The sequence below is a fragment of the Biomphalaria glabrata genome, chromosome 1 (assembly GCF_947242115.1).
Source record: "Biomphalaria glabrata chromosome 1, xgBioGlab47.1, whole genome shotgun sequence".
Lineage (NCBI taxonomy): Eukaryota > Metazoa > Mollusca > Gastropoda > Planorbidae > Biomphalaria > Biomphalaria glabrata.
Window position 1 is genome coordinate 64,206,868 of NC_074711.1, and position 144,179 is coordinate 64,351,046.

Here is a 144,179-nt window from a genome sequence, read left to right on the forward strand (position 1 = left end):
GACCGAATATATGAATGTCCCCACAACCGAACTTATTGTAAAATTGGGTGATGGTTATGGTTTAATTTTCAAAAATTATAGGAAGTCTAGAGACATTGACTAGTACAGATGAAAAGTCTTCTACAAGATCTGAAGCAAACGTTTTGTTAGTAACTATGTAGCTTACATTTATTTTCTAGCATTGGGGCTTTGGTCGCTGTATGAACTAAAAAATGGACGCGTAAGTCTATCTTCAAAAACAAGAGATTGTCAATTCGAGACTGCGCACTTAAAGGGAAAACATTAAACACATTCTTAACTTATAGTCGGGTCGACATCGATGAAGCCAGTGTTACCTATGCCGAAAACAAGTGCACAGATCTGGAGATAAGCAGACCTCAAAGACGTAATGGCCACAAGAAAAAGGATAACAGACGAAAAAGGTGAAGATTCTGTAGTTACACACAAGAAAGAGCTACGGGGGAAACGAATTCTTCGTTAGATGGGATAAGTCTAGAAATCACCTGATATGAACAATATCACGATGTGGTAAGTAAACATGAATTTTTGTCGCCATCCGAACTATTGAATACTCAGTTCAAATTAATTGCGATCAACGATGAAAAATTTGCGACTCACTAATTTGGTAATTGATATAAAAAATAGATTTCGATAAAATTGATAGTTTTGCGAGCAAGAAAGCACGTAAGATTTATTTGTAGTATCTATTTTTGTTTAATTGTTTTTTTTTTTGGCAAAGTAGCAATTACCAATACTTTTATAATGAATACAGATAAGTTCGAGAAAAAAATAGACTTTTCGCTGTTTTATTTCTTTTCCTTTTTTTTGGGGGGGGGGGGGGGGCATTATCATGAGCTGCCGCACTGGGCATCATATACCCTAGCTGCGCCACTGACCTTATTATTATTATATAGTATATAATCACTGTCCAGAGAAATAGAAAACCGTCTCGCAAAGGCCAACGGCGCTTTTGGTCGCCTCAGAGTATTTAGGAATAGGTCTCTTCACCTAGTAACAAAAATCAATGAACAGTGGTTCTCACCACACTCTTGTATGGCTCTGAGCCCTGGTTGCTCTATCGAATGCATTTAAGGCTCCTCGAACGCTTTCATCATATGTGCATTCGCCTAATGATGGGCATACGCTGGCAAGACTACATTACAAAGAACTGTGTTTTGCTGGAAGCTGGTGTGGACAGTATAGAAGCACTAATTACCTTTCGACAGCTGCGCTGGGTCGGACACTTATTCTGCATGGGAGACGACTGCATGCCAAAGGCAATCTTCTTTGGCGATCCTTAAGGTGGACGACGTTACAGATGTAAGCGCTAGAAAGATTAACTCAGGAGCCACTTCCCCCCTCACTAGCATAGAGGAAAATAGCTGACAGCAGATTGCCTCTGAAAGAGACAGTGAGAGAGCTCTCACATAGGCTGCGGTACAATTATTTGAGACTCAAAGAAAAGCCTAAATAGACCGCCGGTGGACAAAGGCTTTGTCTGCATGAGATACGGGGAAAATATGCAGGTTGCAACTGGGTCTGCGTAGTCATGTGAATCACTGCACTCAACCTTAATCTTCGGAATCGAAGACATTGCCATTATGGTGACCGGTCACTTCATCCCCAGTCATTTCATCCCCCGGTCATTTCATCCCCGGTCATTTCATCCCCCTGTTTATTTTTAGCATCTGATCATTTTATCTAACAAATAGTTATTGTAAAAATCATGAAATGAGCAATTTTTAATATATTCATTTTTTACTTAAATGACAAAAAGTGTAACACATTAGTCTCATTAAATAAGAATAAATATCAATAAACAAAATACATACTTACATAGGCATGTAGAAATGAAATATCGATAGAAATAAAGTCCTAAAACACAATTTGCAACTTTAATGTTTACAAGGAATTAAAGCAAAACTTATAGGCTATAGGCGACATGATATCCCGAGGATGGGTGAAGTTAGCCTTTATAAGAAAAAAAAAAATAAAACCTTATTTCAGGGCTAAAAATGACGCGCCCATTTTCAAGAAAGAGCGATTGAAAATTAAAATAAAGTGAAACATGGTCGTACTTCCACCACACCTCGGTCTTTGATGGTAGGCCTAAGTTATAATTATTCTAATCGCTCTTCTATCTCTCAAATGATTTTCACTACTTCCCAAAAGTAACCAGTGTTGAACAACACAACTACCGGTAGCCACTGGCGGATCCAGGGGGGGGGGGCGGTAGGGGCGATCGCCCCCCCCACTCGGCCGACCCCCCCCCCTTCGGGGGGGGGGCGGACGAACTTTAGTATAGGATTCACACAATTTGTATACGAATTTATTACTTATGTTAAAAATATATACTAATTATTTATATTTCAACTTATTTTTAGATTATTTCGCCCCCCCCTCTAGTATGTTGGCCGATTTGGTGGGGTCGGGAGGGGGCGATGGTATCAATCCCGCCCCCCCCCCCCTACACTTTCGAGTGGGGGGGGGCGGTCCAATTTATTGGTAGAAATGACAGCCTGCTAACTAATCAATTAAATATCTATATCCTTGTAACTTGTTATTGATATTTTAACCGATCTTTATATTATGTCGTTCCCTGTTTGCCGATTGGTGTGGGGGGGGGGGGGGACGAATACCTCTTCTGCCCTTCCCACCTAAACCCTTTGAGTGGGGGGGGGGCGGTCCGTTTTCATGGAGAAATCATAGTTTGTGAACAAAATTAGTTGAATTAATATATAAATTTTATATTATGTTTCTCCCTTTCTGGTATTTTGGCCGATTCGGTGGGGTGAGGGGGGGGGGGGGCGATTGCATGTACGGCCCTCCCCACTCTAGTTCTCTGAGTGCTGGGGGGGGGCGGTCCTATTTTTGTGGAGAATCATAGTTTGTGAATAAAATTAGTTGAATATCTATATAATATAAACTACGTATTGATATGTGACCCATTGTAAATATGTCGTACCTCACTCTAATCTCAAATTGTATCATTAGTAAATTTAAATGAAAAAGGGTTGTACCAGGTGGGAGGGGCGATACATGCAATCGCATTTCCCCCATCGGACAAATCAATACTTTTTCTTTTTGTATTATAGTTAAGAAATTACAAAATTTAAAAAATCTGTCACTAATACAATTTATATATACTATAAATTAAATTCTTATATCGAGTCGCCCCATACCTATTCTTTAATGCCAAATGCAATCTTTAGCAGAAATTAGTAAAGGAGCGAGGATTAATCGTTTTCACTCTACCGCCATTCCCATTTTTGTAATTTCACATGAAGTTATCATAAGTATTTTAAGAAAGACTTTGCATTGGAAAAGTTAGAATTCAAACGAAATTTTTCAGTATAAGAGTCATGATTGAGATGAGTTCTAAACTCAAATAACGTTTTTATAGTCACCTTTTCCCAACCTTTTCAATCTGATATTTTTCTAGCTAAATAAATTTGGGACTATAACTCACGATTTATACTCGAGTTTTCTTGAAAAATATTTATCGAATAAGTTTTTTTTTGGCGGCGATCCTCAAAGCAAAAATCTAAATACGTGGGGTATCCTATCTTTTCAAGGAACAAATCGGTTTTATTTGCAATGTATTATGGGCCTATAAATTCAAATTAGAATATTTTTCAAGTACAACATTATTCGAAAGGTCGTTTTTTAATAGTATGAATAATGAGCTTCAGGTCAGAAGAATGCGTTTCTGCAGTGAAGAATGCAAGAAAACGCTTTTGGCGTCGGGGCTTCGCTCCGTACTCCATTGATGAATAATGAGCTGTACTTGTCAGGAGAATGCGTTTCTGCAGTGAAAAAAGCAAGAAAACGCTTTTGGCGTCGGGGCTTCGCCCCGAACTACATTGTGAAGAGTGAGCTGTACTTGTCAGGAGAATGCGTATCTGCAGTGAAAAAGGAAGAAAACGCTTTTGGCGTCGGGGCTTCGCCCCGAACTTCACCAGAGAACCTTATAGCGCTGCCCCAGTTGTTTTTGTTTTTCGCCGAAGGTTGAGAAATGCTGCTTTTTTTATTCTCATATTTATATATATATATATATATATATATATATATATATATATATATATATATATATATATATACATATGTGTGTGTGTGTGTGCGCGCGTGTGTGTGTGTGTGCACGTTTATGCGTAGGGTTAGGGTTTACTGGGCGTTAGGGTTAGGGTTTGGAAAAAAATCGCCCCCCCCCCACTCCAAAGTTCTGGATCCGCTAGTGCCGGTAGCAATCATACATATAACACTGAACCATAATCTTCAAATACAAAAACAAAATTTAATAAAATACTCTGAAAGACACAAAGATAAAGGCACATTCCTCGTCCCATATGCTAGGACAAATTTGTACAAATACTCCTTCTTCCCTAGTGCTATTAGAGCATGGAATGGGTTGCCTGAGCTAGCCAGGAAAACCAGTGACTTAACAGAATTTAAGTCATTGATTAATATGCATGACTAAATGCATGACGCGTAGGACGTAATCATCTTCTTTTTTGAAGTAACATCTGTATTATATAAGATAAGATACCCTTTATTTTTATTTTATTATTTTTTTACATTCTTTTTTTCAATCACTATTGTTTGCTTTTTTTTTTAAGTCTGCTATGTTGTAATTTATTATAGTAGCTTCCCTTAGCCTTTACTTAGTGATGTCACTTGGATACTGTACAGTTGCTACACAGAGGCCATTTTAAAGAATAAACAAAGCTGGTTCAAAGTGCTCATCAGGAAGCAAAATGACTACATATGATGAACCTTCGATTTACAACCTTCTTACTGTTGAAGAAGTAAAAGAAAAGAAGCCAAAAAAGTGAGCCTTTGACTTTGTATAAATTAAGTTGATACGTCTTCCAGTCTTCGTCTTTGTGACGTTTGTCGTTCGACTTTAGTTAGCTTGACAGCTAGGGCTAGGCGCTAGGCCTAGGGGCCTAGACTATCATATGTCACTATATAGTATAATATAGTAGTTATATAGTATAGTATATCATATACTAAATATCATATGATTTATCACTATAGTATATGATAGTATATGAAAATTTCAAAATATGAATAGGGGGTAGTGATACTGTCAGTCGCGGAGTCTCAGTCTAGTGAGTCTAGTGACAGTCTAGTCAGTCTAGAGTGACTCTAGAGTATAGTTGGTAGATGGAGAGTTGTAGTGTAGACTAGTCTAGAGTGTAGACTAGACTGTGTGTGTCTGTAGTACTGTAGTGTAGGTGTAATCTTATGTGACTCACTGACTGTCATAGGCCTACTACAAATGAAATTGAAATTCAAAGTACAATATACTTAGTAATAATAGAAACAGAATAATTAGATCGAATAACTAGTCAGCTGGACTAAATTTGAGGATTTGGCTATATTATATTTATATTGCTGTATACTATATGTATATATAAATATATACTAGATCTAGTTACAGTACTAATAGACTAGATATATAATATAGTTGAACTATCTAGGCCTATACCTAGATTTGATATCTATTAAATCTATACTATTATACTAATAGAATAAGATACGACTAACTACTAGATCTACATTATAACTATAATAAAAAAATAAAATAAAATAGATCTAGACATCTGACACTATTATAGAATAGATCTAGAATCTATATATAGATGTATTAAATGTATATACAAATATATACTCAATTCTCAATATAAATCTATAGGCCTACTATCTATAGTTTGTATGTTCGCTGGGTCTGATTTTAATCATCATTTCTAATTTGATATCTATATTTATATCCTAGCCTAATAGCTTATTATAAACTAGAGCTTGATCTAATAATATATAAGGATAAGCATGTCTCTTTTTTGTAGTGCTAATATATTCTTTTCTGAATTCTACAATAGCATCAGACGTATAATACCAAATTAAAAAGCAAACATCTATAACTTATTTTCGCCCATCAGACTCTCTCTATAAATATGCACATTATATTTATTAGGACTTTTTTTTCTGAAACCCTTATAAGATATATTGTAACATCCTAACTGATAGGATATCTTTTTTTTTAAAGATGACTCGATGGTCTATATTAACATGCTCCATATCAACCAGTTGATTTGGCAATCATACTGTGCATAACTATACATCTGTAGGCATAAGGCCAATGTTAGACCTACTTTGATTTAAGACCATATATGTAGAATGCAGTTAATATATACATAACCTAAATATCTTCAATTTTAAAATTAATTATCAACATTATAGCAGCTATATTATAGAGCAAAGCTTAATTAGAATTTTTATTTGTTTGTTATATTCTTCAATAAATTCTTCCTTATGTCAGTAAAAATGAAAATAAGATTTCTTTAAAGATTATTATTTTTTTAAACATGTTTTTAAAATACTAAATTAAAAACATCTTAAATAACTTTTATTCACAAATATCTACAGCTTTCATTTTGTGTAAAAACACAAATGAAAGAACAAGATGTCAAATGATTCAAAGTTATACTGCTTTTGACATACAATAAACACACATGGTTCAGTCTCTCCTCTCTGACTTTCAATAGCCATTTACCCATTTTTATCTACTCATCTGTATCAAATCTTTATCAGCATTCATTAGTCATTACAAACATACACATACACTCCAAACAAGCGTAGTAATCAGTAGCATTCATATTCAAAGAAAGTAAAATCAATAGAAAACGTTTCAATAATTTAATTTTAAAACATTCTTTCGTCGTTTAAATGTCTATAAAGTAAATTGTGCCACCATACATGAGAGGCAAATTTTGATTTAAGATGATTATATATAAGTTTCACTGTTTTCAAACTATAAACTTCTAGTAGTTTTATGGCTTTTCAGAACCAAAACAATGTGTAATATCTAGGAATAAACAGTTTATTATATGTTTATCTAGATATCTTTAGTTCTAGGTAAAACTTTTCTAGGCTTAGTAATCTAATATTTTATAGCCTTTTTTTTGTGTGTAGAATTTGTTTCATTGTTTTTTGTTGTTATTTTTTTTTTTTTGTTATGCAAAAACAAATATATTATTTTAAATAATTTGGTTGACATTTTTCTATATAGAAAGCTTATTATTAAACTGTAATGCTTGAATATAAGGTCAAGATATCTTTCTAATTATATGTGTTCAATATTTTAAATATAGTTTCAAATTTGTATAACATTTTGTTTTTAAATATTTTTTTATTGAACTGATATTAATTATTTAGCATTCTTTATATAAAGGAGAAATTGAGCATTACAAATATTTGGCATAAAAAGGTGTCCTTATGTGTTTTGAAAAAAATAACCATACAATAAGCAGTACTCACTAAGATTTTGCTTTATTATTTTGAAATAAATTACTTTCAAAATTGGTGTAGGCACACTTCAAAATTTAGAGAAACAGTGAAAGAAGAATATGTTGCTGGGAGAGACACTTACAAAACTATGGGGCCAGCAAAAGTGCCACCTCCTCAGCCTACAGAGTATTTGAAAAAACATGAGAAAGAACCTCAGTTACCCAAAAGTAAGATGTTTTCTTAAATTGTAATAAATATCAGAAATTAGAAAATGTAAAAAATATATTGTATCTTGAATAAGAAAATTAAATAAATATTTTCTGTCTATTTCAATCAGAGGAAGAATTTCATTATGCTTGTGAGGATCGCAAAAAGCCAGCAGTCCCTAAAAAAGATGAAACTCCTCTGATGGGCCTTAAAACAACCAAGAATTTTATTAACACAAATGCTGTAGAGAACATAACATCAGTTCCTAAAGTCCCTGTGAAAAAGTTTGTAGACACAAGACACGGAGACACACATGAGCTAATACCATCTGGTTTTGAGCCTATTTTTGTCCACAAGAAAGTAAGTCAATGTATACCTTCAATCAAAACTAAACACTATAATATTATCCTCATTGGTGGCATCAGAAGTAAAGTCAACTTCTTTTGTGGTCTAAAGTTTATGAATCATGAGACAAGAGCAATGGTCAAGCTCTCAGTTCTTTCTTCTAATAGTTAGTTAATAAAACTGGTTGGAATAGGGAATACTCTTGAAATCTGATATTCTTCAGAAGTTGTCATTACTCTTATTCTATTACTCCATACCTAAAAATGATTATAGTAATTTTTATCTTTAGTTATCCCTTTCTTATACAGGTGTGATATTAGTGTATGTCACCTGTGTGTGTGTGTATAATCTCATGCTCCACAGCACACAATAACAGCTAACCAGAAGTAAGTCAACTGTCCATATTATTCAGGTCACATTACCCTGTGCATGGGAAAGTGATGAAAAGGATCTAGAAAAATCTTTGTATGGTAATATTCAAGGTGTAATAGATTTAAAGCCACCAACAAATCTATGTCATATGATTGAGGAGGCAGTAAGACTTCCTATTTATCATTTTTGACACCAAATCTTTGTTTTGGCTACTACAGAAAAAAGACTTTAATTTAAAAAACACTGTGATAAACAATTCTAAAACACAAAGTAAGCATGGCCTTCTAGTAATGTTTTTACATAACCAACACTCTGCATAGTCATGTATAGTGACTGAGAAGTTCAACATGCTATTTTTCCAAACACAAACTGCAACAGAGCTTTACAGATCAGCAGCAAAAAACTGACTATAAAATAAAAAAGTAAAACTGTTGCTTTTACTAATAGTCAATCAATCTTTTTCTTTGTTTTCTTGCATTGAATGTTTTGTTTTATTTGTTCTTTTTTTTTAAATAGGATTTTGGAGAAGTACCAACATATTTGGTGAAGAGAAAGGAGGAAATCAAACGTGCACAAGAAGAATATGATCAATATATTGCAGAAAATTTTAAACGTGGTGCTTTGCGACAATTATCTGAAGATGAGCGTCAAGCAATTTTAGATGGTTTGAAGGCCAACTGGGAAGATATTCAAGATCAGTACCAGAGCTTGTCTGTTGTTACTGATACTTATCCTAAAAAACAAAAGAAAGAGAGACTAGAGGCTCAAATGAAACAGCTAGAAAGAGATATTGAATTATTTGAAAAACACAAACTGATTTATATAGGTAATTAAGTGTATTCTATTCATTGGTAAGTTTATACATTGAAATTCATCAGGCTTTGAGATAGAATTTGTTTCATAACATTCATTTAGGATTTGGCAAAAAAAACAAACTGTTCAGACTTTTTTTTGCTTCATTTAATCATTTGGCTGACATTGTCTAGATGTCATCTTTTTCAAGAACAGTAATTAACCTTTCAAGAAAAGTGTACAAAACAAGACCATACATTTTTGATACAACAGATTTATGAAATTGTTATAAATATTTAGCCCTGGTGATTTATATTTAAAAAATTCATGTGAATGAAACTTTAACTATAAGAAATAACTTTTTTTTTTTTTAAATTCAGAACAAATGAGGATCATATGCTGTTTTTTCATTTGTTTACTAAGTTTAAATGAAAAACATTGCATTGCTATGTATATATCTATATATAATTTTCTCACCAAATGCTATTTTTTTAAATAGCCAGAGCAGATAAAAATATTTAAAATAGTTTTGGCACTTGAAAACTATAACTATCTGGTTATGTAGGTATAGTGTAAGACTCAAAAGACAGCTGAATAACATACCAAACCATTTGTCACAAAAAAAATAGATGTATATTTACGATAAGGACTTAATGTATTAAATAGAAAGGTTTTCTACTAACTTTATATTTTTATTTAATTCCAAAAATGCTTGACCAATCCATTGTCAATTTTTTTAAATAAGTTTTTTTATACTAAAAGAATAAAGTGGGTTATAAGCATGAGACATACTTTGTATGATTATGTATATAAATTTTACTTTTTAAAAATAAATTAAAAAAAAATGTTGTTGTTTTTTGTTTAAATTGGCTAAGTCAGGTATTTAATAACTCATATGTAATGTGATACTAGTAAAGCAGTAGGAATATATTAAGTTTATCTATAACTTAACATGATTGTGTCTTGGGATGTCCCAAATTTGATGTCATTTTAGACACTGGCTAAGGCAAATAATATCCTTTTTTAAAAATGTAAAGAGGATCCAGTTTGTTACTTTTTAAAATCAATTGATGTTGATGGGACACATGGTAGAGAACATGGGTATTCTTAAGACACTGAAGAAGGTTAAGGGGTAAAGTATTGGATAATCAATTAACATAAATTATTCAGTACTAGTAGTCTGTCTTGCATTTACACAAAGTAGCCTTGCAGAGTCTTCAGTCTTACAGGCCAGGGTTATATTGGATGTTGATTTTCTCATAATTTAATTTACACAAATTCTTGCTTAATAAAAACCTCTTAGAGATGATGTCAAGTAAAATACAAGTTTTTATATTTATTTCACAAATAACATGACAAAACCCCCCCCAGTAAAACATGTTTTATCAAAACTACTTTTTTTTTAATGATGTCTTTTCTAAAGCTGTGCTTGAAATATTTTTCTGATTTTTAATTTAAAGTTTGTTATTATAGAGTTTTAAATACTGTAAGTTCGGATCCATTTATAATATTCAAGTTTATACAATATTAGATTCCAAATTTTCAAAATTAAATTATCTTACTTCCATGGGACATATAACTACCATTCTTAAATTCTGTTCATATAAATTAATAATAAAATATAGAAAAATGTTAATGCAGTTCAATTTAATGTTTTAGTTATGTGAACTGGGAAACAGCATTGATAATGAATGTCACATTACACTATCATTTACAGTTTACTATAGCATATATAAGAATGTATGGACACCAATTTTATTGATTTCATTCATACATCCACACAAATAATTATTTTAAAGGAAACAAAAGAAAATAATTTTAAACTGTATCTTTATTTAAAAAAATAAAAACATAAAAAAAAAACATAATGAAATGGTCAGTAATATCTTAAAACAGCAAACCAAACAAACTATAAATGCAATCAACAAAAGTTTAACTCTTTCTTTCCATTTTATTTTCTGTTTTCCTCAATGTTTAAATAGCTTAAAATAAATCATAAATATTTCTCTTTGATAAGCATTCAGATTTTTAAAACATTTTACAGAGTATGATGTAATTAAAATGAGTTGCTTAAATTTCATAAAGTTAGATACTTACAAGGTTTCCCTTTAATGTTTTTTCAAATGAGTTATTTATTGTTTTGTGAAAATATGGATACATATATCATTAAAAAAAATATTCAACATGAGTTATAAAATATTTCTTACCTCTTGTCAAGACCTAGATGACTTGTTTACAGTTGGTGAGTTTTCCATTTCAATGTTCATGATCCAAAATAAAAATAACTAATTTATAAAAAAATTTTTATTAACTACTTAAAAGGGCATGCATTTCCCATTAATTCTTAATCTTATGTAAAAGTTTATGCTAACAAACAAACAAGTTATTGAAGTTTAATCATAACATGGTAGTGCACTAAAAATGATCAAATTGAATATTTCCTTCAGAACATAGAAAATAATTTTGGAGCGAATGCGTTACATTATTATTTCGTCTCCATCAAACTTCAGTTTTGCTTCGATCAAAGCTAATGTACCAAGCTATTATAAAAATAAAAAATAAGATTTATCATTATCTTGCCTACTTCAGTTGACAAATACATCTTAAGAAGAATGCAACTATATATGTATCAAGAACAACCTTAACATACATTTTTTGTTAAATCTAATCTATTTAAAAATGTTAAACAAATCGGTATTTAATAGTTCTGAAACAAACATATTAAACAACTATGTTACAAGAATAAAAAAAAAATAACTATGTAGGCTACTGTGTGTCAGCTGAGGATATTGCTGTTCTAGAATCTTTTTGCAAATTACTTTTATACAAAGTTTACCCATATACAAGTAATACTGAAAGAAACAAATAATGCCATTGTATCATACAGCAGTGATCACAGAAACATGCTTGTTGACAGAAAATGGGATCAATCTCTATCACAAAAATGAACTAAATGAGCACATAGAGAAGAGTGATGAGCCTACGGTTCAAACATCCAATTCTTCGTTCACTGATGCATTATGTGCTTCATTAGTTGCAGTACTTGGTTCAGCAGTTGTACTTGTGCTGGCCTCAGTACCAGGCTCAGGCTTTGGTTTATAGCTGCGCATTTCCCTTTCATATCTCTCTTTTTCCCTTTCATACATTTCATAGTAAATCTAAAAGAAAGACAATATTTTACATCTTCCTATTTTAAATAATTATATCTACATTTCGATTAAATAATGCTAGATCTTTTGTATAATCATCTCACCTCTAAAATTTCTATACAATTAACTCTCTAGCTACTAAGCCCATACCTAAGCAGCATCTCTAAATACTTAGCAAAGGGAGGTAACTCCAAAAAAAAAAAAAAGACTGACTTTACAAAATATATTTAAAAAAACAAAAACATAAAACAACATCTATCAATAACAAAAAATACTTCTAAAAAAAGAGAAATGGAAGACCTTTAAAATTATGTATAATTTGAATAGGTTTTACAAGATTAAAACAATAAAAACAGGTAAAGACGAAAATTTGTTCAAGTGCCTCATTTTTTGAAGACTGGTGACCCCCCCCCCCCCCCCCCAATCAGATCTGTAATTTTTGGTAACCTCTAACATTTACCCAAAGACCAGTAATGTTTATAAGTAGGAATTTAGTAGGCCTAGACAATAAACATTATGCTTATATATAAAATCTGTATATATCTTGAGTATTTACTGACTTTCACTGGGTGCGCGTGAGGCCCTTAGTTGCCTGAACATGGCATCATGCTGATGTGGTTCTGCATGTGTCTCAGATTTCATTACTTCTAGCATAACAAAGTAAAAGTAATCAAACCATTGTCCAAACCAACGTTGTGTACACTCCCAACTAGATCTATTTCATCAAAAGTTTTCATGTGGTAAATAAAAACTGTTCAAAATATCAGTCTAAGAAGTTGAAGCTTCATTGACCCTAGATCCAGAATAGTCTAGATCTAGACTAGATGATAGATCTAATGTTTACTTCACTCTCTCTCTTAATCGGACTAGATCTAAGTCTAAATGTAGCGCTAAATTCTAATGATCAATATCTTGATCAATATCAAGTTCATTATTAGCTATATTTAGTGTATTATTTGCGATAATGGGTCTAAAAATTAAAAGGTCATTGAGAAAATGGCCTGCGCAGCTAAGGAAAATAAAAAAAAAAAAAAAAAAAAATCACCGAACTTTGAAGGCCCATAGAAACTGAAGCGAAAGACATAAAAACATCCTGTTTTTTTATGAAACGATCTATATTTCTACTTTTTAAAAAAACCCAGCCAGCTCAAAATAACACCACACATCGAGCAGGAAAACAAGAGCTACGCAAGTCACGCTGTGTGTGTGCTGTGGGGGGCGCATTAGTAGTGAGGGGGGATGGGCGCATTTGGTCGCAATAGTAGCTAATGAGTTAAGGATGACTTACTTAAGATATTATAAAGACCTAAGTAATTTGTAATGCTTACTCTTTTTTCCTCTGGAACAAGGGCATTCCATTGCTGTGCTAATGATTTAGTCAATTCATGATGTGCGATCTCCTCATTATGCTCCTGCCAACATACAAAACAAAAAAAATAAATTAAATAAATAATAGAACCAATAGTAATAAACTTAATGAAATTTGAATAAAATAAATAATAAAATAAATAATATATTTTTAATAAAAACAATTTAAAATAATTTCAATACAATTCCTTTTTAAAACAAACCTTGAAGTACTCTTCTTGAACTGATGTGCGTTGGGTGGTGCAAAACATAAGGAAAGCATTGGCTGGTTTCTTTGGTGCATTAGGGTCTTTCTCTTTATCTAGTTTCAACTGTTATTGATTATATAAATTAACAATTTCATGGTTAATATTTACCTTTTCAACTTAGAAAAAATATTAAAAAAAAAAAAAAAAAAAAAGAAAGAAAGAAAAAAAAAACTTCATGTACATAGCATTAGAAAAAAACATTACACCATTTGCAATTATAAACAATTATTCAAACACAATCCCAGGGGCCGGCCAATAAAAAAAAAGCTATAAATCAAAAGTATTTAAATGTTTTTAGTATTACTAATACTACACAAGCTTGGGATTTTTCATACATTCAACCACCTAAAACAACAGGCCTAATATATTAATTGAAAAAATTATTTAGAGAGAGAGACAACTATACAATAACTATTTTTTAACACTACTATTGTAGGTCCTACAAGCCAAATAAAAAAAAAAAGAAGACTGCAAGAATAATGGCTGAAGTGAAACTTTAAAAAATTAAGCTGCCAGTCCTACTCTAATAGCCTATGACCTTATCAAATTGTGATTCTTCAAAGAACCAATATTAGTCACATGTCATTTTGCTCAACACAAGGCTGATTTTTAAAAATGCTAATATCAATACATTACAGAAGCATATATAAACATCTGCTTTAGTTGTACACAATAAATATAAGTGCTGATAAATATTCATAGCTCATTTGATAAAAGTCACCTGGAGCTCAGTACATGGAAATAATAGGAGAAATATTATCATATTAAAGATGAAATGCAAGGAGAACATTGCAATCATAACTAAACTAGAACTTTAAATAAAGTACCTTTCTTGATTTAGCATCTAAATTACCAAGACCGTGTGCCTGTAACAGAGGTTGTATTGAAGACAAAGCTGATTTACACTCTAATCTACTTTTGCCTTCAGCTTCAGAATCAGAACCAGTGCCATGAAAAATTCCTGGTGTCCTTATGCTGCCATACAATTGATCCTCCTGGAATTCAATAAAGAATATATGTAGTAAAAACATTTTTGATGACTAACAGTACCTGGTGACTAAGTCATGCGGATAAAGAAAATGTCATGAAGATGACTTTAATTCTTTGTAAAAACAAAAATAACAAAAAAATCTAATGGTTTCGTTTTTAATTCCTTTCTATCAGTGGAATTGTGAACTAGGTTGAATTATGGTTTCTTTTCTTATTCCTATCTATCAGTGGAATTGTGAACTGGGTTTAAAAGACTTTAAAAAATGACCACCTTCAAAAGCCCAAGCTGTCCTAAAAAAGTCACAGACTAAAATAGACCATGTAAAAAAAAATGTAAGTAGTTAGTAGCTACTGGGTCTTTGTAATAATAATGAACTGTTTTGTTTCTGATGCAGTCTAGTGGTGGGAAGGAAGGAGAGAGTGCTATGCACTGAATTGAATTCATAAGTGCTTTGTGTAAATTTCTCTTTTTCATTTTCAAGATTATGAAGCCAAATTTAATTTTAAAATAAATGTATGTCAAACACATATTTTTTTTCTGACTGGTCAAATATCTATACAATCTGTAAATTTTGTTAAGAGCATGGTTAGAGACATTTTTAAAAAATAATATGATACATTCATACACAAATACAACAAGCGTTGCTGATACCATTATTATAAAATTAAGCATTCACAATAAAAGTTCTTTGAAGGTAAAAGATATAAATATTGGAAATAAGACTATCCTACAAGGTGTCAGGTGATGATGGTAGGCTGGATTCTCCCCAAAGATCATCCCAAGTGCACAGGAACCAAACAGTAGGTAATCACATTAAAAAAAATACTTTACTAAAATTCATAGAATGAGCATATTTATACAAAATATGTTACAAATTAATTACACTACATGAATTTTACTGCATATATAGACAAAATGCATGCAAGGTACAATTGTTTGTACATTAAGATGAGAGAACTTTGACAGCTTTCTTTTAGCACTTGGTATCTAGCTTTATATCTTTTCCAGGCAGTCTGAACATTCAATAATAGTGACTGGTTTTGTAACAGTGAAACATTGAGAGGAAAGTTGGAATTTTTTGTTTGAAAAACTGGATCAGATGAAATTTTTGGAATCCCAAAAATTTTCGAGTAATTCCTATGACTGGGGGCTTTAACCCACGAAGTGTCTTAAGAAACTTTCCCTGGCGTTCGGGGAGTTTTAGCATTTTTAATGCATGTTAGAAAATGGTCTTAAAATGCCATAAAGTGAAGGTTGATATCCATGTTTTATATATATTCTGAAAGGTAATTGGACAGCGAACACTATAGATCATATATTAAACACCTGAATTTGATCAGTTGACCTTGACCCTGACCTAATTAGTATGATTGATTTTTTTTATCAACAAAAAAGCTTGTTTGCTGACCTCTGTGAGAAACATTTTTAGAGCTATAACAAACGTTTTGATGTAATTGGATAGCCCATTTATTTTCCTTTTTAAATAGATATAATTTTGTTAAAAATGGACCATTAGATTTGAAAAAAAAAATTTTTTTAGTGACTTGGTTACCCTTTTAATACAACTAACAGTGAAGGAAAAAAAAATAGATAAAAATCGTTTTTTTTTTGTTCAGTTTAGTTAAAAGCATTTAAAGATTGAAGAAATAGAATACTTAATGCATAAAGAAGTCAATATTATCATTAATATGCTTCAATCTATCTTAAAATGTCTTAAATTTCACTAAATTTTGACTAGGTCTAGGTGCAGATCCAGGCCGGTCTCTAGTCTAGAGTCTAGAGTCTAGATATAGACTCTAGACTTTAGATGACTACGGACAGTATGGACATAAATCATCGGCCTCTTCATGAATAGATCTAGATCTAATATATAAAATATTCTCATTATTCCTAGATCTAAATCTAATTGTAATATTAAAAAAGAACAACTAAAAGTATTTGAAACTTTATGTTTTGTAACATCTCATGGACCCGGGCTAGCATCGGACATTGCAAGAAAAATTCGCCGGTGAATAATCAGAATGTAAACACAAAAACAGATGGGGAAATGGGCTATTTTTGGATCTGACAGGAAGAAGAATGTCTAATAGATCTGAAGTTTAAAAATGGTCACTTTAAAACGTGGATTGGAATAGAAAATCAGCAGTCTAAAGTCTAATCGGCCGGGACGCCACAGAAACGAAATGTCGGCCGATATAATCGGCCGACGACGCTTCGTGGGTTAAAATATTACAATATGTTGCAATGAATATAGTCCCAAAAAGCCAGTGGAGTCTGGGAGCACATGAGGCGCCCTGACCGCACTTCCCCGTGGTGGAGGCTGTCCAGGTCTGAGCAAGCTATTATAGCACAGTGCAGGACAGGCCACTGTCCTGTTGGCTCATATTTCTCGCGGCTATGGCCAAATTTTGATTCATGGTGCCCCCGCTGCGGGGAAGAAGAGGAAACTGCGCTTCATATTCTGTTTGACTGCCCCAGACTTGCTGATCTCCGTCTCGACAGGTCTGGGAAACCCAAAATTCTCGACCTGTATGGCGAGATTTATGCACTACGCAAGAAAGCAGGGTTTCTGTCCAAAGCTTTTGCAAGAGAGGATTTGAGCCTCTCAAGCCCTCACTCTAATGGAGTTTGATGATGATGATGATTGAATATAAAAGGTCAATTTTGTAAAAAAAAAATTACCTCCCAGAGTAAAGGAACTTGAACATCTCGAAAATTATCACCCAACTCATCAAGTCTTGAGGTCAAATATCTGAATACAAAACAGTAATATATCAATTTAAACAACTCTAAAATACCACATATTATTTGAATTTTCAGAATCCTTTAATTGTGGCCAACTTTTATTAGTTAGCCAGGGCAGTATACTATAAAAGTTACTTAAGCCCTTAATGAATCGATACTAGTCCAATAACACTATCTTTGTTTAGTGTATAATCTAAACTTCAACTCCATACAGCACACATCACAGCTAAGACTTGTAATTTTTCAAATTCTGCATATAATGTTAAATTTAATTAATTTATTTATTTTAAAGAATAAAATGGTATTGATTCATATAATAATTTAAGATAAAATTATTTTTTTTTTTAACAGTGAAACACTTTCTTTACCTTTTGTCTCTTTTGTATCGTTTGATAAGTTTCTTAACATGTTGTATTCTATTTACCATTTTTTCATTGGACTGTAACAAAATAAAACAAAATTTAACTAAATCTAGATGAATATTAATAGATCTAAAAATAAATATATTATTATAGAATGTTAGAATAAATATATTATCTAGATTATACATTATTAGATCTAAATAAATCTATTTAGATCTAGAATTCTAGAGTAAAGTATGATTCTTGAGCAATCAGGATTTGTTTGATATATACATAAAATTGATGAGGAATTGATAGATCTAGGTACTCTAAATTTTTACATGGGTCAGATCATTACAGAGCTATAAAAATTTGAATGTAAAAAATTGCTCCAGGCAATACTTTAGATAAGTCTAGATCTATATTAGATTTACTTTAATTTGAAATTTTTCAAAAGGACTGCTATATTCCTACTGTGCATACACTGCACACCTTTTTTCTTCACTTCTGACACAAGTTGCTTTGCTTTTCCTTCTATTAAAGGCAAAGTTCATAATCAGGTATAACTCAAGAGGTCACAGGCTTAGGGGTATTTTAAGCCTGATGCCACATCAGCTCAAAGAGACTTGTAGTAGCATATAAACAGATGCCACAACCAGTCCAAAAAAAAAAAAAAGCAAGGCCCTGTGTGTCTAGCCTGCTCACTCTGCTCAGTAATGACCTAATTTGGTACCTGATCGATCAATAAGTGTCCCTCCGTCTACTTTTTCTTTTTCTGGTACAGTGTTGGTCGATCAATAATTAGGTCACCAAGGAGAGACAGAATAAGATAGAGGAAGAGGGTTGTGTCTGTCACTGTATTTATTTGTTAATTGTATTAATATATTTTCTGCTTTAGTAGCCTATCACTTTTGATTGTCTTTGTCTTTTTAAAATTTGTAGGGACTTAGTGATTTAAGGCTAAATAGTAATAAAATAGTGTTTAAAAAATGTAGCACAGCTCCACAAGTCTAACAGCTCAATGTTTGTGACTGACTCAATGTTTGTGACTGACTCAGTATTTGAAACTGATATCACACCTTGACCATGATGGTTTATAACTGGACCTGGTCAATCAATAAATGATGTGAACACATCCTCAAGACGTTACACTAACAAAAAGAAATATTGACTATTTCACCACATGCAAGTATTCATGGTGAGTCTCCATTATTCCCCACACCACTCCATAACATTTTTTTCATAGAAAACTGTCCTTCTCCCTTCCACCCTTTACATTTTTTTATTGTCGCATCTCTCACATCAAATCAGTAGTAGTAAGCTAAGCCAGCTGGACAACTTAAATGGAGCCCATCATTAGCACTATGTTTACATTCATAAGTACCCAAATGTAGAGACATTCTTATTCTTTTTACCCAGCAGCGATATTCCCTTTCTTTTTACCCATTCGCAGCACACTTGGTTTAATACCTAAATCTAAGGCAAATAACAAAATTATGTAAGAAAATGTTTACAAAATAAAAAAAAAATTATTTCCCTCCCTTGAGTTACATCCCTTTGATATGCGGTACCGCATTTTCAACATTAAAATAGTAATATCGTTCATTTCTGTCATTGATAGTGATAAAGAGGGATTTTTTTTAGCTGATACCTCAATGTTGTAAAACATATTAACTGTGACCAACCCTCCTTCTGTCCTAGAGCCTAGAGGAGGGGAAAAAAGTGACATCGTCATACCAGTGCCCTTTGAGCACCAGTAAAACTACTAAAACCCTTGTTTTTCAGACTAATGTCTGAACTAGATCTATATACTATATTTAAAGAAATACAATGTACAAAAAGAGTCAAAAACATTACACTGAATAGACTGGTTCTGCCATAGCCTCATACATTATTACATGATATGATGATAGTCATAGTCATAGCCATCGTAGTATCAAACAGCATCACTGATAACTACTAATACTAATAGATCTAGTAATAAATAGTATCAAAGTAAAGGCTCATTTTAACAAATTGAAATATTATAATAATTATATTGTTAGGTGTTCGCTAATATTAGAAAATAGGCGGTGTTTGCTAGAACAGCAAAAAATTACTCTAGAATCTAGATTTAGAGTAACTTACGTTTATCGAACAAGTTAAGCTCATTCGCCGACATTTTTTATGTTTGAATTTGTGTATCTCCGTAAAAAATTAGACCTAGAAAAAAACTGATTATATCTATGAACTCCTCATCCATTTTTCTTAAAAAGTAGACATGCTTTATTCTATTACTACTCATAGTTAAACTTATATTTGATGTTAAAGTGGGTCAGGTTGATGATTTCAGAAGCTTAAATTATCGAACACTTTTTCACCTTTATCTTATCGAACATATTAAGAACTTATCGAACACACGAGAAGTATGGTGTTTTAAAAGTGTTATAATCTTAAAATAAGAATAAGAGAGTGGTTAAATATTATTTTGAGTATTTGTGATGTTTCAAAGGAGTGTCTTTGTAGCGCATTATGAGTTTTATCATACTTTATGGTAACATATATATATATATATATATATATATATAATTTTATAGACCCTGCGCCACACGTCTAGATCGAGAAGCACAACTGACTATGTATTTGAGGCTGACGTCACATTTTAATGGTCGATCAATTATTGATGATCTCTTGATACAGTGTCTTGACTGTTTCTCTTCCCCCCCCCTTTTTTTACCTACCAAATACATTTTTATTTCAAAATACCATATCTAATCTACATTCTATACCCCCCCCCCCCTGAGCCCTTTCGTTTTATTAATATCTCTTCACATCAAGCACATTCGCTAGGTATTTGTTTATAACACATAATTCAGAAGTTAATAGAATGGGGCATCTGAAAAAAAAAAAACTGGATATATTCTAAATTCATTGTTCCTGTGTTATATTCTACATTTATTGCACCTGCGATAACACAATGATGATAATAGCATCAAACTATATGTCATAAAATCAAGCTTTTAAAATGGGTACAATTAGTGCATATCGATGTAAAAAATCTATTTACTTAGAAAAATATAGCACATTTACGGTAAACCACAAAAAGCTGATACAAATTGTAACACATGGGTAATTTATATATGTACTTTGCATTACATTATTTAAAAAAATAACAATTAAAAAATATATAATTTAAATATTTTGTCTTCTTTTGGGTTATATCCCTTTGATGTTTATTTTTAACATTAAAATGGTGTTCGATATCTTACGAAGCTGAGATTGCTTATATAAAAACAGCTATTATTGAACACCCCCTTTTAAACCTCAATTTTCATGTTTAGGTAGCAAAGGACACTTTAAAAAAAAAAAGTCGCAAATATTTCTCAGCCTAATTAGAAGCGTATTATATAGGTTTTGTTGAGCTGAAGCATCATTGGCATTAAAAAATACCCTTAACCCGAGACTCACTTCACTCTTCCCAAGAGGTAAAAAAACGTGAAATTTTTATACCAATATTACCAATGCACTTTGAATATAAGTAAAAAAAAATGATCCTCGGGTGAAAATGAAACTAAATTAACTTAACTATAAAGAAATGGACGATGCACAATAGGAATGGACTAGTTTCATCATAATCATCGAAATAAAGGAGAATTTTTAAAAATACAATGGTGTGTTCGATAAGTACCTTAAAACGAAGGTGTTCGATAAATGTAAGTCAGTAAGTTACTCTAGATTATCTAGAAAATAGAATTAACAATTTCAATATATCAATTGAAATGAATTCCATTATATTTTTTATTTCATGGTGATGAATGGGTGTGGGAATGAATTATGATATTGATAATAATAATAATAACTAAATTATCAGACTAATCATGACATGAATTTGCCTATTTTAGTCAGTAGATCAGACATCATCAGTAGATCTATTTACTACTTAGATCTATAGTAGTTTATTTATTTCGGACATTACATGAATTCGGACATTTGCTGTTTTTTGTGGTCATTAAATAATTATTTTAATATGTATTATAAAACTAGCGCGCTGTATAATGTGCTTGTCCATTTTCCAATGATTCTGACCCAATTTCCTTCCATTTAGCTGTCTTTTTATGTAAGAAAAACGAATTTCAAATGTGTTAGTCAGGTTGTTGTTTTTTCCTATGTTACCCGGACGACTTTACCTCTTCCTAGAGTTAAGACTATATTTTTTGATTGGCTAAGTCTATACTAATGAGCCCGGCAATATTTATTCTGTTTTTGGAGCTACTTTATTTGATTCATAAGCCAAGTTTTCTAATTCCATACAAAAAAAAAATTAATACGTTGTCCGAATTAAATTACGATTTTGCTTACCAAAATTTATTTCGGACAGACAGTTTTGGACATCAATAAAAATGATCTTATATTATATTTGTTTGTTGTTTTTTTTTAATAGAGAATAAATGGGCAAATGTTTGGAGTGAGCTTGGTACATTGAATGAAGTTAAATGCTTAGATCTAGACCTACAATATAGATAGATCTAGATTTATATAGAGAGAATATAGAGGATTCAGTTGGGTAAGAATGGCTATCGTAACCTGTAGGGGCCTACTATACTACAAAAGATCATCTGTATTAGAAATTTATTAAATTAATAAACAAAAAAAACACAAACATTTAACACACATCTAATCAAGCAAACCCAAACATTCAACACACATAAAATAAACAAACATAAAATAAGTCTATAAGTCGGTGCAGAAATCACTATTCCAGTGACCTAATTTTGGTAGAATAAGTGTGTTCATATTTTTATTTTTTGTGTTCGTATTTATGCATAGTTTGAAAACATCGTAATGATTTCATGTGAGGGGCTATGCCTGGGGATCTTAAAATTTAGTTAATGTTAATATAGAATTAAAATCTGAGTTTATTGATGCCTAAATATAGAGACTGTCCGAAATAAATTATGGTGTCCGGAATCAAATAATGTGGGTCAAATGTGTCCGAATTAAATGAAAACACACGGCCTCTTTGACCTTAAATATAATAACAAATATAGTAATATAGGTTAGGGTTAGAGGAACAAATATAAGTAGTCATCCTTATTCTCCTTTAACTAAAGAAGATTTTGATATGTCATTTTCTTTTCTATGTCAAACCATTGTAAAATAATGCGCTGTCAAAGTCAAACTTTCAAATTTGGGCCTATAGGTGTCCGAATAGCATAAACTACTCTAGAATCTACTATCTAGTCACCTAGTCTAGAGTAGCAGGCTATTTCAGTCAGAATTTTCCATTTGAAATTTTAACTTAAATTTTAAGAGAAAATTGAAGAATAAAATAGGACATCTGTCATCATACTTGCTGTAATTGTTCACATCGTTTTCTAAGTGCAAAATACTTTTTCAAAAATGCAGTTTCTTTCGAAATAACTTCAAGCTGAGCTCTGAGATTCGCCGTATCTTCTGGTTCTGGCATTTTTTTTACCGGAACTAAGCTGATCTTTTTCCTGATTCCTTTATTATTATTTTCTTTTTCTAGAGAAAAAAAAACAAGGTAGCTATTGCTACGGTATTAGCAATTCCCCCCCCCCCCCCACTATTTTTTTTGTACTATCCTAATTTTTCATTAATAAAATATATAGATTTAGAATTTGTTTAAGCTCTAGATCTTTTTTTTATTTTTCTAGACTATTAGAACCAGAGATAGATCTAGATTTCTACAGGAAAGATTTCAAACTATTCTTAACCTTAAATCTATATATAAATATTAAAGTCACAACTTACTTAACAATAGCTCTAAAGTATAACTTCCGGGTCAGAAAAAAAAAAAAATCAACAACAACATGGTTTATCTGAGACCATAAAAACTAATCCAGATCTAAACTTGATTTTAAAAAAGCTTAAAGTCTATTGTTAAACACAGGATTTTTAAAATGGGACGCAAAAAGACAAAGAACGTTTCAAAAAATAGATCTAATTGTAAATTCATCCATTTTTTTAATTTTTTAAAAAGCTTTAGAGTAATTTAGAGACAGAATCAGATAGTAATATTTTAGTAAATTAATACTATTAATAATAATAATAGTATCATAATCATAGTCATAGATCATAGTTCATAGATCATAAATTCATAATCATAGATGTTAATTATTAATATTAATTATAATTTTATATTTGAATTTTTTAAATGAATTTAATATTTATTTTTAATTTTATGATTTATTTAATAGTTTACTTAACTAGATCTAATCACACTATCACTAGATTGTCACTAGATGATAGTAGATCTAATTGTCTAATTCAGTTAATTGAAATTCTAACTAATCAATAAATAATCATAATGATGATTTATTTGATTATCCGGATAATCGTCTAACTCTAATAAAAATTAGTAGTGACTTTTTTTTTTTATTGTCAAATGTAATGATTATTATTTTATGATGTTTCTATTAATATTAACGCAATCTAAATTTTTAAGTTAGATTTTAAAGATGATAATTTAAAAAAACTAGAAATTAATCTACCATTACTAGACTAACTGCTAACTTATCACTAACTAGTATGTCTAGATTCTAGATTATATAAGTTTAACTTCCTTAAGTAGGTACTTTGATTTTCCGGAATAGGTCGATTTTTTTTGGTTACCGGAAACTAGTGTTTCCCTGCGGCAGTATATAAGGCTGAGACAATGTATGGTCTAGTATAATGTGGTTTTGTTCTCAAAATCATCCTTAATCGGATTAATTGTGCCCATTCCTTTCACATGGATAGGATATCAGTTAATTATTTAGATCGACATCAGCGTGGTTCTATTGTTTTCATGGACATTTCTCGTACGGCAGATAGCGGTAAGTTGACTTCAAAATTTTTATATTTTTTATCGCGTGTCGTCATTGAAACTAATTACTGCGTGTAGATTAACATTAGACCTAACTATTTTCATTAGTTTTATCTCAATAAGTTGTTGCTTTGATGGCCATTCGTAAGCTCTAAGGACGGGGTATCGTTTTCGAGAACGAAGCGATCGCGGCCATTTTACCGGAAATAATGGAAACAATGATAACAATGGCCGTATCGTATTTTTCTTACATTCCTTTTATTTCTAAATCTATCAACAGCGATCAATTCTTTGATCATCTATTAATTTAAAACTTTAGAAATATTATTTTGATGATAATATTTAACTTTTATGATGTTATTTTCTTTATTTATCTCGCAAGAAGCCTGATATTCAATCGCGATCAAGGCCGTTAATTAAGAAATAATTTTAAAGCTAGATCTAGTTGCGAGATCATAACTCCGTTATAATTAAGCCTATTTAAAAATCTTTGCTATTTAATTTAAATAGTAGATCTATACATATATTTATAAATTTAGCAGTGGAATTAGATTTTAAATAGATCTAGGTCCAAAAAGACTGGATTCCTAAAAATCATTAAATATAATTAAGATTAGATTGAATTAGCAAGGACCCATCTTCTAAAGTCTAAAGACATAATTTTTTTTTTTTTAAATTTTAGAATACTAGGTCTATTTATAAGAATATTATTATTACATACTATGCTAGATCAGTAGCTAAGAAAATATTTTAAAATAACTTTTCTAAAATAAATCAAAATCTAATAAATTGTGTTAAATTATGAATATGAATATATGATAATTAATTGAAAATCAAATTAAAGACAATTATTCAATTATAAATATTTTTTTTATTTTCACAGAAAACTTCATCATGGACGTAACTGGCAGTGGTGTGCCACTAGGTGGTGAGTGTGGTGACATGAAAGTCAGATGGATGGCTGCCTGGTCGTGCGGTCTGCGCGCTGGATTGTCGTTTGGATTTATCGATGGTCCCGGGTTCAAACCCTACCCACTCCCTCCTCGTCAAACCGGAGGTTTGGACTAGGAAGTAACTATCTTCAACTCTGAAGGAACATCCGGAACATGTAAAACAAACAAAACATACACTGATGATGCAGAGGCAGGGAGCAGTAGTGGTGTAGTTAAGTTGTATTGGATGATACACTAACTTTGACACCTGGCAGCATCGCAGAGCTCAAGAAGGAGATGTGGCTGCGGTTTGACATGATTGTCATACACACTGATGTGGCAGCAACAGACAGGGATGTAATTTAATACTTTAACAGATTCTGCCACTATCACTGAGGGCAAGCAAAATAGTTCATATTGGAAAATTATTTTCGACCTGGTGACTTATTATCTACTTACTGTCGCCACAGTTCTATAACCAAAAAAGTTTTGTGCTAACTTCAATCTCAGGTTTCAAAATAATGAAAAGAACAACACAATTAAATTCATGCATTTGTGCTGAAAATTTTATTCATATATCTCTGAAAATTAAAAAATTGCAGCCTTTTTAACAGAAAAAAAGCACTTTTCTGTCTTTTTTTTTTTGACACGTGGTGCCTCGTCATGAAGTGTAAAATATTTTCTTGGACTTCTATGTATAATTTAAAGGTAAAATAAGTAGTAACAGGTAATCAAGCATCTCTGTTTAAAATTGTATTCAATTATCTCTTACGGTTCAAAATTTACGGTCTTTGAAATGTGAAAAAGTACTTCTTCGTCGATCATTTCTTTTTTACAAGTAACCTCACTTTAAAAATTAATAAGAAAATTTCGTCAAAGTCCATCCCTTGTTTGAAAGTAAAATAAATATCAGGACATAATCATGCATTTCTTGTGAAATTTTCATGCAAATAACTCAAATAGTTTATAAGTTACAGCATTTTTATTGCAAAATTTCCCTTTTTCTGTCACGAAATATTTTTAAAAATATAGGCAAAATTTTCGCCACTAAAATTGCTATAACTTCTGTTCTAATTTTCTTATAAACATAAATTAGGTATCAATAAATTCAGTTTAAAGAGCTCTATCTAACTATATCAGTTTCATTACAATATATTGAGTTTGAAATTTTTATCAAAGTACCTACCTTAAGTGATAATATAAGCCATAAGGTCATAAAGTCAATAAAGTAGAATCTAAGGAGTATGTATGTTATAGTATGTATCATAATGTATTACATGTAAATAAAATATTTGTAGACCTACTCTCTATAAAAAACATTTGACCAATGTCCAATCATTCACCAATCTTGATAGAGTTTATATCATAAATCATAATAAATGTTCCTCATGAGGCTTATTAGTCTTAGATTCATGTCGGAGATTGTAGTGTATGTTTAATGTCCCTTCCACAACCCCTAAAAATAAAGAACCCTAATTTTAGAACAAAACGTTTTAACAAATTAAATTCTGTGAACCCATTTTCACAGTCTTTTATATTTGATTATTGGATATGAATATTTCGGCTAAATGGGTAAACCCATTTTCACACTCTACATTTATTTTCCCTTCACATTTTAAAAATTTTGTCATGAAAATAAAATTAGAGTGTAAAAATGGGTTTACCCATTTAGCTGACATATTGATAATAATCAAATCTAATATTTGTTAATTCACCATTTTAGATCCAGGGTTCTTAGCGCTCATAAAATCCAAAAATTTTGTCCACTCTCCTAAAATTTTTACCCAATAGTAGTTTTTCAAATATAATTTTGCTTAAATTACTTGCTAAAAAAGCAGCAGCATGTCTAGGCATTCTGATCACATGACAGGCTGGCTGTGTTAATGAGCTGACCAGTCACACACGTGCACCGCCTTTCACCCATTTATATGTGTAAGGGTGACCTCATGATAAAAGACCGCCTTGATTCAAGCCAGCATTTCAACTGGCTTTTTTTTTCTGCAGGTAGCAAAGAAACGGTTGTTTCCTCTCCTTGTTTTGAGTCAAAGTCAAATTAGATCTAGTCTATACTTAGAACAATTATCAGCATTATAACATGTACTCTACACCCCTCCGGGCCCTCTCTCACTTAAAATCTTGTTGTAACAGTGGCTTCACAGAACCTTGAAAAGTCCATAAATTTTAGTGACTTAGCGTTACATCTAGCATTCGTGCTATTGTCTAGATCCAGATCTAAGTTAAAGATAGTGAATTAAGTGAAGATAATTTGCACATAACCTGAAAACTCAGTGAATAATTATAATCAGTTTAATGACTTAGATATATTTAATGTCTAGATAACTCTAGATCTATGCTAACACATTTTATTTGATTAAATGAACAATATTTTATAAATATCATGCAGCATTTCTCAAACTTAATGGGCTATGGATCTTGACATCCTTACAACTAAAGGGTGGAGGGTGCAAGGCCAGTAAATTTAATTTCAATTATAATCAAGCTAAAATGAAAATCTTTCAAACATTAAAATATTTTAAGAAAGAAGTGTTGTTTTATCTTCTAAATAATAATAATAATAATTTTATTTATAAAGCACTGTTAACAAACAAAATGTAGGCTCAAGGCGCTGTAATAAGGCCTTTTAAAATGTATAACATTTTCATGAGAAACCTCTGTAATACATCGAGTTCAAACTTTTTAAAGAAAACAATTACAACGCCATTCGTATTGACTTTCTTAGTTGCAAACTTTCAAATTCCTCACAACTTTATTGTATATCGTTATGTTCATGACTTTTGCACAATGAAAAAAAAAAGTATGTGTAAGACATCTAACTTGAGGTGATCTTATAACAATCCTGCCCATTACAGATGTAGGCCTATGTGTTCTATATTTACATCGAATGTACCTTTCATAATAGTAATGGCCAGTTCTGCCTCTTACTAGATCAGACTTACTTTGCTGGCTGAAAGGGAAATCTGCTGCCTCTCCAATACTGTATCCAGAAAGAATTTTATGTAGTTTGCAAAACATTAAAAAAAATTATCTATGAAACACTTTTTTCTGATGAAAAATAAAAAGACTAAATGGGCAAGTTCTAATAAACATTCTTTGTGTAAATTTGGATTGCACACATATTGTGCATATATGTGCAAAGAAAAACTTAAAATTTTGTTATAATTATAGGCCTGTAAGCTTCTGTCCTTTTTTCATTCCTTAAAGTAGATTCTCATTGCTCCCCCAAAACTTATATCAGGCTAATAGGGGAGGTGGGGTGATAATGAAATTTTTTTTGATTTGGGGGACGGGGCAGGTTTAATTGCTTAAAGTTTGAGAAACAGTCATACCGGTATTTATTTTGACAACTTATATTTAATTTAGTTTTTAAAAGATTTGGTTGCATTATGTATCTGTTCTATTACAGCCACAAAGGTTAACGAGCCTAAAAAAGCATCTAAGCCAAGCATTTCCAGAGAGCATCAGACAGCTAATGATCATCCTATTGATAAACTGTTAGATAAAGTATGTATATTATCCTGTTTTGATTTTTAAAACAGTTTATTATGAAATTTCTAATTCAGCAGTTTAATATATTTTATATTTAATTTTTTTTTTTTAGACGAGAGAATTTTATTCCTATTGACCACAAAAACTTTCTTTTTTTTTTTGCTTTCTTGTTAACCCCCTGCCCTACTTTGTTTAATGTGTTCATTTTGATTCAAGTTTGAAAACACCAGGAGCATAATTTGCCCAGTGTAGTGATTCCAGTATTAATAGTACAAATGTTTTTTGGGATTCTGTATCTGTAGCATTTTACATCTTGAAAGACAATATTTCACCTTTGTAACTTGTCATGTAACTAAAGAGGCAAATCCAGACATTTTTAATCACTGATGCTGCAGCCTTTTCCTACTTCTGTTGTGTTCACCATATGTGTTCCAGGACCTCCCCTTTATGGTTGTCCTCCATGTGAGACTATCCTGTGCTTTTTTTTTCTCCCAACTGGAAGTGTTGAAGAGCTTATTGTTGAGCTTTCACACATCAGTGTATCTTAAGAGTAGATAACCTGTAGCTCTCCTATCCTCATCATACAATTTACTTTTAATATTAACTTAGACCCCCATTATCACTGCTGGAAATCCAGTTTTTACCCACATTGTATGTTTTCTCAAATATCTAGAAAAGATTTGTGTAACAGTATTTTTATTTGGTTTTCAAATTTAATAACTTAACAAGAAAAAACATTAACAAAATAACACTTCTTTAAAAACTTACAAAGCTTATATTAATTGTAATTGCTTCAATTAGTTTGAATCAGTCATGTTATTATACTTGCAACTAACTGACTTAGTCATAATAAATCTGTGCAATTAGAAATATTATTTTGTTTAGATTTTAGCTTTCTCAATGTGCTATGATCCTATCACCTGTCTAGACCAGTTGGAAAAAGAGGAGGGAAGAAGGTGGTATCTTGGTGAATGTTTACATTATCTTTTTTAAATGCATTAAAAAAAAAATTCACTTAGGGTTCCTCAAGGGGACTAATTAAACTAATACCACCACTTCTGTAAAATACAATTTCTTTTCCTTGTTCAAGATACCAAACAAACTAATTAATTACCAATAATAGTTAATTAACTAATTGGTTAATTTTTTTCCATTGATTCTCATGTTGTCAGGTAAAAGAAATAATTGTGCAAAAATAAAATTTCAGCTTAATCCGAAATTGGGTGTGGGAGAAATGTGTACAAACTTTTTACCAGACAGAGTGAGTTGATATAAGCTTTGTAAAAAAACAGCAACTTAAGATTACTTATTTTGTGTGTATTAATGATAATATAAATGAAAAGAAGTTTACTGTTGCTCAATAATTATAAGCTTACTAATTTGTAATTTATCTTTTTTTTTTCACCTCAGGCTGAACAATTAATTGATGAATTTAATTATGAACTTGCTCAGAAGTTCTGCCAACGAGCATTAGAAAAAGATCCTGACAATCTCAGAGGATTGGAAACTTCAGCTTCTTTATTGATTGAACTTGGCAATGTTGAATCAGCAAAACATGTAACTTTTTTTTCCCTAAAACTTCAGTATATTCATTGTTTTTCCTGGTGTATGTTTTGCCTTAATTGAAATTGGTTTATCTGATTTTGTTATATATTTTTTAAAAATGTTTTAAATGTTTTTAATTTGGTTTGGAATGAAAAGTCTATAACTAATATCATTCAACTTTATCTCTTATAGATGTAATAAAAAATTAATCTATGTTTATTGACAATTCCTCTTCCTCAGAATCAATAAACTTTTCATTCTCCAATATCCTTTGAAAGATAATTATTTAAATCTCGTTTTTATTTCTCTTTGAAAATGTTGTTTACCATTTCTGTATATACTCTCCACCCCCTCCCTTTGGTTTAGATTTTTGCAGCTTTACATTTCATCCACTATTTAAGGTAATAAGTTTGCTTAGCATGGGTGATTTTAAGGACATGGGTCTAGCATTAATATCTTAGATTTCAAGCAATCAGTAAGTGAAATCCTTCATTTACAGAATGTTTTTTTTTTTAAATAAGATAATGTTATGGCTCCAAACAAATGCTTTAGAAATTAGGATAGATGCTTAGTATTATTCTTTTTGAAGTTCTATAAATACTTTTTTTTTAGATCCATATAAATCTTATCATAAATTTGGTAAGCTAAAGGTTTAGTTGAAAACATTATGCAATGTATTGATGTAATATTTAGTATTACTTTTCTCCTAATAAAAAACTAATTAAGGTTTTATAACCCTTAGTGTTACCACTGAAAATATATGAGATAAGAACTATGACCAAGAGGAAAAAAATTAACTTCACTCATTCACTCTTTATTATTTAACAGTTCATAATTAAGTTTTGTAGGATGAATGTCACTTATTAAGTATACAATTTTTATATTTATTTATGTATTTATGAAAGTTTCATCAGTTGTGTTATTATTCTAGAGATATTTTCAATAATTTACAAGAGTTTGATATTAAAATATATTTAAAATCTATTCTTTTTATACATATACACACATATATTCATTTTATATTTATTTACTTATTCAGTGTCTAGGTCGAGCGATTGAGCTGTGTCCTCATTCAGGATTCACTAAGTATATGATGATGGGTCAACTTTTGGAGGGCTCCTCTGCTGTAGAATGCTATCAGAAAGGAATAGAAATTATGTTAAAAGAAAAAGAAGAGAAAGAAACCTTAGAGGTACTAATAAAATTTACCCTTTTTTGAAAAAGTTAATTATTTTAATAACAAATTGATATAAACTGTTTGTTATTGCTTCAAAATACTTTACTTATAATTGATGATAATAATAATAATTTAATGATGGGAAAAAATTTTGAATGAAAATTTTTTACAATTAAATTATTTTATATTTTTGTATGAAAGGTGGCAGCTGCATGCAAAAATGACAGAGATGTAACTAACAACGATATTTCAAGCGCCTATTGTGCTATAGCAGAGATTTATCTAACAGACTGCTGGTAATTTTTAACTTTATTTTTTGTTTCATATACTCAATTATAAAATAATAAAAAAGGGGCATACTTTTAGATCAGGGGAACTTATTCTAAAGTGAATGAGTTGGGAAAACCTATTAACCTGCTGGTAACATATATATATATATATTATTTATTTATGTATATTTATTTATTTATTTTTATTTATGTATATATATATACAGTGGAACCTCAAGATACGAGTTTAATTCGTTCCAGACCCGAGCTCGTAAGCGAATTACTCGTATGTTTAAAGAATTTTTCCCATATATAATGATTAATTGGTTCTAACCCTATATAAAGTCCCAAAGTTACCTAAATGCTGAAAAAGACATGTTATAAATAATTAATAAATGTACATGAAACACGTATACATAAACAATAAAATAAATAATGAAATCAGAAATGCAGAAATGACATCAATCAAATGTATGTAAAGCATTGGTAAATGTACAGAATATTATCTGGGTGGCTGACCACTGCGGCTAACTGAGTGCGGTTGAGGAGGAGGGAGCGAGGACGAGTTGACTGAACTAAGGGTACGTAAACACTTCATTAACAGCATAAACAAAACAACACTGCTTCATTTCGATGGATATCATCCTCTTCTTCGTATCATTTAACTTTGCACTTACATTAATTTTCTTGGGACCCATGATGCAAAAGAATAATTCTGATTAAGAATAATTTCGAATAAAATCACTAAACTCGCTAGCTACAACACTCACACTACCCAGACGAGCCTTTGTTAAGCGTCGAGATCATGGTGTTCACACTCTGCTATATTTGTCCAAGTAGTGGCTGAGGCAACTTCTCCACATTTTCCAGTGCTGGCAATTATGGTTCCTTTTTCCAAGTGAGAATGGAAATATTTTATTTCGCATGATCATCGGCAATAGGTTGTAGCTATTAAGCTCGACTCGTAACTTGAATTATGGCTCGTAAAATGAACAGAAATTTCGCTATGGATGCTGCTCGTATCTCGAATTACTCATATGTTGAGAAGCTCGTATCTATAGGTTCCACTATTAAAATTTATTAATTGTTTGCAAACTTTTGGTGGTTACTTCTGGTCAGAAAATTACAAAAGATACATGGATGCAAGATCGCCGGCTATAGCCGGCATGCCGGCAAAATCGAAGTTTAAAAAAAAGCTTGCCGGCAAACGCCAGTCCGACTGATTGCCGATTCAGTATCGGACTTTTTTTTTTTTTTTTCACATTCACGTTTTGTACTTTCAAACTAAAACTTAATAAGTCGAATTCAAAGAAAGACAGGAAGTTACAATTCTTAAGTTACAGCGCATGCGCTATTTCCGAACTTTCGCTTTGTATCAAAAACGTAAACAAAAGTTAGAAACAAATCCGTATGGCCCCGCCTGAGACGCCTAAGACTAAGTTAGATCTAGCAAGTAGATCTATTTATCTAGATCTAATTCTAATAAGTTTGATCTGCCGGCATAAAAATTGAAACCAGACCTAAAGGCTAGATCTAGTCTAGAGATCTAGATCTATTTCTACATTTTAAAATGATCTTAGAAGTTGAACGTATTTACCCGAAAATGCGAAATTACCGTACCGGATCATCGCCGTATTAAAATGATAGTAACGATAGTTATAAAACTTATAGAGATCTATAATAATATAGATCTAGTCAATTCTTGTCTTGCCTTTTTTAAAATAAGTTTTTTATTATTAGATCTAGTCCTAGAATCTAGATTTAATTATATCCAGGCCCAGGGACTAGACCTAGTCAGGCTAGATCTAGATAATTGGAATAATTATCTAGCTAGAATCTTACAGTTACAATCTACCACTACATCTAGATGTAGCCTGACTAGGTCTAGTCCCTGGGCAGAAGCAGCATAGATCAAAAGTAGATCGTATCTATTAGTATTATTTTATAATCTATTATCAGATATAATATTCTACTAGTAAAGTCTAGATCTAATTAAATCTAGATTCTAGATCTAATAATAAAAAAAACTTATTTAAAAAAGGCAAGACTCTAGTCTAGTCTAGATTTAGATTTTAGATCTAGTAATCTAGATCTAGTAGATGATTCTAGCTAGGGCTAGTAGGGCAGGGCTCACTTCTATGATCTAGCATTACTAGATTAGTGTATATAGATCTAACTTCAAGATCTAAAACTAAATCTAGAGTATATAATTTGGATTTAGGTCTAGTCTATACCTAAATCTAGAGAAAATCTAATATCTAGTAAAATCTAGTTAAATAGTAGCTCTAGTGACACTCTATTCCTAGACAAGTTAAAGTCTAGACTTAGACTCAGAGAATATTGTATGTCTAGATCTGTAATACTTAATTAACTTAATACTTACTAGTTTCTTTATTAGACCTAGATATAGATAGATGTAAATTGATGGATCTACTTTGTTACTATTATCATAGAATTAAAATAACATCTTGACTAGATCTAGATATCTAGTTAAAATAAAATCTAGTATAAAAATCAGTCTAAGACTAAGTTCTCTAAGCTACTATTAGTTAGAAGATCCAGTTAACTAGTTCTATATTTGGTAAGATCTACTGACTACTCTGTCAGCCAATAAATATTTAGATCTATTAGATCTTTTATTTGAAATAGAGTTAACTTTTAACATAGGTGCTACAAAGTTTGATTTATACTAATATAGTAGATCTAGTAGTAGGTAGGCCTATCTATGTGCATATTATATAGAAAAAAAAATGAAATGTTTAAACATACATGTAGATTATAGTAATTTAAGTAAAAGCTTAGAATTTATAGTTTGTATTTAAAGACATATATATTTATATATATATATATAGCGGTAAATGTTTTATGTCGAGAAGTATAAGAGGCATCATGCTTGCAGGTTTTTTGGGATAGCCGACCCCCCCTTGCAGGCAAAACGGGGTTCTGTTGCTTGCATCCATGAAGATATAACATGTAGGAAATCCTGCTGGACCAAATTAGAAAGAAAGGACCTTAGGGTCACAAGACCTTCATCAATATGTATGTCTATTGTATTTTGTATACAGTTCTCCCCAGCAGCAGTAAATCTTTTCATTACTTCTGGTGATAATTTAACATATTAGCCCTGCAAGTGAGTGAACACTTTTCAACAGAAAGTTTGTTACAACAATGTAAAAAAAAATAAAATCTGTGAAATTAGGCCTTGTCCTTATGCAGATTGAATTGAAGAGTCATAATAGCATGACCATAGAAGCAAAATTGTATTGGATCTTTGCTCTGTTGGCTGAACAGCTTTGGAATCTACAATGTGTCTGATAGGGGAAAAAAATATTCAAAAATTTTTAATGTTTTAAATATGGAAACTAAGCTTTTTTTAATTATAGTATAAAGGCATCATAGGATAATTGTTTCTTTACTATTTTTCCTCTCATTGTAAGCTTTGATGATACTGCAGAAAATAAATGTAAAGAGTTTACAGACAAGGCTTTAGAAGCAGATCCTGATAATGCAGAAGCACTTCAAATAAAAGCCAGTTATCATTTATCAAAAGATGAAATAGAAGTAAGTGCACTAAAAACATATTTTTAGTATAACTTTTTTTTTTCTGTTATCTTTTTAAAGTTTTTTTTTTTAATTGTGACACTAATAGTTCAAAGCAAATGGCTTAGTCAATATTGCTTTTAAAGGACTATTTAGTTAATTGTTCCATTTATTGTGTTCAATGCTGATTGAAATAACCTTTTTATTCATGTATGTATTAAAATGCCCCAGTAAATGCTATTTATATTATTTGTAGGAAGCTAAAGAACTCATCAAGAAAAGTGTATCATTGTGGCTACCCAAACTTGAGGCTGCTGATACAGGAAATGTAGCAGATGAAGAGTTTGATCCAGTTGATGTAAATACATATTCTGATAATGAAATTTTTACTCATATACTTATTTAACAATCAAACATTTATATTTGAACTAGCTTTACACACCGGCTATTCCCGTTGATTTGTCCTAGGATATGTCTTGTTTATTTTGATTGGAACATCCCTTCAACTTTTTATTCTCTTCCAATAAAACAGACAATATTTTAAAGATCCCATTTTAGTATTTGAATTCTAGTATCTGTTACGTTGACTTGGAATGACACTATTTCTTTTTTCCTTCTCTTTCTCTTTTGATGCTATTAGGCTAAGTTATGTTATTTACTAAAAGGAAGCGGAAAAGCAAATTACAAAAGTTGACTTAGGAAAAAAGAAAGAAAATATGCTTTAAAAATATGAAAGTCTTATTTTTTGGTGCTATTTCTATTTAGGCTTTATATATAGAATGTGGCCTTTGGGTAATATCAAAAATAAAAACTCAAAAGTTAGATAGATAGATTGTTTTTTTTGTAAGTCTGTGTTAGCAAGCACCTATGAGATAAATATAAATTTTTATGTAACTTCATGCAAATCTGTACGGCAGTTGGTGAGATTTCTTGATACATACTTAAATCAGTCAGTGGTATTTTGAGCCTATAATATAAACTTACATAAGTATTTATTTTTCAATATATGGTTGTCATAAATTTTTATGTTCATTTTAGACATGTCCTTTAGCTTACAATGCAAGAGTTCAGTGTGGGAAAATATTAATAGAAGTGGAAGATTATGAGGTAATGTGTTATATTTAATAGTATTTTTTAATGAGATTTTTACAATTGTTAGTTTGAGCTTTAAAATTACTTAATATAATGAAAAAATCCAAGTATTTTTGTATGTTTCTTTCTTAGCTGGCAACTGATGTACTGGAAACATTGTTAGACGAAGATGATGAAGTACCTGATGTTTGGTATTTAATTGGATGGGCAAACTATCTACAAGGCCAAGAGTTTTACAGTAATGCTAGACATTACTTACTAAAGGGAAAAGAGGTAAGGTTAAGTTCCTCTTTTTTTTTTTTTTTTGATTATGTTAGTTTAATATTGTTACTTGCTTATTCTCCATTGGCTAACACATTTTTTGGGGTCAGAAGTAAGGTTTTTCTTATATATTTTATGCATTTTGCAGATTTTTTTTTAAATTGAAAGTACATCATTAAGTTGTAAATCTCTCAATGATAGAGAAAACAATTTGTACAAAAATACAGTGGGATCAAACCCGATGCAGGTTATAATTCTTTGACTTGATCCTTTTGACTTCCAGTGCAGCATAAGGCCACAATAGCACTTCACCATCAGACTGTTCTGAGCAATTTCCCTCAGTTGGGTCCATGTCCATCCTGGATCTAAACTTCTTGGTCTAACTACCTCCATTTGCTTTGGTCTCCCAACCTTTCTCTTTCCCTGTGGGTTCCAGTCTCCCGTTTTTCAGTGTTGTCTTCTGTTCTTTGCACTGTATGCCTTATCCATCCCCATTAACTTTGTTTGATCTATTTTTCTGTTGGTGTTTGTTGAATTGTTTTCCCATAGCTAGTCTGTATTTTTAGTTGTTACTCTCAAAGTCTCTGCACCATACAAAAGATCTGCTTACACATTTGTGTTGAAGATTCTGATTTTATTGTGTAGGGACAACTATCAACAAGGTTAAAACAAGACTTGAAACTTGGCAGGTGGAAACAACACATTAGCAATACTTTTCTGTTATAACCCAGATGTAAATTGAAATTGTAGAAGCCTTTTATCCGATTTTCCTAGGATGTAGTTGCATAAATAAATGTAAGCCTACATATGTAAAAATTATCCTTTAATATGTTTATTTTTTTATTTTATAACATTTTTTTTTGTTTTTTTGATAGTTAGTCCTATACACTACTAAAATTAATTATTATTTATAGATCTTTTTTTTTTTTTAAATAAATTATGATAAATAGAGCCCATTCAAAAATGTCATATGTAAAATAATTAGACCAAAGTAAATAGTAAGCCGAATAGTTAACATTTTACCTCTTTAAAATGGATTTTATTTTAGTTAAAAACTTGATGCTTTCTCAATTATTTCTATATTTTTATTGATTCTCTGCAATATAGCTTTAGATCACAGACCTATGGAAAAAAAAAAGTAAATTCTGTCTAAATCTAGACTAGTAGAGTTGGAATCATGAAAAAAAAATGAAATGGGGTTTATTGGTTTCAAGTATATTAATACAGTCTATGATAGAATTACATTTATTGCCTCCTTCAGTCATATAGAAACTATTGGTTAGTTAGCAGCATCTACCTAAATATATTCTCCTATAATTTACTTTTGTAACTTCATTTTAGGAAATGTGCGTGAATAGCGACTAACACATATATTATATATTTCAGCAACATTTTTTTTTTACATTTAGTTCAATATGCTATTTATAATGAAAAGCAGAGTCTTCATGAGACAAGGCTTTAATTCAAATTATTTTTAATACCACATATAAACTCTTCCTACAGCTTACTTTTTTGTGGAATTAAAAAAGGATTAATTAAATATCTTAACTGAAAACACTTGTTTTAAATGATTAAAAAAAAACAACTTATGTACATAATCACATTAATTTTATGTAAAACATGTCATCTTAATTTAATAACAGGAATGTCATTTTAATCCCAAATTTCTTTTAGGTATATGCTAAAGTGAAATATGATGATGCTGGCTTACTAACTCACATTGAAGAGCTTTTGACTGAGCTAGGTCCAGGTACTAAAATATGCCAATATAAAAACCCTTATAATGATAAATTCTTGTTTTTTTTTAATAAAAAATATTTATTGCAAACAATTAATTCTCAATTTGAACTTTGTATCTCCTTTTATTTTTCAGAGCCTGAAGAAAGTGAGAGTGTAGAGCCTTTGGAAATAGAAAGTTCTGAAGAAGAGGATATGGATCATTAATAATAAAATTTTAAATACATAATTTACCTTAGAGTTCAAGTTTGTGTTCCCTATTGTTGAAGCTCTCAAAAAAAACAAACAAAAAAAAAGGATATCAAAATCAAATACAATAATTGAGCACTAGCTAAAGACAATGTCTGAACAATTAAGTATAGATTTATATTCCATATAAAAGTTAGTTGATTAACTGCTACCACATAGCATCATGGGCAGACACTGTGGGTGCCAAAATCAACCTTGGTATTATGTCGGCCCATTGTCGGCCCACATCCTGCATGCCTTATGATAGATATCCATTTGTACTTGTCCTCATAATAAAGTTTGATAAAGCATCGAAAATTGAACTCAGCCATGCGCTAGTTAACGTAAGGTATTGTATTTCTACATACAATAGACTTAGAGGCTATATGAAATTCCCCACCCCCCACCCCCAAAAAAAAAAAATCTAGTTTTTACAATCAAAATCTTATTAGTCCAAATAGACAACTTTTATTACATGATTTGAAATAATTTGTAAATACTAAAAAAAAAAATACACTTGAAAAAGGATTGACATGAAAAGGTTTTTCTACCATATATATAATATACTAAACATATTTTACCCACGACCCGTGGGTCTTTATTTGCGTATTACTGTCGATATAGTCACTGAGGGTGTTTTTCAAACATTTAAACATAATAATAATGTAATATAAAAGCGAATGTGTAAAGGTAATAATAGTATGAATGAAGCCATCAAATCAAAATAGCTAATCTACATAAGTCCATTTTTTCAAATTAAAACATTTGCTTGTAGGCCTACATAAATTTGATTAAAATTTGAATTGAATAGACTTAATTTTGTATGTTCATGTGTTTAAGTATAAAGTAGATCTTGAGGTAGACATAGATCTAGGTCTAGACTAATCTAGAGTTAAAAATTCGCTTTTATAGAGTTAATTTAAAAATGCTTTAGAAAAACACATTTGAATGTTAATTTGATTAAAATATGAAATGAATGGACTATAATTAGTATGTTCATGTGTTAAAGCATAAAACTATCTTTGCGAAAAGAAGTTTTAATCATCTTAGAGTTCAATAAGAATTTTAGACCTAGGAATAGACTCAGTAGAGAGATGTGTTAATGTGTAACCATTTGGTAATGTCTAATGAAAGAATGTGCATCAGGATATCTAAATTCGCAGATATAAATAACAAATTAATGTAAAAATGCACAAATTTGAAGGTTAATTTTATTAAATAATGAAATCAATAAACTATATTTTGTATTTTCATGTGTCAAAAAAAAAACTATAAGTGCAAAGTTTAGTTCTTAAAATTAGATCTAGATCTAAATCGTTTCAATCTTTTCTCATGTCAACATTGTATACATGGCCTAGATCCATAAAATACTATAGCTGTAATAGAGTTGTCTTTTTTTTTTTTCTGCCAAGTTTTATCAAGATTTGTCAAGCGGTTTTTATTTCTATATGGGGACATACATACATACATATGCCAAACATTCTACTTTATATATTAGATATATATATTTTAACAAACTAGTCACTGAGGCATTGTTCAGGATGGTTTACAAATCTATTTCTTGAAGAACATCTTTATCAATAGCCAGCAACATGAAGAGGGAATATATAAAATCATTTACAGACTTACTGTCATTCAAAGTGACCCATTTGGTGTCTGACCCACCAGCACATTCTAAGCGGGCCACAGGGCATTAGCCAGAATGCTAATATACCCAGTCCGCTCATGCATACAACACATAAAAATTTGAAATGCAGGCATTTTAATTTATTGTTTACAAGTTTTAAAAAAATATTAATAATATTAAATTTAACAATGTTTAAAATCTTTAATTTATTAAATAGCAAAATTATGACTTAATGTAATATACTTTAATTTTAATGACAATACCCAAAATTGGGATGTACAATGTTACACAAACAAACAAAAAATTATTGCACAAGAGTATAACATTTTTTTTCATAGAAATCCTAAAGTATAAGGGCCAATACAATTTTAAACTAAACAAAAAATGTTTAAAATATGGAATTTATTCTATTAGCATTGTGATTGTAAAAGCTATCATTATGGTATGCTTATTTTAAGTATTAAATGTGTTCAAGGTCACAGCAATAAATATTCCTGTTAAAAAACTTTTTATGTCTAAGCTCAATGTTATGTTTTTACAAAATTTCAAATATGCATTGAAATTCCCATCCCCAAATACACAAAAAAAATTGAACATAACATGTACAATATACTGGATATATATACAGCCAATACTTTATATATATATATATATATATAGTGAAATCTGGACAATCAGACCATTTTGGAGTGTGACTATTCCTTTTTTTTTTTTTTTTTTTTTTTAATAATAACTGACTGGTCTGCTTAGGTAAAAATGTAAGGTATGTTAAAAGACTGGACATCCAATATTTACTACTGGGGTAGTGAAATGTCACTGTGAATATAGACATTCTTATTAATTATTACCTGTGAAGGATCTTTGTACATGTGATTTGAAATGTTCTTTTCATTGGGGTTCAATTTAACACAAACATTTAATTTTTCAGAGCAGCAAGGTAGTTACAATGTGAATAATCAATGGAGCATCATAGTCTTTGATTTTCATCATTGCACAAAAACTTGTGAGTGAACATGTCCATATACATAGCTGAGACAAAAGGTTCAAAACCACAATGAAAAACAGTTCTGAATAGACTCTGCTTATTTTTCATAACTATCAGCCAGAAAATTTCTACAATTGTTTTAACAACAATTAACCATAATCATTTTGCATAAAGATTTATAAATTTATATTGGCTACTGGCGACGCCAAAGCTGTTTAACTGGAATATGCTAAAAGTAAACATTTAAATGGATTTGTTTCATTTTTTAATTATTCATTCAAATCAACTGGTGGTCCATTAAAGTAGATCTGACTATATATGTCACTATAGAAATTTTTTTTATCAGATCATTTCGTTACAAGATGCAAAAATGAAGCAAACTTGCTGCAATGGACTAAATAGGAATAAAGAAATTACTAAAGAAATATTCACAGAATTTTATAAATTCAAAACCAATACAGCAAACTTATAGCATGTGTATGTGGTCCCAATGATGAGGAATTGTACATATCAAAATTATGTGTACACTGAAAGGAATTAACATTGTAAGGCATTGACATTGGCAAAATATACAATATAGTTCAAGCGTACATCTCCTTTTATCTCACAACAGATTGAGATTACAAATAATACTTGTAATGCAGCCATTTTATTTTACCAGGGCATATTTTTAGACTTATCTGGAGAATGAATTTTTTTTAACAAGTGAAATTTTTAAAAATAATAATAGGAAAGCTAATAAATGACTCTTTAATTTACCAAGATAAATTTTATAGTGTACATTTTGATGTACATGTACAATATATGAAAATTTAAAAATGTTTGCTCTTTCAGGATAGTAGTAAAATGTCTGTCTAAAAATATGCTCTGTTTTTGTGCAAGGAAACTTTTGTATAAATTAAAGACAATTTTGTAAAGTAATCCAATAAGTTAGACCTATAAAACAGGTCATCTGGTAATATAATAAACAAGGTTAAAAAAAAATAACAATTGCAAAAAAACATTTAAAAAAAAGTATTTTCTCTATGCATTAATTTAAAATTCATTTTCTGATTTGCCATGAGCAGAGACGAAAAAACTTTCATTGAAACCTGTCATTTACTGAAGAACTCAATGCACTTCATTGTTTTAAAACAGTAGTCTATGTGATGCCACTTTGTAAAGTATTGGGTCATATTAAACACGATTTTCATCCATATGCTGCACACCTTTAATTCTCTCTATAACTTGATCAATGAAAGGTCTTTCACATGCTTTTGGTTTCAGCATCCATGAAATTATTTCTGGAATGTTTGACGAGTAACTAAATAAAAGTTAAAAAAAAAGTTTTTCAATATGTATGCTTTTTTTTAAAACAAGAAAAACATTTAAAATATTAAAAAAAAAAAAAGACATTCCCTCTTTTATACAATTTTTAGAGTGATTTTTGTTTCTTTTAATAACTAATGAATGTTGGTTTAAAAACAATGGAGATTTTTTTATCCCACCCCATTCCAAGAAAGAATCCAGGTTAAGCAAATGTATAGATCTAGACCTCATAATATTCCAATGATAGGTTTTAGATCTAGACTTAGAAGATAATGCACACAATTTTCCTCAACATTAATTTATTAAACTCTTCAAGGAATGCGGAAATATCAGAAGAAGTACAGTCTGCTCAAGATAAATTTTTTTGTTCTCTAGTCAAATTTAAAGTGGCTGAGCGGTAAAGCATTTGTCTTCCAAACCGGGGACCGGGGTTCGAATCCTGGTGAAGACTGGGATTTTTAATTTTGGGATCTTGGACGCCTCTGAGTCCACCCAGCTTAATGGGTACCTGACATTAGTTGGGGAAAAGTAAGGGCGGTTGGTCGTTGTGCTGGCCACATGACACCCTTGTTAACCGTAGGCCACAGAAACAGATGACCTTTACATCATCTGCCCACAAGGTCTAAAAGGGGAACTTTTTTTTAGTCAAATTTAAATTTATTTCTTGTTATACTTAAAACACTAACAACAGTCAAACTAGAGTTTTTCCAGTGTGGCCAACAAGCTAGTAATTCTTTTCCCAACAATATACAGAAACTTTAAAATTTCTAGGAAAATCGTTAGAGATATTTTCAAGATCCATGTCCAGATTCCACCCACTCACCCAGAAGTTTCCACAAAGCTGAAAAAAAAAATCATTGTAAGATATAAAATATTTTACCTTGAATTTTCAGGGAAATTAATTTTCCCAGCCATTGTTGCCAAAGCTAAGCTGTCACCTCTCTGGTAAGCAGCTTCAAAGGGTGATTCCAAGTAAGCCAACGCATAAAGAACACATCCCAAAGACTAAAAAAAAAAGTAATTTATAAAAATGAATTGATTTGGATAAACTAAAAAAGTAACATTTATTCCAGATATCTGTCCATTCATCAATTGAATTTTGGGTTTCAACAGTAAATTTATTTTTAAAAAATAAAAAAAAAAATTAAATGATTTGGATAAAAAAGTAACAATATTTACCCAGATATCTGTCCGTTCATCAATTGAAGTATTGGTTTCAACAGTAAATAATTCAGGGGCTCTGTATAACATGGAACATCTTTCTGCTGCAAGATCCTGTCAATTTAAAGACTAAATCATAGTTAAAAACACTCATTAACAAGTATTGCAGCTGTAAGTCTTATGGGAAAAAGATGCTTAAAAATACAATACTTGTAATGAGGATGCTTCACGAGCAGTCTTAATTTCTAACTGAGCAGGGGCAGCAGAACCAAGGTCCATAACAACTGGAGTTCCATCCTCTTCTGTCATCACATTGTCTGGTTTAATATCTCTGAAAGAAAAAAATAAAATAATTGCAGCAGAACATTCTGGAATTTAAAAAAAATGTGTGACAAAATCTTAATATTATTTCTCTAAGAAAACTTTATGTATTGTAATTTGTTTTTACAAATTACTGTATTTAATTCTCTTAATGAGTTTCAATTTTTGTATAAGTAAGGCTATAAGCTTCACACTTTATTTTCAAGGTACACTACAATTTACACTTTTCAATTATCTTGTTCTACTAAAAATATTAGGTGTGAAGTTTCCTGCAGACTACCAGCCTGTTGTAAATTTCAAGAACTGTACCAAATAAGCTAATTTTAGTTGCTACAATAAGAATAAGGTGTGAATTTCCTGCTAGCTTAATTATATATTTTCGGCTGGCCAGGGACCACTGGTAAAAAAAACAACAACACTCAGTGTGTCCATTTGGCCCACTGCTTATTGTGATGATAGAAATGTTTCTAAATGATGTTTGTAAAAAGGATTATAATGATTATTAAATAGAAGAAACTCAATGGGTTATGACTGAGCATTTATTCTAAGGATGTTTTACTGTAAATGCTCCCTTTGAATAAGGAATCAAAATAACAAATTTTGACATAAACAATATGATTTAATTTATCATTGAGACAATAATTCGTCATCTTAATTCTTATGTTACAGATGAGATTTAATATGTAGGTCACAACTGAGGCTGCGTAGCCACATGAAGTACTGCATTCGTCATTAATTTTTAAACTCAAAGACTTATTAGAGTTATGTGAAGCTAAGTATTTATATAAATCCTGATGACTTTTGCAGATTATTTGTTGGCCTCCTTCAGTCGTAGAACGACTATGGTTCATCTCACACACTTCCTTATGTGGCTGTGGAGCCCTATTTTGGAGAGACATTCCCGTCCACAAATATCGCAGGTTAGGTGGCTTTTGCTTTGGTGGTAGAGGAGCTGGCCATTTTTCGTATTGTAAGTTTTTCTTCCTGAGCTGAGACCCATGTTCTTTCACTGTCCATAGCTTTCTTGGTCACTGTCTCTCTCCATCTGGTGCGGTCTAGAGCTATGTCTTCCCAATGGTCAGTATTGATGTTCACTGATTTGAGGTCCCGTTTTATTACATCTGTGTAATGGAGATGGGGGCGACCAGTTTTTCTTGAGCCATTCACGAGTTGTCCATAGAGGATGACTTTCAGAATGCGATTGTCCTCCATCCAGCGAACATGTCCAAGCCAGTGCAAGCGGCATTGTCTGAGGGCTGTAAAGATACTGGGAATACCTGTTTGCGCAAGGATCTCGGTATTGCACACATTTTCTTTCCATGTGATTTTAAAGATCCTATGGAGACATCGCAAATGGAATGAGTTTTATTTTCTCTCTTGCTTTGGTCCATGATTCACTGCCATACAGCAGTGTACTCATAACGTATGCCTTGTAGACTTCCAATTTGGTCAATGTAGTGAGCTTCTGGTTTTCCCAAACTCTTGGCCTGAGTCTAGCGAAGGTCGAGGCAGCCTTCCCTATGCGTTTTTTTATCTCCTCTTCTAGAGACAGGTCATCTTGAATTGTGGATCCCAGATCACTTTCGGCTTTGCCTTGCCAGAAGAAGGTGTAGTCTTTTTCTTTGATTGCAGATTATAAAATTAAAAAAAGGAAACCTTGGATAACATCTTTCACTTATTTGGTCACCATGTTCCATAACTAAATACAAGAATTTGTCTTTTTTTATATAAAAAATATCTACTAAACTTATGTATAGAAAGTGCTAAGGTTAAAAAAAAAGAAAACTACTTTTTTTTTTCTTATTGCATTGAAATCAGAAGATTGCCTAATTACAAAGCACATCATTTGTCTTACCTATGAGCATATGGAGGTTTGTGGTCATGTATTGCTTTTATTCCTTGACATATACCTAGCATTAGTTTCCAGATCATATCTTCATTAAAGTGTTCTCCTTTAAGTTTCATGGTGTCAATACGATTCTGCAAGGTCCCTTTCTGTTTATAAAAAAAAAAAATATAAGCGCTATCACATAAACTATAAATGCCTATCATGAATACGACTTACATAATCCCTTTGACTTCCAGTGGAGCATAGGGCCACAACATTACTAGGTCGCTTGGCTGTTCTGGGTCATTCACCTCATTTAAGTCCATCCTGTTGTCTGCTTTTTGTTCTACTGACCTCCTATAAGTTTTCTTTGGTCTCCCAGCCTTAATCCTCCCCTGTGGATTCCAGTCCAGAGCCTGTTTTGCAATATTTTCTGTTGTTTTTTGTATTGTATGTCCAATCTAGCCCCATTTAATTTTTTTTAAAATTTTTGTTTTATCAGTGTTCGCTGGGTTGCTTCCTCACAATCTGTAGTTAGAAATTGTCTTTGGAAATCTAACATCTATTTTATGTCACATGCCATTGTTGGTGAATGCTTGTCTGTATCTATATTTGTTACTCTCCAAATATAAGTTCATATTATAGAACATATTTCATGTTTATCTTATCTTATAGACCCCCAGATCGGCAGTAAAGTATTAAAAGTATGACTAGTCTGTGTATAATTATATATATATTATTATAATTATGGTAAAAGAGATAAAAAATAGCTTTGAAAAAGTAATATTTTACCATTTAAAAAAGAATTTAATACACACCCTATAATAAGGAATCACAACAAAAACTTCAAAAGTAATATCAACTGCTTTTGTCTGAATTCCAACTTTGTGAATGGAATAACATTCCAAAGGAATTATATTAGGATGGTCAAGTTCTCTCATTATATGCACTTCCTGTAATGCAATATGCTCTTCTTCCTTTGAGTGACACAATATTCTTTTCAGAGCATAGGATTTATGAGTCTGGGCATCTTCAACAAGATCAACATAGCTGAAGCCTCTGCAAAATAAAAATATAGAAACAAAATAATGTAAATGTGATGCTTCAAGAAGTCATTTGAATGCGATTACAAGAAATTTTAATATTGAAATAAAGCTAAGTATAGTTGAATATTAATTAGCAGCAGATATTAATAGCTAAATCACACTTATTTCAATGCATGGAAGAAGCATAATTTTAATGCATGTCAAATTCGAGTCATTGTTTCCCTAAGTGCTCGCTACTGACACTGCAAGATAATAAATTTTAACAAATAATTATGAACTGCAGAATTGTGCAAAAGTACTTGTGCATTACATTTATCATTCAATAAGATATTATTTTTCCTGCAAATACCAGAAAAAGGTTAAGCCATTGACACATGATTAAGCATATAAGTAAGCTTTACTTAAAAAAAAAGTTCAGAAATATTTAATACTTTTATATTCATTTATTTTAAGAAGGTAAATGGTAGAGATGGGAATGAGTTTCTGTTTTTACGATCCTCTCATCTAGCCTTTCTTCTGCTAGCTGGTTATTTTTTTGCCAAGTCCAAAAAGCATTCCACTTGCCTTTTCTCCCACCACTTGTATTGTGAGAGATATGCCACTACCACACAAAGCTTATGAATTGGTGCCACCACTACATAAAATAATAGCAACTACATCTTCCACTGTAGTTCCAGAGTGATTTTCAATACTACATTTACTCTGCACCAATTATTTTTTACTTTATTGTATGTCCTCTCTGTTATCCCAGTCATTCTCCCACCGCTCATACAGACCTCCATGCTGTTTTTTTTATACTGTATACTAGGCTAATTCCAGAAACAACAGAAATACCTTTCTCAAATACAATAACATTGTCAATATGCAACCCTAATTGCTAAGCTGAGTCGATATTAAGCAACCATTATCTGTGTTCAACATCACATCATTAGTCAACACATCTGCTCATCAATGTTTTGTGAACTTTGACTGCATCAATTAATCTTATTTAATTTTAATATTTGAAGTTGCAATAGCTAATACATTGCCAAACTATGAACTACTATGTCTCTAATTAAACTGTCGTCAAGTTGTTCAAATCTACACGTTTTTGATAGTCTTCTTATATTTGTGTACTTGCTGTTAAAGAATATTGAAAACATAGTAAGTATAGTGCTCATTAAATAATTAAGTTTCCTTACTTTTTCCAATGAAAAAACTCTCAAATGTGTTTTATATAGATCTATAAAATATATTTCTTTGATATTTCTTTTTCTGAACTCAATTTCAAGACTTTTTTATATCATATAATAGATCTAGCATGCTAGTACTGTATTTATACTCATATATATATATTATATATGTATATATAGTATTTATATTATAAATCTAGACTGGACTAGACTTATAAAATATTTCATGATTATCTCATGAGGCTTCTGTTTTTGAAGGGCCAGATTTAAATCCTGATGAAGACTGTGATTTTTAATGTTTAGCGCGCCTCTGAGACATCCACCCAGCTTTAAACTATAAACTTTACACTTTTAGAAACTGTCTAAAGACTAAAGTTAAAGTACTCTTAACTCTAAATAAAGAGTAGGCTACCTCATACTACCTGACATTTAGTCTAGTTTTCTAGAGATCTAGATTACAATATTATAAGTGAATATTACATATTATATATTATATATATTAATATATTATAATATATAAATATTAATATTATATACATTCTATTTATAATTTATATAGACTACATAGTCATAGACTACACTAGAATATATGAAATATGATCTAGTGACAATCTTAAATCTAGTGGGGAACAGTAAAGGCCCGGTAGCCGGTAGGTCATTGTGCTGGCCACGTTATTTGTTTTCAAACTAACTTTAATTTAAATATGTTAAAGTTTAGTCATGGAACTATACTAATGGAACACCAGCTTCGAGTTTTTTACAAAGACAAAGAGAGTCGAAGTGCCGTCGCGCATCTTTTTTCGCGCACCATACCAATTTGAAAAATCGATGAGGATGCCAAAGAAGAAATTTACTCCGAGAGCCACTTGGATTGACCTTCATTGAGAGTAAAACTTCCCCACACTATATTTTATTAGATCTGTAAAAACTTTATTCATTTTCTGACTATCTGATAAAATAGATACAATTTCCCTGAATAAGAGATCGTCACAAAAGTTATTTTTTTCGATCACCCTATAAAATGCCACTTATTTTCCAAAAAATAGAATCTAAATTCCGAAAATACAATCTTTCAGTGTTTCTGTGTTTGGTTTATTTACACTAAATCTGGATGAAGACCTGTCTACCGTTCCGCTAAATGCGTATTTGTTACGATATACTAAATTGCACGAAATAAAAATAGGAGGCCTAATACAGTTTTGACACTCCAAGCTACGCATTTCTAATTGTTTTTTTTTTATTATCGAAAGGACTAGGCTATAGGCATACACGTCTCGTGGGAAACAAAGAAAAAGTTAATCTTGATAATATTGTAGCCTAAATAAAATGACAAAAAAAAACAACAAAAAAAACAAAAAACAACTATAGCCTAATCTAAAATGAAATAGATCTAGAGCTAGATTTTCTTGGACAAATGATATAAAATAAGTATAAATAATAAGTCATATGAATCTGAAAGATCTAAAACAAATACTGATAGAGTCATTCATTAATTAATTATTAGAATTACTTGACTACCAACTGGGTATTTTTATTGCCAAAATACAATGTATTTTATGTGCATTTATTAAAAACAACAACCAAAAATTAAGCGTTTGACGCAACTAGATCTAATATTAGTAATATATAGATTCTAGTTCTAGATCTAGATCCAGAAAGCTTCTTCTCTAATTCAGTTTTCTAGTTTAATTCTAGTTAGATCTAGATGTCTAGACCAGTAGATCTAAATCTAGCCAGGGTTTTTGTCATGGAATAGATTTATAAAACTTCAGCCACCTACTGATCACGATATGACAGATAGGCCTACTCTCTCTACTACTAGACTCTACACTCTACATCTAGTACTAGTAGAGTAGAACACTACATTTGACTAGATCATTACTAGATCACAGTAAAATTCAATGTGTACTTCCGACTTTAGCTCAACAAACAAGTCTACTCCAAAGTATAGATCTACTAGTAAAGTCACAAAGTGTAAAGGATCATTATATATTCACATAAAAAAAAATTATAGGCCTAAATGAATCGAATAATCAGTCACTAATTTGACTAATCAGTAATCTAAATTGTTGTTTTTTTTAAATGGCAAGTGTTATTGATGACTTCTGACTTGTAAACCAGTTGCAGAGATTCTAGTTTTTATTTTGATGACATGTTACGATATATCAATGATATTTAGATAAACGCAAGTACCTAGTGGAACAGACAGAAGGACCATTTAATATAAGGCAAAGAAGTAAGATGTTTATAATCCATCAAACTATGATCAAACTCACAGAGGACTTGTGTCATTTGTGACGGCATTTCATGCATTTACAGAAGCTACAAACTATTCTACAAAAATGATAGGCTTGTCTTTGATTCCAAAGACTTATGAGGAATGCTATGTTTCCAGTGGCTACTCAGCCCCAGCTGTGACCTACATATTATGCCACACTGAGCACAGGCATAACCATTGTCCACCTGTGGTAGAATCAGTTGTTTTTTTTCTTTTTGCCGTCTACCCTCGGCAATTAATTTTTATTGGTGTATACCACACCTTTGTAAGTGACCTCCAGCTGTCTCGTTCTGAAGCTGTATGCAACCAGGTGCTCTCTTATTCTATGTGAGTTAAAGCAAGTTGGCGCCTAAGCTTGTCTTTAAAGCATTTCTGTGGTACCTCTTTAAGTGCATATGACATGTTAGGTAAATAGGTTTTGCCTATCGGAAGGCCATTTCGGAATATATAGGTGTTTAAAATGAAACTCCAAACATCTGGACTTCCATTAACCAAGAAAATTAGCTTAGGATTCAAAGAGACGACACTGGCATTTCAGCTAAGACAATCAGTAAAATTAATAGCAACTTTAATTGCAGTCCACCAAACAAGATAAAAAGAAACAAGTGTGGCTTCAATAGCATTGATGATATTTAGTTTACTTTTATCTCATTTACTAGTATTACTATTTCATTGACTAAGGTTTTTAATTGTCAAATATGCATAAGTACATGTACTAGTTCCTGCAATTTGATGAAAAATAATAATTAAATTGTGTGTAGTCTATATACAAATGTTTATAAGAGATCACAGCTTCTAAAACTTAATTTACTTAATTTCAAAACTATGATTTTGTGTTCTGACTCTACTCTAAATAAATTATATTTTATTTTAAGAATGCAAAGTTGGAAATTCTGTTCTGATGAAAAAAAAATTATTAAAATAAAGAAGATGTTTATGGTTTCTTTGTATTTATTTTTAAATTATTTATTCATTAAAAATTAATTGTTCATTAACATTTACTTGAAGTAAAGATCAAAAACACAAATTCAATACATGATCAGCTCTCAATTCATGCAGATCACAGCCCATCACTTAAATGTATTACACACTATTCATTTCAAAATGTTACTTTAAATTGTTATATGACACAATCAAAGTACTGGTACCTCACATTGATGTAGGCCTAAAGCACCTGAAATAATGACAAATTTTCATTCAATAACTTGTACTGTCATTTATTATCAGACGTGTTAAAACTAATGACCTGTATCGTCATCATTGGCATCCTTCAGTCGTAGAAAGACTAAGGTTTCATCTCAGAGCACACTTCCTCATGTGGCTGTGGAGCCCTATTTTGGAGACACTCCCGTCCACAGATAGCACAGGTTAAGGTGGCTTTTGCTTCGGTGGTAGAGGAGTTGGCCGTTTTTCGGACTGTACAAAAACGTTTTTCTTCCTGAGCTGAGACCTATGTACTTTCACTGTCCATAGCTTTCTTGGTCACTGTCTCTCCATCTGTTGCGGTCTAAAGCTATGTCTTCCCAATTGTCAGTATTGATGTTCACTGATTTGAGGTCACGTTTTATTACATCTATGTAATGGAAGTGGGGGCGACCAGTTTTTCTTGTGTCAGTAGTGTGTTAAAACTAATGACCTGTATATATATATAATTTATTAAGCAGGAGCATCAACAAATCTTGAACAATAATTGTCTACAGAAAAACTTTATTCTTATCCAAACAATATACATTTACAATGTATTTAAGCAAGTTAATTTATATTTATACAAATCTATATGGCCTAAAGATTATAGCATATTTTGATGTGTGAATACCAAGTTACATTATTACATGAAAATAGTGTACTCATTTTTAAAATATTCTGGGTAATAAAAATAAAAAACTAATGATACAATAAAATTGAAGCATTAGTCAAAAAAAGAAAAATTTCACTCAAGATCTATGTGAACTCTGCTTGAAAAAAATCATTTTGAAATTAATTAAAAAAAAAATTATGGTTCTTTAGTCAATGGAATGATAGCAGCAATTATTTAACGATTTCATGATTATCCATTCATTTCAATATACTTATAACTGAAAAATAATTCATAAGGTTTAGATAAAACCATTTGAAATAATGATTATATTTTTTTTCTTAATTTGCTTAATTCAAATCTAATATAAACAAGATTTCCTCTGTCAAGAAACTTATGAGGGAACAACATGCATGTTCTTCTCAGTAAGTTTTGCAAAGGGAATTAAGAATATTTAATTGATGTTGCTTTTTTTTTTGCCAACATTTTAAACCTTTGCACCAGGTTTTAGTTTTAAGGAGAATGCACCATATTTTATATGTTAACTTTTGTTAGATTCTTATTTTAATTTTAAAAAAGTAAAATTTCCCTTACCACTCATCCACTGCACTCCCTCTTGTTTTAATGGGGCTCAGATTAATAGTTTTCAAGTACAATATCAAACAGATTTAAAGAAATACTAAATCCAAACCTGTTGGCTGAATGACAGGATATACATAAATATGTATACAGCTTACAGTATAATATATATATATCTTAAATTAAAATTGGTCCAAGACTTTTATTTTGCAACATGATGGGATTTTCCTTTCTGGTGGTGCTATGCAGGAGTCCAAGAATATCATCTTTTCTCATAACAGAAAGTTATCTAGTTATAAAAATAAATAAAAGGATTTAAAAAAAATAAAAAAATATGTGTGACATATGTGTTGACCATGCTAAACGTATATATGTTATTAATTATAGTTATATAATTTTGCCATTCTAAAAATAGTCTGTACCTAAAAGGAGCTACTGCGTTAATGTGTAGACATGGCCCTGACCTTAATAGTTATGAATTATCACTATAGGTGAAGGCAGATGTTCAGTTAATTTGATGCACATTGAACTAATCTAAAAGCAACTATAACATATATTATGATTTATATTTTCATGGAAAACTAGTTTTTCAAAAATACAAGTACTTCAGCTTATGAGAAAAGTACATGGGAAAAATTGCCGTACCTTACCTTTAAGAGGTGCAACCAATCATTGACTTTTCAGGAATGCATGCCTTTTTCTTGCATTTCCAAACATAACTGTAATTATACAATTAGGCATATTGGTTAATTTCTTTTGAAAACATTAAAATTAAAAAATAATATTATTAAATTGAAAACGTTGTTGTATCAAACATACAAATTATCAGACAATTTTGCCTAATTTCATCAAACAGTTTATTGTAAAGGAATGGCCTGCACAACAGCCAAGGTATATTAGGCATTCATGAAAGATGAATGTGCTTAAGAGTGTTATAAATTAAAAAAAACTAGAGAAAAATGTTAAATTCCATCCCAGATATTTGGATGTTGCTTGACCATGAAAATCACACAATTCATAAAACATCTATTAGATAACTAAAATAAAAATTGTATAGTAGTACTTACATTAAATATTGAATGGATGCCCAGAGAGTAGAAATAGTATAAGTATGATCCTTGAGCCATTCTGGTACATCATCAGAACTGGTTGCCATGGTTCTACTTGTTAATAACTGAAACATTACAAACATTTTTTTTTATTTATAATTTATCACAGACTAGAATAGAAATGTTGCCAGGAAAAATACCAATGGTTAGAATACACCTGATGCTACTTTTGTAGCCTTATTACTGGTTAAAATGCACCAAAACTTCATTAATTAAATCTGATAAGAAACATATATGTATCACACAAGTCCAAGTTTATCAGAGTGTCATAGCAAATAATTAACTAGATATGTGAGTTTTATATTAAAGTACTGAATTTCAGGGGATAGATCCAACTTGACACCACATCATTTATTATTTCATGAACTCATGGGTCTGGGTATGGCATGGAATGGAAACTATTATTTAATATGTATGGGGTGTAGGCAAGGCATGGATTATAAATTGTCTTGTATAGATTAGATTGGGTAAAACTGCCAATCGAAGGTAACTTTTACTGATAGATCTGGATCAATTATAAATTTATGGGACCTAGGCCTGCATAAATTTTATCTTTTATTTATATATTTTATGTACATATATAACTAGTCTAGAATCTATAATTATATCTTAATAATAATTTTTGTAGATGTCATATAATATCTAACATATTAAGTATAGATCAGTAGATTTAGAGTTTTAGCTAGTGGAATATTTTTATATCCTAATCTGAACTGGATCTATATATCTAGAATTTAGATCAGTAGATTTAGTATTTTAGGTAGTAAAAACTTTTATATTCTAAATCTAAACTGGATCTAGATCTAATTATTCTAGAAGCTTAGATCTAGAAGACTAGTTTTCAAGATTTGACTACACTATGGCTAATGCACTAGCTTAGTAGGCCTACTAGATAGATCAAGAGACATAGTACTAAAAGACTCGTCTTGCCTCGTTGGGCCTCTCAAATCAGCTACATACTTTAGAGACAATTTAGGAAGGTGAATATCGATCCAATTCAAAGATCTACAATCTACATGTTAGAGTCTACCTAGAGATGCTAGATCTAGACAATCTAGTCTAGAAGGCTTATCAATAAAAAATAAAATCAATCATTTCTAAAGTTTGTAAAATTATATGTAGATCTAATCTATCTATTTATAATATAATAAAAATCTATGTCTACTTTTTAAATATTTAAAATGATATGGCTGATGATATTAATTATTTTAATTGAGACATTGACATACTGTCACATACAAAGTAACAAAATAATTAGATCTTATACTAACTCATAGACTCATACCGTATTGTATTAAACCTTCGAGTTTACGTTCCACTATCTTGACTTGACTATATTGACTAAATAAAGGGCACTATGATTATAGATGTAGATTATTATCTATGATGATGATTTTTATCAACTGGTAGATCTATAAGTAGTATCGTCACTTAAAGTATAATCAGTATAACCACTGCATTCGTTTCATTCACTGTCTGTATCAATATTCGTGTGAATGTAATGTGAAAGTGAAGTCTAGATTTAGATAGAATTGATAGATTATAGATCTAGATCTACTATTAAAAAGTATTAACTATACTAACTATAGTGTCTATACTATAGTATAGCCAGTATGACTCGTATGAGTATACTCATATACTGTAAAAGTGTATAATACTAATAGTAAGTAAGTATAGCTATAGATCTAGACAGACTAGATCATTAGATGATCGATAGATCTAGACTCTAGACTCGATCTATTCTATAAATATTCATATTGACAATTATTGATCTCATGTATGGTCTAGATCTAGATAAAATAGAGTGGATCTCATGACTGTCTATATTAGACTTATTGATTTTTTTTAAAACGTTAAATAAATCTAGACCTTAGTCTTTAACTTTAGTCTAGGTGTTGTAGATCTATATTATTCTAGATATTATACAAGAGATCTAGATCAATATAAGTTCGGTTTTTAAAAAATTCGCATTCGAAATTTTAAATACCCAGATTTAAGTATTTATATACCCATATTGGTAGGTCCGAGTTAATCATTTATTAGATCTATTAAAGCATGTCTATATAAAAGATTATTATTTTAAAAATATATTATTATATAAAAGATATAGTTATGAATATTTACTTTAAAAAATTAAACAAAATGAATTTTTCACTTTTGCCAATTAACACTCTGGCTAGCAAAAAGGATGACTCCTCAATACTGTGAAAAGACGATAACTGCATGAGTTGGTTTGGAATTGTATTTTGTAAGACTAATTTTCAAACATATCCTTCATGAGAGAGAACGAAAAAAGGTTGTCTAAAAAAAAAGCTGGCTGGACTACGCAAATAATGGACCAGCCTCTCTCTCTTGATATCTTGTTAAGAACATTGGTGACCGGGAAAAGTGGATGGTTTGGTTGAGCGGGACAGATGATAAAAATGACATGTACATAAAAAAAATTCCAGATTTTGTGTAAAATACCCAAATGAGGAAGTACTGGAAACACCTATTTTAACGAAGTGGCCTTAAAAAAAAATCTTTTGTGACGATCCATTATTCAGGCAAATTGTATCTATTTTATCAGATTATAATCAGATAGTCAGAAAATGGATAAAGGGTAATAGTTCAGATACGCAGATACCTTTGCCGACCACCATGTTGTTTGTTAAGCATATTTATCTCCCTTACCTATATTGAACTTTCTATAACTTTTTTTAAAGAGAGTTTTTGTTCTTATGCTGTCAACTTATGATTTTTTAAGTGTATTTACTGAAATGAAGGTCTAAATAAAATGTTATTAATAAATTGATGAACTTGTTGTTTCTTCTTTTTTTCTACTTATGAAATTATTAATTAAAAAATATATGTTAACAATTAGATCTATAATTAATATAAAACAAATATGCATGAATTAAATGAAATGAAACACGCATCTAGATATACATGTTATGTTTAATTATTATTATTTTTTGAACAAAATTATGCATTATGACTTAGTGATCTTTTGAGAGCAATGACAATAAATGATATAGATCTAGTACGGGAAACTTATTACTATAAGAAATAATACTTTTATGTTTATCTGTTGATGATTAAGACTACAGTTAGATCTATACATTTCTAACGAATTTTAAGCGCTCTCTATTTTCGTAAAATCACACCACGAAGAGAAAGAATTTTATGAAGCTGACACATATCAGTGTCCCTTTCTCTTTCGCCGTGAGGTCTTCTGAGTGGAGTCTACTGTCTACCAGAGATTGTTTGGCGTGTGTTTTATGATCAGATAGGACTAATGTCTGTGTTTATAACTCTTACCACTACCTCTGGCTCCACCTCTCTTGGAGGGAGGATAGGTCGAGTGTAACTAGATCACGAACGTCTTTGTTAAACGTTACGTAGCACCTGTTAAACTATCATGTTTCACAATCTGAAATTTACTTTGCATAGAGTGGGGAACAAAAGCCAATGTATAAAGAAACAGATAAGAAGCATATACACTACTATTTAGATAATTTATGCATCTTTACTTTCGGAGTTCATTAAAAAAACAACTCCTCACCTATTACACTAAATTTGTTTAAGATGTGTAGTTGTGTGTGTGTGGGGGGGGGGGGTTAGCGACTCCACCTACCAACCCTTCTCTTCACATGGATACACCTCGCCCATGTATTACATTCCGTTACGGAGTCCAAAGCAAGTTTTCTCTCCCGCCGTACCGTACAGGTGGCGATTTTCTCCGTTTATTCTTACGTACCTTTAAACCCTCGCTGCGCCAGCCGTCACACGCGATCTTTGTCTTTACGGCAGAACTAGGTGTGATGTAACATCACCTTCCCCTGCTCGGAGCTTCGCCGGCGCCGTGGTCATATTAGGTCATCTACTGCTAGGATCGCTGGTATGCTCATAAAGGGAGAAGGGCAAGGTACAGTGTTTTACTTTGTCAAAATTTATCCTTCTTCGCTTTCTTTGCCGGTTCGTTTCACCGACATGCAGTTCAACTGAGGTCTAGTCGAATGAGACTAAGACTGAAACGTGACGCAACATAACGATGTCACGATCAAAACTCTCTTGGTTGTATCCTATAATGTTGGCCAGCTTCTACAGATAGTTATGTACGACAAAAACTCCCGTGGTTGGATCATATCGTGTTGTGATGTCATTGTAACATTTCCCGAATCTGTTATAAAAGGAGTTCCCTTCCACTCTTCAGTCCTATCATTACTTTCTCTACCTTGTTGTAGATATTGCTTGTTCTTATATTGTGCATTGTTTTTCATTCAATATGATTATAAGTTACTGTACATAATAAGAGAAGGATAAAGAACTTGTACTTATAGCTACCATATTTTTTTTTTAACTCCAGCATATGGAGCTGATGAAAAAAGATACAACATGGGCCACAACTGCAGAAATGCTTGCAGCTGCTACACTACTGCAAAGAGACATCTATACATTCTCACCAAACCACAACAAAACAAAATACTCATGGCTATTATTAAAACCTTTATTTCATGATGCAAACACATACATACTATCTCACACAGACAACCATATATGCTGCAACATAACACTATTTACATACAAATGGTAATCACTTTGATGTGGTTGTACCACAAGAGGCCACATGTAACTGTTTTTTGCCAAATCCACTGCTTGGAGTATGATGCTTTAGCCTAAATTTTTAAGTGTTGATTAATATTTCATCTTACAATCTATTCAGATTAGATCTATTTGGCTATTTGATTTTTTTCTTGCATGCTTTTAATATCTTAAATAACATTTAATGTCTATTATTTTCATGTATTTAAAGTCAGGGTACCGGTATCTATTTATTTAATTACTTTTATTTTGCCAATAAAAGATATTTTGTTAGGCTTAGAGTTATTTTTTTATTTTTCTATTAATTTTTTTGTCTGTTGTATTACTTTAACTACATGATTTTAATTTCGATTTTTAGTTATTTTTCAAAGTACAAAAGATTGTTTGCAGTTTAAATGAATTTTAATATTAGATCTAATAGCTGCTAGAAAGAAAGACAAAGCAGCAACAGAAAAAAGTTGGCAAGTAATTCAAGGGAGATAGTCTAGTACTAAGCCTTAAAACCAAAATGGCGTATTTCCAATGACAATATATGGTAATAAGAAATAAAACTTAAAAATATATATTTTAAAAACTATTTATCTCCGAGGAAATCAAATTACATATTTGTAATCTGCATTTTTTTCTGCATATTCTGAAAATATAACAGAAACCTGATTTAGCGTTTCTAGTGTCGTATACTAATACCGGATAAAGTTTTTACAGATCTAATAAAATATAGTGTGGGGAAGTTTTACTCTCAATGAAGGTCAATCCAAGTGGCTCTCGGAGTAAATTTCTTCTTTGGCATCCTCATCGATTTTTCAAATTGGTATGGTGCGCGAAAAAAGATGCGCGACGGCACTCTGATCATAAAATCTCGAAGCTGGTGTTCCATTAGTATAGTTCCATGGTTTAGTCGTGTAGACTGTAGACAGTTTCAAGAGTTTGAGTTTAGTAGTTTAGTTAGAGGTTTAGTCACATTTTAGTGACCTTTTCGTTTAGTAAACAAATACAAAATAAACTTAATAAAACTAAAAGCTTACCCTTCCCCAAGTCTTTGTTTGATATTAAATTTTCGGTTTTCTATATTAAGAGACTCTTTGCCACAGATGCAACCCATTGTTCCTTTTTCAAGAACAGAATAATACTCATTTAACTCTATAGTCTATAGATCTAGAGATATCTTATATTATCTAAATCTATCAATATGTTGTGTGTCTAGATTACAGACCTATATAGACTCTAGTGTCTAGATCTACATATTATTACTAGAATCTATAGGTCTGTGCTCTAGATCAAAATGAGCTCAACGATCTTTTTTGCGTAAAGTTTAATTATGTGTTGTCATTTCAAACAATTAAAATATCCTACATCTAATCTACGAACTTTTCTAGATTATAAGATATAGATCTAGATTCTACTTTAAAAAGATGTTACAAAGTAATTTGCATCTTATTTTAAGCATATTAAATAAATGTATAGATCTAGACCGTAATCTAGCCTTGTTCTATAAAAAGTTTAAAAGAATTTTAACTGAAGGTGAATAAATTTTTTAGTTCAAATTTCTTCGATTAAAACGCTATATTGCACCGGTTTAATAAGTGTAACAATGCCAAAAATTTATTCCTTTATTTTGTAGTATGCATACGAAACAAATTTGAATTAAGAAATAACAATACCTCCCTAGTTGTCAGAAGGGCAGTAATACCAAACATATAACCTTTTTATATAATTATAATCTAGATTTAAGTCTAAACTAGATTTTACTAGATTCAGAGTTGCATTAGTAAGATCAAAGATGTCTTTACGCTTTGCATTAAGAGTGTGCAAACTATTTCAACCTAGTAGAATGCCTAGATGTTTCAATAAGACTACGAATATAAATATTCTGAAATTGGATATTTTGAGGTAAATCTTAAGTGGTTTAATTGATTCAATTGTTTGTATTACTGTAAGTGTAAATGTAATACAGTTTGAATATATTTATAATTTAATAAACTACATTTGCAAGTTCATTTCTGGTTTACCTAGGGGTTGACATACTTCCCCGGGTTCCCACCTCAACAGGTAACAGCATAGGCCTATCAAGTTAAATGATAACTAAATATCTAATAAATGGGGTATTAGTTTACGTGACTAGAAACACTAAATCAGGTTTCTCTTATATTTTAAGAATATGCAGAAAAAAATTCAGAATTCAAAATTCAAAAATATGTAATTTTTTATTTCCTCGGAGATAAATAGTTTTTAAAATATATATTTTTAAGTTTTATTTCTTATTACCATATATTGTCATTGGAAATACGCCATTTAGGTTTTAAGGCTTCATACTAGACTATCTCCCTTGAATTACTTGCCAACATTTTCTGTTGCTAATTTGTCTTTCTTTCTAGCAGCTAGATCTATTAGATCTAATATTAAAATTCTTTTAAAATAATTGCATAAGAACAAAAAACTCTCTTTAAAAAAGTTATTGAAAAAAAGAAGAAACAACTTCATCAATTTATTATTAACATTTTTTTAGACCTTCATTTCAGTAAATACACTTAAAAATTCATAAGTTGACAGCATAAGAACAAAAATCTCTTTAAAAAAAGTAATTGAAAGTTTAAGATAGATAAGGGAGATAAATATGCTTAAAAACAACATGGTGGTCAGTAAAGGTATCTGGGCATCTAAACTATTTCCAATGAATAGTCATTCGAACTGAACAGTTAATAAATAATTAACAATTATTCAACAAGAACAATATTAAATAATAATCTATTTACAAATTAAACCATATATTTCAACATATGCCAATCACTGAATCATGGATATTTAAATATTGCATTAGTAATTATACAAATAACACACCTCCCACATGCACATTCCATCTTGGTCCTACGATTGACAGCAAACAACTCAGGACACAGTCAAGGCTCCAAGGGCTCTTCCTCATAGCACCAAGCCTAGCACCCTGAAACAAAAGAAAACTCAAGATCTAGTGATGCTGCTACATCACAGTAATTTTCATTAGCGACACCCGTACCGAAAGATCAACCTACTTACTCAAGCTTTGTACTTATGTACTGTTAACGGGGAAACAGTGAAACAGAAGTGTTAACAGCTCTACAGCTAATAAAAGCTCTCTCTGCTACGAAGACAATACAGAAACTAAGCGTGACATAAACACACACAATATTCTTGACAACAAAACACACCAAATACAAACTACTTCCTATACATTAAAACACAACTATTAAACACGAGAAAAAAAATTTAATGCACGTATGACATTCATGACTAAGACTTAAAAACTTAATTTAATTACTAAATCTACTACATAAACTCTATAGGCTCACTCTACTATCTAACTACAAAGTCTAAGGACTAATTAGTCATAATACTCTATACTGTACTGAGGCAATAAGACTATAGCATAGAAAAATCTAGTTAAATTAGCCTTAAGACTCTTTAATCTACTAGACCCAGATCTATAGCTAATTAAAAATAATAGCTCCTCCATTGTCACACCTCATTTTCTATAAATATATATATATTATATATAAACAAAAAAAAAAAGGCTATTGAGTCCAATCTTGGCTTTGATAAGCTGCACACAAACAGGCACAGGTAGGTTAAGGTCTTTTGCAAAATTTAAGTTCCAATGTATCAATCAATCCTCTGTATATTTGCTTTATAATAAAATGCAAAGAATGGCCCTATATTATGGTGAGATACATAGAAAGATCCATTGGAAATAAAACTTCAGCTAAAACATAATAAGAATCAACCAAATAACGGAAAAATGGTGTATTTTGAGATCACCTGATGATCAATGCATAAGTTTTGACCACTAAAACAAATAGCTTGGTCACAACTTTGGTCCCATATGATAATCTTAATTATTACCTTTAGGCTTGAAAATTATAGAGACACTTGTTTGTTTGTCCTGGTTTCAAACCAAATTCAAATTTTTATTGACCATAATACTCATGTCATTTAGCTTGTGTGTATGTGTTTAGGACAATGGATCTATATCAAAGCTAAAGTACACATATTTATGACTTAATGTAAACATTACATAATATAATGTTGTTTAATCCAGTCAAAAAGTATAAACTCATTATGTGGATGTATTTTTTTCTTTATGTCACAGTCAAAATAACCTCCACAAGTTATTTAACTCAAGGCAAACATTTTGCACTGGCCTACCACAGAAAGAGAAAATTTCATCATTTCCTATTCCTGATGCTAGCCAACTTCCAGAAGATTTGCAAAAATTAATGGAAAATGCAAAAGAAAAGGTGAAATAAAAAAGCTCAATACTTCAGGCATTGAAATATTCAGTACCTGACTTAGTAGAATAAATATTAACTGTTTTTTAATTAACAGTACATTTAATGCAAAAGAAAAGGTGAAATAAAAAAAGCTCAATACTTCAGGCAATGAAATATTCAGTACCTGACTTAGTGGAATAAATAATAACTATTTTTTAAAAAACATTACATTACAAAACCAAATAAAAGGTTTAAATAAGGCCCATTTTTCTTAAGTTTTGTGGAGAAAAAAAAAGAGAATTGCATTTTATATTACAAGTAGAGATAATGTTTTTTAGAAGGATTATGTCAAAAAGCAGTAACTATTGAATTTCTTAGTATTCTTTCTAATTTTTGTTTTCAGGGTGGTTTTATTCCTAATGTTTTTCAAGCATTATCACATAGACCTGAGGAACTAAGAGCATTTGTCAAGTTTTATGATGCTATAATGGAGGATAGAAATGGGGGTGAATGATTTCATTCATTAGTATTATACTTCTGTTCTCCTTTGTTATTTAATCAGTGCATCAGCAAATGATTTTTTTTTTTATGAATTTCCATTTGTTTAAAAAGGTTTGCTACTTTGTTACAAACATGTTAAACAAAAATTAGAAGCAGCACCAGGGACCAAGTTTTCAAATGAGAGAAAGTAGTGAATTAAATGTGACAAAATAAGGGACTGCACCCACCGAGGCTCGGATGAGTGACCTTAGAAACAACAATACCGCTTAGCAGCAATGCACTGCAAAACGAACATAACCTGTAGACCATAGGAATGTCTACAAAAAAATTCTTCTGGTCCAGAATCATTCACCTGTATGCAAATTACCACCCCAGTAGTCAATGGTCACATGCCCCAGCTATCACCCCCCCCCCCATTACCTTTGTTACAAAGACAGACCTGCCTACCGTTACGCAAAATGCGTATTCGTTACGCAAAATCTCCCAAAAATGACCGCCAGTACGCAAATACGCATTTAACCCGTCGCGTTACGCATTTCGTATGCTTGTTTTTTCTCCTCTCTAGACTAGCTTACAAGCGGTCACCGAGGTCACGCTAAGCCCACCTGTGGGGAGAGGGGCGAAACAGAAAAGGTGGGGTGAACACAATGTGCCCAGATCTATACGTTGATTGGTACTTAACAATTAGATGTCTAGAAATAAAGAACGCGAGAGTGAGGGAGTGGCGGGTTGGTACCAGGTTGGTACTGTCAGTTAGCTGACCAACGTGACTTTTTTTTTTTGTAAGTTCATGAGTAGAAATTAATTATGTTGGTGCATTCCTGATTCTTGTATACATTTGTATAGAAAAAAAATCGAACAGCTATCGATTAAAAACACATTGAGTGACATTGTAGATATCTAATCTAGATCTGGATTCTAGATCTAGAATCTAGATAACTTGTTATACAGGAATAGATCTAGCTCAAGTCTAGCTAGTCATTACGTTATGATTCTCTACATTACCCTACAAACTAGTTATAGATCTAGTAAAATCTAGTTAAATCTAGTATGATTTAGAATTTAGATTGACTAGATCTAGATCGATAACATCTACTATCATCTAGTCTAGATCTAGACTAGATTCTTAGTCTTAGTATAGAATAGATCAAGTATGAAGGTAGGCCTACGAAAGTTTGGATCTAGCGGATCCACGGCATCGGTAACACTTTTGAGCCCAGATCTAGAGTAGATTATATTAATATTCATTATATAGACATAGATCCAGATCTAGTCTAGATATCATCTCTATTGATCTAGATTTAGATTGTAGATCTAATCATGACATCTAATATTATATATATATATGACAAAATAGAGGATCACGTAAGTGTTACGCATTCTGGTTCCAAAATACGCATTTTGACCGTAAGTGTTACGCATTTGGACTTTTTTTGGTAGGCAGGTCTGCAAAGAGTATTCTCCTTGACAAATTACATTGAATGATTTGTCTGCTAGGTCTCAGTTTAAAGGTATTCCTAGGGCTAATCAGAAACATAAAAAAAAAATTTAATTATATAATTAAATTTATTATTTTTGCAAAATTGTTTATTCAATAAGCATATTTTAAGAAATTTAGCAATAAGCCGGTTAGGCAGCTGTATAATTAATTAGTATACTGGTATATAATTTGTCCAAAATGAAGTAAAAATTTAATTTTCATGGTATTACCATATTAGAAACCCCCTTTCTTAGTAACAAACATGCTGAGAATAACTCCCTTTGAGCATGTGAGGGAGTTATAAGGGCTTTCTCTGCCTGTACAAGGATAGACATGTTGTCAACCAGGACACAGACAGTTCTTTCCATCTCTTCTCGTTGTCCCCTTAGTCCTTTTTTAAGATCCAGTTTACAATTTCTAAGCAATAAGTACAGAAAAAGAGAAAAAGAAGAGAAAAATATATGGGGAAATGTGAAGGTAATGGAAAAACATAAGAATAAAACACAGAAGATAGGAGAGATTTTGAAATAAACAGACAAAATGAGCAATGTCAATAATGAAAGCTTGAAAGATCACTGTTGCCAACTAAATATCTCGAGAATAAGCTTATCTTCTGATCAATTCTACTTTATGATGACAAGCTAGTTGTCCATTTTGTTTTTAAATAAACTTTTAGTTGCGCCACTGTAATATATCACACCTCTAATAGGTGATTATTTTAAAAGAAAGAAATTTAAAAAATAAAATTTTTATATGAATAAAGTGTAAGCTTTATATTTCATTTTGAATTTATGTTCTCTGCAAATAATAATGTAATTGGAAAAAGCTTAAAAATTGCTTTTAAAAAATTATCGTTCACAACATAATTAAACTTTATTTAAAAAGCACAATGATAATGGTCACTGTCACAATCACTAATAGTGCTACTGTCACATGTCACCAATGGTGCCAGATGTCACGATCAGACTTGAACTATATTGCACTATCAATGACTGTGTTGCCGAGGATCTTGAAATGATCTTTCAATAAGATGATCGTATAGAAGTAGACAGATCTATGTTGATGATACGATCATATAGAATGTTGCCAATTGATAAGAGGATCATCTAGGTCTAGGCGTTAGAACTTGACAAATATGATCTAAGTACGATCTAAATTCAATGAAGAAACTTCTCTTCGTTCAAAAACAATTACTTTAATTAATAACTTGAAAACACTATACACAAAATAGTTACAATGCTTAAATGTACTTGAATAACTGATCTATTCAATAATATATCTGAGTCTTGATACGAATAAAATATATATTCTTAACTACATACAAGTTAGATCCTATCTCTATGAATATCTACAACCGACTTTTGTACATCTTTTCACTAACACGTTCCGTACAACACTGACTAGAAAAAGTATAAAGAAAAATAAAGCTTTGGGCGAATTGCCACGTGACTCATATCTCATTGCCGCTTGGTTGAGATCTGACCAATAAATGCCGCAACTACATAATAATTAATATTTTGAAACCAATGAAATTCATTTCGAAAATGAAACTAATACAAGGCTGGTTTTTCCCGAGGTAGTTGACCTTGCCGGCAGACCTTGGCTGATACAGTGTACGTGACAGTCACATAAATTACCTTTATCAATTTTAATATTCCCTTTCTCAAAAATGATGCATTGCTCTTATAATATAAGGGATGCTTCATCATTTACATTTGATTTGTGACACCTATTGGGCTATATGCAAGACAAATTTATAGAATGATCTGGTCATACCAGTGGCCATTAAAGGACAAAAAGTTTATCATGAAAAAAAATCCCTGATACCTAAATAGCTTTCTAAACTAAAACACTATCTATTATATTAAAACATATTTCTCTCTTTATATAATGAGAAATAAGTTACAAGGTTGGCTTCCTAGTTTTGTAAAACAAAAGTTTTTGCACTAAATGGATTTTTTTTTTATGTGTCAATAATAAATGTTAACTAATTTTGTCTAACAGGTCACTTAACCAAAGCTGATAAAGAAATGATTGTTGTTGCTGTCAGTTCCTATAATAAATGCAGATATTGCATAATTGCTCACAGTGCTTTGTTTAGAATTTATTCTAAAAACAAACTACTGGCAGATCAGGTAACAAACATTTAGTAATATAATGTTTTAATATTAGTAACATTTCATCAGTAGTTAATTAAAAAATTGTGGGGTAAATGGTAACTTTTATAATTGTCTAACTATACAAAATTTTCTTCTTTATGCTGAAATAGTCACATGAATAAGGAGTGCTTCCCCTTAAATTCCTCATCCAATTGTATCAATATTGTCCTATGCCTACAGATGTCTGAAATTGTATTAAAATGCCTCTTAGTAGCCTATTATTGATTCAGAATATGCAAAATTTACATTTAAATTTAATAGAAACAAACAGGTCAAGATTTTTGCTTGTAAAGATATTGGAGTAATTGAAATTTGGAAATAAGCAGAAGTTCGATACAACAATGTTTGTTGAACCAGGTTGTAATTATTAATCAACACTTTATTTAGACAGCATTTTAAACACACATTCATTCAATCACTTGTTTTCTTTCTATTAATTGTATTTCTGAATTTGTATTTGTGCATATAATGTGCCTAACAATGTTCAAGCTTAAAGTGTAGTAGTTAAAAAATAATGACATTTAATTTTCTTCTTAAACATAAAAAAAGTATATTTCTTCAGCAATACTGCTAAAATATGTTGATGCTGCACTAGAAGAGAGAGAGACATTCTTTTTAGAAATCACAAATCAAGGATTAAAACCATATATCTATACTTTTTTTTCTTATTAAAATAGCTGCTTTGTTAATTTTTAGGTTGCTGCTAACTGGGAGACAGCAGATCTTGATGAAAGACAGAAAGCTATTTTACAGTTTGCAATGAAAGTTACTAAATGTGAGGCTTTGTCAGAAAAAGATTTTGAAACTCTCACTCAACATGGCCTAGATAGAGAAGATGCTTGGGACATTGGATCTGTTGTGGCTTTCTTTTCACTTTCTAACAGAATGGCATATCTTACTAGCATGGTTCCAAATGAAGAATTTTATCTTCTTGGGAGAGTACCTAAACAAAAAAAATGAAGAAAACATTTAAATGTATTTTATTATATAATTTGTTAATTGTTCATGTATATTTGTAATACAATGTTATCCAGATTGATTTGTGCTACATCCTTTTCCATTATTTTCCCATTACTTAACAGGTGATCACCACAAAGAACCAGTTGTTAAAATTTATTTTACTTTTAATAGGCCTCATCCATAAATGCACATCTCATTGTTCTACTATCATTGCTGCATTTAATTCAGTTTACAACATGAAGATCTGCAAGTCAAATTTTGTAATTTATACTCCTGCTTTCTTAATTTGTACTGCTGAATTTGTATGCACACTATTATATAATACATGCTCTTTATTTAATGTTTCTATAACAGAGGATTAAGTAAAATGCTTTGTGGATCTGATCTACAAATCTAGTCATGAAAATACAATATCAAAATACTTCTCAAAATGTGATTTTAACAAAATATTTTTTTAATCCTTTGATAGCTAATCCTCTTAATTCTTTCACTCCTGACGATATCAACATTGATTGGACCCCATAAAATTAAATTAATTTTTGATTTTATAAACTTTAATTTGTGTTAGATAAAAAGAACATGTGTTCTTCTATAATTATATACCTTGTATGCTATAACATTTCCTGATTGCATACAAAAAAGTTATTGAAGTTAAATCATAACAGGGTAGTGGAACACAAATGAGCAAAATGAATAATTCAATCAGAATGTGGACAATAATTACAGAGAGAAAGACTTAACATGAAATATACTTTAAAAAAAAAAAAAAATATATATATATATATATATATATATAATTCTTGATTTAGTTATGATTTCAATTTTCAATGTATATTTCTGTCTCTCTAAATCACACATGAGAATAAAATGTACCTATTGTTTTACTGATAATTTTTTCAAGTGAAAATTTTAATGTAGAAAGCTTCAACTGATCATATAGATACTATATATAAATAATAGTATTTATACTGAACATGCATTAAAACTATTTAAAACCAACATAACCAAATTTCTAGTTAAGATAAACATAACATATGGACACTTTCTTTTTTTAGAGAACGTATTTATCAGACAATCTCTAGCTCTATTTTTCTTTATAACAAACTCAATGTAAGGTTAATTATTTTCAATTTGCATATTTTATATTCTGTTTTTTTTTTTTTTTTTTTTTGCTTAAAAAAACTTCATTTGAATCTTATTGAGCTGAATTTACCAGGTAAAGAATATAAACACTTCTATTGAGCACTCTGTGCTGATTCTTGTTTTCTTTTTCATCAAACTTCTATATTTTTTGTTTTATTTGATTTCCCCCTTCCCCCCCCCCCCCCCTTTTCCAACAAAATTATTTTGCACTCAGAAACAATTTTGTAATTTCTGGTAGCCCGATAAAAGTGTCGTCCAAAGAAAAGCTGATTGGACAACGCAGGGAATGGACCAGCCTTTCGTTTGATATCCTGCTAAGAACAGACCGGGAAAAATTGAGGGACTTGGTTGCACTCTCACAGAACCCCTACTCTACGATGAAAGTCAAAAGACAGATGAGATGAAATACCCAGAAAGACACAAAGACGCATTATCAATCCATATGCTTGGACACAGTCGAACAGGTGCTCCTTCTTCTCTATTGCCATTAAACTTCTTACTGACGTTACTTAAAAAAAAGAATATGATTACGTCCTACGCGTCATGCATTTAGTCATACATATTAACCAACCTAAATTATGGCTAGCTCAGGCAACTCATTCCATGCTCTTATAGTAGGCCTACTAAGGAAGAAGGAGCATTTGTACAAATTTGTCCTAGCATATGGAACGAGGAATGTGACTATTTAACTTTGTGTCTTTCTGCGTATTTTATTAATTTTTGTATTTGAAGATTATTAAATCTGCACAAATCTGTCCCACTCAGAGCAAGCTACTTAACTTGTGTATGATGGTAGCACACTCATACCTATTGGAAAGGTACAACTCGTAGTACAAAATCCAAGGACCAACAAGAGATATCGTGTTGATTTCATGGTTGTGAAAGATGACTTAACTCCCCTGTTAGGGTAGAAAACGTCAGAAAAAAATGGGACTAATTACAATAAACTATCATACTTTTGAAAGTGTTGATAAAGTTGAAAGTGTTGATAAGCCTCTACCAAGGTTATCGACAAAAATATTTGAACAGTTTTCTTGTGTATTTGATGATCAGCAAGGTGAATTACCTGGTGTTGTACACTTAGAAGTGAATCCTGACATAACACCAGTTACATGTCCATCTGGTCGTGTACCTTTAGCTATGCAGGCTAAAGTAAAGTCTGAGTTAGAACTGCTAACAGAAAAAGGAATCATTGAGCCTGTTGATAAACCTACTGACTGGGTCAGTCGAATGGCGATTGCAACTAAAAAATCTGGGATACTCCGTATCTGTTTAGATCCTCGTCCTCTCAACAAGGCACTTCAAAGAGAACGTTTTCCCCTTCCAGTAATGGAAGACTTGCTTCCAAGATTATCTTTATCTAATGCAAAAGTGTTTTCAAAACTGGACCTTGCAAATGCCTATTGGCATGTGCATCTGGATGAAGCATCGAGTTTGCTCACAACTTTTCAGACACCCTTTGGACGTTGCATGTGGAGAAGATTACCATTTGGAACATCTGTGAGCTCAGAACTGTTTCAGAAACATTTAAATGTTGCTCTTGAAGGTCTTAATGGTGTGATTGGTGCAGCTGATGATATTATAGTTTATGGTTCCGGAGACACATGGGAAACAGCTTCCCATGACCATGACAAAAATATTACAGCATTATTTGAGAGATGTCGCTCTGTGGGAATTAAACCGAACAATAGAACAAGGGAGACTACAAGAAAATAAACACACACACACAACATAAATACACATATAAATATAACATCCTCTGGTGTTTGAGGTTAGTCATACACATAGCACTAGTTCTTGTGGATTTGACCATTCGGCCTGACCTAGTTGTATAGGTTGTCGACCTATGAGACCCGTCTACTATATGGCTCTCAGGTCTCTGAGCAGTACTTTCATCTGTGCTGGGTGCATCCACAGGTGCGGGATTGTCGGGCTCGGTCGTACCTGTTGGTGTAGTAGCCTATGTTCACGTGTTCACGGTTTACTCTTAAATGTGTCAGTAGTGTGTATTCACTGTGTATTAGTCTCTGCTGGTCGTTCTCTCCTTTTTTCACGTTAATAAAAATTGAGTGTAACTTTTAAACATCAGTATTGTTAGTGTATTGTGATAGCCTAATATAACAATGGTTCAGTGTTTTATGTATAATTGCTACTTTACTTTTGAGTCTTCTATCCTGAAGGCTTGCTAAATTTAGCGATTTTACTAAAGGTGTTACTCTAGTCAAATGTGAATATTCGTTTGTTATGAATCTCACTGCTCTATTTTGTGTCTGTTCCAGTTTCTTAATGTTTTCTTGACTAGAGGGTCCCCAAACAGAGATGGATATTCTATTATTGACCTAACTAAGGTTAAGTAACATTTTAGTTTTATGTTCTTATTTGTTTTTATAGAAATTTCTTTTAATAAACCTTAATGCTTTGATTAAAAAAAAATAGTTTTATGAATATGGCGATTCCATGACAGTTTTTCATATAACACCTAAGTATTTTGCGTTTTTAGTCTGTGTTACTGATTAAAGCGTTGAATGGGTTGTAATGATTTACTAGATTAACACACAAATACGTGTAGGACGTATTAATTTTCTCTTTTAAAGGAGCGTCTGTAATTTATTTTATAAGATAAGATTCTAGATCTAATGAACTTAAAATATGTGCACGAAAATATTATGTCGCAAAACGTTTTCCTTTCCCGTCTATGTTACCTAGATCAGTGCTATATAGTGTGTTTTGAAATCGTATACGTATACATATATTTTTTTGGGATGTGGATATAGGTCTGTGGTGGGTCTCTTTTAAATATTTAGGCTAGGGATAGATTTTAAATACCTGTTTGTGGCAAACTATTTAGATCTATCTTAGCAACAGCCATCTGTAGATCTAGAACGCCGAATCTAGATCTAGAATAATAGATCTAGAGTAATCTAGACTCTATAGATTCAGATCTATAGTCTATAGATCTACTCCTATCATAATCATAGTCGAAATAGTAGATATAGCGGCCTACATTATTATATCATTATTATTATTATACACTTATACAGGTCCTTACAGCCTTACACTACTTACAGGATTACCCATTATAATCATTATCATTATAATTATTGGCATATTGATTATTATACTGACTATAGTGTCTATAGTTGATTATAATTATAGTATTAAGACTTAAGTATACTTGACTTATAGTATAGTATAGGTATAGGTAGTATAGTTATTATAGGCTTGACTTATAGTAGGTCCTTATAAAGTTATTATAGGTCTATCAATCATTTACTATCTACATAGTTTACATACTAATAACTAAAAGAAATTAAATAATACTAGATAGATCTAATTACTAATTGTAATAATTAATAATAATACGTGCGAGTAGCTGTCATCGTTGTCATAATATTGTTATCGTTATTTTTATTTTAGATATCATTTATAATATTTATATACTAAATTACTTAGGCTTAGTTAGATAGATCTAGATTATTCTAGATTTAACATTCTTCAAAAGGGGCTTCGATGTAAATTTTTAACACGGATTCAAGATATATCTAGTCTAGCTCTAAATTTAATAGATTCTAATCTAGATCTATAGATTATAAAACTTCCGATAAAAGTCCCAGTAGCCCATAATTTTCAGGTGTATAATATTATAGTATTTGCTTCAGACAGTGACTGTCCACTGTCTGTCATATGATCTGAACAATATGGCTAGGCCAGCTACGGCTAGGATGTTGATTGCTATAATATATTCTGGTAATCCCATTTCTGCAGAAATGTCCAAAAACTTTTAAAGAAGTTGTAGCATTTGTAAAATTTTCAACATCCCTAAAAATCTAGGTTAATAATAAAGAATCATATAACTAGCATACCATACTGCATTTATGAGATGATCATCATGATTGCATGTCTAGGTTAAATTATATGATAGTATGTATAGACATTTATCTGGTCCAAATAGAATCTAAGATTTATTTAATTAAACTTTTGCCTGTTTATATGGTCGCATCTAGTTATATATAGTGCCACTCCATAATATAGGTCTAAAATTGTATTAAAACCTCATTAAAACAAATCAGCATTTTGGTTTTTCTTTCTATACAATAAAAAGAATTTTAATTTTTTTTTCTTAGAAGTAAACATGAATGAGGACAAAAATAATGAAACTGACAGAGCTAAAGTGACTTCTAAACTTGATTTAGCTACATCTAATAAAAGCTCCAGTGGTAGTGAAGATAAAGTAAAAAACAATCATTCAGTTAGGTCTGATACCAATAAGAAAAGTGGAGCAGCTACGGACAGACATAAAAAAGTAAAACAAAGGCAAAGTCAAATACCAAAAGAGCCAACACGAATAACATCCCAGCCAAAAGATGCACAGGAAGCTCCAGCATCTGATGTTGATCAATCTGATGTATCTAACTTAATCCCCCCCTCAGGAGATGGAGACTTTGCTAAGCAAAAACCTAACTTTAAAAAACAGTTAACACCAGATCTCCATCACAATGATGATAACACCAATAATTCAAGCCCTATTCCTCAGTTACTTCCTCCTCCTGCCCCTCCTCCTCCAAAAAAAACTCAAAATGGCAGTGAAAAGAAAGAAATGATTCCAATAACTACATCCGACCATGTGAACCATGAAAAATCTGCTGGGAAATTTATCATAGAGACTCAGGATTTATTGAGCCAAAAAAGAAATCTGAGGAAAGTTAACAGAAGCTCTGAATATAATCCAGGTATAAAATAGCTCATATAAGTAGACCTTCCTTGACTTAGAGTAGTATTTAATATTTAATTATCTGTGAACCTTTAATTCGAATAAAATTAAAATAATTCAAAGATTTAATAAATTCTGTCTAGAAATAAATGAAGAAAGTAAAAAAAACAACATTTCTGTATAAGGTCAATAAATATGGTCTATTAGTTAATGAAAGAGATTGTTTTTTAAAAAGTGACTGTTTTTGTCTAACAATCTCACAATTTTTTTATTTAACAATTTATTAAGTTTTTATACATTTTTAGCCATATTTTTTCTTTTTTTTTTTAGTAACCTTGACCAGAATGGATATGTTTGAAAAAGAATATGAGAAATATGGAACCTCACCACCAGAATATTTTCCTCTTCATCTTGTTCGGGTATTCTTTTCAAGATTATTTACTTATACAACTTAGCATAAAACTTGCAAATGATCAAAAGAAAAAAAAATATTTTTATTTTTAGACTGTAATAACAAGCCAGAATCTTTCAGCTGATTTGGTTACTCTCAACTTCAATGGCATTGACCAATTGACAGATTACCTTTTTCCACTTTTAATGGGTGGTGGCACTACTCCAAATACATACTTTGTCAGTCTAAAAAAACTGAATCTTGTTGGTAGGTGTTTATCATTAAATAAAATAAACTTTTTTTTTTCAGTTTATTTTTTTGGTTTAATTCTATGTATAGCAGCTAATTGTTTATGTTTCAAAATAGTTTTTAAGTTAATAAAGAGTATTTTTATGACATAACAAAATGAAACAAAAGAAAAAAAAAGAAATGACTAAAATATTTGGCTGACTTAATTTATCAAAGTTAAATAGGTTTCTCCTTTTAATGCAATTAACAATAAAACTGTTAAATTATTGATTTTTGTAAAAATATAATTTTTCTGTAGATATAACATTTATATATTTTTTTCTAGGGTGCATTCACATAACAGATCAAGGATTAAAATGGATAGCTAAATTGTTTCCAGAAGTTCAAATGGTTAATTTTTAAAGCCTTTTCTTATTTTAGCAAATATAAATAATTTTTATGCATAATATTAAGAAAAGCATTAAACATTTAAACTAAACATATAAACAAAGTGTCCATAATAAAAATCTTTAAACTGTTTGTTTTTTTCAGATTGAAATTAATGCCTGTAGAAAAGTAACAGAGAAAGGACTACATGCCCTTTTTACAGGGTGTAAAAATTTACAAAATTTGGCAGCGATGGCAGATAGTGTCTCCACTATACCTGATTCTATTAGTTTGTATATCTTTATATCTATATTATTGATAAAGACTGTGTTGTTGTTTACAAGAGTTATGCAATTTTTTACTTTCATTTTGTTTCTTTTTTTCAAATGGCTCACTTTAGTTTATTTTCTTACATTTGTGATCCAAAAGGTGGATAAAGGTGATGCACACTACATCTCAAAATGAAATATATTTTTTGAAAATGGTGTTTAAAAAATATATTTTTAAGAGTGAATGGCTAGATTCCCAAGTATTTACTATCATTATTTCATATTATAATTCAACGTTGCATAGAAGTTTCTTAAAAACAGAAAAAAAAAATGCCACATAATTTAATAGAAACAAATGTATAACCTTCTTACACTTTTTTAGGAAAATAAAAAAATATATGCCACCTTGTAAACTTTCCTCACATACAAAAAATTAAATTAATTATGCCCTTTCTCTATGTTCTGGTTCAGCCTTTTCTCTATGTTCTGGTTCTGCCTTTTCTCTATGTTCTGGTTCTGCCTTTGATCATAAATTTAGCTTCTTACTCTTTTATTTAATTTATGTGTGTCTGGTAATTGGTATTTTCAGATTAGTTTTAGGGTTAGGGTTAGGGGTTAGGCTGTTTTTAGATTAGTTTTTGCAGTTATTGATTGTGTAAATGTATTTAACACAACAATTTTTTTCTTAGGTTTAACTAGATTGTTTCAGGGGTCCTTTCAGTGGGCTGGGAATCCAATCATTTCTGAAGGAAAAGAATATTCTTTGCATAAAGGTAAAGTAAATACATGTATTTTTTGCAAATTAAAAAAAAAAAATTAAATATAATTTGAACTGATATCTTAGAATAAAAGAAAATATAAATGTAATGACTACCAAACCTTTCATATAGAACACATTTCGAAAGCAAAATAAATTACTCCTGCGTTGAGTGAGAAATGCTTGTGTTAGTGAACACATTTATCTGGAGATTTAATAATGCTTATAGTTATTCCTTGCTTTCCTGCGTGAGATCTGAGCTAGGAGGTATTTACTTGCAGACCCTGTAAGGAAAAGCAGCTATTGTTTTTGTTCTGTCTGGGTGTTTTTATGTTCCTCTATTTATTTTTCATGTTTAAATCTCAAAAAACTTTTATTCCATCATTTCCATCATTATGCTTAATATAGGTGCATTAGCTTCAATGAAGCTAAATATTTTTTAAAAATTAATAGTGCATGTTATATGCACATACAATGAGATCATTAAAAAAAAAAGGCAAAAATGAATTTCATGTTACTCTAGGTACTGTTATAAAATTTTGAAATGGAAATCCTATTTTGCAATCATCTTTATCCTGCATGAATTAGCTATAAATGCTCCTGTGAAGGCTTAGTTGTGATTAGTAAAATGAGGTATGCATATTTATGTGCATATGAACATTTCTTAAAATAAAACAAAAAGGTAATTTAGGTTGTGCAAAGAATTTTGTCATGTATGCATTTTAAACCATTGTAAACCATTGTTAACCATTGTAAATATGATCAAGTTTTTTAACTGTCTTTCTCAAGTTTTATGATATGTTTATAGGTGAAGCAATGTCTTACAGTTTTCTGAAAGCTGACTTTCTTTAGATTTTTTTAAATTTTAATATTTAGAAATAGTGTCTGCTATTTATAAGATAAAAACAATTAAAAATAATATAATTCTTTTTATTGATTGAAATTTCAGGTGAGGCTTTAGATTCCTTTCAGGATCCTTTGAAGAAAAAAATCATTATTTTAAGACATGATAGTGTTGCTGAGAGCGTTCTGTCCTATATTGACCAAAACAAAGACAAGAAACTTAAATCATTCAGTTATACTGACAAGCTTAACATACCTAGTGTAGATGAGAGTCAGCAAATTCTATTCAACGTTTTAGAAATGTCTGCTGAGAATGTAAGCATTTATTTTTCTTTTCATTAAAAAAATAAAAAACAAAATATCTTTTAAAAATTGTCTGCATGTAGGAAAAAAAAAATTTAACAAAGAAGGTCTAATTAAATTTTGAAAGCAAAAGATAATGAAACAAAAAAAACAACAATTGGACAAAAAAAAAAGAAAAATCATAACTTTTATAGTCTTTATTAGATAGCATCATCTCAGAAGGTTCCATTGTTATGATTGTGTACAGTTCCCCCACTGACACTGCTGAGCTAATCCAGTTTGCTAATCAGCTAGTGGACATCATGTCATCAGCAGTGTTAAAGGTATTTATATAGTGCACTTTTTATAATTAACAAAAAGAAATTGAGAATAAGATAATGTTAATTAAGTCATTAAGTAAAGGAAAAAATATCTTTTTATTTACACATATCCAAGTTTTGATTATAAAAAAAATAGTTTGAAATTAACATGAAAGAAAATCTTGGCATACACATTTATATCCATATTTTTTCAGTGTGCTGATATTGTCATTCTCTTAGTGGAATTGGTCAATGATTCTTCAAAAGAAAATGGTTTAAGAAATCTCATTAAAATCAGATTGGATTATCTTAAGGAAGCATTGTATAATGCAACTTACCATTTATACAAGTAAGCTTTAGTCATTTATTATTTTGAAAAATATACTGGAATGAAAAGCTATTTTGAAAAATTATTATTTATAAATGTATTGAAAAAAAACATTTTTTTAATAAGTTTTATGTTCATTATTGCTACATTATAATTTTTTTTTCTGATTGCAGAAGAAATTGGCATCTTGAATGTTTAGATTTTAAAGGACAGCAAAGTGTGTCCTGGGGAATAGCTAGTCTTGAAGCTTTAGAAGAGTTGAGTGAGGATGAAGGAAAGAATGTAAAACTTAGAACTGTCAAAGTGGTAAACATATTCATCCAATTAATTTTAAAAGCTATAATTGTTGAACATAGCACTTTAATTTTAATTAAATTCTAAAGACAATTACAATATAACTGCTTAATGTTGATATCTGAATAATTTTTTTTTCATTAACCAGACCAAGTCTAGCTTTCTTCAAGACATTAAGAAGGCTCTAGCTGAATGTGCAGTGTTAATAAAGACATTGGTCCCTTGGGTTCATTGTGATTGGTCTATCAAGTTGAATGAAACTATTAGTAAGGTACTTGGTGGCCTGCTTCACAATTTCTTCCATTTTTTTCTCCACCTTAATATATTGAAACATTGAATGACAAATTTATTAAGTGCATAATTAAATAATTAGATTATTGCATGAATATTAAAGATTGGAATAATTTCCTTTTTTTTTGAAGATATATATGTTAAGATAATAATTAAACATCTTCCTTCTATTTGTTTATTAACAAAAAGTAATTATGACTATTTGGGTTGACAGATTCCCAAGGCTGGCGCTTCAACACAATCAACAATTTTTGAACAAACAGATGAAATAGCAAGAGCTCACCTGCATAAGAGATACTCCTATCCCAGATTGGGGAAAGTTCTCAATTTGCTGCATAACTGGGTACATGTTTTGTTGTTTATTACAGTACAAACTGTCAGCTAAGCAAAGTGAGGTCTGTTATGAAATATTTTATCATTAAGTAACTATATGTCTAAAATTTCATGATTATTCATTCTTTATAATTCAGGGAGAAGGTTTGTACATTAGTCACCAGCACAACAGTTTGTGTGTCACAGATTTAAAAGCATATGAGAATCTTGTGCACAATATTTGTGACATGAAGCCTCCTGACATGGTAACAATAAAATGCCTAAAAAAAGGAATGCCTAGCTGGTCATTGGAGTCCCTAGGTGCTAAAATAAATGACATGAATTTAATTGTAAAAGTAGGTATATTACTGTATAGTAATTTTACAATAGTTGTTACTACAATCAGTTATTTTTTTTTATGTTTATTAATAAGAAACTGATGACCTTTACATAATCTGTCCTATAGACTGCATGGCCTGAAAGGGGAACTTTTCTTCCCTTTTTAATAAGAATAGGTCTTTAAATCCTACTTATGAAAAGATCTGACAGAATAATAAAACTAATTAGCCCTAACTATGATTCACTCAGCATAGTTTAACTCTTTCAGTGGAAATTATTTTGTTCGAAAAAATTGAGTTTTCCGGAACGATCACCAATTTTCAAGGGGGGTAGAGTTACTAAAACAACTATAACTTTTATATTTTATTAAATAATCTTTACCTATTTGATTTTATTTTAAAGGAAAATGAATGGGCAACAAAAGTTTAGTAAATTAAATAAATTATTCAAACAAAATTTTTTTAATTAATTTTAAACTGAGTACAGAAAAAGAAAATATTTTAACCAATTCATTAAAAAATTAATATACTGAAAGATTTAAACTTTTAATTAATTATTTAATCCATAACTATTAAAAAGTCACAATACTTAACACATTTAATCACTTTAGATTTCATAAAAGATGATCAAATGCACTAAGAAATTGTATTATTTACATTTTTCGGGCCCCGGGAAATAAACTAAAAAACAGGAACTATTAACACAATGTTGTCTTTTTTTTTTTAAACATGTTGGTACTGCATCGAATTTACTATCAAAACAAAGAACAATCAGTTCCACATCTGGTAAATGTAAAAAAAAGAGAGAAATAAAAAGTTTAACATACAAAAGATAGTGAAATAAATATTATTAACCAAGTTACCAGTGCTAGCAAAGTTACTTGCTGAGAGTAATGCCACACTGAAAGAGTTAAGAAAAAAAAAAAAAAGTTGGTTTGGACATAGCAAAATTTGATGGTTCTTAACAGTTTTATAAGACACAGTCTGGAAAGCAAAAAATAGATAGTCAAAAGCTAAGATGGGTGGTTGACATCAAGCACTGGTTTTGTTCTCTTTTATAGTCATTGAATTCAACATTTGACCTAGTCAGATAGCATGAAGCTGTGAAAATACCTACAGTGATATGCCCTAATGAATCTCTCTAATTGTTTTGGTTTAGAAGATATTACAAGTAAAAGATACCTCATAATAAATAATAATCATTGCTTTGAATGTTAATCATGTGAATATTTGCAATTTTATTTTTAGCCTTCTCATGTAGTTTCATTGATGAAGCACCAATCCTTATTATTAGAAGTTAAGAATCAATTATTAGAGAATGAATCTGTCAATAAATCTGTTTATATCAGATGGTCTGATGTACCCAATCTTCATGAATCACTTGTAAGTATTTTTTTTCATTTTAAATTTAGGATAAATTTCAATAGTTTTTCACAACCTTAGTTTGACTTGACTTTTAACTGTGTTTTTATGTATTTATTGAAGGAATATCTTTGGCCTGAACCCTGTCCTAAATCAAGAATTTTCCAAACTAACAGATGCTACAATTTTTTACCAACTTTACCACCAAGGTTCATGCCTAAACTTCTTAGGTAACATTTTCCTAATTTAGTTTTATGTTAATTAAAGATACAAATAGTATATAATATAGGTAATATTTTTTTTTTTCTTTTGACCAAAAAATATTTTAAAAATCCTAATATTTCAAACTGTTGGTCTGAAATCTTTATCTGTGGAATTTATTATTTAGTGCCAATTGTTGAGTCCCTTAATCAGTAAAATTGCTTGACATGACTTATAAAGTATTATTATGTAATAAACTAAAACAAATTTCTACCACCATCTCAAAATAAAAAATAAATTACAAAAAAGGACATGGTGAATTAACAAATCTAATATCTGCAATGTCCTGCTTAATAAGATAAGATAATTTTATTGATCCAATCAAAGGGAAATTCAGTTTGACTACAATTGACAAGCTCAGCGTAACTACTTTACAAAAACAATATGGATGAAAAAATTTGAAGAGCAATCACTCACATACATACACATTCACAACCAGTGCTTTATGAGTTTGACTTCTATGTACTTCTCGATGACGACAGCTGATCTTGTAACACTCTGACCGATAGTGGGATAAAGGATTTTTAAAATCTTTCTGTTTTAGTCCTAATGGAAAGGAGACGACCACTTCATTCAGATATTATGTAATAGTGGTTTAATGGGTGCAGGTTGTATTTAAGAATCGTGAGTGTTTTGGAAATGCATCTTTCTTGAATAAGCTTTTCAAGAAGTTGGTAGCTGTATTTGGATGACATATGATGCTTTTTTAATTAGTCTATGAAGTCTATGTCTTTGTGCCAGTGAAGTATTACCATACCAGCAGGTGATGGCAAAGTTGATTAGACTGCTGATAGTTGCTGTGTAGAAAAGTTTAATTATTGTTTTGTCTATGTTAAATTTTCTTAGCTTTCTGAGATAGAAGAGTTGCTGGTGAATTTTCTTGTATATGTTTTGACAGTGTTCATTCCATTTCAGTTTGTTGTTGATAGTTGTACCTAGATATTTATATTCTTCTCTTGTTCTATGGTTTGGTTATTTATCTGAATTTCTGCAATATGGTCTTTGTTTTTCCTAAAATCAATAATCATTTCTTTAGTTTTCTGAACATTTAAAATTAGAAAGTTATCTATACACCATTGGTAAAAGGTGTTAATTGTTGAATGGTACATATTTTCGTCACCTGCAATAAGGCCAATGATTGCTGTGTCATCAGCAAATTTTATGATGGGAGTGTCAGCTGATGAGCTCTGAATGTCATTTGTGTATATGGTATACAAAACTGGTGACAGGACGCACCCCTGCAGCGCTCCAGTGCTAAGTTCTCTCATGCTTGACACATGCCCATTCACTTTTACATATTGTGGGTGTTTGATAAGAAAGTTTAGAATCCAAGCTTGTATGTTTTTGCTAACGTCCAATTCAGAAAAACTATTCACATAGTTTGCCTTTGAGAGGGTATTCCAGGGCCAGTTATGACTAAGCTGGCAGACACACAAATAGTCAAAAGATTTAAAAGATAAATACTGTATTTTGTGAAGCAATTTTTAAGTGAGAGCCACTATTTTCAATTTTTTTATTTTTTTTTTATTTTGTCAGTCAAAATTTTTATTATTGATTTTTCCTGGAATCTTGTCTTGAAATATTAGTGGATTTTTTTTCCCAGCACAATTCTGAAAGTTTATCAGCCACTTTGCATATGGAAAACTGGTTTTCTACTGAGACAAGGTCCAGTTGATATAAAAGCATCTCTACATAGATATAAAGGAGGAGAATTTGACAGTAAGAAAAATTGTATGTTAAAGTATATATATTTTGCACTCATTTGAAGGCAGTGAAAAGAAATTGCACAATTTTTTAAGTTATTCTGATATGCAAGTTTAAAACTTTTTTATGACTTTAGATTGATGAAAAATATATTTCCCAGGAACTGCTGTTCTAGTTGTGTCTGCAAGAGTTGTGGATTTTCATAAAAGTGCAACTTCTGAAAGTGGGGAAGAAACATCGCCATCAAGCCAGTACATCAGACATGTTATGTTTGCTTGTTTGAGACAAGTTCTGCTTCTTGTTGATAGTGTCTTTCAGAAAGTTAAAGTCTATGGTTGTGTAAGAGCTTAACTTTTGGTTGTAAAAAACTCTTAAATTATCTTGAATTGTTGAATTAATTTTTTTTTTTGTTTGCTTCAAAAATGCTGCTCAAGATATTTAATTTTTGTTTTAAATTAAGAATATAAATTAAGTATAATGTGCAGGTTTAGCTACAAAATGTTTTGTTTCAAATTAGCCTGCTTTAAGAATTTTTAATTCTAAATCTTGAATAATGTGTTAAGTTTTAAATTAGAATATGGTAGTAGACTGTATAAACTAATGATTGCATATTGTAGCCTACAGCATAATATTTTGAATGTTTTAATTTCAGATAACATTACCTTGCCCAGAATGTGCAGGTCACAGTACTGAAGGAATAATCAGCATTGATCAAACTTGGCATCTGTTTTACTACATTGGTGTTGCTCACAAACACAGACATTGTAAGCAACATCCTCATGTGAACCCAGTTTATTTATGTGATGCAATGGAAGATCTGGGAGGTATTTGCCTTCATTTTTCATTTAAACTAAATTGAATATGTTTGCTTCCATTCTTCCAATTTTCTGGGTGCATTTCATTTTCAGAAGGCAGAGTTGTTCCACTTCATAATTATCCTTACCACATTGATGCTGCAAAAGTATATGAAGATAGAGTTAGATCACGTCGACATCGCCACCTGGATCCACCAGAAAAGTAAAAAAATTTTTCTCCTATGTATGTCAATGACTAACATTAATTATATAATATATTAAGCAGAAAGTAAATCTTATGTATGTATGTATGTCCCGCATAGAAATCAAATATATATAGAGAGAACTAAATGAATTTAAACTCTTTTATGTTGGAACATATATGCTGCTTAATATCGTTCTTTACTATTGCCAGTGTCTTTGAATAATTCTTCGTTTAGATTTAGTATTGCTGTTATATAACAGTATAGCTGCCTAGTCATGAGATAATCCTTTGTACTGATGTGAGTGAAGGACCAGAGTTTGAACTCTGCCTGCCTTTATCCTCTGCTATTCTGTAGGAGTTTTGAGCTAGGACATAAAAGATATTGTTTTCTTAGGGAATGTTGGAAATATATAAAACAAAATAAATAAAGTAAAACTAAGACATCTCAACTCTTTTATACTTACCATGTTTTATACATCTCCTGTCACTTGTAATTTCATATTAACAAAATATGGGAGCACAAAAATCTTCTAGATTACAACCTTCACACACAAAAGACATTGAACTAGAGCCTGCTTAGCATACTACAATATAAAAGACACATGTTATTAAAGCCATAAAAAAAATAGCCTATTCATTAATTGAATTAATGTTTTACAATTTTATCAGATGTTATTACTGTGGGAGCCAGTTGGATATTCCATGTTTACATTGTCATATGTGCTTCAGATGCACAGAACTCTTTGCTGTAAGAAGTATTTAAATTATAGATTTAAATTAAAAAAAAAATGTTTTATTTCATGAATTTTGCTTGCTAGTGTTGATATTCTAAGTATATTTTCTTTATTGGAAAAAAATACAATTTTTGAGTGTTTTTAAAAAAAATATAAATGGTTCAAAAGTTGATCAGGCAGAAGAAAATTTATATTATTAAAAAAACTGAAGTTTTTTATGTTTTAAATAGAAATTTGCCAAGATTGTTCAGCCTGGATTCATAACATCCAAGTCTTTTAAAGTTCAGAAGTTCCATGATGGAGAGATGCAAGATGATGAACGTATAGTCAGCAACACCAAAGGTTCTGTATATTTTTATAAAAAGGGTCACAGAATGCAGTTGTTGCCAGTCATGACTCCCTTCTATTGGGATGAAGTTTTTATTACTATCCTAAAGGGAGCTAACTTTTTTCTTCATTTAACCTTGTAAGTATTTCATTGAAAATAATATTTTTGTTTAAAATTAACAAAATATTACTGAAATAGACTTTTTTTTTCTAGTTTATCTATACAAATGAAAAATATGTTTACTTCACAGTGGCACAGGCCAAAGATTAGAATACCATGGCCTTGCAGGAGCATTAGTTGATCAACATGGAGTAACTCATCAAAATGAAATGTGGAAAAGCAGGGATGCCAATCTTGTCAACATCAAATTAGAATCAGTTGAAGTAAAAACAAAATTCTAACTAGGTTTTTCTTTAGTTTTCTGATCAAGTAAAAAAATCACTAGATTCAATCTACTTTCATTCCTATTAAAAAAAGATATTTTAAAATTATTTCATGCTTTCTTCTATTTTTTGTTGTTTGTATTTTTGTGTACAACATACCTGGAGTTCATGTTTTGAAATAAGTGCTAATGATATTTATTATGTGGAATATCTTCAGCTTGGTAAGAGAGTGAGAGTCTCCATGTATTTGAAAGGCTTGAAAGTGTTGAGTGAGGAGATCAATGGCTGGAACATGAAACTGGACATACATTCAGAGAAAACTGGAGTTTATGTCATCAATACACCTGGAATAAAAGTAGGGAACATTTGTAGTTCTAACAATTAGCTCCATTAAAAATGATAAAAAAGATACAGTTCAAGTATTTGGAAAAATTGTTTACTTTAGAGTTAAGAAAACAAAATAATAATTAGTATTCAGTTTGTTTTATTTTACCTAAGCCATCATTCTTTGAGATGTGATTCTGACTTTATCAAAGCTACCTTCTAGCAATTTTTTTCTCTGTTTCTGTCAGATAACCTTTTAAGGATAAAATATTTGAATCTTTTATATTATTGCCTTTTTGTTGCTCATTTTTTTAAATACTAGGTACTGTGTTTTTTAGAAAATGTTTCCTAATATGGATAAAGGGAGCTCTCCATAAAGTTTCCTTTCTAAAGGGGGGGGGGGTTGGGGTCAGTGTCTTGTATGGGCTTCTTGGTAAAGAATTAGGGTTTTCAAAAGAAAATTTTTTTTTGTACCCCTAAAAATTTTTCTGAAAGCACATTGTAATTTCAAATGATATTATCAGTATGTTCTAAGTTTTTCATTTCATTGAAATATTAACAGCATGAATAAACAAAGTTGTCTTTTTTATATTTCATGCCAAAGCACAAAATGAAAACAAATTCTATTTCAGATGGGCTGGCAGTCTGATGACAATAAATTTATGACTGGAACTACATTAGAAGTATCAGAAGATCCTAAGACAATACACCAAGCTTTGATTCTAGAGAAATCTCCAGAAGGTTATCTTACATTAGGTGTGTACATTTACAAAACTGATTAATGAAAATATTTTCATATAAAATGATTAGGAGATAGAGGTTTCTAGAAAGATTCTAACTTTTTAAAAAGAATGACTGCTTTGGATATTTGATTAAAAGATTTTATACTCTGCTCATTTTTTATTAGATAAGTAAACTGTTTAATTGAACTTTGCAATATTCAGATCGGATAACATTTTGAAAAATTGTAATTTTTATAAAATGGCAACAGTAAAACTATAAATTATAAAGAAAATTTTAAATTATAATATTAAATGGTTTTAGAAAGTAAAAATGACAGAATGTGGTGTATAACTGTTTATTCTTTTTGTGTGTTTATCTTTGAACATCAGTTTACATTCTAATTCACTCAGTGTCAAAACTTAAAATTACAAATTAAAGAAGTCCTAAGTTGACTTCAAATGAGGGTATTGACCTTTTATCTTATGAAGTTTATCAAATTTATGTATAGTAATATAAAAATACTCAACAAAGCCAAGCATTAAAAGAAATGTTTTAAAAGTTTGCAATTTACCTGGTAACTCAAATTAGTATAGTATCTTAAACAATGAATATCCTCTCTGATTTACTTAATAGTAAACATATAAAAATGCCATGAAATGTTTATCTTGAAGTTTGTGAATACAATCAGGCCTTGTACTTAAGAAAAAATCATTGATTTACATCCTTCATTAACAAAAGTTTTAAAGAATGGATAAAGTAACCAAGCAACTAGAAAATAAAATATAAAAGAATTATCTGAATTTTATTTATAAAAGAATTATCTGAATTTTATTTTTCATTATAGATATGAATAATAAACAGAAACAGTATGTTTACACAAGCCCACAGTTGATACCCATGGGTACAGCTTCAGCTTTACAGGCAACTCTAAGTAGCACATTGCCAGCTGGTAAATGAAGTAGCAGATTAATAAAGAAACTAACTTTTTAAATAGCTATTATACATGTTTTGTTTTAATACTTAAATAATTATTTCATTTACATTATCTCACGTTATCTCATTTTTTTCATATATTTATTTTCTATCATCTGTTATGTTCAGGTATGACACAAGAAGGGTTGGAAAATTTCAAAAGTCCAGTACCTTTGTGGTCATTTTTAAAAGTAAGTTCATTTAATAAATGTAGAACACTATATTTCTTCTAGAATTGTGATCAATGTAGTCTAACATCTTCTTGTATTATTTCTTTAACTTTTAATATAACTTAATACAACTTTTACAAAAAATAAAATTTTAAACAAATTAACCAAACAAAAGTAAACCTTTTTTTTATAACAATTTAGTGTAGTCAACTTCTCATCTATCCATCTGTCATGTTTAGATCTTAAAAACTAGAAAGGATCTAGAAAATCATATTTCATGATATTTTAAAGCTTGCTAAGTCCTTGTGTAACATCTACATTTTGACTTCCAAAAGTTGTTTTTTTTTATTAAACATGTAAGCCATTTTTCATAGAAATGCACCTATTTTAAAACTATTTACTATTATGTCTCTGCCAGTCGGATGGTGGTAAAGTGCTTGGCTTTTGAACTGTGGTTCGAATCTCAGTGAAGATTGGGTTTTTTTATTTGCAATTTTAAGGGCGCCTCTGAGTTCATCCAACACTAATGGGTAGCTGACAGTTGGGGAAAGTAAAGGCTTTTATGCTGACCACAGGACACCCTCATTAACCATTGGCCATAGAAAAAAATGACCTTTACATTATCTGTCTATAGATCACAAGGTCTGAAAGGGGAACTTTATGTCTCTGCTAACAAAATGAATTATAAAAACAATAATTACAAAAAAAAATTATATTTCTGATTTCTATTTTAATTAAAAAGGTAAACTTTTTTCATATTACTCTTTAGATTTTTAAAATTAAAATCCATCCCCAAATAATTATTAAATATCTTTACTGTTTGGGCATGTATCCCATAGATCACAGTTGATGAAATTATTATTGAACATAATTTTTATTTCACTAATCTACATTTACAGTCTGTTTTTCAAAGAAAGAATTGTGTATTTTGCATATATATATTTTTTGTCTGTGTATTTTCAAAAAATCTACTTTTTTAATTAGTATCAGGTCCCTTGTGAATTTGAAAGTCTATTGAGGAACATTGATGACAAACAGCTGAGTTATCCCTGTATAAAAATGGAGTTTCCATCAGGTATTAATTAAAATTTAATCAGTTTGTTTTATGCTGAAAGTTGATCTATATTTTTAAAAAAATATTTGAATTGAAATACTTGGTATTTTTATGTTGCTCTTCAGTTTACTTTTTTTTTTTTAATACTGATAATGTTTGTTTTAATTTCTTAATATTTCTGTTTAAAAACTGAGAGTCTTTCTTTCTATTCAGATAATAATCTGCATATACTCAAGATACGAAGTGAACTTTTGTTCACTGATAAAGACTTTCATAGCATTTATTCTGTACTTTAATCTGTACTTTCTAAATGACTTTACAATATTTGAATTCTTTTTCACTTCCTAATATCAGCATGAAGATTTACAAATTTTCAATCATTTTGATGTTCATATGGGTCTATTAATCTCTTTTAAATAAAAATTGTTTTTATGAATTTTTAGAAATAATGATTCACTTTTTTTCATTGTTTGTTTGAAGAGATATTTCATGTTAGTTTTATATAGCAAACAAGTTCATCTGAGAGACAGCATTGAAAAAATTATGTTTACAGATGGTAGTTGGAACTTTCCCAGTAAGTACAACTTAGTAAAATATTGTTGCATCTCTACTTTTCTCATTTTCTTATGCTATTCATAGAAAAACAGTCATCACAAACTGAAACGACTTGAGAAATCCAATTCAAAGTGCACATGTACATTCATTAACTATGGGAGATAACAAATTAACACTGTACATAGGTATCAATTGCTGTACAATCACTGAACTGTACTTGACTACTGTACTGTACCGAACTAAACCTACAAACTCAACTCTCTTCTTATATAAAGTCTCTAAAAGCTTCTGGAGATCACCAGAAACACCTGCTGCAACTCCCTTCAAGAAGATCACCTGATCTTATCATGGGCCATCTGCATGCTGAGTGTTTTATCATGGGCCATCTGCATGCTGAGTGTTTAAAACATTTGTGTTCTTAAATGACAATACCTCAACATGCTTGACCACTTGTGCTAAGCTTACTTTGTCACATGTAATGGCCGGTGATACATGACCCTACCACCAGGACATTTAAGATATATTCAATAAACAATGCCATGTAGACTTTGAAAAGTATAGCAATTTTTTTCATTTTGAAATGGCAAACATTATTACTACAATAATACAGTAAAAAAAGGTTTTAAAAATATTTTTTTATATTAATTATACCATATATTGTAAAAATATTTTTTTTCTACCAAAGGAAATGTGTATAGACTTTTAATATTAATTTGGCAATATTTACAGTGACTGCTCTTCTCCTCTTACCTGCCAATTTTTCAAAAGAAGATCTTTTGGTGTGTTCTCAGAAAAGGCTTTCAAATGGCTTTAAGTTACACCCACTGTGTTGCTTTAGAGGTAGGTAACTATTTTTTTACCTGTTTATCTTTTTTAACAATTAAAATATCTGTACCATACTTAAACACTTTTAATCATGACTCTCTTTTCAGCTGATGTCAATACCGTAATGTCTGTAGGTCCAACAACTCCACAGCTAGAGACTTTAGAATGCTTCCATAATGTTCACCTGGTGGATAACTCAGGCTTTGAGCCAAAAATTTTAAAGAAAGAAGAAGCTTCTGACACCAACATATCAACTTGGTTTGATATTTTTTTAAAAGATCACAAATCAAGCCTTGTAATACTGTGGGCTTGGATGATTCTGTTACTACGGCTGCAGCATGTAATTTGATTATCTTATCAATTTGTTTTTTTTCAAAATTCCAGATATCTAATTAATTTTAATTTAACAATGGGGATGTGATGACAGAATGATTGGCTAATTAAATATCTTATGTTTAAGCTACTGTTTGAACTTTTTATATTGTATTTTGAGAATAATCCTGATTGGCTGACTGCCAAATGGGAACATTTAAAAAAGTGATTTGGTTTGTAACATAACATTTTTGTAAAACCTTTAACACATTGATAAAAAGACTCCACATTATGAGTCCATTAAAATCACTTCTTTGTGAATGAACTATCAAGAATAAAATTGTGCTTTAAGACTAAGACTAAGACTGCTTTATTGATCCTTACGGAAATTTGTTGTGATTACAAGGACTCGTTTCTCATATAAAGACAACACAACAGAAAAATACACATAAATACAACAGATAACATAAAGAGTTCATTCAGCGACTACACACAGGTATCTTGGTGCATTTCATGTTCCCTGATCAATGAGTGGCGGTGATAGAGTCTGACCGAGTGAGGTACGAACGAGTTTTTGTACCGCTCCGTTCTTGTTTTGATTGACAGCAGTCGCCCACTTTGTGACGACCTGGCGTAGTTCTGATGGAGCGGGTGGCCGTTGTCTTCCAAGATTTTTTCGATTTTTCTTAGGCATGTTTGTTCAAAAAGTTCCTTTAAATGTGGTAATGTTGTGAGTGTAATTTTTGATGCTTTTTTAATGATGTTTTCTAGACGTTGCAACAGTTTAAATGAGGCGTTGCCTTGCCAACAACTTATTATGTTTGTTTTGTTTATTACAAAACTTCCCAGCAATCTTTTGACTACTTTAAGTTTTACTTTTTAATTAAATAAAAATATTATTTAATGAAATAAAAAATTGCTCAAATTGTTATTTATTTTTTGACTCTATCAATTATTTGTTTATCAAAAGTAATGTACATTTTTGTTTTTTCTATTTAGGATTCATTAACACAAGTTAATGAACTTATATCTCACATACACAGTTCTGAAAGATTGTCTCCTGTGGAGGTAAATGCAGACTTTGATTGGTTAAGCTTTTGACATATTTAAAAAAAAAAAAAAAAGAAAAATGAGAATTAGAAAAAAAAAAAGAATTATTGGATCTATATGTATGCATTAAAACACAATAAAAAAAATATTCTAACAAACAGTTAATTTTGAAATTTAATATGAGGTAAATTTTTTTTTACATTAGAATTCAATAAAAAGATGAAAAAACATCTTTTTATCAAACTATCTTTCTAAGAGATACCGGTACATATTAGTGTATCTTATTCATGGCAAACCAGTAACACAGACTAAAAACGCAAAATACCTAGGTGTTATAATAAATGAAAAACTGTCATGAAATCCACATATTGATGAAACTACAAAAAAATCAAATAAAGCATTAGGATTTATTAAAAGAAATTTCTATAAATCAAATAAGAACATAAAACTAAAATGTTATTTAACCTTGGTTAGGCCAATAATAGAATATGCATCCTCAACTCAAGAAAACATTAAGAAACTAGAACAGACACAAAATAGAGCAGTGCGATTCATAACAAAGGAATATTCACATTTGACTAGAGTAACACCTTTAGTAAAATCACTAAATTTAGAAAGCCTTCAGGACAGAAGGCTCAAAAGTAAAGTAGCAATCATACATAAAACACTGAACCATAATCTTCAAATACAAAACCAAAATTGAATAAAATACTCTGAAAGACACAAAGATAAAGGCACATTCCTCGTCCCATATGCTAGGACAAATTTGTACAAATACTCCTTCTTCCCTAGTGCTATTAGAGCATGGAATGGGTTGCCTGAGCTAGCCAGGAAAACCAGTGACTTGGCAGAATTTAAGTCATTGGTTAATATGCATGACTAAACGCATGACACGTAGGACGTAATCATCTTCTTTTTTGAAGTAACGTCTGTATTATATAAGAAGATAAGATAAGATAGTGTTGCAGACTTTCATACTGTTATGTTAGCCATCATTGAACTGAATTTTTAAGATAAACAAAATATCTTTTTTTTTTTTTTTGTAAAACACAGGTTACTGAAGGTGTAAAGCAAATAGCACATTTTTTATCTCAAGTTATGTATTTAAATCTTGGTAAAGATTTTAATTTTGCTCAGTCTTTATCAGACATGGCAGTAGAGGTAAGGCATTATAAGTATGTTATAAAATATTCATTTTATATCATTTTTACCTTTTCTCCAAATTACTTTTTTTTTTCATGAATTGTGAATTGTGTGAGGCTAATTAAAAAAATGTTGCTTAAGTATTCAATTCATGAATTATATAACCTTTAATATAATTAAAGGAAATAAATGAATATAACACATTGTAATATAATACAATGAAGGCATATCTCTTAATCCAGCATCTAAAGGCTCTTACAAGTTTGCATGGAGAAATGCAAGGCTTAGTCAAAATGTCACCTCCGTTCCTCGAAGAGTTTTTACTAATGTGTGAATCTCATCAAGCTAGTTGGCAAGTCAGCAAAAGTCTGAACCAATTTTCCAGAATCCCTGGATCATACTGCCAGTTTATATATTCTTTGAATCTCAGTGGAAACAATTTGACAGACATTCCTGCAGATCTATTCATTTGTAAGTACCCTGTTTCAGACTTAGTGATCTATGGGACAGATCATGTAAAGGTGATATTTTTCTGTGGCCTAGAGTTAACGAGGGTGTCATGTTGCCAGAACCAAGACCAACTGCCTCTACTTTTCGTCAACAAATGTCAGGTACCCATTTGAGCTGGGTGGACTCAGAAGCGCCCTAAAGGTCCTGAAAACAAAATCCCAATCTTCACCAGGAGCCCTTGGTTTGGAAGCCAAGCTATTTACCAATCTACCACTGCACCTCATAGTCTTTAAATATTAGTCACCCTTTTCAATTGTTTGTTTGTTTTACAAGTTTTAAATATTCCACCAGAATTTAAGTTATTATAACCTCCTAGCCCAAACCTCCCGCATGACAGATGGGGATGACAACAGGCATGGTTTGAACCCAGGACTATAAAGAGGACAGTCCATGGTACACATCCAGGCAGTCATCCATCTCCTAAATGATTTTATATTCCTTTGTGTTCATTAAATTGTTTGAAAATAGTGTCTTGACATTGTCTTGTCTTTATCTTTTCAGACAACAATAATTGCTATACTTTTTTTTTTCATAGCTGCTAGAAACATGAAAGATATAAGTTTTACTGATAACAAGCTGGAGTTACTACCGCCTGAAATAGAACACTGTAAACAGCTTATGACTTTGTGTGTCTCAGGGAATCACCTAAAAACTTTACCCAGCACTCTTCAGAACTGTCAAGATTTAAGTCGCCTAGACATCTCCAAGAATAGTTTCCTTGGTATAAAGTTCTACTTTTAAAAATCAATTAAATTACGAATGGAATGTAATATTAATAAACATAATTCATCTTTTGATGACTAGTTTATTCTCTCGTGCCTTACAGAATTTCCTGAAGTGGTTCTCAAGCTCAAGAATTTGGTTCGCTTATATGCACAGCATTTATTATTAAAATCTCTTCCTGAGAATATTGGTGATCTCTGCAATCTTGAAATTTTAGTGCTAAATGGTAATTGTCTGACAAGCTTGCCTTCCAGCTTGGGCAAGCTCCAACAACTAAAAGATCTGTGTTTGAATGGAGTCTGTTGGATCAAAAGTCGCAGCAATGGTTTGTTGTCTAAAGATCATTTTGAAGAATTTTTGTCAAACAACAATCTTCATCCATGGCTTGACAGACATCTTCAGGTAATGACATTTTTAAACACATTTCTCTCATCACTGTATAGCAAACTAATTTTAGGTTTCCAGAGTGAAAAGTGTTTGCTCAGAAACAAATACATTTTACATCATCTACTAGGTTTTGAAGGTAACTACCTAACTACTTTAAATGTGTGTTCCCCTAAATTTATTACTTTAAAAAAATGTAATCATTATTTTTCAACTACTAAAACCAGATTTTTAAAATTATTAGAATAGCTAGTAATATATTATTTTTCATTTTGAAGCAATAGGCACTTATTTATGTTGTTATTATTGTTTTGTTTTTTTTCATTTTAGGATAAAACAAACATTTTTCAACTTTTTGATGAGGATACAAATGGGACTCTTGACAGCAAAGAGATCGGAAAGTTGAATGCTATAATATTTTATATTTTCCCTCGGTTTGGACATCAAAGAAAAGAAGCACCTGGTAATTTTTTACCCATATAAAAAAATGAAAATATGTCATTTGTAGAATAAATTGTCATGAAAATTTATTGCATTTTTGCTTAAAACTTAACATTCATTATCTATGTATTGACAAGAACTTGGTTAGTTTATTTTGCTAATTACTTGAAACTAATGACTGTTAAGCAAATATATTGAAGCTCTAAATTTTACTCATAAAATTATTTTTTTCTTTCATTAGATGATGATACACCTTGTGGATTTCCTGAAGTTATATTTGAGCTAAAAAATCTCCAGTATTTGTCATTTCAGTATCAGGGTATAACACAGGTTCCTGAAGATATAAGAAAATTAACTAAACTAACCACATTACATTTAGGAAACAATCCAAATTTGTTGACTATTTCTGCACATATTGGAAGCTTGTCATTGAAAAGTAAGTTCTGGAACATTTTATTCACATTTTTATGCATGAAATAATTTGTTGAATAGTGTAATAGATTTCTTGAAATTATGTAAAACTAACAATTAAAACTAAATTTTAAGAAATCAAATTCTGTAATTAACTTTATGAATATATTTGTCAAAAATTGTATTAATATTGTCAAAAATTTTAAAAATATCTTTTCAAAACTTATAAAATATCTTCTGTCAAATACTGTCTTGATCAAACAGGACTTGAACTGGAAGCATGCTCTCGACTTAAAACACCACCAAAAGAAATTCGAGCAAAAGGTTTTGTCACCACTTTTGCTTATCTAAAGCGACTGCTCACAGGCTCTGTATCCTGCAAAAGAACCAAGCTTATGCTTGTTGGATTAGGAGGGGCAGGAAAAACTAGGTCATTCATTTTTTTTCAGTATATATATTATATTTCTCAGGGTTACCAGTTTTGTAAAGTGTGGTTTTATAGTAGTCTTAATAGCTTGCTTAAGCATGAGATTCGTGGTTTCATTGATTATAAACAGTTAAATTAATAACTCTTATATTTGTGATCTTGGAAGCTTATAAGGAAAGATCCTATAGGGAAAGAAATAAAAGTGCTACTATCTTAAAGCTGTTTAAGACAAATAAAGCAGCACACACAATAATATCATCTAGAAGTAAAAAGATGATATCCTCATTACTTCCCTTTACCAATTTGACATTTTTTCTCCAACAAAATTGATCTACAGTAAAACCTCTATTTTGTATTTATGCACGGACTTTATTTATTCCACTATCTTGGAAATCACAACAATGTCATAAGTAAAGTTCCCATTTCAGACTTGCGATCTATAGGGCAGATGATGTTAAGGTCATCTATTTCTTTGGCCAATGGTCGATTGGCCATTACAACAACCAACTGCCTTTACTTTTCCCCAACTAATTTCAGGTACCCATTAGAGGTGGGTGAACTCAGAACGCTCTAAAAATCCTGAAATTCAAAATCCCAGTCTTCACCGAGATTTGAACCCAGGACCCCAGGTTCAGAAGCCAAGCACTTAACCATTCAGCCACACTTACTCTACATATATTTAGATATGCTTCAGTTTAGTCAGATTTAAGTTAATTAAAAGTAGGCTATTTTTTTTTTTAAGTTTGTATCTTTTGAATGTAAAATAAAAGCTGACAATTTCTGTTGTTGAACAGTTATTGTCTTTTCTTTTAGTCTTGTGAAGGCTCTTCTAAGTGACAACAAAAAAACACCACCTTCTGTTGAACAAGAAATAACAGATGGTAAGAGTAAAAAAAATTGATTTAGTTATTAGTAAACTAATTGGGATTTGGTTCAAGACCATTTTTTGGCTATAGTATAGAGACATACACATGCAATATGTCTTTATCAGGCATTGATATTTGTCATTGGACTGTGCCAACCAATGAAGGAGAAATCACTTACAATGTATGGGACTTTGCTGGACAGACTGTTTACTACAATACTCATCAAGTAACAATACACATAATAATCGATATCCTTAATGTTATTTAATATTATATTACAGTAGCAAAAATATTAAATTTGCTATTACTTAATAGATATATCAGATTGTAGATTTTTCAAATGTTTATTCTTTTTTTTTTTTCTTCTCCTGCCAGTTTTTCCTGTCAGACAGAGCAATTTACTTTCTCTTGTGGAACATTCGTTTAGGACACGAGCATGCTGGATTACAGTTCTGGCTTAATTCTATTTCAGTCCATGCACCTAAAGCTCCTATATTTGTCATTGGGACTCATCTTGATCAAGTATGAACTTAACGATAATTCATATGCACAAAATAGTTTTATAGTCATGTATTCAACACTTTACAGAAAGTATTATTAAAGTTCCTGTATGTTTTAATTAAAGGTTACATTAATAATACTAATTTATTTACTATTATTAAATAATTTACATTTCTGAAAATAATTAATTATATTAAACAGATGTCAAAATTAGAACTGCCAAAAGAGGAGCTTCAGCATCAGTATAATCAAATCTGTGGCTTTCATTTTGTGTCTTCATACACAGGACAGGTAATTATTTTCTACATTTATTACTAGATTTCACTATCTATTTTCATACTTAAGAGCAGATAAATTTCTTGTTTTAAAATTGTTTACTTTTTATTTGTGCAGAACATTTTTTTTTGCAAATTGTTCTCAGTTTAATTTGAAAAAATGAACAATACATTTCTTTTATTAATAATCATTTAAGGGCATTCAAGAATTGCAAGATAGAATGATTGAAGTAACATTACAGCAACAATATATGGGAGAAAAAATCCCTGGTGTCTGGCTCAGTTTTGAGGAATCTATTAAAAGGTTTTTATTTGCATCTAAATAAATGTGAACCATCAATAAGGTTGCGATCAAATTATTATCTGATACTCATAAAGCTCGCTTGTATGTAAAGTATTTTCTAGGATCTTTATTTCAATGTCTTTTCAGTATCACAGACAAAAATGTAATAGAATACAAAGAACTTGAAAACAAGGCCAGTAGATCTGGAATATTTGAGGCAACAGAAGTATGTCATACACTGAACTATATAAGTGTCAAGAGCAGGGGTGTGTAAGATGTGAGATTGTGTGTGTGTCTGTTTATTTTATTTGTTGTGATCTGTGAACTGTTTTTTAATGAGGTTAATAAGGTTTCCTGTGGTCAGTCTAGTCAGTTGGAGAGCTGACCTGGTCTGAGTAGGGTGTTGGTGATTGTTTTCGGTTATTATGTCTAGAGTAAGGAGATATTATTCTTGCTATGTGTGTACTGAATATTTGGGGGAATGCTATGTTGTGTCATGATACCCTTAAGTAATCTATTATTGAATCTAGTCTAGGCGCCCTGGAATATTTAACTTGGGCACATTTAATACTTTTAGTATTGATGATTATGTAGGCTATAGTATATGTGTAAAACATTGTATGCTGTAAATAAATACAAATTTTCTACTCCTTTGTTGAGTGTACTTTATAATACTTGTACGCTTTTAAGGATCTACAGTTGGGGCCATTAAATTAGGGCTTTCAAGTTCTTTACAATAATATATTTGACTCTGTCCACCCTCCCCTTCACTCTCTCATATTTACACAAGCAATGTCAATAAAATTGACTCTTGATTGTTTAAATGGACTTAATTATTTTAAATGTATTTTTAAATTGACTTCTAATTCCTTATTCTTTTCTAGGTTGCTCATGCTGTTCAGTTTCTTCATGAACTTGGGTCTCTTCAACACTTTACTAATACCAACTTAAAATCTCATGTAGTGATCAGTCCACAGTGGCTGGTGGATGTAATGGCTTGTGTTGTCTCTGTCAAAGACTCTCATATCAAGGTAGTTCTCATACAACATATTAATGGTGAATTATAGTGTTATATGTGACCATGCCTAGTTATTTGTAAAATCTTTCTACAAATCATTTAGTTATTTCTCTAAATTAAAATAAATATAAAGAACCCAATAGAAATGTGTATAAATGTTGTGATTCTTTACTGAATTGTTTTACTGTGTACTTCTACCACTGTGAGGACTCTCTTAATGTTTTAGAGATTTTCTATTGAATCTCAATATTGAACATATATTTGTCTAATTTATTGATTGTATTTTGTATTTACTTTATTTTTATCTATTTAACTTTATTATAAAATTTTCAAGAAAACAACACATCTTTGACATACAAGTTATCTCTCTGCATGGGGTGTGGTGGCTGAGTGGTAAAACACTTGGCTTCCAAACTGAGAGGTCTCTGGTTCAAACCTCTGCAAATGATTGATTCAGAATTTCTGTATTTTTAGGACCCCCTGAGTTCCCCCAAATTTAATGGGTACCTGAAATTAGATGGGGAAAGTAAAGGAGGTTTTTATTGTGCTGGCCACATGACATCCACATTAACCATTAGGCATTGAAACAGATGATCTTTACATCATCTGCCCTGTGGATCTCAAGGTATGGGAGGGGTGCATTACTTACTTTACTATCTCTTTGTGAATTTAACATTTCTACTAGGCCACCGATGTTTCTGCAGTTTTAATGAATCCTTAAAAAGTAAGAAGTAAAAGTAAAGTTTCCCTTTCAGACCTTGTGGTCTACAGGGCAGATGATGTAAAGGTCGTCTGTGTCTGTGGCTTATAGTTAACGAGGGTGTCATGTGGCCAGCACAACAACCAACCGCCTTTACTTTCCCCCAATTAATGTTAGGTACCCATCGGAGCTGGGTGGACTCAGAGGTGCTTAAGATCCCGAAATGAAAAAGTTCAGTCATCACCTGGATTTGAACCCGAGACCCCAGTTCAGAAGCCAAGTGCTTTACTGCTCAACCACCACCCCTCCTGAATCATAAAAACCAGTGGATTTATTTCTGTTTGTTAGGATGGTAAATTGAATCACTCTGATATTAACACATTGTGGAAAGACTATGATGTGTCACTACACAAGTGGCTGCTGATGCTAACTGAAGAATTTGATTTGACTTTCCCAATAAAGGATTCACCTACACATCTAGTGCCATGTCTGCTTCCTGAAACTCAACCAGAGGTTTAAAGCTCTTTTTTCCAGCTTATTTTAATGTATTTAAACCTACTTTTAATATACCCTTCTAAAACTTTATACCTGATATGCACAAAGGTATAATTTTATGACATTAATGTATAAATTATTCTAAATTATTTCTATAATTTTATTTCATACATAAAAAAAAAAGATTTTTATTCTTTTTTTTTTTGCTTGTAAATTTCTTATATGTTTAGTAATTTATTTTTAATACGTACTATTCATATCATAGTTTGAGTGGCCAGAAATTCAAAAAGAGGACTTAAATAAAGAAACAAAAATGGTTTACAGATTTGATTATCTCCCTGCTGGACTTTTCAATAGAGCACAGGTAATAAAATGCTTATATTAAATTTTTTTTTTTAAGTACAAATACTATTTGCCAAAACCTTGCCTTATATTTAGTACAGCTTAAAAACTAAATATGTGTGTGTGTGTGTGTCTTAGTATGTGTGCATGTATGTGTGCACTATATAATCATATATCTGGTTTCAAAGGTTGTGTCATAGCCAGGGATGTCATTGATGATAGTTTCCATCCATAAAATGCTATTAATAGTCATCTGTCTCAAATAGAATCTAAAAACTAAGTTGAGCACAAGACCTGCTGGTTATATTTTATTTCTGTGAAACTCCTTTTACTGACATGTGAAGGAGCGGAGGTGACTACCTGGCACCTCTAATACCTGGTAGATGGAGCTAGTTAGTGAAATTGGCAGTATAGCTCGGAGATAATAACTCTGGTTTCAAACCTCTGCTGCCTTGCAATGCTAATTCTTCATGAGTCTACCTCTAGGAAAAATCAGGAGTGTAGCACTTGGATATTGGACTATAGTATTTCCTCCTACAGCTACTGAGTTGGAGCACCCCTTTGGATCACACCAGCAATGTTGAGCAAGGAGCCATTGGGCGTAAGCAACCCAAAACCCCTATTATCTATGAACCAGTATGGGCATGCATCCCTTGTCTAAATATGCCATATATTACATTTGCACATATGAGATACTATTCTGGCTGAACTATAACAAGTTTTTGAATACAAAAATCTAAAAAAAATGGATGAAAGAGACTTGTATGGTAAATTTTTAAGTTTTGTGCTTTATATCATTCTACCAATAGCTATTATTGTTTCTGATAAAGGTTAGACTGAACCAGTTCTGCGACAGCTCACTGATATGGAAGAAAGGATCTTATTTAAAGAAAAATGGTCACATCTGTTTAATTCACCAATCAAAGTTAGTGTTTGTTTAATTCATCAATCAACATTAGTGTCTGTTTCATTCACCAATCAAAGTTAGTGTTTGTTTAATTCATCAATCAACATTAGTGTCTGTTTCATTCACCAATCAAAGTTAGTGTTTATTTAATTCACCTAATGCAGAAAGAGTTTACAAAAAGTATATAAAAATTAAACACTTAACCCAAAAAGTAAGCAGACAGCTGCAGAGTGAATACATAAACAAATACTTTGCATCAGCATTCTCCGCCCCAGGAGACAAAGACATATTACTGAATTTGAACCAAGTAGACAACATAGAAGATATAGTAGTACAAGGAAATGGAATTCAAAAACTATTAGCTAACACCAAACCAAATAAAGCGTCTGGACCTGATGGTATTCCAGCTAGATTACTCAAAGAACTAAGCAATGAGCTAGCCCCAGTGTTCAAAATACTCTTTCAGGCTTCACTTAACCAGGGCAGAGTACCAAAGGACTGGAAAGAAGCTAATGTCACCCCCCTATTTAAAAAAGGAGAAAAATCTGACCCAGGAAACTACAGACCAGTATCACTTACCAGCATCACATGTAAAATCCTAGAACACATAATATGTAGCAACATCATAAACCACTTAGACAAACATAATGTCCTCACACCATACCAACATGGCTTTAGGAAATATAGATCATGTGAAACACAACTAATAGGACTAATTGATGATTTTTCAAAAGGTTTAGATAATAGTGAACAAATAGATGCTATCTTACTAGATTTTTCTAAGGTTTTTGACAAAGTTCACCACCATAGTTTGCTTAAAAAATTAAAATATTTCGGCATTAATGGTCCACTGCATCAGTGGATTAAAGATTTTCTGATAGGGAGAGAACAAACTGTAATAATAAATGGCTCTAAATCAACACCGATAAAAGTAAACTCAGGTGTACCTCAAGGATCAGTCTTGGGTCCACTACTATTTTTAATTTACATAAATGATTTACCAAATTGCATTAGTTCAGGAACAAAAGTCAGATTATTTGCAGACGATTGCATAATATATAGAACAATAAAAACAACACAAGACACAGATATTTTACAAAGAGAATTAGATGAATTACAGAAATGGGAATCAAATTGGAGCATGTCTTTCCACCCAGAAAAATGTCAGTTGTTAAGAGTAACAAAAAAACTAAAACAAATTAATTCCACTTATCTTATTCATGGCAAACCAGTAACACAGACTAAAAACGCAAAATACCTAGATGTTATAATAAATGAAAAACTATCATGGAATCCACATATTGATGAAACTACAAAAAAATCAAACAAAGCTTTAGGATTTATTAAAAGAAATTTCTATAAATCAAATAAGAACATAAAACTAAAATGTTATTTAACCTTGGTTAGGCCAATAATTGAATATGCATCCTCCGTTTGGGACCCCTCAACTCAAGAAAACATTAAGAAACTGGAACAGACACAAAATAGAGCAGTGAGATTCATAACAAACGAATATTCACATTTGACTAGAGTAACACCTTTAGTAAAATCACTAAATTTAGAAAGCCTTCAGGACAGAAGGCTCAAAAGTAAAGTAGCATAAAACACTGAACCATAATCTTCAAATACAAAACCAAAATTGAATAAAATACTCTGAAAGACACAAAGATAAAGGCACATTCCTCGTCCCATATGCTAGGACAAATTTGTACAAATACTCCTTCTTCCCTAGTGCTATTAGAGCATGGAATGGGTTGCCTGAGCTAGCCAGGAAAACCAGTGACTGGGCAGAATTTAAGTCATTGGTTAATATGCATGACTAAATGCATGACGCGTAGGAGGTAATCATCTTCTTTTTTGAAGTAACGTCTGTATTATATAAGATAAGATAATCAAAGTTAGTGTTTGTTTAATTCACCATTCAAAGTTAGTGTTTGTTTTATTCACCAATCAAAGTTAGTGTTTGTTTTATTCACCAATCAAAGTTAGTGTTTGTTTTATTCACCAATCAAAGTTAGTGTTTGTTTAATTCATCAATCAAAGTTAGTGTTTGTTTTTGTTGCTTCCTTATTATTGTAATAATTGACCAATGGCAGACAATGGTTATGCTTGCCCTGGATGTGGCAAAATATGTAGGTCACAGCTGGGGCTGCATAGCCATAGGAAATACTGCATTCCTCATAAATCTTCAGACTCGAAGACAAGCCTTATTATTATTCAACAGAATTCTGCCATTTTTTGAGTAACGTATAAGAGAAATTTAATGAACCATGATGCCAAAATGGAAACAAGCTTTTAAAAACTTTATAAACTTAAGAAACTAAAAGCACCTTTGTGTTATATTCCTTAGAGAGTCTGAGGTAACTGTTAAAGCCCATGGACCACGTCCAGAAAATATAGTTCTGCTAGTTCATGAAGTCTTTGAGATCCTGATCTTAGAATCATTTCAAGGTATCACCTATGATTTTTGTCTACCATGTCCTGATTGTCTCAGATTGGTAAGTGTAAATGACCATTTCCACTGATGGCTATAATGTCTTGATACAGGATGACCTATTTTGTAGACATATTATTCATTTGTCCATAGACTGGATTAACAACGATGACAGGAACTATTTGTGAATGTGATATAATATGTTTATTTACATAAAACTAATCCATTTCCATGTAATAAATAGATGAATATAATTTACACAGATCTTTTTTATATACAAAGATATCTATTTTTTTTTAATTTTTAACTTTCTTACTTCACTTGTCATATCATTAAGTCCACTACTTCACAAAACTTATTTCATCAACTTATTAAAGACTAACAAACTTGCTACATGACTTCCACTTGACCAGAAACTGACTTCAACAACTGACCAGAAACTTACTTAACTTCATCAACTAACTAAACTCTAAATCTATCATGAAATCACTTCCAGTCATAGGTAACTCATGTTCTTACACTTTCATGCTCTGCATTCACAAAATTTACTGAAGTACAATAAGGTACAATAAGTTGACTATTTTATCTAATGAAATATAAATGTTACTTCAATAAAGAAGATGATTACATCCTACACATGTTCCTTGGCCAATCTAATCACTCATGTGTCATATATCTGTAACAGTACAACTTCATAAAAAAATTATTATTTTTTTACTTTTGTTATTTTTACTTGGTGGTTATTACTAAAAGAGGAATTTCGATTTTAAATTGAACTGATTATTTTTTTTTTGTTTACTTTGTCACCAGGCAACAAAGGATCCTCATTTGTTTCCTGCATCTCTAATCAGAAGAGCAACTGAACTGAAATCTCCATTTCTTCAATGTCTCAAATATTTTCACACTGTTTCTATCACAGACCTACATGGTTAGTTTTCTTAAAATTATTACATTTTACTTTATTTTTCAAATTTATGACAATCATTTTTAATATATTTAATCAGATTTGTACCAATAAGACATTTGCAATATCTTGTATTTGAAGCCATAATGCCTCCTGTTAGCAGCAAGGATTTTGATCTCCATCTTGTTCAAGCTATAAGAGGAATGAAAGAATTGAAGCAGGATTTGTTGGCAGGTAAGTCAATGCACAAAGAATATAATGTGGACTAATTGAAACAGACAATGGTATATTCAAAATTCATAAAATTTAGTTGACACAATTAAAGAGTTTAATAAAAGTAAATATTGTTTTGCACTAGATGTGTTTCTGTCTTACTGTGAAGAAGATTTAAACTCCAAGATTGAAGTTTCACCTAACAGAATCATTGCAGACGTGAAAAAGTTGGGATACAAATGGTAAGTAAATAGTACATGAAAATTTTTGGTAATTGACTTTAATCATCACAAGAAATCATTCTAAGCATAGCTTGTAGCATTGTTTTTTGTAATACTTTTTTTAATATTACAGTTGGCACTCTAAAGATAAAACTGAATTTATGGATGAGATGGCTAAGGCTCTTATGGATGCCAAGATTTTTATGGCTTTTATTTCCAACAACTATGTTGAGAATGAGACCTGTTGTAACCTGTTTAGATTTGCCATACAGACTTTGAAGAAACCCATTATTCTTGTGGCTGTTGGGGACAATATGGAATGGCAGCGCAGCAGCTTAGGCATTCTGACTGCTGATATAGTAGGCAAACATTTTTTTTATTTTTAAGAAGTCAATAATTTACAGCATGTATTCAAATGTAATAAATTCGCATGTTTGTTTTTTTCAACGTTGACTTAAAATCTACTTATTGTTAAGTCTTTATAAATTATGTGGATAAACAGTAAAGTTGACCTTATAGATAAAGATTTTTAAAAAATATTTGTATTACATAATCAGATAGACAACACTTGGCAGTGTTGAGACAACTTAAAATAATTTATTTAATTTACTACAAAAATGCTATTAACAAATAATTCACCTCCTAAGCCACCACAGTTTATAAACAGTTTTTATCTATTAATGAGTAACGTTTTCATTTGGCAGCAATTTCCTGTATTAATTTTTAAATCTATTAGCAGAAAAAATTATTAATAATTAACACCAAATATTTTTATCCATTTAATTTCTGTTTACTATTTATTGTGTAGTTGTATGTGAACATGACCCAGTCTAGCCGATATGGATCAAAAATACAAGAACTCACAGAAGCTTTGAGAAAAAAACATCCAATTCATCATGACAATACAGAAGTGAGCAAGAGTTACCCTCCTTGTTTCATATCATATACTTGGAAAAATTCAGCAAAAGCAGTAGCCAAAGGATCCAGGTATTTGATTTACAATACCCTGTAGTACTTTTGTTTGCTTTTCTAGTTTGTGGCAGTGAAGGTTTCATGCAGATGTGCCTATCTAAATGATAGAACCAGAAATACTTTTCAGCTTCAGCTTTAATAACTAAATAACATTCAGAAGACCACTTGAAGTTTGGAATTTCAATCATTTTATATGCTGTGAGAGGTTTATTTCTTACTTTTTAAATTGATTTATAATAGACAAATATGGTCCTTACAAGATATTTTAATATAATAGTTGCCTTTAAATCATTTACTGTAGTGCATGATCCAAATTATTTTATTGCCTTCAGAAACAAAAGGGCTCTTTTTATCTACTGATTTTTTTTGGGGGGTTAAATCTTACAATTAGACAAACAATATTGAAATTTTGAATGTAAGTTATGCAATATACAATCATTGAATAAATTTGTTGTCTGTCATTGTCTAACATTATCAACAATGCTGATTACTATATTTAAACATCAATTTTACCCTCTTGTAAAAAAAAGCTTGAATTTTCATATGGGAATTCACAGAAGCATTTTTTAAGATGTATTTTACACTTATTACCCCAAACATTTAACGTTTAGTAAATTTTATGCAAAAAAAAAAACACATTTTTATTTCTATTTTGTATCAGAACTACAGAAGGTGCTTTAGGGTTTGGAGATCCACGAGATATTAAAAACTTTTTGGAAGACAATGGCATTGGTTGTTGGCTAGATGAAGAAAGAGTTGGCCAGGTAAGAGTTACCATTATTTGATTAAATTAATTACTTATACTATTGATAGTTTTTACACTGTGCTAGAAAATACACGTTTACAAAATTTTTGTTGTTGTTATATTGGTCCTAAATTAAGATTTATGTTGCATTTAAGATATAAAACCTTTACTTTCAGCATGGTCTGTTTGAAGATATCGCTGAGGGACTACTGCATAGCTCAGTAGTTGTGGTGTGCATCTCTGATCAGTATGTCTTGTCAGACAATTGTAATAAAGAATTTTGTTTTGCTGTAAATGTACTTCAAGTCCCTGTGGTGCTAGCAGTTGTTGGCACTGGAGATAAGTGGAGAACTACTGAGGTTAGAGATTTGTTTCATATAACTTTCATATAAGACACATCGGAATACACATTAAAGATGGTCTAACTTTTTTTTTTCATAATTAATTTACAGTAAATTTTTCAGAATGAATTTAAAAAGTGGCAAACTTTTTCCATTTCATTTAAAGCTTAATTATTTACAGATTTTTAAAACTCATTTATCAACAGAAATGTAAATATTTTTTGGTGTAAGCTACCCCTTTAACTATCATTTAGTTTACAAGGATTGTGATTAGTTGGAAAGCACCCAATGCATCACAGTTGATCATAGTACTTATGAACAGTTTATCACAATGGATCATAGTACTTATGAACAGTTTATCACAGTTGATCATAGTACTTATGAACAGTACATCACAATCACTCAGAGTAGTTATGAACAGTATATCACAGTTGATCAGAGTACTTATGAACAGTACATCACAGTTGATTAGAATACTAATGAACAGTACATCACAGTTGATCAGAGTACTTATGAACAGTAGAAATGTCAGAAAGTTTGCTAACCGTAGGTACATTCTTAAAGAATCACTGTCTTTTATTTTAACTATATTTGATAGAAGATGAAAATCATTAATTTTTTTCAGAATCCTATTTAAATTGAATAGTTTTTTGTTTAAATTTTTTGAAGATTCGCAAGTGTGTTAGTGATATAATAAACTGTCTTCTTTAAATGTAATAATAAAAGTAAAATAACAATGACTGTAGGCCAACTTACATTCAAACCTCATTTTATAGAACTCAAAGAATGTTTTTTTTTTCTTCTTTTATTATATCAGAGCTCCATAGTTTACTCATTGTTTATATAAATAATTTACACTTCACTTCCTTGGTCTATTTGATCACCTTTCTCCATTCCTGTCTGCCATCAATTCTTTCATGTTGTCTTCCCATCACTTTTTCTGTCTGCCTCTTCTTCTATTTCTGTTCCTTGCTGAAAAGTCTTCTGAGCCCTGAGGGCCTCATATGTTTTATTTTTTATGTTTGTGACAGTGGTCAGAAGGTCATTGAGGGGCCCTATAGCCATAGTGATCTTGTTTTGAATTTCCTCAATTGTAGTCAGTCTTCTAGATAATATCATTGATCCTTCTATAACATCTTGATTTTACTGAAGATGTTAATATATTTTCATCAAAATGAGTTAGTCACATGAATTTAGATCTGACTGTATATAAATACACATTTTATTTGTTCATATTTAAGATAAATAATTCATGATCACTACATTTTCATTCTATAGCTTGGCATAATGTCACTTAAACTTCCCTTGGTCAGCTTCCAAGAAAGGAGTGATTGTGCTATGGATAAACTTTTAAAACTTGTTCAAGCTCAGCTTTCAGCTAGTAGCAATAAGAGCAACAGAGAAAAGATTAAGAGCAAAAGAAAACAATCTGTTCAAGAACAGCAGAAACTTTCATTTCAGGTTTAGTTTTACTTTCACCACACCTTCTTTTATCTCCATACAAAATTTTTTCATTTTCTTAAAAAATTTAAAATATTCTTTTCTGGTAATTAGGAGCTATGTGAATTGGCTCAGCGAAAATTTGTGCGCCAAATAAGTGAATACATAGAACAGCTAGATTCTGGACCTTATCCAAGCATTATTGTAATTGATTTCAGTTCCGATACAAAAGGTAACCAAATATGCTGTTGGGATTAATTTTACAATTTTATAGATAAATTTTTAATCAAATCTTAGTCATAAATTTATTTTGTTATATCTAGGTCAGGATGAGTTCAAAGAAGTCAAAAAAAAACAGCCATATTTGAGTGCTTCTGATTTCCATGATCAGAAATTTTGTGCTCAGTTACTTTGCGAGCATGAAGAGGTAAAAATACAATTATTCTCTCTTTAATCTTTTCTTTAAAGTGAAGCTAGAAACCAGGCTGTCTGTGTTGCAGATAATGTTCTGGGTTTTAAAGGTGTCATGTGTCCTACTTCATGATCAACTACATATACTTTCTCCAACCAATAACAAACTTCATTTGAACTGGAGAATAGCAGGCACATCCTGAAGACCAGACCTAGGTTAAATATCTCAGCCTTGGATCAAGTGCCTTAATATTCAAGTACCTTGAATGCACCTTGAATGAATATTTGTGCTCTTGTAATACCATTATAAAATCATTTGCAATGAGTTTTGTAATATAAATTGTAAAATAAGTAATTATGCTTTCTAGAAATGCTTAAAAAGAAAATTAAAGCAGAAAATATTGAAATAAAAGTTGTCCTTTTATTATTTGTATTTACTCTTTGACTCAAATTTCTAAGGGCTGGCATTTGTCTGGAAGTGCATTACCTTTGGATGATGGCTTTGGACGTACTATTGACCAGTACATTCCATATTTAGCAAGAATGACCCTCATAGCCAAGTACAGCAAGAAGATTGTTCTTAACTGTCTGACTACAAGAAATGGACAGATGTATCTTAAGTGGCTAGAAGAGGTCAGTACAATTTTTTTTTATCATTCAGAATTTATTTTGATAATTAGCAAATAAGCATTAAAATATAGGAAGTGAAATACAATAATGATGATTATGCATTGCAAGAAATGTATAAACATTTTGTAAAAGAAATTAATACCTTTTTTATTTTTACTATATTATTATTTGTATCATGAAATGAATATTTATACATTATAATTATCTTACAGAATCCATCTGTCAATGCAGATTTTCAGTCTAGCTATGTTTCTCTTAGGCAAGTCATTTACAATGCAGATCCAAAATATCAAATGGCAAAGCTGGAAAGGTGAAACAAAATTTTGTAGCTAAATTTTATTATAAAAATTAAAATTCATCAGTTTGATACAGAAATAAAATTACAGACAGACAAGTAGAAAACAATTAGTGCACATGTGAATGTATATCAAATTCTCATATTTGCTTAAGAAGCTGCTGTGATTTTTTCTGAATAAATGGGAACCTTAGATTATGAACAGCAGAATTAGTAAATTTCACTAAAGTACATTTCATTAGTGATTAACTAATAACTAATATATATTTTGCTGCCTTTACAATGAACAAGCTTTGTTGCTCTTAATAACCGATGTTGAGTTTCCAATGATTTCATTGAATTTCAAGTAGAAATCTGTCAAATTCAAATCTAGAACTTAAGCTTCTATATAGGAAGTTACTACGTGTCTGAACACCCTTATTGTTTTAAAATAGTGATCTGATTGTACTGTTTTAAAAGAAATATCTAATTGTTATTTCAACATTAAAAACCCCTACACTTTTCTGATGTTTTGACATATATAAAGGTGTCTAATGCCTAGTGGTAAATATACCTGGCTTTGTGAAACACATCGCAGAGCAGCCAGAGTGACAGTTGTACCAAGAGAATCTGTTACGAACCTGTTACATCATCAGACTGACATTCTAGGTATTGATTACATGCTACAAGCATTACAGGAGGTTGAGCCAAGTGGATTACCTCAAAAACTGAGGAGAAAAGCAGAGACACTTAAAAACAGAGATGGAGATAAAGGTATCTTATGAATTGTTTTAATCTAGTTCTTTGTTTTAAGTGTTCTTTCAGAGTTCAAGATTATATTATATCCTAGCCCCAATCTCCCACATAGTGGCAGGGAGTGGGGACATGCAGGGTTTGAATACATGACCAGGCAGTCAACCAATGTGTTTGTTAGAAATAAATACATAATTTTTTGTTTGATACGTTTCTGACATTTCTTCAGAAATGAAGGTTATTATGTTCTAGCTTAGATCTTATACAGGATAGCTGATTGCAAATGGCAGGGTTTAAACTTAGGAATAGTGTGTTGATTGTCTGAAATGCATACTACACAACTAGACAGCCTTCCTAATATATTTCATTGAAGCAGCAAGGAAAATAAAAATTAGTCATATACATTATTTTGCTTACAAAAATTTCTTATTTGTTCTTTACTTGTACTTGCCATTGTATAATTGAACTAAATTTAAATGTTAATAAGTGGTTTAAAGCAATGAAGCTACTTAATATATTTTTTAAAAATATGTATTTTGTTGAAAATAGAAGTTAATCAATCAAAAAGAGTGTCAAGTCCAAAAGCATTGGCTAATCAAGCTAAACAAGAGCCGCAGCTTGAATCTTCAAGGAAGCATGAAGGTCAGCAGTTTAAAAGAAATCAAGAACCAGAACCAAGACCAACTAGTAGAGCCTGCTACATTATGTAATATGTAAATATGACCTGAATGCTTTATTTATTTGAAAAAAAAATGCACATTTTAATATGTAAATATAAAAATAAAGTAAGAAGTAGTGAGTGACAGTAGACAACAATAAGGACATTACTATTTTTATATTTCTTTTTACCTCACTTCCTCCATACATAGAAATCGTTGGATGTTTCTAAATTTTGTTTGATTTTGGAAAAATATGTATATGTGGTGCAACCAGTAAAAGTATTGTATATGGTATTTCATAAGTAATAATGCTATAATGTTTAAATTTATAGTTATCTAATTCTTTTAACTTTAAACCTGTTTTGTTTTTGCTCATGAAAAAGACATCATCAGAACAATGGTATGATTGATTCATTTACATATACTTGTCAAATATTTTAATATTTTTCCAAGTACTTTTTCATGTTATTTGTTCCTTTTCTCACTTTTTTTTGTTAAAAGCATTTTCATATTCATTTTTGTAATTAATGTTCAATATTTGTCCTCTATCACATAATGTTAATCTTCTGGGATATTTTTTACAACACAATTAATTGTATTATTTTATTTGTAGTGTATTATCTCTTAATAATGTGCCATTATTTTAGATATTTTAGTCCTTTATTCATATGTTATGTTATTTTAAAATTCTAAAATATTGCCTGTATTTATTTGAACAATAGATAATTTTGATAATTAATCACAGTAATCTGCAATTCTTTGTTTGAATTCTATCAGAAATAAAATGCAAAAAGAGAAGAAAAAAAAAGAGAAAGTGATATGTTCAAATGTGAGTGAAATTTGATTGATGTAATTGAATTAAGTAAATAAGTAAATTGAATCTTTTAACACTATAAGATAATCAGGTACAAAAGGGAAAGATTGCGAGAGATTTTGAAATTAATAGACTATCAACAATCTCAGGAATCTTTAGTGAAAGATCACTATGGCCAACTAAGTCATTAGATTTTTTTTGTTCTAAAACTGCAAAAGCCTAGAAATTTATTTCTGCAATGCTAAAAAGTAAAAGACAAAAAACTTTTATATTCATTAGTAGGCACAAAAAAGTAAAAAGGTTAATCTAGCCTTGAGTACTACAATTATAATAATTTGCATGTTCTTGCAATGTGAGTAGGAGAGGGGGGGGGGGGGGAAGGTAAAGAAAAAAAACAACTATCTTATGTCAAATGAGTGTCTTGAATCTCTAACTTGAATCCTTATAACTAGCCATGATTTATATTTTACATTATTATTAGTGGTGGGGTGATTGAGTGATAATCTGTTTGGCTTCTGAACTGACAGTTCCTGCGTTTGAATCTTAGTGAAGATTTTGAATTTTGGGATTGTAGGGATACCCCTGGGTGTCTGACATTAGTTAGGTGAAAGTAAAGGTGGTTGGTTGTTGTGCTGGCCACATGATGCCCTCATTAACTATTGGCCATAGAAACAGATGACCTTTACATCATCTATAAATCACAAGGTCTGAAAAGGGTACTTCACTTTATTTGTATATAATTATTAAATGTCAACTAATTATTTTTTAAAATGATTCCCATGACAACTAATTTGTGATAGGACACTTGACAGAACCAAGTGTTTGAATCATGTTTTTCAATGCCATCACACTTGAGATGAGAATCTGTGTCTGCCGAACTACCTCCAAAGGTGCTGGACATTCTTAAAGAAGATAATAAGATTGTAGCTCACAGTGTGTTCTCTATATCTGTGCTGAGAAACTACCTTTTAATAAAAAATCATTATATGTTTTAGTTTTGTTTAATGTAGCTTTGTTCTTTTATAGAATATTTATATACATATTCAGCTACAGTCCATGGTTGACAAACTATCTGCTGCTTGCCAGAAGTTCGGCTTAAACATCAGTCAAAGCAAGACTAAGATACTTGTCCAAAACACAAACACTGCACCTCAAGTAAGCATTAATGGCCAACCACTAGAAATTGTTGATCACTTTTGTTACCTTGGCTCCATCATATCCAACAACACTCTACTGGATAGCCAAGGCAATGGCCACCATGTCACGGTTGCAGAAAAGAGTCTGGGACAACATATTGCTGACTAGCAGTACTAAAGCCCTAGTCTACCGGACCTGTGTGTTGAGCACCTTGCTGTACGGAAGTGAAACATGGTCAACCTACTCATGGCAGGAAAAAAAGCTGAATGTCTTCCACCTCCGATGCCTAAGGCGGATCTTTAAAATAAGGTGGCAAGATAAGATAACAAATGAGGAAGTGCTACATAGAGCAGGATGCCAGGACATCCGCTCTGTTATCAGCAGCAGACGCCTTGGCTGGCTTGGCCACGTTCGTAGAATGCCAGTAGGTCGACTTCCACAGGACATCCTGTATGGCGATCTAATTGAAGGCAGGAGAGCCGCTGGTCGCCCACTTTTACGTTATACGGATGTATGCAAACGCGACATGAAGCTCTTCAAAATCGACACTGGCAACTGGGAAGAGGTGGCACTGGACAGATCCACATGGAGAGATAGCATAAAGGAAGGGTCACAGATTGCAGATGTCATACACAACAGAAGCAGAAAGAAGGGTGAAAATGCAATGGCGCCTGGTGATTTTATATGCCCAACCTGTGATCGCAGCTGTGTATCAAGGATTGGCCTCTTTAGTCACACAAGAAGTTGCAAAGGGAAAAGATCGTCTCACGAGACGTAAAATGCCACAGATTCATACAGGGTACATTGGAAATTTCGGCAATGTTTTTTTTTTCTTTGATGGCATTCCGTTCTCTGAAGAAAAAAATAAATAAAAGATCTTCTTAATTTGTGAAATGCAAAGTTTCAGTTATTTCATTTGACAATAGTTAGATAATTAAATTTGTTGATCTGGTTAGAAGAATAAAAAGAGCGCTGTTAGCTCCTAATATTTTTCTGTATTCTGAGCTTCAGAACTCACCTTTCCTCAGAGTAAGAAGAGCCCAAGTAAAAAAAAAAGTTCAAGGAAAAAAGAACGGGACAGGTGGATATTAAAGTGTTTGCTTGAAATATAGCACACTTTTTCATTTTTTTATATTTTTTTTTACAAGTCGCTAATCAAATTATGTGTAATAAAAAATGAGGCAGAACTGATTAATACTATTATGTGTGAATATTTCAGTTACATATAGCGCACGTACGTCTGTAATGGGCGTGATCTTCGTAAAATCATCTTCGTGTTCCCCCTCCCACCTCTTAATTAATCCACCCGAATGCTTCGATCCAGAGTGGAAAGGGGAGGGGGCTATTTTTTTTCCCAAACCCTAACCTTAACACCCAGTCAACCGTAACCTTATGCATAAACACACAAACTCACATAATTTATATATATACTAGCCTGACATTACCCGCGGCCTGCGGGTCTAAGTTTGTGTTTACTAATGTAGTGGATTGGATTTAGATGTATGTTAACCTTAGCTAATGATCCTTTCAAGTTTTTTCTCTTTCGCTACGAAAATAAAATTAGTTTTGCGAAAATGGGTTTACCCGAAGTCGATACATTCATATCTATTAAAAACGAAAAGAGCGATAGCTTTGTTAAATGAATAGGATTATAAAGTGAACAATTAATCGAAATAATTTTTAGTACGCGATTCATGAATGAATATAGATCTAGGCCTATCTCAACCCGGCTTCGCAGCTTTCGTAAACGAATATAGTCTCTTAAAAATAATGCTTTAGAAAACCAAATTTGAATGTTTATTTGATCAAAATATGAAATAAATGGACTATAATTAGTATGTTCATGTGTTAAAGTATAAAACTATCTGTGCGAAGAGAAGTTTTATCATCTTAGAGTTGAATTAGAGTTTTAGATCTAGGGATGGGATTATAAAGTAAACAATTAAACGAATTAATATTTAGTACGCGATTCATTACGGAATTGTCTAATGAAAGAATGTTCGTCAGGAAATCTGTAATCACAGATATAAGGAACTAATTAATGTAAAAAATGCTTTTGAAACACACAATTGAAGGTTAATTTTATTATATAATGAAATCAATGGATCTTCTTTTGTCTTTTCATGTGTCAAAGTAAAAAACTATCTGCGCAAAGTGTATTTCTTAAAATTAGATCTAGGTCTAAATCCTTTCTATCTTTTCTCATGTCAACATTGTAGACATGGCCTAGATCCATAAAATACTATAGCTGTAATAGAGTCGGACAACTTTATTTTTTTTGAGGGTCTTAAGTTTGTTTTAGGGCTACAATACATACACTACGGTCTAAGTTGGTACCCAAGGAACATTCCTGCCTAGTTTTATCAAGATTGGTCAAGCGGTTTTGATGTCTATAAGTAACATACATCCATCCATACATACATACATACCCCTCACATTCTACTTTATAATATAGGCTCAAAAGTACAGTAGCAATCATACATAAAACACTGAACCATAATCTTCAAATACAAAAACAAAATTTAATAAAATACTCTGAAAGACACAAAGATAAAGGCACATTCCTCGTCCCATATGCTAGGACAAATTTGTACAAATACTCCTTCTTCCCTAGTGCTATTAGAGCATGGAATGGGTTGCCTGAGCTAGCCAGGAAAACCAGTGACTTGGCAGAATTTAAGTCATTGGTTAATATGCATGACTAAATGCATGACGCGTAGGAGGTAATCATCTTCTTTTTTGAAGTAACGTCTGTATTATATAAGATAAGATAAGATATATATATATATTGTTATAACCCTGCCGTGCACACCACCATCCAAGATTGTGCAGAAGGTGCGCACTATTTTGTGACTAGACTAGGAAGGATGTTGACATTAGAGGAGAGAAAACGATTTCCGCCTAAGTCTAGAGCCGAGATGAAGATGCTGTGCTGCTCAAGACATATGTCCTATGTGTTTGTCATGTCTCCATGTAAATAAACATGTATGTCTCGTTGAGTTGCCTCCCTTCAGTTATTACATATTATATTATATATATATATATAGGTCTGATCGGAGGGGGAAGATTGCATCTATCGCCCTCTCGTACCGACCACCCTCTTTCAATTTATATTTACTAATGAGAAATGATTTAATGCGCATCTCTTGAGGGACCATGTCTCCAATCAGGAAGTTTTGAGATTGGCCAATATGAACAGCATGTATGCTCTCCTGACACAAAGAAGATTACGCTGGCTCGGACATGTCACCCGCATGCCAGATGGTAGAATCCCGAAAGATATCTTATATGCTGAGCTTGTGGAGGGAGTCAGACCTAAGGGCCGCCCAAGACTAACCTATAGAGATGTCCTCAAGCGAGACATGAGAGCCACAGACATCAACGAAAGTATGTGGAGAGAAATAGCCAAAGACCGGAGTGCATGGAGACAGACTGTGCGTGCTTGGACGATCCTCGCTGAGAGCAAAAGAAACGAAGCCGCGTTAATCAAGAGGGAAAAAAAGAAAGCTGCCTTGTCAGCTAGCCCTAAATCAGACGCATACATATGCACGAATTGTGGCAAAGTCTGCAACTCCAGAATCGGCTTGATTAGCGACACCAGATTCTGCACCATCTCAAGATGAAACTAAAACCAGTGCCTTCCGAGGCAAAAAAGGAGCCATATATAATTTGAAATTAGAGTGTGGTGCGACATAATATACGATTGAGTATAAAATCAATAAGTAGCTTATATTACATAGATATTCGACTAATTTTATTCACAAACTATGATTTCAGCATTCAAAATTGGACCAACACCCCCCAACCCCACTCAAAAGGTTTGAGTGGGGGAGGGCGGTAGATGTAATCGTCTCCCCATCCCAGTGAATCATTCAACATACGAGAAGTAGGGGACATAATATAACGATTGATTATCAATAAGTAGCTTATATCATGTAGATATAAGCAGAGGCATAGCCAATACTTTTTTTTGTGACTGTACGCATTTTCTTATTATTTAATAAATAGGCCTATATCAGTCCCAAGGTTCAGCCTGACACACCATACACACTCAGTTGTACAACACATTAATAAACGATGCGTATGATGATTTACAATTAAACTATACATTTAATCCAATGAGATTTATACATTGAAATGATATTGGGAATGAAAAAAAATGAATACAATGAATAGCATAATTCAGCTCAATTAAATACTTAAATATTATTTCAAACGAAATAACCACCTTATAGTATGATGTCCACTAGCATTGACCTCAACACTATTTCATTTCGAGACTAAGATGCTACGATAGGTTCAGTTCACTTCATATAATAAATGTTCATGGTAACACAAGTATCTTCTAGCCAAGACGAATGTTTATGGTAACACAAGTATCTTCTAGCCAAGACGAATGTTCATGGTAACACAAGTATCTTCTAGCCAAGACAAATGTTCATGGTAACACAAGTATCTTCTAGCCAAGACAAATGTTCATGGTAACACAAGTATCTTCTAGCCAAGACGAATGTTCATGGTAACACAAGTATCTTCTAGCCAAGACAAATGTTCATGGTAACACAAGTATCTTCTAGCCAAGACGAATGTTTATGGTAACACAAGTATCTTCTAGCCAAGACGAATGTTCATGGTAACACAAGTATCTTCTAGCCAAGACAAATGTTCATGGTAACACAAGTATCTTTTAGCCAAGACAAATGTTCATGGTAACACAAGTATCTTCTAGCCAAGACAAATGTTCATGGTAACACAAGTATCTTCTAGCCAAGACGAATGTTTATGGTAACACAAGTATCTTCTAGCCAAGACGAATGTTCATGGTAACACAAGTATCTTCTAGCCAAGACGAATGTTCATGGTAACACAAGTATCTTCTAGGCAAGACAAATGTTCATGGTAACACAACTATCTTCTAGCCAAGACGAATGTTTATGGTAACACAAGTATCTTCTAGCCAAGACAAATGTTCATGGTAACACAAGTATCATCTAGCCAAGACGAATGTTCATGGTAACACAAGTATCTTCTAGCCAAGACGAATGTTTATGGTAACACAAGTATCTTCTAGCCAAGACGAATGTTCATGGTAACACAAGTATCTTCTAGCCAAGACGAATGTTCATGGTAACACAAGTATCTTCTAGCCAAGACAAATGTTCATGGTAACACAAGTATCTTTTAGCCAAGACAAATGTTCCCCAACGATAAAGATAACCAAGGTTCATGTAACACCAAAACTCACAACATCCCAATGTAGCACCAAAACTCACAACATCCCAATGTAACACCAAAACTCACAACATCCCAATGTAGCACCAAAACTCACAACATCCCAATGTAACACCAAAACTCACAACATCCCAATGTAACACCAAAACTCACAACATCCCAATGTAACACCAAAACTCACAACATCCCAATGTAACACCAAAACTCACAACATCCCAATGTAACACCAAAACTCACAACATCCCAATGTAACACCAAGATTGAACACTGAAAATCTGAACTCTGGAATCTGGAATCCAGAACCTGAAATTTAAAATCCTATAAAAAGACAAATAACAGATTCTTCTAATCTAACTACAAAATACAAATACGACCGAATCCATATTAAAAAAAAATACAATGTGAAGTAAAACTCACCCTAAACAGGGGTCAAATAGTCCTTCAAGAATATAAGCAAGGCAAACGCTAAGGCTGTCCAGTAACGTAACGCACATGGATAATGCAGGAACTCAAAAGATACAGCTTGCCCCTGAAGCGCAAAATGGCGAGAATGCGCCATACGTACAAGAAGAAAAAAATGACGTCATATGAAAAATTACGACGAAGCGACAAGGGGAGAAAAAAAAAACTTCACAAAATAAAATGACGTCATCGCCTATTGAAGAAAGCGGCGCTACTAGATTGTGAACATTTTTACCACAAAGCTAACTAGCTGCGACATTTATTTTCATTGAACGGGATGGTTCAAGAAAAAATCACCCGATATTGATAGATAAATATGAGTCTTTGTCGCCATCCCAACTATTGAATCCTCAGATCGTAATCAATCTTGATAGTGCTCATAGCGACATTAACAAAAACGAATTTCGTCTGGAGCGAAAGAGACTCGGTTTGTCGAAGTTTCTTGAGAAGTCTTTGAACTTCTGAAACAAGGACCTGATTTAGTTCGATAAAATTATTGATAGTTTTGCAAGCAAGGAAATACGTAAGATTAATTTGTTGTATTTTTTTGTTAAATTGATTTTTTTTTTAAAAAAAAGCAAAACTGTTACAAAGAATACACGTTAGTTCAGAAATCAACGTCTTTTTGCAGCTTTATTTCGTTTTTTTTTATTTGGGAAGGGGGGCATCACGAGGGGGTGCCGCACTGGGCATCCTATACCCTAGCTACGTCACTGGATATAAGTAACTCTGTTAACAGACTGTGATGTTTACACACACAAAAATGGACCGCCTCCCCTCCCCAATCCCACCAAATCAGTCAACATACTATAGGCCTATGAGAGGGGGGGGGGAAGTAATCTACAAAAATTGATTAAAATATAAATAATTAGTTTATATTTTTAACATCAGTAAAGAATTCGCCTAAAATTCGCCCGCCCTCCCCTTTCAGGGGATGGGTCGAAAATGGAGGGGGGGGCGATCTACCACGCTCCTCACCCCGCCTGGATACGCCAGTGACTATTGAACAGACAAACTGTTATCTTCCTTGCTCACCATTACCTTGTATTCATATTCAACAATGTTTGATTCCAGAAAGGAACCTATTTTTCGCAAGTTAGAACTTTTAATTTTTTTGACTTTTGACCAAAATCACATAAGTAAATCACCCACCCAAAATGTAAAGAGGGAAAGGGTGAATCGCCTTTACCATTTTCACCGCCCTGAATACGCAAAATGCCAAAGTATTAAGTTTAGTCGCATATATTGGCGTTGCAGTGAACGAGAAAGCAGCTTTCTTTAAAAGATTCAAACGGACTAAGTGTATTGTTGACTTTAAAGTAGCAAGAGTTTACATTTGAATTTTTTTTTAAAAAAAGGTCAATGCCTGTAAATTATGTCCTGAGATGTTACCTGGATGTTATGTTCACTAACAGTGACGCCTCAATTATTAGAATTCCCTCGCGATATTTTCTATTTCACAAATTTTTTTTTCATATTTAGAGAATTATACATATATTTTTTTAAGAAAAAACATTAGCAATTATAAATTTTGATCGTTTGAGAGGTCTAGATAGAATTGTGTAGATTTTCTCGACTATTTCTAAAGAACAGTGATAACTATTTCAACAAACAAAATAATGGCATTTCGATGGGTTTGCAAGCCAGTAAGAATTCGAAAGTTATTGTTTGTGCTTTTGTTGTTAACAACATTAATGATAACATTTTATATAAGCAACACCAAACAAAAAATGACACAACCAGATGCAGTCTATACGCAGAGGACGAAATTTAGTTTTCCAGAGTTAAACGAGACACAAGTTTTGGAAAATGGAGGTAACAATGTAGGTAACTTTCCACTGCAGTCTCTGTCTACACTGAGGAATAGTAACGATAACAAAGTGAACTTGTTGGCTTTTCAGCCTGTTCTCTCAGCAGAAGATCGCCAGGCTTCGCTTTATTTGTTTCAGACATTTGTTCGCGCATGCTCAAAGTTCAATGTGACATTTTTCTTGTATGGCGGCGCATTAATTGGGTCACTACGTCATCATGACATCATTCCATGGGATGACGACATTGACGTCTTATTAAACACAACTGAAAGACCTTTATTACATCAAGCGCTTTCGAATGTTGGTTCAGACTTCAGCATTATTGGTGCTAATAACACGAGATGGAAGTTCTTCTGGACTAAACCTAAATCTTTACTCGAAAAATCATACAGGTGGCCATTCATTGACATCTTTTTTTTCTCTGAAAACGCAACGCATATTTACGATGAAGAACCTGTATACCAAAAAGATTTCTCTTATTACAAGCACCAGGTTTTCCCTCTGTGTTTACGACCGTTTGCCGGCTCCTTGCTACCTGTGCCACGTAACACAACGGCTGTCGTTCACCATAATTACTCACCAGACCATTGCTCTTCGCTTCAATATTCACACAAATTGGAAAAGAGAACACCCAAAAATCTGCAGGCCACTGTGCACTGTAAAGAACTTCACGGATTATATCCATTTGTTCATAGAGAAACAATCAACGGAAAAGTATATGAACACTTAATGATAAACAATACACAACTGGGAACATTTATTGTGCCTGAACATTGTGGTTGATCTCACGGACTAAAAAAGGTTAGGGGTCATACATATTGATGTAACAGCAGTCTAAGTAATGAATTTAATTACATAAAAACAAAACAAACAATGTAACAAACACATTTTTAAAAATACTGTTTAAAACCTCAAAGGTTTTCTAAGTGGAAGAACTCCACATTTACACACACACACACACACACACACACATATACACACATACATACACACACACATACATACATACATCACATACATACATACATACATCACATACATACATATATCAATGCTTAAAGATTTATTTCCCTTTTTAGATATCAATAAAAATTAATGAATTACCTCTATTTAATTAACTAATTGGTCAATTTTTTGATTGATTCATAGTTTGAAAAGTTTCAATTGATCCGAGAATGGGAAGTGGAAGAAAGAACGTGTTCAAAATTTGTACCAGACAGACAGACATACAGACAGACAGAGTGAGTTGATATAAGCTTTGTTAAAAGATAAACTTAGTGACTATGAAACTTTATTAAAATTATCTCAATATAAATATTGAATGAATTTTTTTTTTCCAAAATGAAACATCACAGTATCACAATTAGGCCTAATTGAAAAGAAAAGATAAAGTTAGTGTTGTTTTTTTAATTAGGGGAAAACCAGCTATTAGTTTTGTGATGTCTTTCCATCTGTCACGTTCAGATCTTATAGCTACATTTCTTTCTTTCTACATTTCTGTATACCATAAACAGACACAAACACTCTTTTTTTCCCCTGGCAATCAAATCATTAAATAAGAACAATCTGGTATAAACTTTGTCACATGTAAATTATGAGTGAGTCTGGTGTAAATGTACACTTTGGTTTCTTATAGTTATAATGTTTTTTTGTTTGGTGTAATGCACAAATTGTAAGACAAATTTCCATACGGACAATAAAGATTATTATTATTATTATTATTATTATTATTATTATTATTATTGTATTCTAGATCAAGAAAAATGTATATTAAGAACTTGATCAATGACTTTGCATCAGTCATGTTATTGAATGTGTGATCGAGACTAACAAGAAAAAAGGATTCATCAAAATAAAAAAAGGGGCAAGGATCTGAATTCGAAATCATGGCTCAAGCCTTCTCAGGCTTCATTAGCCAACGCCGTTACCACTCTACTAGCGAAGAGTCTATGAACAAGGAAGATTGTATAGTTGTTACTGTTTCTCAGGGCCGGCCTTAGGCCAATCAATGCGGCAGCACTTTCATAGGCCCCGCGCTGATTCTATGTGAAAATTATTAAATTAATCCATTATAATAGCAGCTTCCCAAATTTCCAGAAGCGCCTAGAAATCTCCTGGAATTATTAAAATCTACTTAAAAAAAATAGACAATTTGTCATCTTTAAGGCTTATTTTACCAAATACCACCAAAACCCCTGTAGAACTTTTAGCTTTGTCCTCTAATGATACACTGCTTCCCCAAACTACTTTGTTGCACTCAGAATAATTTTAATAATTCCCTTAACTCTGGCCTCTGGTAAAAGAAGCTTATATAGTGCCTCGGACTGATCAAGAATTGCTTGAGGTCAACAATTTACGACGATAGATTGAACAATTTGGCAATTCTTGCTATTGAGCGTGATCCATGTAGGAAACTGAATTCGGATGATATACCTTATGACTTCGCCACATGCAAGGCTCGTAAAGTACGAGTCCAGTTGAGATAAAAAGACAGTAGAGTTTAGTACGGCAGTACGGTGATGTACAGTGTAACATTTGTAATAGTTTATTGTGCTGCAGATTGTGTCATATTGGCTGTTTTTTTAATTTACTCATTAAAGTACCAGATTTTTTTGAGAACTCTTGTCAAGTTCTTGAGTTAGATGTGTTGTGTTGAGCAGTGTTTGCAAAAATGCTGATTAGGAGAGAGAATCGTAACAATATTTATACATATTTTGGTTTTATTTTACATCTTAAAATAAATTTTAAAAGATTAATTAATAAATAAGGATGTTTTTCAACGTCAAAAAGATTCTTCTTTTTTTCAGACAATTATTCCGTTGACACCAGAACCGCAGAACTGAGTCTTACAAATAGACATAAGGCACGTATGTTAGCATCATTCTGGTAACAAAAGCAACATGTGTATCCGGTTTTAACAGCAAAAAGTTCTGAAATACGTCTTGCCTTGTCCAACTTCATGTTTATATGAAATTGTTTTTCAGCATTTGTAGACATTAAGTCGAAAATAAGGAACAGGCTGTTAGACGTGGAACAGGCTGTTAGACGTGGAACAGGCTGTTAGACGTGGAACAGGCTGTTAGACGTGGAACAGCATCTCAGATTGAAATTAACAACAGTCTTCTCAGCACAAACACTTTTTTTCTTCACAAGCACGTACATTTGGGGGAGGAGGGCGAAGGGTACTCGGCGTTACAAAAATTATAAAAGGGGTACACATATGTCGAAAGTTTGGGAAACACTGCTCTAAAAGACTCAAAGATAAATTTCCTATTACATATGCTAAGACAAATTCATACAAGTACTCTTTCTTACCTAGTGCCATTAGAGCATGCGACATATTGCCCATTCATATGATTCAGACAGAAAAGCGAATGACTTTGTAGAGTTTGAATCTCTAAATGACCACAGTGGTTATATTAACATACAGACATGCGAAGCAATGTACTGAGATAGCTGAAGCTGAGAGGACAGGAAGGAGATGGGAGCAGACTGGGTGTCTAATAGGCCCACAAAAAATAGTTTGCCATACGACCTGCATCTATTGTTACCTACTCTCATAATAATTAAAGTTTTGATAATACATCGAAAACTGAACGCTAATTTAATTTATTGTATTTTTACATCTAGATAGATTTAGAAGCTATAGGAAACTTAAGTGAATACAAAAAAATCTGAACCATTAATCTGAACCATAATTAGTTTTTATGTAATACTTTTTTTTACATGATTTTGGAACAATTTGATATAGTTAAAAGATTGAAGCATACCACTTGAAAAGAGAGACTTTGCAATGCATTTATTTATCCACACTTAAGGGATAAGAAAGTCTTGATCAACAAACATTTATCAACAGATTTCAACATGAAACCTTCCAACTGTTATTGTGTCATAATGATTTTCAATCAATTTTTAACATTTTAACGGACTATGCTGCGCTTATGCGTTTCGTTTCTTTGGTTTAAAACTAGAATTAGTAAATTGGGCCGGAAGTATCATTTTTCTTATATAGCTTTTGAATTTTTCAGTTCTCATTTTAAATTAAAATGACATTATTATGTTTTAATTTTAAGTGTACCTTATAGAGAAAAAAATTTTTGCATAAAAATACGGGTAGTTGGGATCAAACCCGATAGAGGCTATAAAAAATAAAGACCTGAAACAAGCGTGTGAATCTACACATTTACAGTACTTTATTTGATGAGTTTTCACCCAAGATGTGTATTTTTTTCTATGACTAGCTTATTTCAAGTACACGGCATTTTCCGATACACAATTTCACTCACAAAAATAATTGAGGAAATAAAAAAGAGTAGTGATTTAAAAACTTTTAATGATTTTTAAAAAGCTGTTTCTAAAAAGGTGTTTCTAAAAAAGTGTTACTGTAATCAATTGTGAATATTTGTTTGTTATGAATCTCATTGTCTAGTTTGTGTCTGTTCTAGTCTCTTAATGTTTTCTTGAGTTAAAGGGGTCGTGTTTTCTTCTGATGTTTATACCTGATTTCTCTTATCAGCCGTTGTGAGACATTGGTCCAAAATAATGCTAAGCTTATATATATTAAAAAATCGCATGTGAATATATGAATGAACTTGTTTTAGTTGAAGACTAGCTATATAATTTTTCTAGATCTAGATATAGACTCTATAGAATATTCTAGTTAGTAGATGTAGGCCTATCCTAATTAATAAACTTTAATCAGGTAGAGCTAGATCTAGACTAGAGACAATCTAGTCTCAATATAGAATCTAGATTTCTAAACTAGATTCGATCTGAAATGTAGATCTAGATATAGAGTCTACTTTATGACAATATCATTGATTCAGAAGTTTAATGATGAGTGCAGTGTTTATTTATTTTTTAATGTTTCACCAACCACATGTGCCATGTGATGATAGGACTACGCGTACGGAATACGCAGAGCCATGAAAGGCGTGAACTGTATACGCAGAACCTATTGCGACTTGACGGCTTTTGTAAGTTTGTCTGCTGTGCTGTACGAGATGCCAAAAATATGTACATTTCAAAAACTCTAGAACAATAGATCTAATCCACTTAATTTATTAACATAAATCTACTAATCTCATTTATAATATGTAGATCTAGATTCAGGCTAGTGCAGAAGATATATAGGTTTAATTATACTAATAAAGATATTGTAATAACGTAAGGAAGGCAACTCAAGGAGGCAAATATGTTTATTCACAGGACATCACAAATACATTATAACAGCATCTATCTCTAGCACAGTCTTTTCACATCGGCTCTAGACTTGGGCGGAAATCGTTCTTCTCTTCCCAATGTTGACATCTTTCTCTTCTGCACTAATCTGGATGGCGATGAACATGGCAGAGCTATAACAATATGTAATTTAGATCTATACGGGTGTTAGCGAATAGCGTTACACAAAAAACGAACCTGGGTTTTTCTAAACTCTGATACTTGGTGTGTTATAGTAAAACAGCACCTACCTAAATAAATCGTAAATAGAGAGCAAATACCTAGATTTATTGTAATATATATAGGTCTGTGGTTTTATATTATGTAACTTTCGTAACTTCTTCTATAGAGAAATGACTTTTGTAATTTCTTTTACTGAAAATTTGGGCTACTCGCGTCTGACACATATATAATTTTTATGTGCATCTACAAGGCCTATTGAATTCACTTCAGAGTAAGCACTAACTTAGAAGTGAAATAGATGATTAATAAACACGTCCCAGTCAATAAATTAAACTTTTAAAATAAAACAAGCAATGGTTACCAATGCTGCTAGCAAATTCAATGGTATTGACTTGCACTCTAGTTTTATTGATTACAAACGACAAAGCAACAAACATATGTTACTGGGATATAGTTTTTTTTTATTATATTTTTTTCATCTCTTTTTGTTAATAAATTGCCTGATATATTTCAGATGAAAAGGTTTAAAGCGATTATGTCCCATATTTTTGTTTCAACAAATAATCCAAGAATTTTATTAAATAGATGTCAAAACAAATAAAGAAAGAAAGTAAAGTGTCCCTTTTAGACCTTGCAATCTTAGGGGCAGTCTCTGGGGTAGATAATGTAAAAGTCCTCTATTTCTGTGGCCCACGGGTAACAAGGGTGTTATGTGGCCAGCCCAACAACCAAAAATCTTTACTTTTCCCCAACTAATGTCAGTTACCCACAGAGCTGGTTGGACTAAGAAGTGCCCTTAAGATACGAGCCATGGCCAAATTATAACCCCCACAGGAATTTAATACTCAGCGTTGAGGTGGGAAACCTCAAGGAGTATGTCATACCCTAGATAGACCCGTAAACCCACCTAGACAGTTCACTCAGGTAGGTAAAAAGGCAGCTTTTAATATTTCAACAAGAATAACAGACACTATTAAGTGTAAACAATAAAAAACAACAGCCTTATCTCCGAAAAGAAGACACTTATTGAACGTTTTGCTAATATTAATTGTTAGGTCAACTAGGGAGATGATACAATCATACCACATAATACAGAGATACGAGCGTATATTAAACTTTTATTATTACGTTAAAAATATTCATATGTGTTCAATTAACTGATGATTTAGAAGATGTATTTCAATGTGAACCTGGCTTATCTGATGTTATTGAATGATTATCTAATGGATCGTTTTCTAAAGGGCCAAATCTCTTATTTAATGCCTCGAGCAAAAATCTTTTTTAATATATCGGTCTCCCTTTGATTATAAAATAATTTATATATGCTATAAGAGGGAGTATAAATTAAATTCTTATATGGAGTCGCCCCACCTACTATTCTTATATGTCAAATGCAAGCATTTGCTGAAATTATAAAAAGGAGCGAGGATTAATCATTTTCTCTCTACCGCCCCTCCCCTTTCCTGACGAAAACATGATGCTTTAAAACAGAAAAGTCAAATATGGCGACAGAGTTTATGTAATTTCACATGAATTTTTCATAATTTTTTAAAGAAAGACTGCTGTGGAAAATTTAGAATTCATACGAAATTGTTCAGTATAAGAGTAACGATTGAGATATGTTCTGAGCCCAAATATTATTTTCTTAGTCATCTTTTTCCAACCTTTACTCAATCTGATATTTTTCTAGTTAAATAGGCTACATCTGGGACTATAGCTCACAATGTATCTTACAATCCCAAAAATGCAAACAAAATTTGGAGTAGAATCTAATTGGTCCACTTAATTTCTCATCCCACTTTCGAAATTTTTGGTTAGAGCTTTGAATTATAGTTCTTTAACAAAATAAAGTTACAAACATACCTATCAAACAAAATGTATCACTTACAAATGAGTTTTTTTTTTAATATTATTTTTCGAATTCTTTTCTTTTCGGCTACGATCCTCAAAGCCTTAATCTAAATATGTGGGGTATCTTCAAATCTTTTTATTTGCAATGTAGTAAGGGCCTATAAATTCATTTTAGAATATTTTAGAGTATTTTTCAATTAAAAAATTATTTAATTTTTTTTTAATAGAATGAATAATGAGCTGTAGATGCCAGGAGAATGCGTTTATGCAGTGAAGAATGCAAGAAAACTATATTTTGTAATTTTCATGTGTCAAAGCAAAAAACTATCTGTGCAAAGTGTAGTTCTTGAAATTAGATCTAGATCCTTTCGATCTTTTCTCACTTCTTTTTTTTTGAGGGTCTTAAGTTTGTTTTAGGGCTACTATACATACTTTACGGTTCCAGTTAGCACCCAAGGATCATTTCTGCCAAGTTTTATCAAGATTGGTCAAACGGTTTTGATTTCTATGCAGGACATATATACATACATAGCCTTACTTTCTACTTTATAGTATAGATATTTAAGCCGAACTTCTGCCAAGCAGCAGATAGTTTGTCAACCAGGGACTGAAGCTGAAAATCAGAATCAGCCACAATAGCGGCATCATCAGCACACAGGAGTTCCCTGATAAGTATCTTCCTAACCTTTGTTTTTGCCCGCAGCCTTGATACATTAAATAATCTTCCAGAGGATCTTTTATGGAGAAACACACCTTCGTTGATGTCGTTGTACGCATAACGCAGTAGACAGGAGAAAAATATGCCAAACAGAGTAGGTGCGAGCACACATCCCTGCTTAACAACATTGCAAATCTCAAAAGGCGCTGACTGGGCTTAAATATTAGTCAAAGCAAGACTAAGATACTAGTTTAGAACACAAATATTGCACCTCAAGTAAACATTAATGGCCAACTATTGGAAATTTTTGATCACTTTTGCTATCTTGGCTCCATCATATTCAACAATGCTGTACTGAAAAAAGACAAAAAAACAATTGGATAGCAAAAGCAATGGGCACCATGTCACGGTTGCAGAAAAGAGTGTGTGACAACATATTGATGACTAACAATACTAAAGCCTTAGTCTTTCGGACCTGTGTGATGAGCACTTTGCAATACGGAAGTGAAACATGGTCAACCTACTCATGACAGGAAAAAATCTGAATGTCTTCTACCATCGATACCTAAGGCGGATGTTTAAAGTAAGGTGGCAAGATAAAAATAACCAATGAGAAAGTGCTACGAAGAGCAGGGTGCCAGGACATCCGCTCTGTTATCAGCAGCAAAAGCCTTGGCTGGGTAGGCCACGTTCATAGAATGCCAGTAGGTCGACTTCCACAAGACATTCTGTATGGCGATCTAATAGAAGACATGAGAGCCGCTGGTCGCCCACATTTACGGTATACGGATGTATGCAAACGCGACATGAAGCTCTTCAAAATTGACACTGGCAGCTTGGAAAAAGGGGCACTGGATGGAGAGAGCATAAAGGAAGGGTCTCGGATTGCAGATGCCATACACAACAGAAGCAGAAAGAAGGGCGAAAATACAACAGCGCCTGGTGATTACATATGTCCAACCTGCGACCGCTGCTGTGTATCAAGGATTGGCCTCTTTAGTCACACAAGAAGTTGCAAAGGGAAAATATTTTTCTCGAGACGTAAAATGCCACAGAACAGAATATATATATATGCTGTACGCACGTCTATGCATAGGGTTATGGTTTATTGGGCGTGAAGGTTGTGGATCCGCAAGTGATGAAGAGGTTGTGCTCAAGGCAGAAACTGCTATTAAGCATACATATTAGTGCGACATAATTTAAAGCATCAATTAATAAGTAGTTTTTCATATTACCTACTTGAACTGTGCAACGCTATCGAAAAAAAAAAACACATAATCTGAGGATTTAAATTTTTTTTTATACGGAAATGTTTTTTTTTCCCTTGCGGCTTTGAATACGAGATTGATTCCTTACAAAACGATTAGATAATCATTATATGTCATCAGTTAGGAGAGGTTGACATCCAACTTCACCTTCACTTACCCTATCCCTTGGTCTGCTTGACATTTTGCACCACACAAGATCTGTCAACCTTCTTTCTTCATTCTTCTCTGTCATTGCCTTTGATAGAATTTCATTTTGATATTCTTTCTTAAAATATTGAAACCTACCTTTTTACATGCCTGGGTGGACCACTTCGGGGGCCAATTTTGAGTTTGTGTTTCCACACAAACTGGCTTTTGTAACACTTATTTCAGTTTCGCCACATTCATGCTTGTAGAAATGCTCCAATTTTTATGTGGACTAGTGGGGGCAGTACTATTTGGGAAAAGGTTTCCGTGACCCCGTTCAAGGGTTAGGTAGGAGGATGTGTGTGTTACACATGTGTGTAATAGACTAATCAGAAATCGTGATTATCTGCGGCATCTATCTTTGATCAAACTAGAGCAGTGATGCCCAGCCTAATTCGTCCTGCGGGCCTTTTTAATTTCTGACACTCGTGTCGCGGGCCACATGACCGAAAAGATACAAAAACGTAATGAAACGGAACTGAAACTATTTTATTAGAAACCCGTGGATCTAGCACTTACATTAATTAGTGAGATGTTTGAAGTTTGTCTTCTTTTCTACCCTTCGGAACAATGGCTTCAATTCTCTACTTACAATGTGAGCAACATTCTATCTAGCTTAACCACCGACTCATTTTCTTCTCTTTTTGGCAACTATTCAATCCTTCAATCTCTAGGCTTAGTTTAACAATATTTTATTCGTGGCTCAAATCAAGAATGCTGCCATATTTGTTTTTTTTTTTTTTTAAACAACCATAATTTCTTTACATATCATATACATTGGCTTATTATCATGCTCCACAACAAAGTAAAGATCCGTTCACTTTTCCTGTTAGATTATACATCTAGTCTCATTTCATAAACACAATGTTAAAGGTCATGGTACCAATCCATCTGAGAAAAAGTTAGGGTAACGTAGGTAAAAATAATTTTATCTACCTTTTTGGAGAGGGGATTTTCTACACTTTGTGCCGTCGTTTCGCCGGGCCGGATGGAACCACTTCGCGGGCCGGATCTGGCCCGCGGGCCGTATTTTGGGCATCACTGAACTAGAGCGTCTCTTACCGCAACATTGACAAACGTAGGTGTGTCCGGATTAATAAGGCTGGCTATCACTTATCTCGGCAAATGTTGGTCTAATCTCACGAGTTCCACCAGCCCGATGTAAATACTGCGTTCTAAGAACGAAATGATGCTCGGCCTGTTGTTGTAAGGAATCTAAGACTAAGACGAAGACTGCTTTATTGATCCTTACGGAAATTTGTTGTGATTACAAGGACTCTTTTCTCATATAAAGACAACACAACAGAAAAATACACTTAAATACAACAGACACAACATAAAGAGTTCATTCAGCGACTACACACAGGTATCTTGGTGCATTTCATTTGTATGACTATTGGAAGGACAACTCTATTGGTCTCCAGAGACGAAACCGCAGAGTAACTCCAAGATTTGCTATAGCATTAAGAAATATTAGAGATGGAGTACAGGAGAATCTACCACGAACTAACAATTCAGTGGAGGGATGGCAAAATGCGTTTCAGTTGTCTATTGACAAGTTCACATCCCAATGTCTAGAAGTTAATCTCTCACTTCCTCAGAGAACAGGAGAACACTGAGAACAAGATTCTGAGGTACAATGCTGGAGAACGAAGTAAAGCTGCAAGCAAGACAAACTTGACAGACTTCTTGCAGCTATATTGCCAATGTGCGGAAATAAGCCAGTGATGGAATTTCTACGTAACATTTCCTACAATTTAACTTTGTGAAAGTTTGTGTATATATATATATATATATATATATATATATATATATATATATATATATATATATATATATATATATCTCCTAGATGAACTGCCTTACTAGGCTGACGAGCTCCATCTGCCCGAAGCTCCCGGTTTTGTGGCGCCAGGTATCCGCCTTCACCCCTTCACCTGTTAGTAAGAGCAGTTTCGCCGGGCTTAATATCTAAGCCACACGAGCAGGCCAGGTGCTGGACTTAGTTGTCAGAGGCTATTTGAGACGCATGCCATTAGGAGTACTTTATAGACAATGGGAGCTTAACCCCATTGACACCCCTGGCCATGACAACCTTTGAAACCAGCTCGTCAGCCTAGTAAGGCAGTTCATCTAGGAGAGGGGTACTCTGACTTCAAACCCCCGCTGCCTTGCGGTACTGAGGCTTCAGGAGACAACCTCGAGGAGAAATCAGGAGTGAAGCCCCTTAGGCGTTGGGAGTATCAGCTATGAAATTCCCTCCGGCAGCTTCTGCAACTGAGTTGGTGCCAAATGTAATGCGATGCGTTCCTTTGGATCACATCAGCAAGGTCGAGAGAGGGATCATGACGCATGGGCCACCCATGACCCCTTTAGGAATGCGCCCCGGAGAGGAAACTCTGGTGCTGCTGCAAAGCGGCTAAAACAACACGGGAGACAACAGTTACGGGTTATAAGTCCAACTTGATTGGCGTAATGTATGGACGCCACGGGTTGTCTCTGACGGTGGGAGAGGTCTTCGCGCCTCACTGATCAGCTACCGCCCGCCTCAACCTGGGCAGCCCCCAGTCAGTTAGGTGCTGATCCGCCACAGCCTGCCTGCTCTAATGGGTGCTTAGAGCTTAGTTTAAAACGACAAGTAGGCTGGAAACTTGCACCAAGCAACAAAAGAAGAAAAATTAAACTGAAAAAGAAAATCCCTGTCATGCGACTGGCCACTTGGAATGTCAGGACAATGTGTCCTGGTCTCACTGATGATCTAAGGCAGATCGACGATGCAAGGAAGACGGCAGTTATAAACAACGAGCTAAAAAGGCTACATATTGACATTGCAGCCCTGCAAGAAACCCGACTGGCCGAAAACGGCATGCTCCGCGAGACTGACTACACTTTCTTTTGGAAAGGGAAAGCACAGGATGAGACTCGAATACATGGTGTGGGCTTTGCTGTCAAGAACAGTCTTCTTCCCATGATAGTCCCTCCAGTTGGTGGCTCGGAACGGCTACTAAGCATAAGTATGATGACAGCATCTGGAAAAGTCACTCTAATTAGTGCCTATGCCCCCACACTATGCTCGCCTCAGGAGGACAAAGACAAGTTCTATGAAGACCTCAAAGAAGCCATTGCAAACATTCCTCAAAAAGAACATATGATCCTTCTAGGTGACTTCAATGCCAGAGTAGGATCAGATCACACTACCTGGCCAGACTGTCTTGGGCTTTTTGGAATCGGAAAGATGAATGAGAACGGACAAAGACTGCTTGAATTCTGCACATACCATAAGCTCTGCATTACCAACACATACTTCAGAACAAAACCACAGCACTGTGTCTCATGGAGGCACCCTAGGTCTGGGCACTGGCACCAGCTGGATATGATACTGACACGAAAAAAGGACATTGGAAATATACTGCTGACACGTAGCTACCAAAGCGCGGATTGTGATACTGATCATACTTTAGTGTCATGCCGGACAAGACTGCTGCCAACTAAGATCCACACTTCACAGGGAAAAAGAAAATCACGCCTGAATACTACTAGCACAAAAAATCCTGATCTTTGCACAGAATTTGAGAACAAATTAGAGGAAGCTTTTAAAAACTTCTCTGTGACTGAGGTAGAAAAAAGCTGGACGTTTATGCGTGATACAATCTACCAAACATCATCACTGGTCTTTGGAAACAAAACCAAGAAAAGCGAAGACTGGTTTGAAGCTAGTCTACCAGAAATGGAAACTGCCACTACGAACAAGAGAGCAGCCATGCTAATCTACAAGAAGGATCCCACCCCAAGCAACTTAAAAAGGCTCAGAGCTGCACGTAACAATGCCCAAAGAGTAGCGAGACAATGTGCTAACAAATACTGGCAGGAGCTATGCGAAGATATTCAATCTTGTGCCGACTGTGGTAACATAAGAGGACTATATGAGGGCATGAGAAAAGCCTTTGGACCTCACACCAGCAAGTGTGCTCCGCTCAAGTCAAAAGATGGCTCAATCATCAGCGATCGTGCGCTGCAAATGGAACGATGGGTAGAACACTATGCAGAACTCTACCAGATTGAAAACGCCATCTCACCAAATGCTGTTTCCAACTTCCCATCACTTCCAGTTTTGACGGAATTAGACGAAACGCCCTCAGTAAAGGAGCTGAGCATTGCCATTGACATGCTTGCACATGGGAAAACACCCGGAGGAGATGGCATTCCTGCTGAAGTAATTCAGGCTGGAAAACATGCCCTAATCAAACCACTCCATGAACTGCTAAGCTTGTGCTGGGAACAAGGAATGGTCCCCCAGGAATTGAAAGACTCCAACATTGTTACAATTTATAAAAATAAAGGCGACCGCTCTGATTGTAACAATTACAGAGGCATCTCACTGCTTAGCATAGTCGGAAAGGCTTTTGCTAGAGTGTTACTAAAGCGATTACAGATCCTGGCAGATCGTGTTTATCCAGAGTCGCAGTGTGGCTTTAGGGCAGGAAGATCTACAACAGATATGATTTTCTCTCTGCGGCAGCTACAGGAGAAGAGCAGAGAACAAAAGCAGCCCCTCTTCATAGCTTTTATTGATTTGACCAAGGCCTTTGACCTTGTTAGCAGAAGCGGTCTGTTTGCTGTACTAGAGAGAATCGGCTGTCCAAATAAGTTAAGAAAACTAGTGTCAGCTTTTCACGAAAATATGCAGGGCACCGTTCAGTTTGAAAGTTCTTCCTCCAGGCCATTCTCCATTAAGAGCGGTGTAAAACAAGGATGTGTACTGGCCCCTACACTATTTGGCATCTTCTTCTCAGTCGTACTATCCAGTGCTTTTAAATCCCTGGAAGACGGAATATACATCCATAGCAGATCCGATGGAAGGCTCTTTAACCTGGCACGTCTTAAAGCCAAAACGAAAAGGCGTCGTATCTTGATAAGGGAGCTGCTGTTTGCCGATGACGCGGCACTCGTATCTCACTCACAAGGAGGTCTACAGAAGCTAGTGAACGCCTTAGCAGCTGCTTGTCAAGAGTTTAGCCTTACTATAAGTCTCTCCAAGACCGAAATCCTGGCACAAGACGTTGCAGAAATACCTATAATACAAATTGGGAACCACACCCTTTCAGTGGTGCAGGAATTTACCTACTTGGGTTCAACAATTGTCAGTAACCTAGACTTAGACATCGAGCTGACAAAAAGGATAGGAAAAGCTACCACAGCATTGGCAAAACTCTCCAAGCGCGTCTGGGAAAATGGTAAATTGACCACAGCGACCAAAATCCTAGTCTACAATGCCTGTGTTGTGAGCACTCTCCTTTATGGCAGTGAAAGCTGGTCAACATACATGTACCAAGAGCACAGATTAAATAGTTTCCACTTGCGCTGCCTGAGACGCATAATGGGCATCTCTTGGAGGGACCATGTCTCCAATCAGGAAGTTTTGAGACTGGCCAATATGAACAGCATGTATGCTCTCCTGACACAAAGGAGATTATGCTGGCTCGGACATGTCACCCGCATGCCAGATGGTAGAATCCCGAAAGATATCTTATATGCTGAGCTTGTGGAAGGAGTCAGACCCAAGGGCCGCCCAAGACTAACATATAGAGATGTCTGCAAGCGAGACATGAGAGCCTCAGGCATTAGTGAAAGTATGTGGGAAAACATAGCCAAAGACCGGAGTGCATGGAGACAGACTGTGCGTGCTGGGACAACCCTTGCTGAGAACAAAAGAAATGAAGCGGCTTTAATCAAGAGGGAAAAAAAGAAAGCTGCCCTGTCTGCTAGCCCTAAATCAGAGGCATACAAATGTACGAATTGTGGCAAAGTCTGCCGTTCTAGAATCGGCTTGATTAGCCACACCAGATTCTGCCCCGTCTCAAGATTAAGCCAAAACCAGTGACTCACTTGGGCGCATCCATTGCCTTTCGAGACAAAAGGAGCCATATATATATATATATCTGACAAGTATCTTTGCCTGTTTTCAAAGTACACTTTTGGAATGTAAATAAATGATTCATTTTGAAATTAATCATTTTAGCTTATTATAATTTTGCTTAGGCCCACTGGCGGATCCAGAACTTTGGAGTGGGGGGGGGGGGCGATTTTTTCCAAACCCTAACCTTAACGCCCAGTAAACCCTAACCCTATGAATAAACGTGCGTACAGCATATATATATATTATATATATATATATATATATATATATATATATATATATATATATATATATATGTATATATATGTATATATATATACATATTCGATATATGAGAATAAAATAAGACTGTTTCTCAATCTTCGGCGAAAAAAACAGGAAAAAAACAGTCATGTTGAGGCCTTTCTCTTGCACGCTTGGGAGTCTGGGAAAGCGCTGTAAGTTTTCTCAGTGGGTTTCGGGGCGAAGCCCCGACGCAAAAAGCGTTTTCTTGCATTTTTCACGGCAGAAACGCATTCTCCTGACATCTGCAGCTTATTACATATTAGTGGGTTTCGGGGCGAAGCCCCGACGCCATAAGCGTTTTCTTGCATTTTTCACTGCAGAAACGCATTCTCCTGACATCTACAGCTCATTGTTTATCAGTGGGGTTCGGGGCTTCGCCCCGACGCAAAAAGCGTTTTCTTGCATTTTTCACGGCAGAAACGCATTCTCCTGACATCTGCAGCTTATTACATATTAGTGGGTTTCGGGGCGAAGCCCCGACGCCATAAGCGTTTTCTTGCATTTTTCACTGCAGAAACGCATTCTCCTGACATCTACAGCTCATTGTTTATCAGTGGGGTTCGGGGCTTCGCCCCGACGCAAAAAGCGTTTTCTTGCATTTTTCACGGCAGAAACGCATTCTCCTGACATCTGCAGCTTATTACATATTAGTGGGTTTCGGGGCGAAGCCCCGACGCCAAAACCGTATTCTTGCATTTTTCACTGCAGAAACGCATTCTCCTAACACCTACAGTTCATTGTTTATCAGTGAGCCCCGACGCCAAAAGCGTTTCCTTGCATTTTTCACGGCTGAAATGCATTTTCCTGATATCTACAGCTCATTACTTATTAGTGGGGTTCGGGGCGATGCCCCGACTCCAAAAGCGTTTTCTTGCATTCTTCACTGCAGTAACGCATTCTCCGGACCTACAGCTCATTATTCATTCTATTATAAATGACCTTTTGAATAATGTGGAAAAATATTCTAATATGAATTTATAGTCCCTTAATACATTGCAAATACAACCAATTTGTTCTTTGAAAAGATAAGATACCCAACATATTTAGATTAAGGCTTTGAGGATCGCCGCCGAAAAAAAAAATTCGATTAATAATATTCAATAAAATGTAAGCATAAATTGTGAGTTATAGTCCTGAATTTATTTAACTAGAAAAATATGAGATAGAGTAAAGGTTGGAAAAAGTCGACTAGGAAAAGATTATCTGGCTTTTGAACTCATCTCAACCGTGACTGTTATATTTAAAAATTTCGTTTGAATTATAACTTTTCCAAAGCAAAGTCTTTCTTAAAATAGTTATGATAAATTCATGTGAAATTACACAAACTCTGTCTGGAAAGGGGAAGGGCGGTAAAATGAAAACGGTTAATCCTCCCTCCTTTTTATAATTTCTGCTAACGATTGCATTTTGAATTAAAGAATAGAGGTTGGGCGACTCAATATAAGAATTTACTTTATAGCATATATAAATTATATTAGTGACAGATTTTTTTAATTTTGTAATTTCTTACTATAATACAAAAAGAAAAAGTATTGGTTTGTCCGATGGGGGGAAGGTGATTGCATGTATCGCACTTCCACCTGTTTATATTATATAGATGTGCGACTAATTTGGTTCACATACTATGATTTCTCCATTAAAGTAGGACCGCCCCCCCCCACTCAAAGGGGTTTAGATGGGAAGGGCAGTAGAGGTATTCGCTCCTCCCCTTCCAATCGGCCAAAGATGAACGACATAATATAAAGACCGATTAAAATACCAATAAAAAGTTTTAATCATATAGATATTTAATTGATTCTGTTAGCAAGCTTTGATTTCTACAAATAAATAGGACCGCCCCCCCCCCACTCGAAAGTTTATGGTGGGGGGGGGGCGGATTGATGCCATCGCCCCCACCCGAACCTACCAGATCGGCCAAAATAATAGAAGGGGGGGGGCGAAATAATCTAAAAATAGGTTGAAATATAAATAATTAGTATATATTATTAACATAAGTAATAAATTCGTATACAAATTGTGTGAATTCTATACTAAAATTAGTCCGCCCCCCCCCCTTCGGGGGGGGGGGGGGTCGGCCGAGTGGGGGGGGGGGGGCGATCGCCCCTACCGCCCCCCCCTGGATCCGCCAGTGCTTAGGCCTACTGTTTGCATATTTATGTTTATGTTTATTATGCAAAATGACTGAAACATTATAACATTAAAACAAAACAATAAATATGGGCTCTATTCATATTTTACGATATCTGAAGTATTTCTTTCAAAATGACTGAAATATATTTTTTTCAGTGCTATTTTGTCGGCGCTATTTTGTTCGCGCTATTTTGTCGGCGCTATTTTGTTCGCGCTATTTTGTCGGGGTACCCTTAATAACATTTCCAATCGCACACATTTTTTATTGTTAGTGGGAAGCGTGGTCGAGAGGCTAAGTGCGCTTGAACTTGGCTTGGCTACCTAGAAGGGGGCTAGAAGTTCGACACCCGACTCGGGCAGAGTTGCGTTTACTGAGCGCCTAAAGTCAGCACGGAAAACCAACTCCTAGATACCCCCTCCCCCCCACTGGTCCACAAATGAGATTGGACCAAAAGCGCCCTGAGCATGCTTTAAGCATGAAAGTAGCGCTTTATAAAAGCTATAAATATATATATAGTACAGATTTACAAAAAAATTAATTATATGATTGATTCAAACTAATTGATTCAATTTAAACATTTTTTTAAAAATAATATTTTATTCATCTTTTACATTTTTAGATTTTAGTTTTCATAACCCCACTGATCAAATCAGTAAGTCAAGGCATTCAAGCTGTAAGCCTTGAAGTAAAACCAGAACGCCTGACACAAAGAAGATAGGATGACAGTGAAACCAGCTGCTGTATTAGTGCAAGGGATTAGTATTGAAAACTTGCAAATTGAAATTCTTGAGTCAAGTCATCGCTGATCCTGTCGTCAATAGTGCCGTGGCATACAGAAATATAGAATTATAGAAATAAAATGGCAGATGCTCTTTTGATGCGGCGAGTAGGATTTATTAAGTAAAAATATAATAAAGGTTTCAAAGTACATTTCTAGCAATACTGTAATCAATTTAAGCTTTTCTGTTACATAAGCTGTTATAGTTCTAAATGATGTAACTCTATCAGCCTAGTTATAATACAAAGACATTTTTATTTTTGTTTCTACTTTTTCTTGAATCAAATGAAATGGGTTCCTTTTCAACTGAAACTATTTTTGCTTAGTTTTAAGATCCCGATCAAGTTCTTTAAGCAATAAAACTCAATAAGAGAGATAAAGAAGGGAACGCGATGTAAAGAAACAAGGTGACAATATAATTAAACCCAAAGGAAAATGTAAACAAATGAAAAGAGGAAGAGTGTTAGAGAATTTGAAATAAATAGACAAAACACTGTGCATGACACCCTATTGAAAGACCACACTGTTGCCTGCTAAATACATTTTCTTAATGCTACAAGCGCAGGAGATTAGAAATTTTAGTCTATAGTGTTAGTGTACTAAAATTATTATTTCTTTTTTTAAAGACTTCGCTTATCAATAGATCTGTACACCAAATGCACAATAAAGTTTGACAACTTTGGATTCGCTTCCATGTCTGACAATGTCCAATAACAAATATACCGGTACCTAATAGTTATTATAACAATGTGGTCTCTGATTCAGTGGCGTAACTAAGGGGGGGGAGGGGGGGGGAGAAATTTAAAATCCCCCCGGGCCCCCACCTAGGGGGGGCCCCCAAATGGGTGTCCGAAATTTATTTGTAAATACATAAATTAATATATTTGATTGACAAATAGTGTCAACGGGTGTCTTTTTTTTCAACATTTATGGATTAAAAATTTATCACAAAGACTAAACCTAGATCTAGGTCTATCAGTACGTTGACTTTGTTGACATTTTAAAAATATTTTTTCCCACAGAGATTAAAGTTTTTTTTAAAGTTAGTTTTACATTTTAAACTTTATTGCCACAAATAAAACTGCATGATAAACAGCGAATTCCAGGTATCTTGTTACCTTTACTAATAATAGATCTAAATGGCGAGTATTTTATGGCTACACTAATTAACCTTGAAGCAAAATTTACAGAATCGAGTATAACAGATCCAAAAGTTATTCTTAATAATGCAAGAATAGTCCATTATTCGGGTTTGGCGTCTATAATTTCAGAATTAAACTTCACACTCGAGTTATTACCCCTCTATTCATCTTTCATCAATCCAATGGAAACTCTATTTTTATTTCCATCTAATCCTTTTGCTTTCGCACAAAACATAAACAACAAACAATAACGTAATATCATATAATATTAGCACATCCTTCCTTTTGAAGTTATTATCACATCCTTCCTTTTAAAGTTCTTAAGAGTGATATCTACCATTTGGGGGCCCTATGCAAAACTGATCGCGCGGGGCCTAGTCTGGGTAGGGATGAGCATAATGTCAATATTATTTTTTTTGAATTTGAAAATAGGCCTACTTTCGTCTTTGCAATAAATTTTTATCAAATGAAAGCTCGCAATGCCACTTTTTATTTATTGGCACCCCAAAATGTCAATTTCGTCTATTCTTAAGGAGATTTGAATAAATTAAAAAAAAGTTCAGGACTTTATCGTATATTTTGCCTTTTCATGAGATTTCCTGGAGGCCCTGGAAAATCAGGAGGTCACAAAAACCCTGTTATTTTATATACGTTATAATGGTTTAATTTAATAATGTACACTTAGAATTAGCGCGTTTCCTATGAAAGCGCGGGGCCCACTGAGACCGCATAGGCTGCAGTGGCCTAAGGCCGGCCCTGTCTAGTAGGAACTTCAACAATTCGTCCACTTCTGGTTGTCTTGACTGGCACAACAAGTTCTCTAGACGTTGGTCTATAACTGTCTGTTTCGTTTGTTCCAACAGTTTGCAGTTCATTGTCTCCATCGGTATCATAGTACCCAGAGATGTCTTCATCGAAACTCTTATTCAAAAAGCGTTGATTTCTTCTGTATGTTTTTCCGTTTGTCTTTATGATGTAAGATCTGGGTGCTGAATGTTTTTTATGACAACTGCTTTCTGCCATGTTTGACCTAGACGAACTCTCCGACAGAATAATCTTTAGGTAGTCTTGCTTTTGCATTGTATTTCCCTTTGCTTTTCATCTGTCGTTCGTTGAGTAATGTCTCTGCATTTTCAGCTACCGATGGTTTCAATAGTTTGGGATCAGTTCGAATGATTCCCTGAGTCTTCTACTCGTCAACAGTTGTGATGGTAAATACGGCAGTCCACTTATCGGAGTATTTCTATACTCGAGCATAACGAGATATGGATCTTTCCCACTTTTGTATGCTCTGAATCCTTTTGCTTGCGCACAAAACATAAACAACCAACAATGACGTAGTACCATATAATATTAGGACAGAATCTTCTTCATGCAGTGGAAAATTACAAATTTTTTGCCTATCTTGAATTCTGGTCAAAGCTCTTGCTCCCAATTAATATAGTTCGGAAGAAACTACAAAAGTCTGGACTGCATATATGGAAAGCTGCTAAAGAAATTAGTACCCTTTCATGCTTTCTGCAAAATGATGAGAAACTGACAAAAACCCAATCCATCAAAAAAGCAAAAGAAGGTAGTGAATACTATGGATTCCCTGTAGTCCCTGTGGGAAGCGTGGTCGAGAGGCTAAGTGCGCTTGAACTTGGCTTGTCTTGGCTACCTAGAAGGGGACTCGAGGTTCGACACCCGACTCGGGCAGAGTTGCGTTTACTAAAGGCAGAACGGAAAACCAACTCCTAGATTGGACCAAAGCGCTCTGAGCATGCTATAAGAATGAAAGTAACGCTATATAAAAGCTATAGAAGAAAGAAAAGACTTGATGGGAAGTTGAGTTCTAATGTAGGACTGTTAATAGAACTGCAATTCAAACGTGTTGCGACAGAAGTGCTGGACAGATTTCATTTGGAGATGAAGGGCAGATTCCAAAGGCTGGAAAGAAAATTGATACCTTTGGGTTTCTTCTTGAACCAAGACACCTGTTAGATGAAGACCCGCTTATGACAAACTGTGCTACTTTTCCTGTTTGTATGATGTCATTGATGCACGAGCACTTTTCATCAACAAACCAGTAATACAATCACCAATAGACATATTGAGGAAACAGGCTTCATATGGTAATTACGTGTGCTCAAACTTTGCAACCTCCTCCGAATACTGCTAACTCAGGCCACTTCCATTACGTCATGTGAGAGATCATTCTCAAAGCTCAAGTTCATCAAAAGCTATCTCAGGAGCACAATGACACAAGAAAGGCTTATCATGGCTTTAATGTCAGTGAAGTCACAAATACTAGAAAGTATCGATGTAGTTGATGTTATAGATGTCTTTGCTGCACAGAATGCACGACGTGAAGCGATATCAATTGAGATTTGTCACTTGTGCATTATTTAACTAATAAACAAAGCTTTTATTCATTAAAATAGTCTTGATTACTTTTTGTTAAGTTTACTGATATACTGAACCAATTTGATTTGGGGCTTATATATTTTTGCGTACATTATTCCATGTCATATGTCGAATGTCAAAATGCAAGGGGCCCCCAAAGAGGTCAATCCCCCCGGGCCCCCAAATCCCTAGTTACGCCCCTGCTCTGATTTAGTCTTTTTTTTTTTTTACTGCTGAAGTCTTGTTAAGCCTTCTCATTCCTGTACAAGGTAACACCATTGCTAGTTACGCTACTGAAATAGACTTAAACACGACTTAACCCTTTCGTTCGAAAATGTATTGATTTTTTTGTACTTTGGTGTATTTAAAAGTAAAAAAAATGTATATTGAATTTAGTATGTTTCTTTTTCTAGATCTTTCTGCAGCTTTTTTTTTAGTGTAGAACTACAATGTTATTGTGTCGTGTGTTGTTTTTGTTTTACAAAATACAGCATTTTTTGTAAAATATATTTTTAAAGAAATAATTTTACATCGATAATTTTGTAACCAGCAAGATTATAGTGGAATTCCGTTAAAAATATAGAACTAGGCTTTTGGAAACAATTAAGTTGCCAGTCATGTTTTTAATAAATATTTGCATTAAAAAAGTGCAGCGAATTCCAAGATTATTGTTGGTGTTGCTAGTTATTGTACTACTGTTGATCTTGTACTTTGGCTACAATAAAGAAGAAACAATTGCAACAGACTACAAATATTATTACCATCCTCCGTGGAACAACTTTAGTTTTCCAGAGATCAACGAGACACAAGTTTTGGAAAATGAAGGTAAAAATGTCGGTATTGCTCCACCTCAGTATTTGTCTACATCAAAGAAAAAGAAGGATTCCAATAACAACACGCACTTGTTGATCTTTCAGTTTGTTCTCTCGTCAGAAGATCGCCAGGCTTTGCTCTATGTGTTCCAAACATTTGTTCGCGCATGCTTAAAGTTCAATGTGACATTTTTCTTGTATAGCGGGACATTAATTGGGTCCCTACGTCATCACGACATGATACCATGGGACGACGACATTGACGTCATGGTCAACACATCTCACAAAGAAACCTTGCGCAAAGCACTTTCGAGTGTTGGGAACAATTTTCATTTTCACATAGTAAACACGTTCTGGAAATTTTTCTGGACAAAAGGTCATCCCGTACGCCATTTACCATACACTTGGCCATTCATTGACATCTTCTTTTTCGCTGAAAACTCCACGCATATTTTTGACGAAGAACCGATGTTCCAAAAAGAGTTTACTTATAACAAGCAGCTAGTTTTCCCATTGTGTTTGCGACCATTTGCCGGCTCCTTGCTACCCGTGCCACGAAATACAACGGCTGTCGTGAATCAGACGTACTCACTAAGTCATTGTGCCCCCTTAAGTTACTCACACAAATTGGAGAAAGTATTGCCCAAGAATCCAAAGGCAATTATACCTTGTACTGAACTTTACAAACTCTATCCTTTTGTTTTTTACCAACAAATCCGGGGCCGTGTACATGAAATGTTGCTGTTTAACAACACACTTCTAGGAACTTTTGAAGTGCCTGAACACTGCGGCTGACACTTATCGGAATCTCCAGGTTACTCTGGTACTTCGCCATACATGCTGGATTATTATTGGACTAATAAATAAAACACTTATTTTAGTCTTTAGCCGTGGCTTAGAATTTTATATTTTTTAATTATTATTAATAAATTGCAATTACATTTGATTAGTGTTTATATGTTCAGCTATTATATTTGATTTCTTTTAAATTTATTGTGATGTGTTATGTAGTGTGAAATATTACAAATATTAATGTGTACTATTTAAAATTCATATTGTCTAGAATCATCCTAATTGATACACCTGTCAGGGGCATGAATGTTTTGTTTATTGGTTGTAACTTTGGTATGAATGAGTTATATCCGTTTTCTATGCATTTCCAGGGTGTGAATGTGAATAGTCTGCAGGTGATGTGAACTAAATGTATTTCATTTTTGGTATGACAGAGAGAGACAAAGAGCTTAGTCAGTTGTTATCTTGTGGTGGAAGAAAGAAGATGTTAGTTTGTTATGAGTACAAGTGTGTCGGCGATGTTGGATATCAACTTCTTGTTCTACTTGAGCTGAAGTATGTCAAGTTTGTTTTTTTTAGAAATATTTTGTAATAGTAATAAAGTTTGTCAAGTTTGTAGATCTGTAGAGGTCGAAATAATAGAAGTTATATTTTTTTTTAACCATACCCTTAGAGAAGCTAGGAGAAGAACCTGACAACGCCATGCACCCTCAGTTGTACCTAAACTTCATAAAGTAACATACTATGTGGATGCTGATTTAAAATGAAAATAATGAATTAGATACTATGTAATATAGATGCAGACAATGATAAGATTTGATATATAAAGTAAGTTATTTTATCTAAATATGTTAATATATTAAATGTAGATTTTAATTTAAAAAGAAAACTCTGAAAAATAAAAATTAAAATTTAATTTAATTAAAATTAAAATAGAACAATTTAACCTTTTTTTTAGAAT

The 144,179-nt window shown here is 32.3% G+C and overlaps 6 protein-coding genes and 1 long non-coding RNA gene across 11 annotated transcripts; 4 read left to right on the forward strand and 3 right to left on the reverse strand.

Moving 5' to 3' along the window:
• The first annotated feature begins 4,666 nt into the window (after positions 1 to 4,666).
• Positions 4,667 to 10,638, forward strand: LOC106077480 (enkurin-like). Of its 2 annotated transcripts, none has more exons than XM_056007784.1 (4): positions 4,667 to 4,828; positions 7,372 to 7,517; positions 7,628 to 7,857; positions 8,731 to 10,638. In XM_056007784.1, the coding sequence occupies exons 1-4, from the start codon at positions 4,755 to 4,757 to the stop codon at positions 9,046 to 9,048; spliced, it is 768 nt and encodes a 255-aa protein (XP_055863759.1). In that variant the 5' UTR covers positions 4,667 to 4,754; the 3' UTR covers positions 9,049 to 10,638. The 2 variants fall into 2 exon arrangements, with proteins under 2 accessions (XP_055863759.1, XP_055863765.1); XM_056007790.1 differs by lacking the exon at positions 4,667 to 4,828 and adding an exon at positions 5,187 to 5,299.
• A 2,502-nt stretch (positions 10,639 to 13,140) lies between these two features.
• On the reverse strand, positions 13,141 to 17,934 carry LOC106050864 (uncharacterized). The gene is made up of 6 exons (XM_056026303.1): positions 17,876 to 17,934; positions 17,445 to 17,514; positions 14,599 to 14,766; positions 13,727 to 13,834; positions 13,484 to 13,567; positions 13,141 to 13,164 (listed from the first exon to the last, which is right to left on the reverse strand). The coding sequence occupies exons 1-6, from the start codon at positions 17,932 to 17,934 to the stop codon at positions 13,141 to 13,143; spliced, it is 513 nt and encodes a 170-aa protein (XP_055882278.1).
• Positions 17,935 to 19,003: 1,069 nt separating this feature from the next.
• Positions 19,004 to 38,949, forward strand: LOC106050865 (uncharacterized; the record flags this gene model as incomplete). Its single annotated transcript, XM_056007814.1, has 11 exons — positions 19,004 to 19,046; positions 29,013 to 29,110; positions 30,506 to 30,652; positions 31,680 to 31,832; positions 32,019 to 32,113; positions 35,524 to 35,647; positions 35,883 to 35,984; positions 36,665 to 36,733; positions 36,851 to 36,991; positions 38,654 to 38,729; positions 38,853 to 38,949. Coding segments are annotated over 11 exons (1,119 nt in total), but the record flags the coding sequence as incomplete, so codon positions are not given.
• A 2,324-nt stretch (positions 38,950 to 41,273) lies between these two features.
• Positions 41,274 to 61,642, reverse strand: LOC106053575 (serine/threonine-protein kinase 16-like). 2 transcript variants are annotated; one of them, XM_056007774.1, is made up of 7 exons: positions 61,576 to 61,642; positions 46,993 to 47,233; positions 46,202 to 46,341; positions 44,236 to 44,356; positions 44,044 to 44,139; positions 43,745 to 43,869; positions 41,274 to 42,859 (listed from the first exon to the last, which is right to left on the reverse strand). In XM_056007774.1, exons 1-7 carry the CDS (start codon positions 61,593 to 61,595, stop codon positions 42,733 to 42,735), a joined length of 870 nt encoding a protein of 289 aa, XP_055863749.1. In that variant the 5' UTR covers positions 61,596 to 61,642; the 3' UTR covers positions 41,274 to 42,732. The 2 variants fall into 2 exon arrangements, with proteins under 2 accessions (XP_055863749.1, XP_013064610.2); XM_013209156.2 differs by lacking the exon at positions 61,576 to 61,642 and adding an exon at positions 59,763 to 59,981.
• LOC129922307 (uncharacterized) lies at positions 52,361 to 55,627 on the reverse strand. The gene is made up of 4 exons (XR_008774276.1): positions 55,439 to 55,627; positions 54,112 to 54,218; positions 53,695 to 53,763; positions 52,361 to 53,333 (listed from the first exon to the last, which is right to left on the reverse strand). It is a non-coding gene; the product is annotated as an uncharacterized LOC129922307 (long non-coding RNA).
• On the forward strand, positions 60,098 to 69,329 carry LOC106053573 (uncharacterized). The gene is made up of 5 exons (XM_013209153.2): positions 60,098 to 60,627; positions 62,861 to 63,008; positions 63,385 to 63,487; positions 66,967 to 67,097; positions 67,818 to 69,329. Exons 1-5 carry the CDS (start codon positions 60,518 to 60,520, stop codon positions 68,079 to 68,081), a joined length of 756 nt encoding a protein of 251 aa, XP_013064607.2. The 5' UTR covers positions 60,098 to 60,517; the 3' UTR covers positions 68,082 to 69,329.
• A 2,108-nt stretch (positions 69,330 to 71,437) lies between these two features.
• On the forward strand, positions 71,438 to 110,331 carry LOC106053574 (uncharacterized). 3 transcript variants are annotated; one of them, XM_056007750.1, is made up of 64 exons: positions 71,438 to 71,572; positions 73,349 to 73,954; positions 74,266 to 74,354; positions 74,440 to 74,593; positions 74,901 to 74,965; positions 75,107 to 75,230; positions 75,900 to 75,983; positions 76,917 to 77,125; positions 77,308 to 77,436; positions 77,628 to 77,761; positions 77,914 to 78,046; positions 78,183 to 78,305; positions 78,540 to 78,668; positions 78,796 to 78,993; positions 80,224 to 80,358; positions 80,461 to 80,567; positions 82,202 to 82,317; positions 82,463 to 82,641; positions 82,955 to 83,126; positions 83,211 to 83,319; positions 83,971 to 84,049; positions 84,266 to 84,501; positions 84,614 to 84,746; positions 84,964 to 85,101; positions 85,703 to 85,826; positions 86,638 to 86,742; positions 86,895 to 86,956; positions 87,920 to 88,010; positions 88,486 to 88,563; positions 89,274 to 89,384; positions 89,477 to 89,709; positions 90,681 to 90,749; positions 91,785 to 91,892; positions 92,117 to 92,345; positions 92,920 to 93,105; positions 93,211 to 93,509; positions 93,822 to 93,954; positions 94,174 to 94,368; positions 94,608 to 94,773; positions 95,584 to 95,651; positions 95,762 to 95,862; positions 96,012 to 96,158; positions 96,339 to 96,428; positions 96,610 to 96,716; positions 96,843 to 96,921; positions 97,580 to 97,726; positions 98,762 to 98,926; positions 99,174 to 99,272; positions 100,081 to 100,175; positions 102,508 to 102,655; positions 103,402 to 103,519; positions 103,637 to 103,729; positions 103,854 to 103,950; positions 104,063 to 104,288; positions 104,738 to 104,916; positions 105,563 to 105,665; positions 105,823 to 106,005; positions 107,266 to 107,448; positions 107,542 to 107,659; positions 107,751 to 107,854; positions 108,298 to 108,471; positions 108,681 to 108,778; positions 109,290 to 109,516; positions 110,045 to 110,331. In XM_056007750.1, the coding sequence occupies exons 2-64, from the start codon at positions 73,357 to 73,359 to the stop codon at positions 110,203 to 110,205; spliced, it is 9,072 nt and encodes a 3,023-aa protein (XP_055863725.1). In that variant the 5' UTR covers positions 71,438 to 71,572; positions 73,349 to 73,356; the 3' UTR covers positions 110,206 to 110,331. The 3 variants fall into 3 exon arrangements, with proteins under 3 accessions (XP_055863725.1, XP_055863720.1, XP_055863733.1); XM_056007745.1 differs by lacking the exon at positions 71,438 to 71,572 and adding an exon at positions 72,076 to 72,265; XM_056007758.1 differs by lacking the exon at positions 71,438 to 71,572 and adding an exon at positions 72,083 to 72,210.
• Positions 110,332 to 144,179: the final 33,848 nt, after the last annotated feature.

Bases quoted from the DNA above. Each gene is read 5' to 3' on its own strand.
- LOC106053574 (XM_056007750.1), top strand. From the start codon at position 73,357: ATGAATGAGGACAAAAATAATGAAACTGACAGAGCTAAAGTGACTTCT. The intron at 80,568-82,201 runs GTAACATTTTCC...TTTTTTTCCCAG, and splicing joins TTCATGCCTAAACTTCTTAG to CACAATTCTGAAAGTTTATC. The intron at 108,472-108,680 runs GTCAGTACAATT...ATTATCTTACAG, and splicing joins ATCTTAAGTGGCTAGAAGAG to AATCCATCTGTCAATGCAGA.
- LOC106077480 (XM_056007784.1), top strand. From the start codon at position 4,755: ATGACTACATATGATGAACCTTCGATTTACAACCTTCTTACTGTTGAA. The intron at 4,829-7,371 runs GTGAGCCTTTGA...AAATTGGTGTAG, and splicing joins AAAGAAAAGAAGCCAAAAAA to GCACACTTCAAAATTTAGAG. The intron at 7,858-8,730 runs GTAAGTCAATGT...TTTTTTAAATAG, and splicing joins CTATTTTTGTCCACAAGAAA to GATTTTGGAGAAGTACCAAC.
- LOC106053575 (XM_013209156.2), bottom strand. From the start codon at position 59,839: ATGGGTTGCATCTGTGGCAAAGAGTCTCTTAATATAGAAAACCGAAAA. The intron at 46,342-46,992 runs GTGTGTATTAAA...TTTTATAAACAG, and splicing joins TTGTGATTCCTTATTATAGG to AAAGGGACCTTGCAGAATCG. The intron at 44,357-46,201 runs GTAAGACAAATG...TTTTTCTTTCAG, and splicing joins AAACCTCCATATGCTCATAG to AGATATTAAACCAGACAATG.
- LOC106050864 (XM_056026303.1), bottom strand. From the start codon at position 17,934: ATGGTAAATAGAATACAACATGTTAAGAAACTTATCAAACGATACAAA. The intron at 14,767-17,444 runs GTAATTTTTTTT...ATTGAATTCCAG, and splicing joins AAGTTCCTTTACTCTGGGAG to GAGGATCAATTGTATGGCAG. The intron at 13,568-13,726 runs GTTTGTTTTAAA...GTATGTTGGCAG, and splicing joins TTCAAGAAGAGTACTTCAAG to GAGCATAATGAGGAGATCGC.
- LOC106053573 (XM_013209153.2), top strand. From the start codon at position 60,518: ATGTCTTTACGCTTTGCATTAAGAGTGTGCAAACTATTTCAACCTAGT. The intron at 63,488-66,966 runs GTGAATGATTTC...TTTGTCTAACAG, and splicing joins AATGGAGGATAGAAATGGGG to GTCACTTAACCAAAGCTGAT. The intron at 67,098-67,817 runs GTAACAAACATT...GTTAATTTTTAG, and splicing joins ACAAACTACTGGCAGATCAG to GTTGCTGCTAACTGGGAGAC.